Source organism: Epinephelus lanceolatus, chromosome 18 (assembly GCF_041903045.1).
Source record: "Epinephelus lanceolatus isolate andai-2023 chromosome 18, ASM4190304v1, whole genome shotgun sequence".
Taxonomy (NCBI): Eukaryota; Metazoa; Chordata; class Actinopteri; order Perciformes; family Serranidae; genus Epinephelus; species Epinephelus lanceolatus.
The window spans coordinates 26044390-26182090 of NC_135751.1; the positions used below are offsets into that span (position 1 = coordinate 26044390).

Genomic DNA, 137701 nt, shown 5'->3' on the forward strand with positions numbered 1-137701 from the left:
TAAGGGGGATATATCATCAGAAATGGAATATAATAAGTATGTTTTCTTTAGTGTATCATCATCTGAAAATATGAATCATGTTTCCGTGCCTTAGAATGAGCTGTTTATATCTACATAGGGAGCGGGTTCTTGTCCACAGAGTCTGCCATGTTGCACTGCCATGCATCTACAGTAGCCCGTAATGGACAAACCAAACACTGGCTCTAGATAAGGCCATTCACATTTTCGATTTTTGTGTCAGCCGCTGTAGTTAACAGCCCCTCCACTATGAGTTGTATCAGAAAAACACTGATTTTTTTTTCTATAGCAGGAAACTGCTTTATTTATATTTAAACCAGTTTAAATCACCAAATCCATTTGTTTTGGAGAAGAAATGATCTCTGTGTATAATTTTGCTCCTGATAAAAACCTCCTGAACGTTTGGATCTTAGGTTATAAGAGGAAAAAGTAGAGGACACCTTAGCTATGACCAGCCTAACAGTGTGGGAGAAACACTCGTCCTTTTTACAAGGGAAATGTTGCTATTAGTCCCTTCTTTATGCCTCCTTTACACAGAACCAAACGAAAGCGGGGTCATTCCACTCCAGTGTGTGATTTGAGACAGCATGCCAGCATAATGGAATCAAAAGAGACATGACTGGCATGACATAAAATGCAACCACGCCGGCCTCTGTGATATAAAACATGTGCATCTGCAGCCCTTTCTAAACAACAGCAATGGCATTAACATGGCCATTACTATCATTTACCATCTCTGTAACATGGCGGCTGATCTTGTCCTTTGCTCGGATGGTAAGGAGCTCCTGAATCTCATTGTTTTCCCAATTTGTGGACACTTTCGGTTACTGTTCTTCATCTTTGAGTTAGCTGCTAACTGCCAACAGCTACTTTTACAATCTTCAGTGGTGGTTCATATACAGACATCATTAAAGCGCTTTTACTATTTCCTGTGGAGGCATGAAGGCAGGACCACTCCTTCCCCCCATTTTGCGATCATACCTTATTGTGAGGTAGCATAGTGGCGCAATAGTCCCACCTTAAATAGACAGTTATTCAGTGCTGCTGATTTGTAATGTGAAACTGATGTACTTAGTGTTTTTACCAGTTTAAATCACCTGCTTTGTTTGCTTTAGAGAGGAAGAGACCTCTACAGATAATTCAACTCACAGTAAAAACCTCCAGAATGATGAACATGAAGGGAATCCTAACTTGGAGAAGTTTCAGCTGGTTGCAATCTGCAGTCCTCACCACTAGATGCCACTAAATCCTTTACACTGTGCGTATAAAACTACAACTCTGTGCACAACTCATTATTGTGCCAACTTTGTTAACCACCCATTACCACTAGTTTCTTATGTGACGCTCTGATAAGTTTGTAATTTGAGGATGGTACTGATATGAAAGTGTAATGAGAAAGACGACTCTCTCGCCCATGAAATCCCACGCTGGCGCTGGAATAATGAGGCTTTTCGGTGGCGTGACTTCTGTCAGATTGAGCTTAGTATCCATGTCAGGTTCAGTGACTTAACATTCAAATCGCTGTAATTATACCACATGAAATCAAGTGTGTGTTTGGGGGAGGGTTGCTGAGATGGAGCCAAACGAGAGGAGGTCAGCTGACATTTTTTTTTATGGCGTCTTTGACCTCCGACCTCTGGCCGTATCTCCCATCAGGTCTGCAGTAGTCGGTCAGATCAGAGAGCCAGTCTGGCACCACCACCTCCAGGTTGACTCCCAGCCTTTGTCCCCAAGCTTCCCCAGCCAGGGTGACAGGTTCTGGGGGACACGGCTGGGGCAGAGTGGGGGGCTGGATGGGTCTAGTGTGTAAACACTGAGCGTCTGTGATCTGATGACACATGAAAGGGGTCTGCCTGTGGGGTTGCCGGCCCATCGTCTATATGTCGACATCCCCCACCACACACACACACGCACACACACACACAAATGCATACACTGACACCAGATTTATGTATTTATGCATTGCGGCGGCACAGCTCAAAGGGATATGGCTGGAGGGGGTTGGGGGAGAGTAGAAGGGGAGCGTGGCTGTTTGGTCTGCAGACAGAGACTGATGGGGTACTTGGGGGTTGGAGGGTGGTCTATAGGTGACAGGAGAGATTGAAGGGCAGGAGGAAGAGGAGGGTAAGGGGTGGGGGACATCTGGAGAGCGATGATGCTGATTCATAAATATCTGCTTTAATTCATCCAGAAGTTTGAGTGGTGGAGGGTACACACACACACACACACACTCATACTCTGAACTAGAAAAGAGAAAATAAGAGTATGAGTAAGATTAAGTTGAATGTCCTCATCAGAAGTTCATAAGAGTTTCTTTTAAACTCTGTGTTAAAGCTGTTTTGCTCTCTTAAGCTGTGGTTGTAATTACACGGAAGAGGCTGTATGCTAAATATGCGGAGTGCAGTAGATCATGAGCAAAATCAGGGTATCAGTGCGTTCGATCATCATCTAGTACGCTTTAATCTTTCAGCTCTGTGATTAGCAAACTGTAGCCTGTGGCCTCAGATTTAACCCATTAGTTATTCTAGTTCTCTGTGCTTTCAGCTGCACATTTTAAAATGTTTTATGTACAAAATGTTTCCTGTATGTGTGAACATTGAGCTGCTGATTTAAAAGAAACTGATTCATGCTCAGTTAAAGCAGCAATGTGCAGTACCAGTAACTCAACACTAGAGGGCAGAGTCATGTATCTCCACATGAGACATACTTTTCCCCTTCTGCTAAAAGAGGCTGTTATTATTAGCTTGTGAAGTCCCTTAAATTGTACTAACCTGTATGTAAGGTGCTACAGTTTGATTGAGTAAGGTCTAACGTCAAACATCTGTGTATGGATAATGTGAGACATGTTTAACCTCCTGAGACCTGCACTTTTGTTTGGTATGCATTTTCTTTTTTTATATAATTCAAGATTTTTATTGGTTTGAAAGGCTCTGTACTTGGCATACATGTATTATTTTCCGGACATTCAAGAATACAAGGCACGTATTTTCTATAAGATGGAGGTGGACTCCAATACATAGAGAAAAATTAACAAATAAGTCTAAAAGGAAGAGAAGAAAACAAACTAAAAAACAAAAGCATGTCACACATACATCACTCTACAGGGTCACATCACCACAGAGTAAGGTCATAATTACATAGGCTTATCTTCCATTTTGATACGAGTCCATAACTGGCCCCAAGGAGATACTCCTTTCTCCTGATCGTCTTTTATTCTACTGAGGGTACATTCATAAGATGCCATTTCCACCATTGCATTAACCCATTCTTTCAGTTCATGGGCCTTTGTTGTCTTCCACTGTCTTGGAATAACTTGACAGACTGTTAGACCCACAATAATAACGGAGTTCATTTTGTGACTGTATGAATTTCCTTGCTCCATACTCCAAGCTATGAATGTCCTTTTTGTCTATGACAGTCCGTCACACCTGTGGCCTGTGTCAAATGCAGCAATAATAGAATCAGTGTGTTGTATGATATCCTACAAAAATGGAGACACAATAGTAAGTATGATGTCCTACAAATTAGCGCCCCACAAATGACGTTACTGTCATGACCCGTCAAGTTACCTAGATTCATGTTCATTTGTCATCCCTGTGTTTCCTGTTTGATTTTGGTAACCATTGTCTCATCTCATTTCAGATCCCATGTCCTGTCAAGTTTTCCTTCTTCGTGATTCCTTGCCCCGCCCTAATGTGTTTCACCTGTGTCTCATTGTCTCTCTTGTCGTACTTTATTTAGGTCCCCGTCTTCCCCTTGTTTGTTGCCAGATCATCTTTACCCTTAAGTAAGAGTTCTTGCAATTCCCTAGTGTTCCCTCTGTTTTTGTGTGTTTTTGCTTATGAACCCCCTTTTTGCCTGTCGTTTTTGGATACTTTACCTGTGTGACTGACTACCCGTGTACCGACCTTTGCCTGATCAAAAACCCTGAACTTTCATCTGAGTCTGAGAGTCTGCTTAGTGAGTCCATCTCCAGTTTGTGCTTGATATTTACATCCTGAACATAAAGATACGTAATTGGCTTAAAGTTACAATGGTTAAGAAAAGAGACATGGTGAGGACATTCCTTGAAATGACTCCAAGTTCACACAGTGTAAATCATGCGTATCCAGGGGATGCTTCGATGTTTATTCCTGTCAGCGCACTGATCACATGTAGCAGCCTTTCAAAATACGGGGATATGTACAAAATTGGGTGCATTACGTCTGAACAGTTAATGAGAACAGAATTATAAAGTCCCAGTGTCCTCACAAGAGTACTTCCTAATTAACAGTGTTTTGGCTTGTTCCTATTGCTATAATTGGTCAAATTAGTTTGCCATATCAAACTACAAATGTTATTAAGCAGAAATAATCAAGTTTCAACCATAATATTTGTTCAGGTTTTATGAGCCCATCTCATTCTGAAATCGTCAAGACCTGCGGCGTCAGACACCAACTGAAAAATTGTGTCCTTTAATGTCAGCATGATACAGCTGGTTGCAGTTATAGTTTAATGGCACCTGGTGGCATCGGGGGAAACGTGGTGGGACAAGGACAAAAGTTATGGCGAATGTCCATGTAGAGTGCACAGGAGGGGTTGTGGATAGGTCCAACAAACACAACTTTCACCCGTGCGAGTGGTGTTCGCATCCCAAAACCAAACCCTGTTCTTTTTTCTTGAACCTAACCCCTTGCTTTAGTTGCCTAAACTTAACCATATGTGTTGTTGTTGAAGGAAGAAAACGTAAATGTGCGGTGTTGTACCTATGCAGTGTGTCTATTTTTTAAAGGAGACTGTCTGTAAATGTTAAATTTCCTGTGAAAACAGAAAGAAGACAATGCATGTAGTATGTGGACATGAAAAGTCCATGACCAAGCACGTCAATATGTGACAAGGTCAGAGAAAGAATGTCTTGATTTTGTACCTTGTCCACTTTTGTATCTACATCAGCTGTGGTATGACTTGGCAGAGATAGCAGCCATTTTGTTTTTACATAGATTAGTCTGTTGTGCTTTTGTTACAGCTAGATGGCACAAAAGTGTCAAAAACAAAGACACCAGGGCTAAGATAAACGGAATAAAGTATAAGGTGCCGTAAACCCAATGTTATGTCTTCATAGGAGGACGCAGGAATGTAGGCTGTATATCCTGATGAGTTCACATGCCACTCTGACTCAAAACACACCCTCAGACTGAACTGCATGGTGGTGGCATTTGTCCTTTCACATGAACTTTGTCATAGCGGGAAACAAATGAACAACCAAATCAGAATGTGGGTCCAAATGTGCTCATGCATTTTTCATCGGATGTGTCCTTTAACACACAGATGATAATTTCAGTCCATTGTCTTACTTCTAAACACAAAGCTTTTACACTCAAGTTGAGGAATCACTTTTTCCCCAACAAAAATGGTCATGTTACAGCTCTCTGTTGGGGTTCTGCTGTTTCCTGGCCAATTCTAAACGATGCTCTCCAGCATCTGATCTCACATTAGAAAAAATAGCATTATGATGCTGCTTCAAAGGCCTCACCAGAGTCCCCCAGGTCCTTCTTATCCTCTTCTCTCTTCACACGATCATCTGTTGTTCTTGTTTCCTTTCCTTTCAGGGTCCTTTCAGCTGATTACTTCTGCCGAAATGTTGTGATCCAGAATTGACTTTTTTAAAAGTACTTAATTAATAATAAAAAAAAAGCACAACATGATTAATCGTAAGAGAAATATGAAAACATATGAAAAGAGGATTTCTGAAATAACTCAAGGTGATCTCCTTGTGATCCAGCCATGACTTCAATGTCAGACACAAACTTAACTGAAGCAGTCATATCATATCATGTTTGCTTAAAATCACAGATGGTATTTTCATCATAAAAATGAACACTAGAATCATTTCAGCCCCCAGAACAGTCTTTTACTCTTTTCTTGACTGGCAAACAGCTAAGCCTTCAAGAGCAGAGAGAGAGGGAGAGAAAAGGAAAGAAATAAAGGGGGGATGTCTGGGTAACTTCAATAGCCTCTCTGTGTCCATCTAATATGGAGGGCTAGCATGCTGGGAGTTGGCCCTTTCCATTCAGACAGACCCCAAACTCATAAAGACCTCTTCTATGGCCCCCAACCTGAAACCCACCCACCAAAGCCCTCGCTGGTATAGGCCCCTTCCATGGGAACTTGCAATCTGCAACGTAATCCCACTTTGGCCCCTGGAGAAGCCTTTCCAAACAAACCATGTGAGTCCTAATACCCAGGGCTTCACAAGTGGCTCCTAGCTAGGCCTGAGCTCCACCACCAACAACAACTTGGCCCTCCTTCTTCTTTTTTTTCTCATTCTCTCGCTTTTCTTCTTTCCACAGATAGATGACAAAAGAAAAGGGATCTCCTTCTAATTGCTTCGAAGATTGAAAAGCTGAGAGGGGTGGTGGGCGGCTACAGGGGGAAATGAGACGGAGGCTCTGGAGGCAGCGGGGGACTGTCAGTCTGGCTTTGCCCGCCCTGGGTGTGCGGTAGCTGGGATAAAGGAGCTGGCAGGACAGCCTCTGCTGCAGAGCCGGGCTGAGTGGATCAGAGTGGAGGCGGGCGACTCCCAGGGCCCAGCTTTACAACTCTGGCCAAACGGAGGACTATGAGAATGTGGAGGAGCTGAAGCAGCTCTGCTGGAGGCCCTCTTCACTCATGGGAAAGGACGTCTGGTCTTCACAACTGGGATTCAAAAACCATAGGCCTTTGAGAACAGTGTGTCCAAGCCAAGAGGGAGTATCTGACAGAGAGAAGGCAGAAAAATGGTGTATTGGGAGCCATCCAAACCTTCTGCCCCGGATGAACGCTCCAGCCACTATTGATCAGCGTGGTGGTGGATGATGAAGTGTGTGAGCACACAGTTGGGGTGGTCCGTGACCTTTGGATCTGTTGCTATGACATGCAGAGTTGCTAATAACACTCTTACACACACACAGACACACACCTTGACCTCTGCTGCAAGCATCAGCCACAAATCCACGCCTCTTTCTCGCGCTCTGCCACCAGCAGCTCCTTTTGAAGCCTGGCAGAGGAGTTTTGCTCAGCTGTTTGTTAGTGCGAAGCCTGAATGAGACAAAAGGGAAAGAAGTTGCTTAATGATGATGAAAATCAAAATAACGTTTCATTCCCCAATTCCTTTTCTATTCACTAATAGTCATAAAAAGGTTTTTAAAACAACATGAAAGTTCAATTTGAGGAGAAAATAATATAATATTTTCAGTGTCAGACCGCTTAGCACATCATGTCGAAGTTCAAAGATTGAATACAAAAGGGCCCAACTCATCTGTATGTGTAGTGACATGAGATCCAAAGGATTTTGGCCTTACCAGCTCCAGAAAGTTCCCTCAGTCTCCCCTCCGTGACCTCCTTTCATCCCGCCATCCCTCCGCCTTTCTTCTTTTTAATACAAATCAGCCACTCAATGCCATGCACATGTTTTAGTGTTATTTGAACTCTGGCAGAGAACTTCAAACAGCTTTCAAAGTGAACTGAGTTTTTTCCTCTCTTGCTCTCTATCTTTTTCTCTTTTTGAAAGAACACAGCCGCGCTTCCAAGTACACCTGATCAGAAGGTCGAGAGATGGGGATTATGATATGCAAATGAGGCTTTGTTATCAGCGTTGACATTTGTTAGAAAGCCGAACAGAGGAGAGGTAACATGAAAAGGTGGCAACTCACCCCCCTCTGCCCCTTTTAGCATAACCTCCCCTCTCAAACACATTGGCCTACCTAAGCCCCCCCCTTTTTTTTCATTTAGATCAAAAGGTTACACACAACAAAGAGAGGCCTGTGTGGAAAAGAAACACATACACACTTTTGTGCACTTTAACACAGTCAAGACTATTGATTGGTCATCTGCCCCAAAGGTGCGCGCACATCTGTACAGTATAAGTGTGTTAATGTCTGGGTTTGACCGCGCCATGATGAGCTTGTCGTCTCTTTTGCTGTTTAGGCAGAACGGAGGTCTTTGCAATTACCAAACACGGTGGAAAGGCTTTCATGTCTCTCCCCTGCTGTGACAGGATGAGGACGAGGACACGCACACACACACACACACATATACACCAAGAGATTGCGTCTTCCTCCTTTCAAATACACACAGAAACATGCATATGGCTGAGCCCCCTGTTCAATCTGCATACGGTTCAGTTCAAAGGAGTCCAAGCGAGGTGGCGGTCTGTGCTACTTTTCCAGCTATTAGCCAGGCCCACCATCTGCAGTGATCTACTGAGGAGTGGGTTTTATGAACTTCATAAAGGGATGGTTATTAGAGCGTCAGAGTGGAGATGGGCCGTCTGGCCTTTGAGTTTAGCAGCAGGGGTCCTGAGTGCTTTGATGTGAATCATAACTTTTGAGAGGTAAAGAGAGCTACTGAAACCTTACAAAAGGCCAAGCCCCGGTTATATAACGTGATAACTGACCCAATTTTTTTCTTGTTTTTTTTTACACCGAGTACACGTCAGTGACAAAGATGTTGAGACAGTTTAGATGATTAAATATGCACAAATTATGACGACATCCTCATCACTCTCTTATCCTAGGCAGTTATTATAATATGTATCGTGGAGAGTCCCACCCAAAAGCTTGATTAAAAATATAAACAAAACAATGCAATGACAGGCAGCCACGCACCGCCATACGAAATCATCTAAGACTAGTGTGCTATAGTTTGTGTGTGGTATGTCAAAGTGGTGTTGCCAGACCCCAGCAACAGCCATTGCTTTACTGCTGGGGGTAGGTACTCCTTGGCAACCTCCAGGGCTGAAAAATGAAGCCAACATGGTAGTGCCAAAAACTGCAGTTCTTTAAATGGCCACTTGACGCTGGCTCCAGAAGCGAGTCAGTCCCCACAGACCCCCATGTTAAAATGCATGACTTTACAGCAGAAATAAACATGTTTACAGCCTGGTACAAAAAACAGTTTTGGTCTCTATAGCTAATTTCGTAACAACTGGATGGGGGTGAATATTTTTATAACTCACACGCTTAAATTTCATCAAGGCTTAAAGTTACGCATAATTAAGAGCAGGGCCTGTGACCTCAATTTCTCAGTCAAACCACCCTTCATTCCATCATAGTGCCGGTCTCTCGCCCAAATATGGTCACCTTTGGCTCCAAAAAACCAAGATAGTAACAGCTGAAATGTCCATTCGAAGCTTCAAAATATGAGTCAAATAACTGAATGGTAGCTACATCCATTAATTTTACAGTCTAGGATAGGTACAATGAGTTTCAAACACTTTACTGTCTCTCTATAGAGTGCTGCAGGGATAACATTTTATTGTGGCCACTGCAGAACTTAGAGACTCCCTGGTTCCCTCCTCAAAAAGCCAGTGGGATTTTTCCATTGGATTTTGGATTATTGTAGAAAATAAGCTCTGTGGCAAACAAAATTTATGATATTCACATGTTTTGTTCGGCAAGATAACATCAGGCTGCACCACTTTGAAGACAAGGCTCTAAAGATGTGCTCAGCGTGGTGACGCTCTGTAGTCTCATTTAGCAGATTGTTAGCAACAGTCATTTTTAAGTCATGTAAAGGCTTCAAAATTCATGAGTTGGATATTTACTGACATATTTTATGTCACAGAACAAAACGTGAAGCCTGTGTTGACCACAGACCTGAGTTCAATCAGGAGAGACTAATTTTTTTTATACTGAAAAGAATATTTATTAACATGTGCACATGAGAATGAAAGAAATGTGGAAAGTCTTCGGTGATTGGACCCCATCAATGGTATGAGGAGGGTGATGAATCCATAGTTGAATAGGGAACCTCTTGGGTCTAGACGCTGGTGGTGGTAGTTTAAGTTTTTATGAAGTGATGACTTCATAAAAAAATGAAGTCTTAAAAAAAGTCAGTGTGCTCTAAAATGGTCAGTTTAGCTGTTTCTAAAAATATCTCCTGGGACACTTCACCCCTGACCCCCCTTATGGGTTAGGTAGAAGGTGTACATTGAAAATGGTCCACCCCAGTGTTAAATGGGTGATTACGGCCCTGCTCTAATCTTTATTTAAATATGACTTCTAAAACTGTTATTAGCATATCTCTCTTTCTCTCACAAATAAAAGTTCAAAAACTGTCATGAGATCAATTTAACCGGCGCTCTGGGGCTGTCAGTTGTTATGGAATTATAAATGGTCAATTGTCTTTGTTTTTTTCCAAGCGCACTGAAGACTCATCTGTGTTGGTTTGTGAGCTGATGTTCAAAGTGCATTCTTGATCTCGGAGACAGCTGTTGCAAAAACAGTCCAGCCACAAGACCTTTTTAGTGGCTGCTCTGGAGTGTTTGATCATATGACTTGATCTTCATCAACGGACGGAGCTTGTCCAGTTGTCATTACACTGAAAAATAAGTGGTTTCCAAGGTCAAGAAATGATGCATTGTTCAACCTTATTTAATTGTTGGTTATTTAAATTTCTCCATCTATGGTGTTACTGATGGAGGAGGAAACTTCACCTCAAACAGACAAGGCATTTTAAGTAATGTCACACTCCTGGTAGAGGATGAAAGAAGAAAAGTTGGTTTACATCTGACCAGGGACGTTTGTTGCATCTCTCTCTCCCTCATTTCCCGTCATCTTTCTTCTAATGTTTGTAATAAAGGATAAAAGTGCCCTGAAAATACTTACGCAAGCACACTGTCCAACGCATGTTTATAGCGTCATTAGTGTGTATATATATATATATGGAGAGGATTTTTGTGACTAGTTTAATTTTGATGTGATCATGGCCTTTTAAAAAAGGTGGAGCAAGTGTCCACTGTGAGGAGAGGAGAGGACGTCTTTGTTAACAGATGCTGGAAATCAAGACAGTATCCTGCTGACATCCCAAAGCACAAATGAATGATGGACACACAGCTCAGACACAGACAACAAATTGTGGAAACTTCCTTTCAACAGAGATTTAAGAGTTCCTCAAAGAAAGCCCCTTGGTATTCACTCTCTCTATGGTTTATAAATCACCTCTAAAACAGCTGGTTTAGTTTAAGTATGTGCTCACTGTAGCCCGAAGGTGGTGCTGCTAATCCACGTACAAGTTATCCACATCCTCCACAATGTGAGCCGGGTCCTGCAACGCATCATACTGCATGTTAATATATGCATTTAGATGTTTGCATGCACGTTTTGCAGTTGGATAACTGCTGTAAATTGGGTTAAATAGTTTTGAGGAGGGGTGCCGGTGGCTTAGTGGTAGAGCAGGCGCCCCATGTACAAGGCTGCTGCCGCAGCGATCTGGGCTTGAGTCACGCCTGTGGCCCTTTGCTGCGTGTCACTCCCTCTCTCTCCCCTTTTCACACTTGTCTGTCCTATCCATTAAAAGCTAAAAAGCCACAAAAAATATCTTTAAAAAAAAAAATATAGTTTTGAGGAAACCAACAGCAGGCTGTCTAACAGAACCCATGATTCAGGTGTAGGTGCATATGTTTGGTTTTTTTTACCTTTAATCAATAGGACAGACAAGCGTGAAAGGGGGAGAGAGAGAGAGAGAGGGAGTGACATGCAGCTAAGGGCCACAGGCTGGAGTCAAACCCGGGCCACTGCGGTAACGGCCTTGTACATGGGGCACCTGCTCTATCCACTAAGCCACCAACGCCCCGTAGGTGTATATCTGACTTGTATTATTGACATGTAAGGTATTTTCTTTTTAAACAGATGTAATGCTGCTCAAATGAAGGACTCTCAGAGGTTTATCACATTCCATAGACAATAAACAGCTAACGATTGAATCAAAAATGTACTTTTTGTTATGGTGTGGTGAACTACATGTAATTAAACTGGTACTTTAACTATATTTTGCAGTAACTTGCTGGAAGTTAAACTACATTCTTATTTGCATCGTGATTCAAAAAGTTAAAGAACTACTGAAACAAATTTGGGCCATACAGCAGAGACCTTAATCTGTCATTTGCTGCTGGTGAGAATAGTCTAACCCAAGTGATGCCAAAGAATTATGGCAGAGAGTAGAAAGTGTGCCAACCAACCTTGGTCTCCCCTACAAGGTCTGTTTTTACACCATCTGTACACAGCATATTGGCCTCTGCAGAGAGTTTACAACACTGGTGTGGCACATCAGCATCATTACATCACCCCTGATGATGTGATCCAAATATCTTACTTTGTTAATCACATTTAGCACTTGATCTGCCAAAGGAATGAGGATAAATGTTGCTTCTTGGTTTTGGTTCAAACTGCACACCATAACTTGAGCAGACTCCAGTGGTGCAGTGGTAGTTGATGAGGTGGGTTTACTACTAGGCAGATGGGTAGGTTACTGAGGAGGAAGTTAGCATATTCTCCGATATATATAACAATAACTTTTTGGCTGAAAAGTGGGTGTATTGTAAATGGCCAGAAAAAGAGGTGGGTATACCCTTTAAACCTGCATCCCCTTCACTACACCACTGGCAGATTGTAAGCCAGGGATAGGCAACCTGTGGCTCCGGAGCCACATGGCAATCTTTTGCCCCTCTCCAGTGGCTCCCTGAGGCTTTGGCAAAAAATAACATAGAAATTAATGATGTTCATTTTTTGAATTTTAATTTAAAGTTTTTATTGTCGCAGGCCTTGAGCAATTCTTACATTCTCAGCTGTAAAAATGTGTAGCCTATACACAGAATAAAAAACTAAATGTGCGTACAGCCTATCGCCTTTTCCTTTAAATTTTGCTGGACCTTAATAACGATGGCTTATCTTGGATCTCCCTAACTAAACTAACTATGGATGCCAGAAGTCTTGGAGGAGAGAATTTAACAATGGGTGGACATGCTCGTTTGCTTTTACCGCCAACCCTGCAAAATTAAAGTACCCAGCAATCATAAATATTGGTAAAACATGTTAATAAATGATCATTTAGACCTATTAGTGATGTTTATGGACAAATTTAGACTCACTGTTACTGTTATTATAAGGCTCAAATATGTTTTGCAGCTCCAGGCAGATTATTTGAGAGCGTTTTTGGCCAAAAAGGCCTCTTTAGATAGTAAAGGTTGCTGACCCCTGCTCGAAGCAGTTACCATAAGCCAGCACTATAATGGTTAAGTCTGGTCTGCAGATATGAATATCTCAGGTCAGGGATACTCAGATTAATTTGCCTGGGGGCCAGTTCTGGAAAATAACAGAAAACCAGGGGCCAATTAATCAACAAACATTATAATATATATCAGTATGCATGATAAATGAATTGCCTGTTTTCAGCCTTTCAACATTTGCAGTCCCAGCAGCCCCACACAGGTCAGGTGTATGCAAGGGCATTTCCCGGACCTCGTTATTCAAGAAGTTAAAGAACTTTTTCTCCCCATTTTTTGTGTAGTCAACCACTGAAACAACTTTGAGCTATACAACAGACGTCTTAATCTTTCATTTGCTGCTGGCGAGAATATTCTAATGTAAATGATGCCAGAGAAACACGGCAGAAGTAAAAAGTGTGCCAACCAACCCTGGTATCTAAAAACGGTCTGTTTTAACATCATCTGTGCACATATGAAACTTACATGCAGGCATACTGCTTTATGCATAGAGTTTACAACACTGGCACAGTATGCAGGGGCATTTCCTGGACCAAAATCAGTTTTGAATCCATTTATTTTCATAGTGATTTAGAAAGTATTCAGAGGGCCACCCAGCACCCTATCATGGGCCCTAAATTTAGTGTCTTCGGTTTAGTGTAGGCCAAACTGTGGCTGGAGCATCGGTGTCCACTAGATGGATCCCTTCCCCTCCTGGAGGGCTCTGCTCTCATGTTGCTGCTGTAAATAATCTCAGATGCATTCATCAGCATTTGTAGATCAATCTGGATATGCCATGTTAATATTTTACAGGTGATGTCAGGTGAAAGTGAGTGAGCAGGGAAGCACTTTTGGGCTTTGAATGTGGATACAAGTTACTCATGTGGCCAGCTTCCCCCTGAAGTCAACACGTCAGTCCGGTAGGTGGCAGCCTGTTCAAGCAAATATAATCAGATTAAACCAAACGAGCCGGAATTCGGATGGATCCACTGGCCACCGGTGATACTGTGCACCTGGTGGGTCTGATCCAGGGGTAAGTTTAGTCTCCAGTTTCTTTCACTTCATAGGTTTTATCAAAAACCTGGCGTCAGCTTAAAAAAGCTAGATGTTATTTTTAAGCCTGTGTGTTTCCACCAGCTGCTCATTAAAAGCAGACAGGCTCGTTAGTGCTGTGTGTGGAGGGGAACCCGCGTCTTATGGGCATGCTGCAACGCCGTGACGCAACTCACACTCTCCTGCTGCAACACAATAAAATATGAATCACCAGAGTGCAGACGATGGGATGCTTCTTTGGGTGTAAATATCATTTGAATCCTAAAGGAGAAGAGGGGGGGAGGCGGGAGGGGGGGTGTGGCGCTGACCATCACCCATTCACCAAAACAATACACGCCCAGAGCTCGTGCATTTGTGGCGTAAAAAGCCGCGCCAGGGATCGGGTTTGATCAGACTGTCTGTGCGCTCCGGACGCTCGCTGGGTGCGCAGGCCAGCCAGCCAGCCAGCCAGCCCCCCTCGGCAACCCGCCGCGCTCCGCTCCTCCGCAGGCTGCGAATAAAAAGCAGGGATCCTCATCGCGTTACGCAGATTCAAAGCCTGGATGCAGAGTGAACCCAGTGGCCTGCACATGAAGATGCGATAACTACGGTAAGATTAAAGGTGCGTTTGCTTCCTGCGCGTCTCTTTTTTCTAAATGTCGGTTTGATTTCAGGATCAGCTGTTTGGTCCATGGGTGTATTACAGTCAGCCATGAACCATCGCAGAGCTACAGCCAGGATGGGAGGAGGACAAAGGGGCGGATGGAGCTGAGGAAGCTTTAAATATTTTTGTATTATTATTATTAGCCGCAGCCACATGAAATGAAGCTGTCAGGATGCTACAGTATGGCCCAGTGTATTGTGCTGTACTTCCCTATTCAAGCACCATCTCTGCTGTTGTTGTGTGAGCCTCACAGTGTTTGGATCATGTCTGTCACAGCTGTGTGGACTCATATAGGTGATGCACTGTCTAGGTAGGCATCCGTGTAGCCTGCCTTGAACTGCACAGGTCTGCATGAGCCACACAGTCCTGTCCTCTTCCTGTAGCAGGCCACAGCATCAGAGCCACACTAAGGGATCGATCACACAGACTTTCATCTCTGTGTCACCTAATTACACCAAATCCCCTCTTCATTCCAGGAACAGAGCACCATAGGCCTGTGTCACATTGCTTATCAGATAATTTCGAGGGAGTTTCTGCTCAGTGTCCTCATGTGAACTGGTTTATTATAAGGAGTTGTAATGTGGCTTCTAATACAGGTGTGTATCCTTTTACCACTGCAGACCCTACACTTGTCCCACCCTTGTGTCCCGCTCAAATCTGAAGTCGTGGCTGTTCAAGGCATCATTTTTAATGCAAGACACAAGTTAACCACAGAGGCATATATAACAAATAGTTAAGTTACAGTGAAAACACTGAGGCTGGTCTGAAAGTTGATGAATATAGTTTTATGTTATTTGACGAATGTATCTCTGTGTCTGTTTTTCTAGGCATGTTCGCACCATGACTGCAGGTTGTGTTGCAAGAGGAGATTGAATGTCTCTAAAATCTCAAGGTAAGACTTCTCTCCTGCTTTGACCTTGTTTGTGTGTGTGTTTGTGTGTGTGTGTGTGTGTGTGTGTGTGTGTGTGTGTGTGTGCGCGCGCGTTGGGGGGAGTGTGGGAGGTGGTAGTGCTGGAATTGATCCATGGCCTTGAACGGCTCCTCCCTGCCTCGCTTTCCTCTCCTTAATTATGTCTCCTTCATCTTGACTTCTCTTACTCAACGTCATTCACATCCAATAGATTTCAAGGGGGACGCAGGGGACACGTTCCCCTAAATATTGTGTACGTAATATGTACATTTGCCACCTCCACCCAATAAAAACACGCATGAAAGTAGCAGAGGACTTTTACATTGACATTAAGGCACAGATTGAGTTATAAAAATTCAACAGAATGCAGGAAACTCTCAAAATTTTCTGTCCGAGGACCCCAAACACACCATTTCCTATTTGTCCCCCACAATATTGAAACGAGACCTACACTCTCGTCCACATCTTTAACATTATTACACATGCATGTGGCTGTGTCTGAATTCAAAAGCTTATGTTGCTATACATTTCCACATGCTGCATTCATGACCCTTTTTTGTTTCCATACCAACCTCTGTGTTTGCATATGAAGGGGGTTTGTCTAATGGGTGTATGCCTTTTTAAGCTTAATTAGACAAATTGCAGTGAGGGTAAAAGCAAACAGTGGCAGCTGAACCATCTGAATAAGCTATTGTGTGTCGATAAAAGGGGGGCTTGGTGGCACACTCTGTCACAAGGCCTTCGTTCTGAAACACTGGAGACTCACAGAAAAGCCAACAATACAATATGGACCAAGACAACATGGATGTGTGTGTAAGTGTTAAGCTAAAAAAAAAGGTGGATGTGATTGGATGCTTCTGTGTTTACACAGCTTGTATCACTGTGTGTGTGCTGCAGGCTGTGTACTTTCAAATGGAACAACAGTTTGTGCAAAGTTAAAATAATTTAGCTTGAGGGCGTTTCGCGAGCTGACTTGGAGTCAGCTGCCGACCCTGACGTTCTCCCCTGGTGGTTTGAGTCAGTTGCTGGGATGTTCTGACATGGATCCACATCATGCTGGTCAAGTTTGGGACAGTGTACATGTTTGTATGTGTGTTCTTGTACTTATTTCATCCTGGGAACCACTTTTAGTCTTAAAGCTTTTAGGTAAAGACAATTTTGAGAGGTGTATAATCGCACTGCATAATGATGACTCTATGATGCTGTATATATGAGATATGAGAAAGTTTGAACCTGGATTTGTAATTAGTCTGAGAGTTCTGCGTGTTAAAGGCACAGTTCACCCCAAAAGTACATAGTTTCCCTCTTATCTGTAGTGCTGTTTATCAATTTAGATTGATTTAGTGTGAGTAGTGCTGTACCTGAATCAGATTTGGCTGTTCAATATGAAGATTTAACCATGTTATCTTGAGTCCAACGGTGCAGAGTCTCTCCTCTCATGGGCCGCTGCATTATGTCCAGCGCTGTCTGTACCAAACAGTAGTGTGAAAGTCAAGAGCACTCACTCCACAGCAAAATCTGTGGACCTTTTACCCAGATTGGTTGGAGATATTAGCTGTAAAGATGTCTGCCTTCTCTGGAATATAATAGAACAAGATGGCACCTGGCCTGTGGCGTTCAAAGCGTCAACTCTACAGCAATGTCTCTTTCCAGAAATCATGACCTGGTTAGGCCCATTTCCACTGCAGGAACTTCGGGGTAATTTTACGGGCCAGGGCCGTTGGTGTGTGTCTTCATTGCAGGAACCACCCACGAAGGACAGAGTTCTGGAACTTTTACAGGGGCTAAACAAGTCCCTGCCTCGGGGTAGGTATTCAGAACGGCCCCAAGAAACTCCTGGCTGGGGCTTGGGGATTACTTGGTGCTGATTGCATATACTCAAGGCGGGATGTGATGTCAACAGAAAGCGACAAAATAGCCGGCATTAGCCCCGGTCAAAATGGTCGCGCAACGATTGCGTCACATCCAGAGCCCGGTAACTTTACAGGAACCTTCCTCCTACTCCGCCCTCTCACTGAAGACATGGCGGTTGAGAGGGCCGAACGAGAGGACGTTCTGTAAAGTTCCTGCCCCCCAAATACTACCAGGGGGGTCATCCCTATGTTTCCAGGGTTCTATGTTTCCCAGGTTCTATGTTCCCCACTTAACCCTGCAAAAAATCTTCTATGTTCCCCGCTTACACAAAAAGGGTTCTATATTTCCCGCTTGGTTGAGCGGGCAACATAGAACTCGGGAAACATGGAACCTTTTTTGTGTAAGTGGGGAACATAGAACCTTTTTTGCAGGGTTAAGTGGGAAACATAGAACCTGGGAAACTTAGATACGCTCCCGTACCAGGAACTTCTTCAGTGGAAACAGGCCTAAGATAATCCACAGACCTTGTTGTGAGCAGTTTCATGTAGGAACTATTTCTGTCTACTGAACTACACCTGCCAACAATAACCATGCACAGAAGGAAGTGTGCATCTACTCATGAACAAAAGGCTGTTGCTCATGACAGCACAAGCTTTAAACATCAATGGTGTCCTCCTCGGCTGAGCTGCAACATTAGTTAGCTCAGTGGTGCTAGGTATGCTAGCAGTAGATGCATGTGTGGTGATACGGTTGGCAGGTGGAGTTCAGTAGACAGAAATAGTTCCTACATGAAACTGCTCACAGCAAAGTCTGTGGATTATCTTGACTCATCAGGTTATGGTTTCTGAAAAGACACATTGCTGTTGAGTTTTTCATGCATAGTTTTTTGGCGCTATGAGCACCACAAGCAGTTCCATCTAGTTCCATTATATTCATGAGAAGGCAGACATCTCTATGGCCGATATCTCCAACACTTGGCAGCTAACACCAAAACAATCTATACTGATAAACAGCACTACAGAGTAGTACAATGTGTGTGTTTAATTTTGAGGGTGAACAGTCCCTTTACTTGCTCTTCAGCAAAAAAGGACATAAGTGCAGTCAAGCAAAGTGACAGAAAGGGCACCATCAGCAGAGGAAAGGGAAAGTGTTTGTAGTAGTAAGAGACAGGTGGTGGAAGCAGCCCCTGTTGCTCGCTACATATTAGATTTCTATAACAGTAATCACCAGGGGTATTCCTCCTACTCAGGTAGGATGTCAACTAACACAAACCAGAGCCAGATAAAACTATTTATGTGTGAACTTTATGAGAGGAACCCTGGAGGATTGAATAGACAATGACATAGACAGGAGAATAGGCAACCCTGTCTCCTAGAGATATGTTGGGTATTATTGAATTGCATTCATAATTATGTTGTGGCGACAACGTAATCGCTGTCTGGATTATGTTTAGAGACAATGTGCCTTTGAGAAATGTTGTGCAGGACTGTGACACAAGAACCTCGGGTTCATGACAGACTTTTGTCTTCAGTTTAGGCGACAAATGCACTTTGGGAAAGGTTAGGAAAGGATCTAAATCTTCGTTAAAAAAATTTGATGGAAACCAAATGAAATGTGTTGTCAGTGAACATTTCGCTGATACATTCAGTTATGTATCATAATGTAATGTAACATAATTCCTAGAAGACAGTGCTGAGAGTAGGATGTAGGAGTTTTGAGAAGTAGAGACGATCTTCTTCTAATTCTTGTTAGATCTCAACTTCTTCTAAGTATCTGTAAATACTGTTATTGCAGTCTGCCTTACAACATTTTCACTTTCACTTTATCATATTGCTCAGGAGTTTGTTCTCAAAGGTGCAGTTGAATCTAGTGTTTTCTTTTGTTCTAAGCATGGAAGCAGATCCTTACACGATAAGACGAAGGGCAGCGCCTGCCTAACAATGTTGTCAACAAAAGTAGCACCCGAAAGGCATTGGCTTGTTGTTTTTTAACTGCCCTGACATGGCTGGAGATATGCTATGGCCAAAAGTGTGTAGATACACCTTTTTATATGTCACTGGTTTGGGCCTATTTTTCATGGTTTGAATCTTCTCAGTTCCAATTACATAACATAGCATATAGTGATATTTTAAACAACACTGTGCTTTTAGCTTTATGGAAACAGCTCTGGGATGGCCCTGTGCTGTTTCAAGATGACTCAGCAGCTTTTTATTGCATGTAAACAGCTTAGTCCGACTGAAGTTGGACTATCCGTAGCTCGACTAACCCACCTAGATAATTCAATTGAAATCGAACTTGAAAGAAACTATTACTGCATGTATCCACTAGTTCACATTACACGATTTTAACCATGATTTTGACGTCGCAGAGGATCTTGAGAGCCACCTTGGGTTGGAGGTGAGTCGGCAGATGCCACGACGAGTCCTCATGTGTGAACAAGCCTACGAGCAAGTCGCCCCCTTGTCTGTGACTGGGACTGGATATCTGGCATGCTAGTAAACTGGAGAAGTCTGACACGACTGACAAAGAGCATCAGCCAATGAGAGGCAGGATACGTCCCACGTCAGCACGCAGGAGGACAGAAGAAATGTGAGGAGGACAAGCCGCAGGGTTGCCAGGTCCGCTTATGAGCCGCGACTTTGGGCTTGTTTCTAAAGTGGAGTTGCTTATTTGGGCTTGCTCTCTAAACATCACCTTCCTCTATTAGTGGGGCAGCATAGCTATAAGATCGTTCATTTTTGTGATAAAAGCACCAAATCTGGAAGATGTGTTGACAAATATATTTAGAACAAATCTGGATATTGGAGCATCAGAAACTCGCCCCCTGGTGGCCAGAGCAGGCAATTGAATCCTACCTGCCCATGGACCTGTCCCGTTAATTGGATCCACTCCAAAATGTAATGGCTTCCAAGTTGGACCATGCTACATGCCTCCACCAAGTTTTATGAAAATCAGTTGGACAGATTTCACGTAATCCTCATCCAAAAAATGAATGGAAGTGAATGGGCGGCCACGTGTGTCCCTGGACACGCCCCCCGAAAAATTGAATGTATTCTAAGTTGGCATGTGTTACATCCCTCCATCAAATTTTGTGAAAATCGGTCAGGCAGTTTTTGTATAATTCTGCTAACAAACTAATAACTGGAATTTCTCAATTGTGGTATCAATAAAGGTGTATCTCTTAAATTGGGCGGCATAGCTAAAAGATTCATTTTTGCGATAAAAGCGCCAAATTTGGTAAAAATGATTTATTGTGGGACAAAATGACTGAACTGCGCAGAACCCTGACCTCAACACCATCCCTATGGGCTGAGCTCAGTGACCTACACCCAGCCCATATTGCTCAACATCATTCACTTTGAGTTGTCCACATACTTTTGGCCATGTTGTGTATCTGTGGTGAGAGTTTCTGGTGAAGAAAATGTGATCTGAAAATAGCCACACAGAAGATGGATGTGATACAGATGCAGAAAGCGTGACTTTGCTTATAGATTGGTTGACAAGATAACTGACACGCAGCGTCACAGGACACACACACACACACATGCACAAATGCATTCACACGTGTACTGTACATGCACCGTATACACACACTGGCTGTTTAAATGAAAAAGCCGGCGGAGCAGCCATCAGCGCTTGTCTCTGTGACGAGCAGCCGCAAGTGTCACAGCTAATGGCGTCTAGCGCTGCCATGGCTGTGTGTGTGTGTGTGTGTGTGTGTGTGTGTGTGTGTGTGTGTGTGTGCCCTCACTGACCGGGATATGAATTTATTTGATAAAAGCTCACTGACAGAGGACAGGCTTGTCTCATTTTGCTGAAGATCTGTTCGTGCTTACACTGAAGAGAGAAAGAGCAGTGGGTGGTGCTTTCCTCTTATTGCGGCTATCTCGCCAAACAGGAAGTTAACGTTAGAGAGAAAGGAGGAAGTCTTTGTTGACTAGATCACACACACAGATTTGACCTAGTACACACCAAATACACACTTGATATGTGCACACTGTGCCCAGCATACCAGCCAGTTAAACAGTTATATGAGGTGCACTTCACTCTTAAACAAAACCAACAATTAGTTCCACGAACAAGTCGGTCTGTGCAGCCAACGCCTGATCTCATTCCTCTGTGCCTTAGAGCTCCATTGTTGTTCAAAAAACAATTAAAAACACATTAGAGAGCCACACTGTTGCACGGGGCGACAGGTTCCTTTATTGCAGTGAATGCCATATTTGTTGTGTGAGTTTGTTTGTTGTGTAAGTGAAGTTCAGAATGCGTTTTACTTGCACATCTAGGAGGGCATAACAGATGTACTTTGTGTTTAAGTGACTTCTATTTATGTTGATTTCTTTTGGTTGGATGACCATGAAAAATTTGTTTCAGTAGGGAACCTTTTATTGTGGCAGACATGCAGGCAGGCAGAGGAGATTGAGCAAGAGGATAACATGTATTTCGGACTGACCACTGTGACTGTAATCTTTGTAAACCCATATGGCAAATGTTTATGTGCATGTACCATATTCCAACAGACCATTTTTCTCCATCCATGTGAAACATTTTGCTCCTAATCTAACTTATTAGCCCAGTAATGACCATGCGAAATGTCCCAATTAAATATCTTTTAGGTGAGTCTTTGTTTAGACATCTTCACAACTCTCTCGCACAGTGTTACAACTTGTATGTTCACGGAAACTCCAAACACCAGAAGCCTAGTCAGACCCAGGACAATCCAAGTTCGCTACATCATTGCTCAGTACAGATCCCAGTGCTCTTTGCGTTGAAGATGCCACACAGCTGGTTCAGTATCAGCAAAGTTTCCCTTTATATTCATTGTCTTGTGTGGCGATCAGCAGTGATGTGGTGGTTCACTTTTACACTGTGATCTGTAGCCTATAGTTCGGCTTTAGCGTCTAACTATCTTTGTCTTTTTAACCTGTTGTTGCTGCTGAGTCAGTTTGACATCCTGGATATATCCTTCAAACACAGACTGTAGACCCCTCTGTCTGCTAATCTGCAGCAGTCTGTTAATACCACAGAGGACTCAGATATGATGTGTACACCTTGAGATTATGCATTTATCTTATCTTATGGACATATATAGAGTCATGTAAGAGTCACTGACCCCCTAGTTATTCCGTTATTGACAGCTAAAGTGTATTTAGTGTCAGTTTTATGTTGGACTTTCACCTATAGAGGTGGGTTTCTGCAGCCTTATCTTAAATCCCCATGCTACTAGCTGTCAACTGTTTCATACATGTTGTGCTTAACATGGAGAAAAGGCGCAACTCTACTGCTGACACTTCAGAGAAGTGTCGACCGGCTCTCATTTACCGACAGCACCGCAGACTTTGTGGTATCAGTGACACAGAACGTTCGATGCAGCAAAGATTACTGGTTTCCCCCGTGCGGAGCCACAGTTGGAGATCCATCCTTTTGTTATTTCATGTAACTTATATGCTAATTCTGCTCAGTGTCTGTGCCGATGCCTCTATTGTGTGGTACATCAATGTCAAAAATTGGAAGAAATAAATGAATTAGATATTTTGAGCTGCTTTCAGAATCTTATTATGATGTCAGTCTGGATGGCAGTGCTGCTTGTTGAAGCCTAACAGGAGGTACGTGGGGTAAATCCGGTGTACAAACATGAATATAAAGAGTTTCCATGAGAGCTTGCAACAACTTTACACACTGATGCATGAATACTAATTTCAAATATTACATTTACTTCTACTTTCTTCTCTTATTAGCCACAGGCTATTATCTCTCCGTCCTCATTTTCACAGTCCGCCTTCCTTTTACAGCTTTCGATTACTAATCAGACACACTGTTTTCACTGCACTCTCACAATCCTGCAAAGCACCACCACTACAAGTAACATGGCCCACTTATTTCTAATATTTTCTAATATTAATCTTTGTCTGTAAACACACTGGCAGTTGATGTTTTTCTGTCATTCTCTGTCTCCGCCTCTCTCACCCCCCTCCCTCCATCACTCCATTCATCACGTAATTGGGTGGATTATGACTAATACCAGGCCCTCCGGCTGTTTGCGGGCTGTCGAGCAGCTTTTACGCAGATTATAAATTGCTTAATATATTTGGATGCCTGTGTGTTTGTGTGTGTTCAGTCAGGACTGATCCACCTTTTGATCTCTAAACTGTCAAATCGGGTTAGGTGGCGCCAGACATCGATATTCCATGCAAATCTGTTGTTGGAAGCGAGGCTTTAAATCCACTACGTGAGCAAATCAGCTTTTAATGATGAAAACAAGCACATTAATGTCTCGGAGAGGATAGGAATCAAAAGTTGTCAGGAGAAAGTGGATGGATGTCGACAGCCATAATTAGCTGTCATTAATTGATCAGACACTCTTTTGTCTTTGGGAAGGTGTTCAGCAAAATGATGTACAAACACACTCGTTCTCTCTGTCTTTCACCCATCTCTAAGAGGTACATCTAAGCTTTTTCCATCCTTTTTTGGTGCTTTGGTTTAGCGCCTACGCATCCTACACACATACACACACACACACACACTGAGAACCCTTCACTGAAGATGTTAACAAACACTCCACACACTCCGAGGACACCAGGGTTATACAGTGAGGAGGAGCTGCCCTGCCAAACAAAAGGATGCAGGGATAAGTGCGGAACAAGATGAAAGCTTCACTGTTGGCATGGCAACCAGCAGATGATCTGCATGGCGAGGTTTGATGTTTGACGTGTTGACGGTGGATTCTGGGCTGGAGAGAAGGAGAGGTGAAGAGAACCGGTTTGATCCAGCTCAGCTGTGTGAGTGCTCTTTATCTCCCTCACTGTTGTTTTATTGTTTCGCTTTATTCTCTCTCCTCCTTTCGTTAAGAGATTGAGAGGAAGCTCAGCGTTTCCTCTGATGCTGCTGGAGCTCATGGTGCTGCCAGTCGATGTGCTCAGACCCTGGAGCAGCACTCCAGTGCACTGTTGGTGTGTTTTTGTGTGTGTGTGTGCGTGTGTGTTGCTGTTGAGCAAATATATTGGTCCAACAGGCATATTGACACATCAAACACTAATAGTGTCACTGTTGTTCACTGTCAATATGATGGAGGTCCTCTACTGGAGTAGCTCCATCAGAACAGTCTGTAGAGCCTGCTGTGAAATCATAATCTCTTTCATTTATTATTTTTTGATTTGACTGTTTTATTGCATCATATATGAATCATTCTTCATCAGGAGTCAATGGTTTTCAATAATAGAGATTCCTATCCAATTAATACAACACTGACTCAGTGTTTTTTGGGTAAAATTTGCTGTTTCACAGAAATTTTTACAAACACTGAAGGAAACATTGCACTTAAATACAGATGATACAATTAGTCATGTCAGTCAACAGAAAATTAATGGGCAACAGTTGTCTTGCTTTTCCTTTTTTCTCGTTACCACTGTTTATGCTTGCTTGTGTTTTGTCTATACAGATATTTTTTTGTGCTTGTGCTCATTTTTTGTTTTTTGTTTTGTTAGAATAGTGGGTGGACTCTGGATAAGCCTTTTAGCCTTGCTTCCTCTCCTGCACTGTAATTACTGTCTATCCTATTGTAAGTATTTTGTGTTTTAAATATTGTGCGAATAAACTAAACTAAAATTTAAAAAAAATTAAACAGAAAATCGATTTCAATCAAAAGAAATTTGAACTGCACCATTTTAGATAATTAATCAAATGTTTTAGACTTTTTTTTTTTACAGCAAATAATCTATCATTTGCTGTAAATATTGCAAGATGTTCTTAGTTTTCTGTTATTAAAATGAATATTTCGGGGTTTGTGGACACTTGGTGACATAAAACAAGACATTTGAAAACATTTCCTAGCATTTTATACAAAAATCAATCAATTGATCGATGGAAAAACAGACTGATAGTGAAAGTAATCACTAGTTACAGCCCTAATATTACATTTTTAAAACGTGGTAAGACTTTGTTGAGAGACCAAGCGTGTGCACATCCAGGCAAAATACTCTGGTGCGAGACAAAAAAATTCACTGATATGTCACTATGGAGCACAAAGGAGAGCTCAACACTGTAGGCTACAAAAAATAGTTTATTTCTAAAGCAGTCTTTCGATCTTCCTGAGAGAGATCTCGTAGATTGAGATGTTGCCTAAGAGTGATACTTTGCTGATTTCAACCAGCTTTGCATCATAACGATGTGGGCAGATTGTGTAAATGAACTGTGGTAAACTTCCCTCCATCTTACCAGCACCTTGTCATCTGGTGGATTTTCACCAGCTCTAGGGCCGTTGCTCAAACCACAGGTTGTAGTTCCTCATTTGTGTATACATCACAGACAGAAGCAGTGCAGAAGCTGATTGAGAGAGAGAACCACCTCTCTTTGTCTCTCTCAAAGTCAGACTATGTCTTCAGAAACATTTTTAGTGCACTGTTTAGCTGTAAAAAAGAGGACAATAGCCCCTTTTCCACCAACACTTCCAGGAACTTTTATTACCAGGAATTTATTTACCTAGGTAAAAGAATTCCTGGTAATCTGTGTGGTTTGCGTTTCCACCGCACCTCAAAGTTCTGGAAAATGTGATCAAATCAGGCTGATGACATAGATGATTTGGTGTGTGCCCTGTATTTGGCTCCGCCAGCGTATTGGCTGTTAACATGCTGGTGTAGAGAGTTGTGGCTGTTTGTCTCAGCCAGCAGCTAAGTTTTAAAGTATTTTAAGATAAGTGTCAAACTAAGCTAGTCTACATACAGACAGCTGTCATTTCAGCTTATTAGTAACAATTAGCTATCAGCTGAACTAGTGTGCTGTCCTTGTGTAAGACATAACGCTAGTGTCAGTGGATGAGAGACTGTGGGCGGAGCATATTGAATACCGCTGTCTATGTTTACATGTTCATGCTTGCTGACCTCATGTATTGATGAATTATTGGCTTCTTACTCGCTAAGGGTTAATTTCACTTACAGTAACAAGTGTAGCTGCTGTCAGTTGTAATTTTCGAGTCATTTTCGAGTTACCGTCACGTATCTTCACAGAACCGATACCGTTAGCGCTTATCAATACTACAGTACAGTCTTTGATAATTTAGCTCCGGGGCTAATTAAGTACCGGGTGTCGGCACCCATCCTTAATCAAAACACAAACGAAGTGAAGCTTGTAGAAATGAAATTAAGTTTGCAGTGGCTGCCCGTACCAGGAAGTGCGGAACGCTGCAAGACAGTGTTCCACCAATCAGTGTTCTCCAGCACACAGCCCTGTCCCTCAAGAATTCCGGGTAATCTGAAAAGTCCTTCCCCCCTACTAGGTACTTTTTTTAGGGAAAGTTTGGGGTTGAGGGAAAGTTTTTTTCCCTGGATAATTTCGGTGGAAACGCGCCGAGGCTTTTCAAAATCCCGGGGTGGAAAAGGGGCTCTCATGAACAGGAAGTGAGCACCTTACTGTTTCCTTTTATGTGTGAATGGAGGCCGAGAACACTGAGATCAAACAGTAAAGCTAGTCCCCGATGCCAGGGATCAGCACACCCAGGGCCACGCCCCTGCCTGCCACCCGGCACACTATGCACCACACCCTGATTCCTGCCCCTGCAGGTGGTGGGCCCACAGGGCGACGGCTCCATGTCATAAATTCGAGCTAAGCCTGACCTGGCCACCAGGCGCTCGCTAGTGAGCTCCCTTCCACAGGTCTGGCTCCAGGGCTCCAGGCATACTGGGGGAGGTGCTTAAAGTCTAAATATTCCGTTTCATCAGTGTCTTGAATCACTCTTAGTCTGGCCCCTCCCCTGGGACCACTTTATCTTGAGAGACTCTACCAGGGGTTGACAAGGACACGCAAACCCCTCCACCAAGGTTAAGGTGGGGATTTTCAGAGGTCTCACTGGTAGGAGGCCCCGGGTCAGACCCACGACATGCTGGAGGGATTGCAAATCTCATCTGGCCTGGGAATGCCTTGGGGTCCCCCAGGAGGAGCTGGAAAGTGTTGCTGGGGAGAGGGACATCTGGGGTGCTTTGCTTGGCCTGCTGCCCCCGCGACCCGGCCCCTGATAAGCGGATGAAAATAGATGGATGGATGGATGAATGGATGGATGGAAACGGTTAAACTATCCCAATATACCAATTTCAAAGGTATGTGCAAGAGAAATGAACTATTTATTTGGAGCCTACAGTGTGCAGACCTCCCCCTGTGCGCCGCAGTTTTGATCACCTTCGGTGCAGACACTGTTGAGGAAAGAGCAGTCATGCTCAGAACTTTGTGCTCACGTCACTTTTTCATCTTTTCCTGGAAAGTCTGTCATCTCCCTTGAGGGTCTGTCCTTTCCTTCTCTTCTCTATTTTATCCATGCACATCCCAGAGCTTTAAGTGGCCAGTCAGGTGCTGTGGGACTAACACCCCGACAGCCCCTCCAGAGCTATTTTAAGAACTGCTGCTTGTGTTCGCCGCCTCGAAGTCAGTCAGGTCAGAGTTTCATTGACTTCTGTGGTAACTTAAAGAGGGTGTAGCTCAGTCAGTCAGTTATTTCCATTCAGTCATCTCATCCCAAGCTGCATTCCCTGTGTAGGAAGTGTACAGTACATCTACATCTACATATATGTACAGTGCTGCATATGCATGTGGTGTAAGCACTGGTGAAAGGGACCAGTGTTCCCTGGAGGGAGCAGTGGAACATGAAAACAAGGCTTGTGGTGTGTTAACCTGCTCTCTGCTGTTATGTACTGTGTGTCTGTGCAGCCTTTGTGTCTTTTTCTGTTTCTCCCTCTCTACCTGCTTCAGGTGCTCTCTGCTCATTACCTGCCTCCCTCAGTTTGTCCTCCCTTTGTGGCATGTTTGTTTGCATTCATACACATCCAGGCAACTGCAGACGCCATGTGACCAAGGAGCTCATTTCTCTGTTTGTGCTTGTTAGCGAGAAAACTCAAGCGTCTGTGCATGTGTGTGTGTGTGTGTGTCTGGGCTGTTAGTGACAATCGACTGCTCCGTCAGCCTCTCTCTCTCTGCATCCTTCAATCTCTCTGTCTCACCCGATCTATCTCGCTGTCACCCTCCCCCTTTTACTGCCTCGCCGACTTGCTTCTTACTCGACTCGCTCTCCATTTTCCTCCTGCCCCATTTTTCACCCAGTCGTCTGCTCGGTGTGCTCCTGACCCCAGCCCTCATTTCTATTTCCTCGCTTTTACTTTTGTATTTGATCTTCCTCCTGTAGAAACTTGGCATGCTAACTTAACATCCTTCAGCAGAGGTCACGCCGCTCTGTCCTCGACACCTGCTGACGCATCCAATCACATCAGCACACTGTTACTTAAAGAGAAGTAGCCTGTTCAGTATTTTGGATCTGGCACAGATTAGGGTGGCCTGAAGTAGATAGGATGGCAAAGTTCTCAGTTGAACAAATACAGCAAGCAGAAACACCCACAAAATATATTATAATGCAAGAAAATCTTACGACCGTGGTCTGCTCAGCCCACATTGTCCTCGTCATTGCAAAGCTGTGGATGTGTTACTTACAAATCAGAGGCTTGAAAGTTGGTTTTTAAAAGGCAAAATATCTCAGCACCCGCTGAAGTAACTGTTGAGTCACTGGCATCGATCCATGACTTAAAATAACCCCCACAAATACAGATATATTGTGGCCATTTTGTGCTAAGGGACTGTAAAAGTCTTAAAAGGGAACTCTGCTTCCAAAATCTCAGGCCAACCTATTGTTGGTCGAATGGCATTGTGGGTAACATAGGCGTCAGGTTTCAACAAGGAAGAAGAATTGGTGGAATAAAGTAGACATTATCTCTGGTTCTGCCTCTACTTTTTGTTCTCTCCATCATGTGTCAGTTATTGTTGTATGAATGCAATGCTAAATTGCTGCAGTTATTGTTGCCTTAAACTTATTTTGAAACTTTTATTTTGCTACTGCTGATTTCTCTTCTGTCTCACACTCCTTTCATCTTCCTCTCTCATCTCTATAAACAAATATCTGCATATGTACGCAGAATCTGTAGGCAACGGTACAACAGTTGACAACAGAAGCTTTCTGGTGTCCATTTGTAGTCCAAGTAGTATTGACCAGCCACATCTGAGTGGGCTTTAGTTGCCTGCAGGTGAACAGTTGGTGTGGAGAGCAAAATAAGCTGAACTTATTGGCTAGAAAGCAACTCCAGAGGCCATCAGCTATCATCTGTTAATTTAGGTTTTTCATTAGCTTTTTTCTAATTCATCTGCATTCATATGCAGATATCTGTTCACAGAGATTAGCCAAAATGTTGTCTGGAACTGTCTCAAGTTGCTAATCGAAATTATAAACACTGAGCAACACAGGGAAGAGGAAGTCTGTGCCCGGATATCCGCTGGCTAAACTAGATCTCCCGAAATATTGGCTATTGGGTTCCAAGATTTCTCTCATGGTGTCTGTGCTGTAACTCAGTCCACCACTGGCAGCATATTGGTAATCTTTGGTTCCCATTATGTAAGGAAGAGCTTCCATCTGTATTGATTCAGTGAGGTCAACCTGTGGTTACAATTTATGGAAAAGGCAGCGATGTCTCACATACCAATGTTTTAATTTATTCAATATCAATAGACATGACTTCCAAAGCAGGTATTTAGCATGGCCCATTAGTCATTGGTGTGTGTAGTGAAACTTAAGTTGCATAGACCTGTTTTCACAGCAGACAATTTGACTTGGTAGCAAAGATTCACGTTAAGGCAAATTTTTTACTCCCTTTACCTACGAAAATAGATGCGTTCATTTCAAATGTTTTGACTCTTACTGCTCTTGGTATAGATATTCCCAATAGATAGCACTAGAGGGCAGAGTCAAAAGTTTCTGACAACAACAATCGTGGTGACGGTGAAGGCGGTCGTAATAATGTAGCTTTAACTGGAGGAAGCATTGTAGACAGCAGTGGTCTGTGAGGCCATTCAATACAACTTGACATTATTTTCACCATATTACCAGTTTGTTCCATTCCGCCAGTCCTTACATGTCTTTGTGTGTCCTACAGTCCTATCTTGCTTGAACTACACTACACTGCCCCCACGGTCTCTGGTGGTACCGCTAGAGTATGGACAGAATGCTCCATTTGTATATTCACCTATTAATGTGCCATTACAAGCATTGGCGGATTAAGAGAGACAATGGGCCCCTGGGCACTGATATGCAAGGGGCCCAACGTCTTCTAAGGTCCCGTTTATACAACAACGATTTCAACTGAAAACGGTAAACTTTAGTTGCGTTTTGGCTGATCGTTTACACGACAGCGGCATTTTGGGTGCCTGAAACGCAATGTTTTGAAAACGGGTTCCAGAGTGCAATTTTTTGGAAAAGGCACCATCTCCGTTGTCATGTGAACTTGCAATATGCAGTTCCTCTGAAAACAGAGACTTGTGGCACATGCGCATTACGCCTCCAGTCACTAGGCATGCGCAAGAAAATCGACCATCACAACAACAATGGTGGACTCCCGAGCTCTGCTTGTGCTGCTCACCCTATTGAATTTATCAACGCTTCCCCATCATAGTGTAGATTTACTGCAGCATCTCCACCTCGTTGTCCGTCCAGACGAACATTCGTGCAGTTGCCATTTTGTTTGTTTATACATCGCCGCTCTGTATAAGGAAGCGTAAGTGTCACACCACCAACTACTGGCCTGGCATGTATACTGCAGCGTTTTTGGTCATTTTTGCGAATCCATGTTCACGGCGATTGTTAGCAAAATGTTGTCGTCTGAACACGGAAACTTTTTTCAAAACAAAAATGAGAAACCATTCTGTTTTCAGTGGATCGTTTTCGTGTAGACATGGCCTAAATAGGAGCGAGGCTTTGTGGGTTTGCCTCTTTTTTGTTGTTACTGTTTTGCATCCCTTTGTAGTCATTTTGCATCTTTCTGTGGTGTCTCTTTGAGGTCATTTTGCATCTTTTCTTGGTTGTTTTGTGTCTTTGTAGTTATTTGTAGTTCCTTTGCCTCTCTTGGGATCATTATGAGTATCTTCCTGGTAAATGCGTGTTAATTTGAGTGACATTTTGCAAGGGGCTTGGGCACTTTGGGCCCCTGGGTCTCTGCCCAGTAGGCCCAATCATTAATCCATCCATGATTAGAAGATTGTGTGCTTGTAGGGTGCATCTGTTACCTTTAGAAATAGCCAGGCTAGCTGTTTCACCCTGTTTTCAGTGTCTGTGCAAAGCAAATTGGGTGGTAGCTGTAGCCTCTTACTTAACATACAGATCTAGCTTCTCATCCAACTCTCTGACAGACAATAAAGAAGCATATTTCCCCCAAATTTTTAACTTAAACTTTAAATTCACAACACTTGTTCAGACGTCCTTACCGTCATTTCTAACTCTAACCTTCACAACAATCTCCAATTGTGAAAATGTCTCCCAGCCCATGCCTCCCTCGTGTTGTGTGACTCTTGTATAAAGACAGTAGTTCCTCCCCTCCCACTCTGCATGCCCTCTCTGGGCCTGATATTTGTCAGGGTGTGTGACAGTCCAGAAGTGCTTACCCATCCATCAAGCGCAGAGAGAGGACAGGGAGACCAGGTGAGCCTCTGTCAAAAAAAAGGAAGAAAGGGAGACTGAAAAGTGGGCACATACGGAATCTGCTGCAGCATCTGTCAGACTCCGAACATCAGCTGTGGTTTTAGCCAGAATGAAACGAGCAGAAAATAAAGAAAACCGTTGCGAATGCTGCTTTTTAATGACACAGCTGGAGGTTTTAAATCAGTTAAGAGCGCTTCGTGGCTCTTCAAAACTTGAGTAAATTGGTGGTTTTCAGTGGTTCATTCAGCTGAGAGAAGAGAGACTCAATATGCTGAAGGAGGCACAAACTGTTGACCATAAATACATCTTCTCTCTCAGCACCCACTCTGCACCTCCCTCCTCTTCACCACTCATTCAAATGTTTTCCCCCTTCTTTGCCCAGTTATGAATATACATGTAAATCTGAATGAATGTTTTTGGATCTGAAGCAGGAAGAAATTACAGATTGCGGATAAAGAAATGTATTTTTGAATATCAAATATTACAAAAACATTTTTTTATGTACAGGTAATTCACCGCCCAGCTTTTTCTGTGCCATTTCCTGCTTTTCTCTCCACTCTCCTGTGTTTACTTTGCACCTCTTTTCCTTTCTACTGTCTCTTCACCCTCTTATATCACTTTTATACCCTTCTGCTTTTAACCTCCTGCCCCTCCTCTCTCATCTCCCGGGGTGCTGGCTTTAGCTGATTAGAGTGGCTGTGCATGCTTTGATTAATTGGATGAGTCTTGTCTCAGTGCCAGGCTCCTCTCCTCATCCTCATCCAGAAGTGGCTAAAACAAACATGATGCTTTTAATGGCAGTGGTGCATTGACGAGAGGAAAAAACCTAAACCATGAGTGTGTCAGCACACATTGTTCAGGTTGCACTTAATTCAACCTGAAAAGCACTAGACATGTTTCCAATGTGTCATGTTTGTTTAAGCTCTCATATATCAGAGGATTTTGGGCTGTGTGTGAGCCAGACTCATAGTGGCAGATATGTTATTTTATGCATGTTTAAAGCAGTGGTTCCCAACCGGTGGATCACAGTCCATTCTGAATAGACCACAAGTGACTCATGAACATGTCAAGTTTGTAAAAAACACACTTTATTTTTGAAGTACAGTGAATTTTTTAGCAAGGAGTTTTTATTTAGAAGTGCTGTTTCCTGCTGTAGACCGAGTGATGAACGGACAGCTACTTGACAGAGACAGCAAACTAGTTTGATGACATGGCCAAACACAAGTATGACACTGACTATATTAATGTTCAAAATTTACACACACTAAAATAAAATAAGTTTTATATTGAAAACCACAATGTAAGAACCCACCAGCTGTCGTGTGACAATAAATCCTCTGTGGGTGGGAGCCAATATTTCGGGCTGATCCGGTGTACCCAGTGGATATCCAGGCCAATACTTCCCCTTCCATGCACCGGGCATTTCGGCTAATCAGATATCGGCATATGACTGCAGATGAATAAATTAAAAAATTTATATAAAGCTACATTTTCATCAGGGTATAGCCGATGGGTCCCCAGATGGCTTGTCGACCAATGTGTTCCACCTCTCCACACAGACTATTTTCCTGTAGTTCAAATGTGGTTCATCAACAATACTTGGACTACGAACGGACTACAAACGGTAACCAGAGCGTTGCTGATGCCAATATCTTATCCCTTTACCTACATCATCATCCATTCTGCATACATATCCACGTATCCCTTTATAGAGATTACAAAAATCGCAAAAAAATTGAGCAGTGCTTTGAAGGTTTTTGTTTTAATAAACATTAAAAAACAATACCTAATGTGAACATATGAAAACCATATCAAATGTGAGACATTGTTCCCCACTTTGGTTAATGCTGGACAGTATTTGCCATTAGATTTTGAAGGTGTTGTAATCAAACATGGTTTTAATAACTGAAATTTTAAAGGCGCTGTATGTAAGAATGTGGCCAAAACGGTTACTGCACTCAAATTCAAAATACTGCCACGAGTTGTGTCCGCCCCCCCTCCCCTACAGATTCGAGGTTGCTGCTCTGTGCTGTGTTGCTGCGTTGGGCTCCGGCGTCCGGCAAAAATAGAAGTCCTAGAAGAAGAAGACTAGAACTGAATCCTGTCGGCTCCACTGCTGTGCCGGAGCGCAGACGCAACCAACACGCATCTGGTGGAAATTGGGGGTGATTTGTTTGCCCATGGGCAGCTGCCGTGGCAGGGCCGCGTCACCGCGTCCTTGATCTTTGGTTTTCCAGCGGACCGTTCGAGCAAGTCCTGCTTCTCTGCTGCTAACGCTGCTGCCGGGATACAGCGGAGGAGGAGCCGGCTGCTAATGCTATGTACCGGGACACTTCTAATGCTGCTTTCCGTGCTGCTGTAGCTCAGTCGTAACTGTAACTGATGCTGAGACTCGACTGACTGCAAGTTTGTCATTTTGGCTGTTGCCATCTTGGTTTTGTGGAGCCAGAAGTGACCATGTTTGGGCGAGAGGCTGGTGCTGTGGAGGAGTGAGGCGTAGATCTGACCGAGAAGCTGAGGACACTATTGGCAGACAGCCTGTCACTCAAAGCAGCACGCCCTTAATTATATGTAATTTTACGCCTTAATTAAGGCCATTCAGTGAACTGCAGTTTTTAGTACTTCTCTGTTGGTTTTTTGCCACTTGTCTGTAACTATATTGAAACATACAGAGAAATGCCATAAAAGATTGGCAGTTGTGCTCAGAAGTAAGTCCTTGATAATCAAAATAGTTGCTGATTAATTTTCTTTTGATCATAATTTCTGTCTAGTATACAGTCCAGTACACATGCATAATAACATTTGTAGAGTATGTCTTTTGGCTGAGCCCTCCTGTAACCCTACTCCAGCAAAACTTGGAACCATCCTTCTCTGCTCACCCCGTCAACCTCCACAGTGTTTTAATCCGTCCTTCAGGCTTTGGTGACGACAACAACCACTTCCATCTCCATGGCTCTGTCTCCCTACTCATTTGTCTCCTCCCTCCTCTCCATCACTCTCTCTTGTTTGTGTCATCCTCCCCATTTTCTCTCTCCATCTCAGCCTTCCTTAAGTGAATCCCACTTCAAAAAGCTTGTCTCTGAAAGGTCGTCTGCATCCTCTACAGACCCCCCCCGCCCCCCGTGGCTCTTCGTGTTCCTGCTTTTTGTTGCTCTCTTTTCTGTCTCTCCCTCTCCTTGTTTTTGTTTCGATCTGCTGTGCCCCCAGCACAGCCATGGCCGAAGCAACACACACACACACATACTCAAAATGACACACATAAAACCCACTTTAGCACAGCCAAGTTAAAGGCTGGCTGGGAAAGTCAAATGCTCTGTTATTCCATCCCAGCAAATACAATCTCTGGAGATGCAGTGCCAACCGGAGAGCCCCGAGGGGCGCCAGGACTTTCTCAGAAATGCAGACAATCACACAAGCTAACTGCTCTGTTGTTTCCCTCTGTCCCTCCTCCTTTCATTACAGGACATTTCTATCAACCAGCAGAAAGCCAGAGTCACTCTGTGTGTGTGCAAACAGCATGTTTGTGTGTCCTTCTGTGTGTGTTCGCCCTGCCTGTTTGATAATGCTAACCAGGGATGATGGACTCTATGCGATGTGGAAGAATAAACAGGCACAATAACTCAATAACAACTTGAGGCCTCATTCGGTGAAATCACTGCATGATGAATGACTTTGGTTCCACTGTGTTAAGACCGTACAATAGACGCCTTGTTCCTGTGATCACTGGAGCCTAACAGCTGCCTTGTTGTGTGATTATGTCCTGCATATTGTTATGCGTGGGTGGGGGAAGGAGGGTTTGTTATATTTATGTATATGTTTATGTGTTTTACGATCCCATAAAGCACAGAAATAATGCAATACATGGCAGTTATAGCCTAGTAAATGATTCAATTTAAGGACTAAATGATGACTGCAACAAATGAAATGAGGAGTATCAGAACAATATTTGAGCAATGAATATAAATTAGTGAAAAGACTAACAAGAATATCTTCATCTCGAGCAATTTTGTCAATTGAAAGTGGTGAATTTTGAGCTTTATAATTTTAATTTCTCTATCTTTCTTTTGCCACATCAGTTTAAAGCTGCACTTACTGATATTTTATGGGGAAAATGGATGAAATGTAAAGGATGTTGCTCTTAGTGGTGAACCCACAGAGAATTACCACCCGATTTTGCAGTTCCCCATATTTATAGAGAGCATTTTAGCTCTCATTATCACCACTTCCAGCAGCAGCACTAAATTAAAAAGCTCTGATAAACTGACAAGCTAATAGCTACATGCACAGCACCAAATGGCAGACAGACATAGTTAGTGACTCGCTGGTGAATATAACATTTAGCTGCTAGAGATCCAGATATTTCCCTCAAGAGTTGGTAGAGACCAAATCAAAGCTAAATAGACCAAATCACAGTGTTTGTTTACAGTAACTTATGGGTGGAAACCACCTGCGTTACGTATATTGAATCAAATGGCACTAAGCAAACGCTGCCTCAGTCGGTTAGTTTTTAGCCACCTGAAAAACCTGAAACGTTTAAAATAGAAATCAAAATCATGTGTATTATGCTACAATGTTTAATTCTACAGTTTTAAACATTGTAGCATAATGCACATTTTTATTTTATATGATCACTTTATATTTACATACTTCTATTTCATACTCTTATTCCCACTTCTTAAAATTCTCTACTCTTTACATCGGAGCAACTAATGAATCATAATTTTCATTCAGGGGTCAATGAAGTATTTCTGATTCTGTTTCTGAAACGAAACACGGGACTTTCACCCTTGAGACGTTTTTTGTGTCCTGGGTGAAACCAAACATCATTTTAACCCAAACTATGATCTTTTTTCTAAACCTGACCAAGTAGTTTTGCTGCCTGAGACTAAGGAACTGTATGCACGCAACGAGCAGAAACTAACACACCCAAAACTGACACTAGAGGGGTCACTAGAGCGATGTGTTAACTGCTATCATGTTAGCCATGTCAACTTTATAAGGTGACAATATGTCAGTGTTATGTTTTCAGCATAGACATGTGTATGAAGATGTAAGTTATGACAGCCATCCAAAAAGTGAAGCCAGTACATCTTGATCGCCCCCTGGTGGCTGGCTGCATAAACCCCACCCCCTCCATGTTTCCATGTTAGCTGATGGGACATGGGCCAAGCTAAAAATGAAGTCCACATCAAATAAATTTTTCCCAAAGATAATGTCTTACATTTTTGATAGTTCTTGTGCTTTTCCTTTTGATAAATTTGGTTTTAATTAGTTATTTGATGCTTTAAAAATGGGGTTTAAATCATGCTTTACAGCTTTGTGTGCCAGTCGCTGTGCTCACAATCAGTGGCACTACTCCAGATAACATCGCCAGCACAAGATGGCAGCGGCCCTATCTGGGATGTTTTGGCTTCATTTCTGTACAGTGGGAGGAAGTGGAGACATGTTGTCCATCTTTATAAACAGTTTATGGCTTTCAGCTTGTGCACTGCCTCCAAGTGGACAAAATGATCCATTAACTCAGTTTTAAGTTAAAGTTATTGAATACAGATGATTTCCATCCACTACTCAGAGAAGCATCCTTGTTTACTCCCTTGTTATCCTCATGACCTCACAGCATTTAGCCAGCTGCAGCCTGCCCCCTGTGGAGGGTAGGGTGTAACACAGCTGAGCTGCTGATGGCCCCCCTCCTCAAGGCTCATGTGTTCTGAAGTAACCCATTAATCATGTTGCCATAGTCGGGGTGACTGAGGAGGATGCTGGTAAGACAGAGAGAGGCCAGGCCTGAGAGCGACTCAGTCTGTCAGCTGAAGCCTTGCATAATGAGGGCTAATGGATTGGGGAGCATGGACATACCTGTCCAGTCTACTCACATTAGGATGAATAGAGAGCTGCGTGTGTGTGTATGTGCATAAAGAGTGTGTAGCATGTGGGAACTCTGAAGTTATTTAATCACATTGCTGATTTATACTGCAATCTCTCAACCTCCTTCCTTGCACGAGTGTTTCATTTCAGTGTTTCTGTGGTTATTAACAGTGTACCTTGTCTGTCTCTGTGTGTCTCCCAGGCTGTGAGCCCTGTGCAGGGTGGTGATGAGCAGTCAGGGCAGCAGCAGCAGCCGGGGAAGTGGCCAGCATGCTGACACTCCTCCCCCTCGTCATGCCCCTGGACCCAAGCTGCAGGTGCAGCGTTCCCTTTCTCGTGACACCATCACCATCCATTTCTCTGCTCTGGGGAAGGAGGAAGATGACGAGGAAGAGGAGCTCTACGGGGTACCTGTTGAATCTACTGAGGCTAAATCTGAGATTGACGGTGTACGGGGATTCCAAGGTCTAGAAGCTGCAGGGGATGATGACGAGTCTGTCACTACAGGCTTGGAGGCAAAAGAGGAGCTGCTGTTTGAATGTGCTGGTGTGGAGACCTCCTCAGGAGCTGCTGTGCTCCCTGTTTCATCCACCACCCTGTTTGTGCAGCCCTTAGACCCTCAGCCACACATACCCTCTCCAGCCATGACTATTATCCCCACCTCCACGCAACCCCACCTGAGCTCCACCCCTCCCACCAGCTCCTCCTGGCCCTCTGACCGACCCTCAGTAAATCCTCCATCCACAAGCTCCAGCTCCTCCTCCCCATGTAAGTCTGCAGCACTGTCCTCCTCCAAACCTTTCCTCAGCCTGGTCAGGTCTTTGTCCAATGACGTTGAGTCTCGAGAACCCGCTCCTGCACCTGCAACTGTTGCGCCGCCGCATGCACGTCACCGCCATTTAATGAAATCTTTTGTTAAGTCTCTTTCCACGGACACTTCAAAGGCTGAACATCCGGAAGGGCCTCTTCATCACTATCTTCATCACCCTCCTCATCAGCAACAGCATGTACAGCCATCCCAGCGGCCTCCACCCCGCAACATGCAGCTCTTCAAACAGTTCTCCCAGCCTCGCTTATGCTCCAGCCCTGTCACTGTCACTCAAGCAGGTGGAGACTCCAAAACAGCCCCCTCCTCCCCCATCATGTCCCCAGATGGCAGGTCTTTCTTCAAGGTCCAAGAGGTAGAGGCCAGGATAGAGGATACCAAGCGGCGGCTGTCAGAGGTGATGTCAGACCCCCTGCAGCTTTTTAGTAAGATCATGGGGGATGAGTCTGGCGTGGGAGGTGTTGGAAGTGCCACCCATCGTGCCAAATCGTTGTCCTCCAGTGCGTCAGAGCTCAGCGGAGCAGCAGCGATAAATGGACACACGGAAGGTAACAACAACTATAGCATCAAGGAGGAGGAAGGAGCAGAAGAGGAAGAAACCCCCACGGCCAAGGGCCCGGACTCTGTTTTTTTCTCCTTCCCATCACTGGCACCAGCCCCGACCCTTACCCAGACCTCCTCATCCACTTTCCCTAGATCTCCTTCTCTCACTCTGGGCCGCTGCTCTATGTCGGCCCTGGTGGCTCGACAGGAAGACGAGGACTTCTGTGAACTGTACAGTGAAGACTTTGAGTTATGCACCGATACAGAAACACCAGATGGGGATCGTCCCGGGTCCAGGCAGCCCCATACTGGTAGCACTGGGTTGTGTAGTGAACTTGACACAGAGGAGGAGGAGAAAGAGGAGGAGGAGGAAGAGGAGTTGGAGACTGTGCCCGTGACTGGCCTCATCTTCCTGACGCAGTTGGTATACTGGTATATAATCCTTCCGGTGCCGCCATATGTATGTGCAGTGGTGCATGGGATAGTAGCTGGGTTCATGTTGGCCTTGCTGGTCCTCTGGCTGTCCTCTACTCGGTGCTCCTCATCAGGGACAAGAGGAGGGAGGCGAAGGATAGAGTTCTGGAATGTGGCCCAGCTGGATATCAAAGAACCGGGAACCTTCAAGGTGAGACAAATCAAGGCATGGATGGCCAAATTTGAACCTGTTGCTATATGAATTTAAAATGTAAACTTGTTTAGAGCCTTGGCTGTTCTAGCAGGTGTTCTCGCTTCACTGGCTGTAGGACAACCATCAAGGTCTCTGTGCAGCATTATATTTGTCACGGATTTTAATGCAAGCTCACAACAAACACTTTGGTCTATGTAGCCAAGAGTCAAGATGACCTAATTTAGATTTAGCCTTGCAGGTTTTACACATGCAGTTGATAGCATCTGTGTGATATATAGCTGAGGTGCTGCATTTTATGGAGGAACCATCCACAGAGAACAGAATGCAAAATGTCTGTGTTTGTTTACTATCAAGTACAAGCGAAATCGTAGTAGGTAGGAGTGTTGTCCCACAGAGCGTTTGTTTTTTATCTTGGGACTACATGTTCTTCGCTTTTGCATTAGCCAAGCACTGATATTTCCCCTGTTGTTCCAATTGAATTGGCTTTGCTCACACAGCCTCCTCTGGGACTGATAAGGTGGGAGGTTGGATGAGAATTAAACTCTGTACATTCTCATGAGGACCAGTAGCAATATATTGGGGTGTTATTAAACTTTTTCCTCAGTGACGTCTCCAGTTTTTTCATTCCACACATTCCAGTGACAGCGCCACCACATTTGCCCCCTGTTCTCAGTTAACCTCGCTCAGTGCGGCAGGAACTCTGCTAGAAGAGAAATGTTTAGTAGAGAGTAGAGAGTTATGTAAGCATGTGTGCTCGTATGTGTGTGTGTGTGTGTGTGTGTGTGTGTGCGCGCGCCTCAGTGGGTACCAAGCTGTTGCACAGGAGAGCCTTATGGCTGGGGGGTACAGCTGTTCCAAAGAGGAGCTCTGCGGTTGTGCAGAACATGATACACACATTTGAACGTTAGACCCCAGAGCACCCAAGTGCAGGGCAACAGTGGGGACACACTTCCTCTTTCTCTTTCTGTTCCTTCAAGGATCAACAAAGAGTCAGTGTTTCAGATGCCCCACTTTATCTTTAGTTGTGTTGTATGAACTTTGTGGCACCACCACCACCATTTTGAACTATACTGGCATGTGATTTGATTGTGATTCTAAGAAAATACTGTGAGGAGTAATGTTGATTGACAACAATGGATAAAATTGTTCCTAACACATTCTTCATGTTTTAAGAGTAGCACCCAACAACACATGATGATATTAGGTAATCACAGATATATGGGTTAAATAAGAAATTGCTTTGCAGAGAATGCAAAGATACTGTATGTATGTGGTCATCATTACACAGTTTGTAAAAAAAAAAAAAAAAGAAAAAATGAATCCATCGATTAATCGAGTAATCAGATAAGAAATACTTTGGCTTTATTAAAGAGCAACGGTGTATACAAAAGATAAGATAAGCTAGGTCGAATGTTAATGTTACCTTGTGTTGGGTCCGCTTCATGGACCAGATGCTTTTTGTTGAGATGCTAAAGCATTGACGTAATGCTATTGTAGTAAGCTAGTTTGGTTTAGCAGAAGAGACACTATAAAGAGTTTTTACTTGAAATGATCCTGAACTGTTTTTTTTTCTCTCCTCACTATTTTCTCCATCTGCCATCATTTTGCAATCTGCGCTGTCAAATATACTTTTCTGTATAAATCCCTGAGAGGAAATCCATTTTCTCACTTTGTTTCATATAAACACAGGCCCGAAATACACACACGTGCACAAACAGGACCTACACATGCGTTAAATGGAGAGACATCAGAGCCAAGGGGCTGTCCATGGACAGGCGTTCCAAGCAGCTGGGGGTTTGGCGCCTTTCTCAAGGGCACCCCGGCAATCCCCAGCTGCCAGTCCACACTCTATGTTTGGTCTGGACGGGGACTTTAACCGGCAACCCTCTGGTTCTCAACCCAAGTCTCTATGGACTGAGCTACTGCCACCCCCTATATATAGAGAGAATGAAGTCACGCTGTGTGCTGCAATTGAGCTTCTCTGCTCTTTGTTGTGGTAGACAGTCAGGCTGCATATTAGTGCATGTGAGTCCCTCTGTGCGAATCTGACTGGCTAGCTAATCACCGCAGCTTTGCACTGTGCTCATATGGCAACTACTGCTGATAATGCAGTCCCGACCCACAGTGGCAGGATGGCATCGTCACAGAAGTGTAATTTCCCACCCTTCATTTCCCCCAAAGGTTCACACTGTTAGCTCTTTTTAACATTGTTGCCACTGTTAGTGGCTTTAGCTGGTAGCATCGTTAGCAGGTAGCTGCTGGCTTTCCTGAACTCTCAGGTGATCAATATAAATCTCAAACATCCAGTATCATTCTGGCTATATTCACCATTGGGGAGTTAAAGACATCTATATGAGTATACCCCAAAATCCTTTGTGTTAGACTGTGAGTCTGATGTGTGTATATGTGCTATGAGAATAGATTTTGAATTACTGTCAATTAAAACTCGTCTCCTCTCCACCCCATCAATCTCTCAGGGCTGGATGAATGAGATCCACAGCTACGACCCGGAGATGTACCATGCCACCCTGACCCACTCCGTTTATGTCCGTCTGGAGGGCTCCGTCCTGCGTCTGTCCAAGCCCAACCGCAACATCTCCCGCCGTGCCACACACAACGAGCCCAAACCTGACGTCACCTACATCAGCCAAAAGATCTACGACCTGACTGACAGCAAGGTGTGGTGGTTGTGGGTGCATGTGGGTGATGAGACATGCAAGAGAGATGCTGAAATTTCCGACTGTGTGTGTGTGAGAGGGAAAGATATTAATGCCTTAAGTGTGTGTGTGTGTGTGTGTGTGTGTGTTAGCTTCTGAGTGTGTTTGTGTCTTTGATGATAAGCTTAACAGATAATGACATCAAGCACACGCCCCCTCATATTTCCCTTTGCCTGAGTGCATGCTTGCTAATAGGTCAAGTTCAGTGACAAAGCTACTCATTTTCAGTGTCACATAGTGTGTGTGTAAACATGGAGTGAATATCACAGGTCACTGACCCTGTACACACAACTTTGTGTCTTGTGCAGTAGTGTGTGCTGACTCAATGTTTTTGTATATCTGAGGGCAGTAAGAAGACATTTCGCATATCATGGAGGAAAGGGGTCATTATGGCTGTCCTCATCATGCAGCTACCCTCTTCTCCTCCTTCTGGAGCTCAACGACTCCCTAAAGCTTCATTCCACCATCATTATTGTGAATGTTTAGTCTGTCTCAAATGTTACCTGCATTTATAGACGCTGGATTTTTATGCCTCTGTGCCAGCGATAGCTGTGGCTGGTGGCATTATTTTTTCAGGTTGTCCTTCCATCCGTATTGTTATTGTGAATGCAATATCTCAAAAATGCCTTGTGGGAATTTCTTCAAATTTGGCACAAATGTCCACTTTAACTCAACAATGAACTGGTTAGAGTTTGTTGAACAAAGGTCAAAGGTCACGGTCACTGTGGCCTTGTCTGCCTCATTCTTTCAAATACAATATCTCAACAACACCTTGAGAGGATTTTTTTCAAATTTGGCACAAACATCCACTTGAACTCATCAATGGCCACTGCAACCTCACAAAACATGTTTTTGGCCATAACTCAAGAATTCATTCACTAATTATGACAAAATTACCCACAAATGTCTAATAGGATATAATGATAAAGTGATGACATTTTATTTCCAAAAAGGTCAATGGTTAACTTCACTGTGACATCATAATGTTCTGCATTAAACAATTTTCCGGTCATTACTTAATGTCATGTCTCAGGAAAAGAAGGGGAGACATTTGGTCAGATACTGAATTGGTGGCACTAATCTTGGGTGTCCACCTTGCAACTGTCCTGATTGTATAGATCTTCTATGCTACCGGGGAGAAGAGGTGTGTGAGGCATCCACATTTTTACAGACATGGCTGTAAACTGTAACTGCAACTTGACAGGTTCACACATTACATTTGCAAGCTCATCACCCTGCTCTCTCTCTGTTTATCAGACCAAAAGTGAGACAAGAATTAACTAGCTAGCCACCCCATGGTGCCTCCACCTCGCTCCCAGCTGCTATGGACTGCGTTGCTAGGAGGAGAGCGGGCAGCAGCTTGGAAGCTGAACCTTTGTTTGGCCCCCAGTGCCGGGTCTAACCTATGTAACGGCAGCAACAGAAAGTTTACTGATCTGGCATGGAGTTAGAGCTGTCTGCTCTGTTTTCACTGGTCGATCACATGTTGCTGCGGCTGCTGACTGGAGGCTTAGTCTCCGGAACTGCTGCTTGCTCTCTTCCTGGCAAGTTGACCTGTAGCGGTTGGGAGTGAGGTTGAGGACCCACCGTCATCCAAGGCTCTAGCTAATGTTAGCCATGTGAATGTGAACTTAATGCCGATCCTTGATGCCTGTTGGTCAGGTTAGCAGAAGGCTAAACTATTAGCGTTATTTTCGCTCTATCTCTGAAAAGGCTTGGCCGACACTGACATGTATTTTATTCTGTTTAAAGTCAGACTCTCTTTTAGACCCCTGTTCCTTTTTGGATTGCTTTGCAGAGTAGGCAGCTTCTGACACTGCTGGATTAGCAACTTTTTCTGCAGGAATATCTGCCATCGAATCAGGCTTTCACCGAAGGGTTGTGTATGTGCTTCTGCATTTGTAGAACAGCCAGTAAGACCAACCTCTCCCTGAAATGACCTGTGAATGGAAAAGTCTCATGTCTCCTACCTTGAAAACAGAGCCAAGCAGAAGTCTAGTTTTCTCTCAGTCCAAATTAAGTACAGTGTGCTCAGAGTTTATTATCAAGTTAAGTACATATTCTTAAATAGCTGGTCAAAGTCAAATTGTGCTTTGGATTAAAGAAATATAACTAAATAATGGAGTGATTTGCGCTTGTATTCCTACCTGCATTGTTTCCTTTGGTTTTCAAGCCCAGAGTTGCTGTCACTTACACCCTAGGGCAAGTCTGTCACATAATATTTATAGTTTCATTGTGCTCTATTAAGTATGAGGTTTTTTTTTGTCTGTATTTTAATGCGGGTATTGTACTACCCCAGAAACAACACACTCTAACATAGTCATCTTCATGCGTTTAATAGTATGAACTCGGTCTATATGCCCCCCATAGATCTACCTGGTGCCCCAAAGCTTGGCTAGGAAGAGAGTTTGGAACAAGAAGTACCCCATTTGCATTGAGCTGGCCAAGCAGGAGGACTTCATGTCCAAAGCCCAGGGTGAGAAGCCTGAAGCTGGCGAGGAGAAATTAACAGGGCTGGACGAGAAGCTGGAACGAATGGACAAATGTGAGAAAGTCGAGGTATCAGGATCAGCAGAGGAACCCAAAAGACCAACCTCTGGAGGCGGGGATCTGACAATCTACTTGTTTGGGAGGACGGGTCGGGAAAAGGAGGAGTGGTTCCGGAGATTTCTTCTCGCGTCACGAATGAAGTCAGAAGGGAGGGTTGGCAGTTTGCCTGGCATCTGCAAGAGTGGTGAGTCTGAAATGAGTAAGGTATCGCATACCAAGATGCAGCCATGTACAGTATATGGGTTTAACTATCTCTCACACCCTTTCCACACACATACAGTATTTGCACTGGCACACATCACTTCCTACAGTGACAATAGCCATTCTCTTGAGTATGTAACTGCACAGCCATCAGATCTGTGCATAAGCCCCAGCTTAGGGACTGCCAATCCCCTCAACTGAGCGAACAGATGAGTGTGAATGGGTCAGCAGGATTACATGCACAGAGAAGCAGCATATTATAGTATTGGTCTCCGCTGTGGGATATAAGCCTGCATGGATAAGGCCCAATTCAAAGGGAAACACTAGCACTGTGTGGGTCCAGTGATAAAGGCAGCGCAGGGTGAACAGGATTACTGGAAAGATGACTTTCAATATCAAGCCTGTTTTGTGGTTATACATAGCAATTATGATGAAAATGACTATTTCAGTGCTAATATGAGTCAGAGAGAGGATGCAGTGTGTCATCTGGTGTGAAGCATGCTGATTCAGGGTGTCGCAGTATGTGATAAAAAAACAGAAGCTCACTATCCAAGGCCTTGAACATGCATTATGTATGTGAAATATGACGCATTGATTTGAATCACTGAAAATGTTGCAGAGGCATAATTGTATCACATTAACCTCCCCTTACTCATCACATCCTGCATTCCCCTCCCCTCCCCTCCACTTTCAGCCTGCTTGCCCTCCCACAGCCGCAGTAGCAGCACCCAGTCTGGTGGAGGCCTGGAGGCCGACAGCAGGAGCAGCAGCCGGGGAAGCCTGGAGGAGCTGTCTCAGACTCGCCACAGAGAGACCCCCTCTGCTCTGTCCTGTGGCTCTGCTGGAGGGATGAAACAGAAGATGCTGTTGGACTATAATGTCTACATGGCCAAATATGTCAACCCCCAGGTACCACAGAGAAGCCCAACTGCCACTGACAGCCCTGGGCCCAGCCCTGAGAGCAGCCCCAAAACTACCAAAAAGGTAGGATACATGAAAGGCTGAAAAGAAATAGACAACCTGCCTTTTTTTTTTAGGTGGCTAAAATACATTTGCTGCTGCTCGTGTCCACAGCAGTACATTGCTTAGCCTCTGTGGCAGTACTCCTGTCTGCTTCTCCGAACTGGGGATGTGCCAACCGTCATCTAGTGTAGGTAACACACTGACTATGGATAAGTATCTCATACAACCCCACTTTAAAAAATTCCCATGTCCCTTTAAAAGGTACCCCGTGAAGTTTTTGACCTCTAGTAACGCTATGGAGCAATGTTTTTCTAGGTGGGCCCCGTTTTGTTTGTGTGGATTTGATGGTGCAAGAGAAACTTGGCAGTGTATCAAGGAAGGAGAAGAATTTTACATCTTGTTTTAACATGTAATCTGTATCTCGATACATTATCTGGATAATGTCATCCGCTCTTTGTTATCTCCATTCTGCCTGCATTGTGACAGGATTGGATTGTCAGCAAACATGGCAGGTATCAGGTCAAGTAAAGCAATGCAATGCAAAGGCGTCATTCATCCATTGCACAGGAAGACATTTGTATACCCAGGGTTGGAAATTAACTTTTTGGGGGGCCTGCCACTGAGGTTGGTGCATTCCTAAATCTACCAGTCACTCAGTAGACTACCTTTTGTTCATTTACAAAAAAAAACTCAACAGAGTACCTTAAATGTTGTGGCCCGAGGCTCAAGCTCAAGGCGTCATCTGGCCTCCAAATTCCCCAAATCCCATTGAGCATCCTTTGGACATACCAGTACCCCAAAGGTCCTGTGTCCATGTCTTGACAGGTCAGCACCAAATCTAATCCTTGATGGGGCCTCTGTGGTGTGTGGCACCAGGACGTTGGTGGTGGATCCTTTAAGTCACAGGTCGCAAGATAGGGTATCACAAATGCTTGATTGGATTGGGATCTGGGGATATGGGAGGCCAGGTTGATGCCTTGAGCTCTTCGTCACATTCCTCCTGAGCGTATTTTGAGGTGTGGCAGGGCACATTGTCCTACTGGAAGGGCCCCTGCCATTGGGGGGGTATACATTGTGTGTAGCTGTGTTTAGGTGGCTAGTGCTTTCAAGAGGCATCCATATGAATTCCAGGATCAGATGTTTCCCAGCAGGCACAAGGAACAAGCTTGTGCCACATGACCCACCAAAAGACTAATCGGGCCAAGGAAGTAGATGGAGCCTGGATCGAAGCCAGGCTTGATATAGACTGTATTTGATTAGCTTGATTTTATGTTGAGGGGATGAAGCTACAATACGCACTTGTACTTGTGTCCTTCAGATACGCAGGAGTTCAGAGGAGACAGTGGAGCCTGAGGCCTGGGTCAACGCTTTTGTGGGAAGGATATTCTGGGACTTCCTGGGAGAGAAGTACTGGGCCAATGTTGTCTCCAAAAAGATCCAGATGAAGCTCAGTAAGATCAGGGTGGGTGCTAGCTTGCACAAAGATATATCAACAGTAAAACAAATCAGAAAGTGTATTCCAGTGGTCCAATGTGATCAGTTCAAGAGATGATTTTGTGCTTTTTGTCTTTGTGTTGAAACCCAAATGTTTTTTCTTCTGTGTTTCAGCTGCCGTATGTCATGAACGAGCTGACTTTAACAGAGCTAGACATGGGCTTTTCCATTCCTAAGATCCTCCATGCCTCCAAACCCTCTGTGGACCATCAAGGTAGGAGGGGAAGCTACACTAGGTGTGTCATGTTTTCCACACAGTGTTGGTCTGCTCCAAAGTAGATTTTTATATTCTTTTGCCATCAATCGTCTTCCCCTTCCTCTGCCATCCTCCATCCTTCATCATAACCCAGGCTGTTTATCAGTTCTCCCTCTTGCCTTTCTGACAACATACTGAGATATGCTCTCACTTTTCTTTCCCCTCAATCTATCCATCGCCTTTATCTCCCTCTCCTACCGTTCCTCCATATTCCCTAAGTTTTGCTCTTCTTCTCTCTGGATTAAGACATTTCCTCCTCTCTCCAACTCTCTCTGCTTCTCTTTTTTGGAGTCAAGCCCCTCTGCTTGTCTCGCTCTATTAAGCCACAGCAATTAAACTTCACGTCTCGGGTCCCCCTTATCCATTACTGAGGCACTGACTCACCTTGCCTCCCACCTGCCTTGAGCCTCAGCGAAGGGATTGGTTGGACACACAGAGACACTACAGAGATGTGAGGCGTATTAATTCCTACAGAGGTGGCCGGTTTGGGGAGAAAGAAAAGCTTAAGAAGAGAAAAAATGGGAACAGGTTGTGAAAGCAATCATAGGTGGTGCTTTTAAGCAGACAGCAGAGCAAAAGAGGAGGTTTTTAAAATGAAGCTTGGTATTTCTTCCTTAAATTCATATGGATTTAATGCCATATTTGTATTTTTCTGTCCTAATTTTTTAAATATTAAGGGTTTGTCCACGGACGATTTAGTCTAATTTAATCTTGCCTCTAAAAATATAAAAACAATAACATGGTAATATCTGTTGCTGTTTGGTTGAAGCAGCCAGTCATGAGTCATTCTGCTGTCAGCCACATTTCCACGGCTGAGTCTGCAGTGCTCATTAATGTGTTCTGTCTGAACCTATACACCCACAGAAATATACTCACAAAGCATAATCAGTTGATCCCAGCACATAATTAGTCCCCAGGGGACCCTGCATCTCTGGAAGTGCTGCGCTGTAAACCCGCATGATCAACAGGATGCAGTAACATTCCTAATTTCGCATCTTGTTGATATTTCTTTTCTCCTGTGATGATGATAAAAGGGAGAGAGAGTGGGTGAGTGCTTCCTGACTCTGTAATGTTGGGATGATATGATTTGATTTACAATGTTTTTACTGCGCTCCAACACCTACTGGATGCACACAAGCAGGCATTGAGCTCAGCATTACTGTTTAAATAAATAATATATTTATTCAATACATAGACATTAAGACTTGTTGATAAGATTGGATATAAAACAGGGCTGGATGACATGGTTTTGTGAGAATGTAATCCTCATTGTAAAGAAAACCAAACCAAAAAAAACAGAACCAAAAAGCTGAGGAGCAGCAATATATAGCCAGAGGGTGGCGTCAGAATAAAGGCGTTTATAACTTACATTAGAGGGGTTTATCATATTGTGAGCATGAAAATGTTAAGAAGTGTGTATGTGACAGTATTAGCCTACATATTTCAGTGGTCCTCAAACCGTGTACCACCTCAGAAAATATTAGGCTCTCCAAGTTCAGCCATTATGGCTGATGTTAAAATACAGTAGGCCTACCCTAAACTCGTCCACAAATGCCACATATTTCCAAGTTCTGTTTTATCCTCGTCTCCACCATGAGACAAAAAAGTCATGTTTTATACTTGGGCAAATTTGTACCTAACCCTAAGTAATTGATTTCCCTTTTTGTGTGTTATTTTTTCTCCAATTTTGCTGAAACTTGGTCTTAAATTTCATTCTGAATGACATTTAAAAAAAAATATTTAAAAGTCTTAAATCAGACTTGGCTTAAAGGATAACCAGGATGCACCATGCCTCACCACAAACAATGCACAGAAGTTGTCCGAGGAACATGACAAAGAGTGCAAGGCATCAACCTGGCATCCAAATTCCCCAGACCCCAATCTCATCGAGCATCCGTGGGGCGTGCCAGTACCCCGCCTCACAAGTGTCAGGTCTCAAAGGATCCACCGCCAACGCCCCGGTGCCAGACTCCAAAGCACACCCCCAGAGGTCCCGTGTCCATGCCTTGACATGTCAGAGCCAAGTCCGATCCACAAAGGCCCCACTGTGGATCGGGGATACCTCTGGGGTACGAGCACGTCCCACGAATATTCCTCAATACTCTCAGATTGGGATCTGGGGAATTTGGAGGCCAGGTCGGTGCGTTGAGCTCTCTGTCACGTTCTTCACGCCACTCCTGACCAATTTTTGCAGTGAGGCATAGCGCATTGCTCTGCTTGGGGAGCCACTGCCATCAAAGTGCATTGTTGCCATTGGGGGAGTGTACTAGGTCCACAGTGGTGTTTGGGTGGGTGCTGCGTGTCAAGTGGTATCCACATGAATGCCAGGAGCTAAAAGTTTCCCAGTAGAACACTGCACTGTAACAACATGATCAACGTTATTCACTTCACCTGTCAGTGGTTTTAATGTTTTGGCTGATCGGTGTAATACAGAAGCATGAATCTATTTTCCACCATGCACACACACTTATTTTATAATATGAATGTCAGCTGGTGACAATGGTTAATCAATTGATATAGATTTGTTACAATCAGTGCTGAATCAGTTGATATTTTGCACCTCCTAATCCTTTATTGATTGTTTTTGCCGTTATCCTGCTGCCATGCTTTCATGTGTAACGCTATACAATATAAACATAATCACGTTAGCTAATAGCATCCACTTAGCAAACACTTTTAATGGACCCACAGTGACGCTGTTTAATTGCCCCATGTGCTTCCATTACAGCTCACTCCGTGGCTGTCGGCCGCTGCTGGCTATCAAAAATTGTTGTTCACATCAATCTCTTTGATCAATTTACACGGGGAAATAGGGTCCAGGTTGACGATTGCAGAAGTTATCCTTTAAGCTCTAGGACGCCTGCATGTGATAGACCCGGAAGTTGTAATTCCACAGTTTGGCCACTGTGTCACAATGGCTTCAAAGCCCGGCACTGTTCTTGTGGGCTTCTGTTGACCAAAGTCAGGAGGTTTCATCCTCTCGGGATCATGAATGTTTTACGGCAATTCATCTAGTAGTTGTTGAGATATTTCAGTGTGGTTGTAATAATATAAAGCTCATATATATTATTACAATAACTTGGATTCAAGGCATTATCTCGCACATTATCTCGCACACGGTTACATTAGTGGTGCAGATACAGTATGTTGACTCCTCCAGAATTCATTAGGAACTCCAGGCTGTCTCACTCCATACAGAGACACCGTCCAACGTGTTCTGACTTAATACTGTCATTTAGCTTCTCTTTGACACTGCTGCCACACACAAACAAATCAATGAGCATCTGAGTGGAAAATGAAGAGGAGGAAGGAGCGAGGCAGAGGATTACTAAACAACACTTATCAGTTATAGACGTTAGGATTCGTTGAGCAAACAGCGGGGGGATCGAAATCTGAATCGCTCTCCCGTTGCCCCCTGAGAAGTGTAATGTGTAAACGGGAAGTAACCCTGATAAGCCAATAAGGAGGCTGACCTTTCTTAGTGTTTGCTAGAGGATGGGACTTCCTCCTGGCAGCTCTGCAGGGGATCTCACAGCAATTACACACCAGGCAGGAGGTTCATGTTTACCCACAGAAATAGCATTCAGAGCTGGTCATTTTTGATGCTGCTGGTAGAGCTCTGATCAGGCCCAAAACATCAAGTTCTATCCAAGCCTGACCCACGGCAGTTTTGGACCCAACCAAGATTTCTGATGTAAAAATAAACATTACATTAAGCAGAGCAGGCTGCACCCCTCTGTACGTCTTGCGCATACGGTGATCACCGCTCTTCGCTGCATGTTACGCACATCTCTCCCACTGCTGGAGAGGCAGAGGCAAACACTGCCAACTGCTCTGTCACATTCCCACTCTCAGTCGTAGTCCCCATCTCTTTCTCTCTCTTTCCGTATTGATTCAGTCCATTTAAACTCCTCACACTAAAGAAAAAACACTGCTAAACTGGTGTGAACCCAACCAGATTCAAGCGCAGGGGAATAATGAGAAACTACAGCTTGACTCGGCCCCAACTCAGTGGGCTGGGTTGGATCCATTTGGGCTCGGGCAGAGAATCACAGCTCTTAATGCTGGGGATGTAAAGTAGCATGATTTGATAGTATTCAAACAAAATATGTCTGTGTGGTTTCCCTTTCTATCTCTACAGGTCTGTGGTTTGACCTGGAGGTCTCCTACACGGGCTCCTTCCTCATGACCCTAGAGACCAAGATGAACCTGGCCCGTCTGGGGAAGGAGGGCGAGGGGCTCGGGGAGCACGGAAAAGAATGGTGAGGCTTTCAATTCCATTTAGCAATTTCCTCTTTTAAAGTTCGTAACAAAAGCGAGTCTGGTTTTAAAATGTATTACAGATTTCTGAGAGTGATTTTATGTGTTTGTTTTTGTCATTGTCTCATAATTCTCAGTGGCTAGGCCCAAAATAGGGTGTTTATAGGATTAGCTTCCTTGCTAAACCAACAGCTCAGAGCTGGATGATAATTGCATTTAGAACCATATTAGATGTCACGTCTGTCTTTTCACTATTTCCTGCCATTTTTCTGTCGGCTTTTCCTCCCTTCTCTTGATATATGAATCCTCTGGACGCTTACCACTGTGGATTTGTCGAATGGCTGGTGAGTTTGAAGATAGATACGCATAGATGCCTGTCACTGAAACAGCACATTATGTTGTGGATTATACTTTCTTTTCTTGGATGAATTATCAGAGACTAGTGCAGTGCCCATTCAAAAGGTGCCCTTTAGTGACGGGCCAATTGCTTGACCTCAAGTATTGCCGCTTTTCGAGAACTGCTCATCCGAACAACTTCACACCAGACACTTCGCTTCCTTGGAACCTCAGGGTTCCCAGGATCATGGACAAGTTAAGAAATTTCCAGAAAAAAAACATTTCCAGGCCTGGAAATGGTTTGGAATTAACAGAATATTTTGGAAATTTTTGAATATACATTGTTTTTGGCTGTTGTTTAAAATATGTTCATGAATATCCCAACACATGTCAAATGTCACGTGAAATACATTCCTTTAATTACTAATTTGGAATCTAGTTCTGCACTGCATTACCACTGAAATGTTACAAGTATCACATGATACACATAGACCAGACAAGCATCCTGTCATTTCGGAGGCCACGCCCCATTTTAAGGAAAAAAATCACAATGTGAAAACGCTGTTGTGCAATTCAGTGGTTCCCAACTGGTGGGTTGTGGTCCAAAAGTGGGTCACAGATCCAATCTGAATGGACCACAAGTAGCTCATGAGCGTGTCAACTTCATAAAAAACACACTTTATATTCATGTACAGTGAATTTCCAGCACAGAGCTTTTATTTGAAGTGCTGTTTCCTGCTGTAGAGTGAGTGACTAATGGACAGCTACTTAACAGAGACAGCAAACTAGCTCGACAACATGGCCAAACGCAAGTATGACGCTATATATATGAAACTGTGTGGACCTTGGAACTAATGACTAAGGAGAAATCTGGACCCCGTGGCTGGAGCAGTTGGGAACCACTGGTGTAGTGGGTAAACCGAGGCTTTTACACTGAGATCGGAGGCATTTAAAATCCTGACTGTTTACTGTCAGTGCAGTGAATCGCTAAATAATGCAGGTGACAGTTGGTGACTGATGGATAGCTAACCTGTGGGGGAGCCTGCTGCAGTAAAGTCATACTGTATAGCAACATCAGACTGTTGCCTCTAAAGAAATCTCAGCCTATTGATCAAACAGTAGAGACAGCACTTAGCCCAATGATACCTGGTGATCCAGTCAAATATACATATCTGATTGAATCACCAGCAAAGACTGTATAAAATAATGAATGTAGCGACTGTGATGTCACCCATTGGTTTGTGGACTCCTGTTTTATTCCTTTTGAACGATTTGTTCGCGAACGACACAACACTACTGTCTTTGTACCAGGCTTTAAACATGTTTAATGGTGCTGTAACGTTGGGCATTTTAACATGGGGGTCTATGTTAATTGACTCGCTTCTGTTAAAGAACAGCAGGTTTTGGCACTTACACGTTGGCTCCATTTTTCAGCCCCGGAGGTTGCCGCTTGACCACCAGCTATCATGATCCACACATCCTTACATGTACAGATGTGTGTCGAGTCATTGATCCACTTGTATGGTGGAAGACTGAAAGGACATGACAGCGATCAATCCTCATTTATTGAGGTATCGTGGATGCTCAGATTCAGGCAAGGTCACATGTGGTTATTTTGCCAGATAACCATATGTCTGGTCCATTGGCTTACGCATAGGCGTCGGAAATGTGTCGGAACCTTGGATTCTGAGCAATTCACCTACCGTGATGTAGTTGCCTGCACCCTCGAGCAATGCCTGTGTGTAAGCGTCACTTCAGTGTGAAAGCTCACATGAACATTTTATGACCTCAGTGAAGTCAGCGCTCAGCTATTTCTCAAAACAAAAGCGCTCATTCAGAAAGTTGTTATCACTGATGCTTGTATTGTTTGAGTTTGCCACGAGGTAACATCGGTCTCTCTTTATCCATTTGTTCTTGAATGTGCTGTAACAAGCAAAGCAGAGTGAGCTGTACCTAACATTGCGGGCAGTGGTGTAACAGGCATTATGTGTCCCTTCTCAATACACTACACAGTGTGTACATAACGCACTACTTATAAATATCTCCCATGGATTTAAAAAGCTTGCACTCAACACTGCACTTCTGTGGGTTCACAGCAATACACCCACCAAGTGTGAAGTCGATCAGATGATCAGTTGTCGAAAAGATCATACAGACAGACAGACTGGATTAAATCAGTGGGGATGCATTTAATGAGAATAACTTTTAATTGTTTATGGTTCTGTGGAAAGCCATTACAGCCTGACTTTGCAACAGTGAGTGTTTATGTGTGTGTGTGACAGGCACAGGCCACGGACATACTGTCTGGCAGACAGTGATGAAGAGTCGTCTAGTGCCGGCTCGTCGGATGAGGAGGACCCCCCAGAACTGCTTAGTGACAAAGCCATTCTTCCTGGAGCTGAGGGGTGAGCGAATGTCTCATTACAACAACATCGTGACGCATCTGAATTGAAAATGGGCAGACACAGATCCACACTGATGTGTTGAAGCAGACTGTTCTGCCCTTTCAGTCCACCCACCCACCTACCCACCCACTCTGTCCCACACGTTTGAAAGCTTGCTGTTGATTTAATGTAGCGCCCGGTCACTCCCTTCCATCGTGGGTGCTGAGTAGCAAGAGATGCTGGTATGAATAAATAATGAACCTGACTCACTCCTTGCCTCCCCTCCTCCTCTGTTTCTATCCTCTGCTCACGTAGCTACGTGGGAGGCCACAGGCCCAGCAAGATCATGCGCTTTGTGGACAAGATAGCCAAGTCGAAGTACTTCCAGAAAGCCACAGAGACGGAGTTCATTAAGAAAAAGATGGAGGAGGTGTCCAACACACCCCTGCTACTCACCGTGGAGGTGCAAGAGTGCCGTGGGACGCTGGCTGTGAACATTCCACCTCCCCCCACGGACAGGATATGGTACGTTCACTTCCAGGGAGGAGTGTGTTGAAGGCTGTAGGATACAGTCAGTGAGTGTGTGAGAATCCTGGTTAAAGAATATAGCTGAGCACCCTCTGCTGGGCAAATACAGACATGCATACAGTGACAGAAAATGTTTAATCACCAGTGAACTAAATATAAGAACATTTAAGAATTAAGGGCACCGCGGTGTGTGTTGTCATTAAAGATGTGGAATCCTTAAGTATTCACTGCATACTTTTTAAGCTTAATTATAATGACTATCTTAGAAATGATTATGATAATGATCAGCATCTACAGCAGTGGTTCCCAAGCTGAGTTGGAACCCTGGTAGTGGTACCAAGAAAAATCGCCAATGATTAGCATAATAGGGACAATTTAATGTTTTTTTTTTTTTTTTTAGATTTTTCCCCTTTTTGTCTTGTGAATACTGAATACTTTTACAACTTTAGGACTCTAAAAATGCTGGAATAAAACAATCCAAGATTCATGTACACACTGAGGCCGTGATCTATGATGAGGAGTTAGAAGTAGGGGTGACAAGATAAAAACGTCAGGAACCACATTTCCTCAGAAAAAGTGTGTTGTAAAGTTAGAAAATGTATTGGATTTAGCGGACTTAACTTGAAATGCAGCTTTCATGAAGCTTGTGTGAGTATATCCAATTCTTAAACATGAATGTTTCCTCTTGGCTGCCAGGTACGGTTTCCGGAGTCCGCCTCACCTGGAGCTGAAAGCGCGGCCCAAACTGGGCGAGAGAGAGGTCACTTTGGTTCATGTGACAGACTGGATTGAGAAGAAACTGGACCAGGAGTTTCAGGTATACACTGAGGAAAACCTGCCACAAATACAATTTACTTACATTGTCAATATAGTTTAATGGGTAATGTCATAACCCAGGGTGTCAATCAACTTTGTGGTTTAAAAAACCTCAGTTGCCTGACTGAGAGGCTGCAAGTTGACTCAAGATAAGACAATGTCCCCAACATGTTTAGGGTAAGATTTCAGGTCATAAAGAGGACTATGGGATGAATTTATGGCTGCCCACCTACAAGCACTTAAAAGCAGTGTCCCTTTGGCTTTCCCACCCCCTCATTTATATCCAAAGTAATGATACGCCTGCCTCTAGATAACTGCCCCTAGGCACACCTGCAAACTACTGTCCCTGTCAGGTCTACCACACATCTACATTTATCCCTGCCTGACTCCTCTGGGGGTTATTATTATGTACCACCCCCCTAAACCAACCCTCCGGTAAAATACAGTGCTGCAGCACTCACTGTTGTCATCTGTGAGTGAGTGTATACATCTGGCTTTCAACAAATGCTGAACTCAGGCCTCATTGGTTTCTAGACACAACAGTGTGGGGTTAGATTCAAAGGAGATGATGTATTCAGGTCTTTTTTTTCTTGTTAGCAGTTATAATCTCATGCCAGTCTTTTTTTTAGTCTAGATTTTTAGTTACAAAAGTGTATTAATTTGTAGTGTCTGCTCCATTCCCTTTACTAGACACACTTTGAATAATCGTATTTTAGTTCTGTTGTAGAAATTAAAGGTCCAGTGTGTAGGCTTTAGGGGGATATATTGGCAGAAATGGAATATAATATACTAAGTATGTTGTCTTTGGTGTATAAACATCTGAAAATAAGAAACTTTGTGTTGTCGTTACCTGAGCAAGAGCCCTTTATATCTACATAGGGAGCAGGTCCTCATCGACGGGGATCGCCATGTTGCATCAGCATGTTTATACAGTAGCTCAAAATGCACAAACCAAACACTGGCTCTTGATATCAGCCACTGCAGTGAAAAGCCCAGCTGCAACAAGAGCGTTGAAAAAACTACTTTATCCAGTGTTTTTACCAGTTTAAATCACCGTGTTTGCTTGGAGTGGAAGACACCTCTGCAGATAATATGGCTCCTGGTAAAAATCTCCTCAAAGTCTTGGTCTTGAGTTATCAGAGAAAAAAGGTGAGCACAGATTAGCAGGAGCTGGGCTAGTGGCTCGACATGCCAAACTGCATTTGAGACACACAGATTTCTAACGTGAAACTGCTTTATTCAGTGTTTTTACCGGTTTAAATCACCGGGTCTGTTTGTTTTGGAGAAGAGGAGACCTCTGTGGATGATTCGGCTCCTGGTAAAAACCTCCTGAACGTCTTGATCAGAAATAAGGTGAACACACATTCAGTTATCAGAGATGAAAGGTGAGCACAGATTAGCAGGTGCTGGGCTAGGAGCCCGTCTGTGACATGCCAAACAGCACCAGAGAAACACTAATTTGTTATGTGAAACTGCTTAATTCAAAGTTTTTACCAGTTTAAACCACAGAGTCTTTTTGTTTTAAAGAGGAAGAGACCTCTGTGGATAATTCAGCTCCTGGTAAAAACCTCCTGAACAATAAACACTGAAGCAATTCTAACCAGGAGAAGTTTCAGCTGGTTGCAATCTACAGTAATCCCCACTAGATCCCATAAATTTTACACCCTGTTCCTTTAAAATGACCTTATTTGTTTCTGTGCTTGCCCTTCCACAGAAAATATTCGTGATGCCAAACATGGATGATGTGTGGCTACCCATAATGCACTCTGCCATGGACACACGTTCAAATGCCAACTTGGTTACTGTGACAAATGAGGCCTTGAAGGACCCAGAACCTGAGGAGTCTGAGGTCTCTGACATGTGAAGACTGCTGTTCAAAGTGCATAGCAACGTACATTTTATCACCATGGCAATATGACAAGTCCCCGCCCCTCTCAGAGACCCCACAGGTGCAGCGACGGGCCGGGACCAACTCGCCCAATATTTTTACCCGTGTTCCAGTCCCAACCAGTCTGAGGCCACCCATGAAGTGCAATCACAAAACTGCAAGTGTTGGCGAGCTCGTGATCATCTGTGGCGATTTAATGACTCATAGATTGTCATCCAGTCTCACAGTTTTATTTGTGTGACAGTGACATTAAATATTATGATTCAATCTCTGATGAAATACAACACATGGGGCATGTCGAGACTGTTTTGACAAATGTGCGTGGATCGACAAACAGCCATCGGATTCAACCTGAAGAACCATAATACCTGTGATGTACAGCTGCACCAAACCTGATCGTTGTACAGTGTACATTTTTGTGCGACCTTTCTAATGGAGTGGTTTAATGTTGCTGTGACTCTACGAGAAGTCTGAGGCCACTGATGAAGCATGTGTGTGTCTGAGTGAGCAAACGTTTGAGGGAACTAAAATTTGGAGACGATTTTGCTGAAAGAGCCCCTGCGTCTATTGATACACATTTCACAGGGACATCAAACTCATTGATCACCCATCCACACCGCTGCCTGTGCCAGTCGCCTGGCACTTTTATGCAAACAGATCAACGGCACTGTGTCCAGCGAAGACACTAGGTCAGTTCAAATCCACTATGGACACACTATCATACCATACAACTTGTGTGCTTTTAACCGCGTGGTAGGGATTAGAGCTAAAACTGACTTTAGAGGGGTGATTTAAAACATATCTGCAAACACAGCAGCTGAACATTGCCTAGGTCTGATGAATGTATAAATAGAAATGCAGCTCCCTAGCTGTGCAAGGAATAGCTCATTCACTGACGACGTGCTTCTACGCAACATGCTTCAAGACTTCTTTTCGTGTTATATTCAGTTTTAAAAAAGTAATAACTTTTCATTTTTTATTGCCAAAGCAATCAGTCCTGTCTGAAGACTACTGTATGAGGTAAACAGTGACATATAAAGCAATCGGTTCATTATCTTGGGTTCCTCGTGAGGCCGAAGTTTGAACAGCAGGAGACTGAATCCCTTTTGTGAGTTGTTTTAATGTGGAGAGGGAAACATGCCCACTCTGTTTCCATACTGCATATTAGCCATATTATTTAATGTTGTCAGCTGACGTCCATCTAATGAATGCTCTTTTTTTTCAGTTGAATTATTTGTTGATTTGCTGTTTCTTTCTGTACTGTACACATTCAACAGGAACGACACCGTTAAAACTAGAACAGCAGCAACTTTGTAATCTGCCAAGACGCCCGGCTGCATTATTTTACACGTCTTAACATTTAAATATGTTTGTTGGCAAAAGTGTATGAGGCAGAAAGTGCCTTTAAAATAAACATTCCTCCATAGTGAGCCACCACATTTGTTGCATCAGTTTGAGGATAGCGAGAAAGTGTCTTTGTGCCATTAACTGTGTGTGTGTCTCTCTCTCTCTCTCGACACGCCCTTTGTTTTTCACGAGTTTCGGTGTTGTTCATTTGCACAGTGATGAAAATGTCAAACATTGCTGTTGTGTTCAGTGATGTCACAGAATGTTATGGTTCTGATCGTTGTGGATCAATAAAACCTTTTGCTTTGAGAGAGTTTGTGCGCCTTTGTGGTTGTAACATATGAGAATGAGAGGATTCATCTGTGTGCATCAGATCACATCACTTTTCTATATTGTTTATGTTTGGGACTGCGATCTGTCAATTATTTTCCCGACTAATCAATCATTTCAGCAATAACAGGTGCAAAAAAAAAATTCAAATTTCCCCTTTTATTTATTAAATTTGTATCCTTTATTACTATTGTACTTCATCCTCCTTTCATTTCTTCATTTATACACAAAGTAAAAATGTCAAAATATGGTAGTATAAGTGACAAGCATGAGTCAAGTAAACAAAATCAGTAAATTCTAACATTAACAAAGCTCATACCTGTCTGTTTTATTTTATCCTGGTAAAAATCCCAAACTGATTATCCATATAGTTGCAGAGTAATATTCTGGCAACAGACTTGTGGATAAATTGACAAATTTTCTGCTTCCCTTATGTTAAATATTGGCCAATAAATCAATATAGAATAGATTTTCATGCTGTTAAATACATGTACTTATAAAAGAAACCCATTCTCTGACAGACTATATTGATTCTTTTAATATTCACATGTAGTTATACAGTGTCAGTCAACAGGGACTTACTCTCAACAGCACTGCACGCTTATTCAAAATGCTCCTCTTGTCTGTGCAGTTATTGCTCTGACATGCATTCAGATTCTGTGTCTTGCTTTAAAAGAGAGACTTGGGAAAATGGCCAAGAAACCCCAGTTATAACAAGACATGATATGATCTCGCACCTCTCTTGACCTGTGTGAGTGGCCAAGGAAAAGGCCGCTCAGGTTGCAAGTACAGTGCCTAAAAATCAAACCTACACAGCAAAATGAAATGAACAAAACAACACTGTGCTTGTTGACAAAGGCTTTATTCACACAGGACATTATACTCACTGTTTAACAATACATTTTCAAGTCTTCTGGGTCACGTATGTATGGAAAAACAAACATGTTAATTCACAAATCCCAGCGTCACCTTATAATTTACCGTAGCTTGTCCATTTCGTGAGCACCGCAGGCTGATTTCTGTAGAAGAAAACAACTTAGAATGAGCTCAGGTATTAAAACCATCCATTACAGACTGTATGTGGGTTATGTCAGTTTTAGATTGTCTTCAATATGAAATCAGAAGTCTAACGCATCACAATCATCATTCATAACCCTGACATGCCACTTTCTGCTCAGTCGAGATACTTACTGTGTTACTCCTGCAGGGATCCATCAACACCAAGACCAATGTCCTGCAAATACAAAATATCATGGTGAGCAGGATCATTAAACACAAATACACACACCAGAATGGTGCTTTAGGGTCAAGTCAGATTAAATATGTTGACTTCATTTGCACATCAGAAGTCTAACGCACTTAAATCATCATTCATGAACTAAAAAATATAAAATATCTTATTCTTTATAGAAAGAAATACTCACTTTGCCACCACCCTTCTGTCCACGTGTGTGTGCAATCACCTCAAACACACTGCACGGATCCATTTATTATCTGCCCTGTGTATGTGACAGCATATTGTTGGTAAAGGGAAAGTAATGAAATGCATTTGCCATTTTGAGGTTATAAAAAAATATATAAAAACTTACCTCCCATGTTTCCACGCAGATGCGGCCTAGTCCCACGGCTCCAGCACGCGCCATTATACTTTATCATATTAGGAGAAATATTGTTTCAATCTTACATCATGTATCATAATAATGACTAGAAAATATGCATGAAAATACATTTTTAAACATGTTAAATACAAATATTTCCAGTCTGACTGGTCGGACTGCTGCAAGCGTGCTCTGAAGAAGTGTGCTCCTGCATAAAATGTGCCCCGGATGTGTTTTATAGCACATCCGTGTCTGTAGGTCTTCTCTGATTGGCTCACACTGACTCTACATTCCCCCTCCTCCACTCCTGTGAATATCTATCCCAAAGTCCAACCCCCACGCTTTTCATTTCAGGAAGAAGCGGATCCAACGTTGTATCCACCGCTGCTGGCCCCAGCGCCTTTACCGTCCCAGCGTTGGTCTAAAACACTTTCGTAACATCTGGTTGTGAGCCAAAACACGTTTTCTATGTAGTCAACGGCCCTCCGGACCAGCTGTCTATCCCGGTTTGAGACCAGAAATTATGGACTGGACAGTGAGCAGTCGGGCCCTGCTGTGGTGCATTTTGGCGTTGCTTTGCTGCGCTGGTCTTCCACAAAAGGTAAGAGGGGCTAACTGGATAAGCTAGCTAAGTTGGGTGACATTAGCTCGGAGTTGCTCGCTAAACTTAACTTTTCTATCAACGTCAGGGTGATTTTTCTGTTTCTTTTACCCCACATATTAAAGCCCAAACTAAAATAGCTGTGAGTCAGTGGATATTTAATTCAGTCAGGGTGCTGCGTGGTGTCTTAACATGAGAGAGGTAAGCTAGCATTAACGTTAGCTCGCTGGCTAAAAGCACTATTGTTCAAGTAATGTGTGCACCAGATAGCTCGTAATTAACTTAATCAACACTGTATGATTAACACTGAACATGTACAATCCGTCAGCCCAGTGTCACAAAGCAAAGGAACAGTATGCATGGACATTATATCTCCATCTTCTCACTGGGAAAAGGTGAGCAGGTATAAAGATCTCTCTGTTAGGGGACTATGAGGATTTGCTGTTTGGGGTATGTGTTAGTATTTTGCTTTAAGTTAGGTTAATATTTTCATGTCATCAACCCCCCTAGTATCCATAACCTCATTGGCAAACTTAAGAATTCAAGAAAAAACATTATAGTATTATTATTGATGAAATTTAGGTCTTACACTAAGGTGAGAGTCTTTATGGAGTAAGTCAAATATGATATTGCAATGATGTTGTTGTGTTGACTATTGATCTGACCAACAAATATTTACACAATGAGATTTGTGATGAATAATGTAATGTGTACATAGTGATTAAAGGCACATAACAGCAGTTGAAAGTTCAGAAATTTACACCTCTATACTGTAACGCAGCCTTTAAAACCAGGAAACGCTTACGACATTCCAATTAAAAAAATCTAAGATAATATCTAGTCTCATATCATGATATAATTTCAATACATTGCCCAGATCTATGTTGATGTTGTTAATGCTTGTTGGGATGCTAATATTACTACTGCATGCACGTTATCTTTCCACAAGACTGAACACAAGTCCCTCGCTTGCAAATCAGCAACAGCCTTAAAACTCTTCTTCTTTTGAGTCCTGGACAGGCAGCAACGCAAGGTGATGGGCTGATGTCTTGGGGAAATTTTGGTCTTTGACTTTGGGCTTGCCAGTAGATGAATTCAGACTTGTGTTGTCCCGATACTGGAATTTCCAACTTTGATGCACCACATTGAAAATGATCAATATTCCATTTCATTTTCGATACAAGAGGGAAATTTTGACAATGAGGGCATATTTTTTTTTAATAAAAATATAAACATAACAAGGCTATAACATGAAAACAAAGACTTTTCGTATCTTAGTTAGTAGCAGAGAACAGCAGAATGAATATAGCAGACATTAACAATAAGAGAGAGCGAGAAAGTGCAGCAGAAAAGGAGTGTTGAAAGCCAATCAAATATTGAAAGTTGATATGTATTGATACATCCATATATTAACAGAAGAAACATTTCTATCAAACAGTAAAAGCAGAAGCATAAAGCAAGAAAACCCCTGTCTTTGCACTGAGGCAAAGTTGAAAGGATTCTTTATGATTGTATGAAAGCCTCCCTCTTTTAGTTTTAGTTGAATCTCTACAGCTGTCTGAATTTAGCAGGACAGAAACGGTGTGTGTGTGCTACATCTGCAGTTCCTCCCTAAAACACAGCATTGTTGTGCATGATGATTCTTTGTGGTTAGGTTGATTAAATCATGCACAACATGCAACAGGGCCGTACCTAGAAAAAAAACCCAGCACAAAGATCAATGCCTCTGCACACAGCAGAATGCAGTATGACGTGCTACACAAATGTTATGAATGAAAGGCACCAAAAACGTAACAAGGGAAGGCTGGAGCAAAATATAAATCTAGTTGTGAGGAGTTGTTATCCAGTGTGAATTTTACCAAAGGGACAGATAATGAGTTCTATAGTATTAGAGGCTCGCACAAATGGGGGTTGGATAACTTGCTGAAACTGAGCCAGATACCTAGAAAGTCTCCAGGCAGTGACATTAGCTACAAAGCTAGTAAACCACTTCAGCTAAGAAGGAGATTAAAGTAGCCTTATAATCCCCCTATCATGTCTCAGGTTCCTTGCAGCCTGGTAGGCAGTCTGCTCATAGTAAGGGTGACAAATGATCAAGGCTATAGATAGTGATGCTTGTGTGTGTGTTTGTGTGTGTGTGAGTGAGTGAGTGTGTGTGTGAGACAGAGAGAGAAATCACACAGATCTTCCGCATCACGGAGCCAATAGAGTTGTTATATCAGTGACGTCCGGCGGCCAAGCAGCTAATGTCCGGTTTAGCCTTCTGCCATGCTGAATGGGGATAAAATGATTTAATCGTGTGGCTCTTCCAGACTTTTAGAGTGTTGTTTGGCTGAATGGAAAGAGTCATTTTTGCTGGGGTTTTGACACTTAAAAATTGTATCCAGTGATTTACAGACGTCTCTGTCACAATTAAATTCTACTGGAAAAAGTCTTTGGTCCACACGGCATCACGTGATTGACCTGAAAGTCTTAACTCCATGTTTGGCCACTATGTAAAATCGACCTCAGATCCCAGTGCTGTTCAGTGGGCTAGAGATAGAGACACACACATATGAAAGAGCTACAGAGAAAACACTCATCTCTTTTGTTACTGTCTCTCCCTCACAATTCAGCTATTTTAAGGCCAGCTGATGTTTCTTTAGAAGGAGGATGTGTCAGTGAGTGAAATGTTTTTAGATGCTTTTTCACACATTACGCTCATGCCTCACTTCACACATGTGCCAGCCCTTTATAACAACAATATTCGTTGTAAGACTTAAAACTAACTTCAGACAACAATATACCCCTCAGCTGCAGTTTGTTTCATTGCTTTGTCACTATGACCATACTTAATTTGTTTAGTTTGTCTATTTGTAGACTTGATTCAAATTGCACGAAGTCAGGCATTCGCTAGAAAAATCTAGCAATCTTACACTATCTTATCACAACAGTAGATTGGCTGTGCTCTGACTGAGTGTGCCGGAACGGGGGCCAACACGTGACATCCTCCCCACTGAAGCAACACCACGCAGAGAGCAGCTGATAGACTGTGTTGACAAGAAAGGTGCCACAAAGTGATCTCCGCTTTACTCTAAAATGTGAAACACATCCAATTTTGAACAATCGTCTCGTCACCCTGTCTTACTCACTGGTGTCTGAAACTGAGGGAAATCAAACATCCCCAAGCCTGTGTACTTTTTGTACAGCCCTGAAGGGAAACCCCTAATGATTACTTTAGTGTGGGACTGAAAGGCTGGCGGATCATCAGGCTGTTCTTAAAGCTGCGTTTCTCATATTCAGCCATGTACACCAAGGTATTTCATAATTGATTTTCAGGATGTATTTTTGATGACTTGAAGCTGTTGCTGCACCACACCTCCCGTACCAAGTAACCAGACGTGTGATAAGAGATTCTTGGTTCCTGTGTTGGTTTTTGTCTGCAAGCTGCAAACACTGCTAACTGTTGCAGACATGTTATTGGTAGGAGAGTGTTCCACTTTTCAACAGAAAAACAGTGACATTTCATTTAGCCCCAGTTAATTCACTAGAGAGCTCGAACTAGTAGATATCTTTTTGTAATAGTCTCACTTTTAGAAACTCTGTAGTGAGTCCTTTTAGGGCCCATATGATGACTGTTTTACTGTCATTAAAACGTCTGGTACTAATTACTAAGTGTCTCCTTTTGAAACATTTTCACATAAACCTCCTACTTAAGTGATCCTGCAAAAGCCACCGCTTAACAGCATGTCTCGCACTTGTGTTATTTTTAGTCAGACACATCATCATTTTTTCTTGCTACTGCTAATTTCAAAAGTGATTATTTGGCAACCATATCCATATCTTAAATACTGGTATTCTATATTTGCTTCTCTCCCCTGCTTGCATCTCGAAATGATCACAAAACAGCCTGAAAGGTCAGACGATAAATGAAAATTTTTGTGTCCGCTTCACACAACGAGTAAGACAGTTGAACAGTGCATGCGTGTCTCTGATGACACTACCAGTTCATCTAGCTGTATGCCATTCAGCCACACACTTGCAGCAGAAAGCAGCTGCCCATAGTCTGCTTCTGAGTTGTTAGTACACTGTCATATGATGTTGATACAACCAACTGTAACACTCCAAATGCCTGTTTCTGTCAGGATGCAGGGCAGCCATGGTAGAGTGACAGTGGGTGGTATGCATTTGTTTGCCTTTCGAATTATCTGACTAGTTTTCAGAGGATGTGACAGCCACGAATCAACTCATTTTTAATGAATGCTATAAGTTGGAGCATATCTGGGTCTTTACCTTCCTCTGTTGTCTTGGTCAACCCCTACCTCTATGTCTCCTACATGTTTCCAGACCTTCACCCATTAAGCGGCCCTCTGACACACTAAGCTGTCAAGTGGCTTTTGGTCAACGTCAGGCCATCAGTGAACGTGTCGCCCAAGGTCTTGTGGTGTGTCTCGCACTATTGGCACTAGTCCACCGTCATTGGTTTGTTTTTACCAATTCAGCACATTAAATAGGCATCTGGGCCAGTGGAGACCATCACTGAATGAAATCACTCCGATTGGCAGTAAAGCTTAGCGCACAAAAGAGAAATGGAAATGAGAAAAGCAAACAAACAACTGTCAAGAGTCAAGAGTCAAGTCAAGAGAGCGTGAGATCAAAACCAATGTGTTGTATTAGGTAAGATTATCATTTTAGCCAGTAAGCACTTTAGCAGAAGTGGTTCAGTTATAATGTGTTAAATATCCTTTATTCTTTCTGCATCCGGTGGTGTTGTTAAGGCGCAGTTTCTGCAGTTTCCCTTTTTAATGACAAATGGAGACTACTGCTCCCTGCTGGTATGTCATTTCTGCTCACGCCGGCACAGAACGTACATACACATTGTCCTTGGGTGTAGTCTATGGTGCGTTCACGTACAACTTTTTGGGTGACACAGGTGACATGGTGCAACACAACAGTCATCTTTCATAGCTGCTTGTTCTTTAAAGGCAGTCTGATGTGTCTGCGCCCTCAGGACCTGAGCAATGCTTCTTCTTCTTTTCTTTTTTTTTAATACCTTTTGCCCAGGTGTTTAACTATTGGTTGGGGATATAATACTCTACTATCTTGAAGAGATGAGAGTATCTGACAAAGGGGTAATAAAGCAGGTGTAGTACTAAAGGGCTTGTGTGCACTGAGTGGGAAAGCTGCCAATTACAGCCTGTCCTGTGTTCGGGTTGGTCTGCCATGCAAAAGGCTGTGAAGCACAGTGACACTCCTGCCTGCTACCAGTGATATCATGAGCATTGTAGTCGATGTCCCCTTTAGCTATGCCTGGCCTCATTGTAGAGGAGAAAGTGAAGACCTCAGAACTTCCCAAGACGTTGGTTTCTCTCAGTTCAGGAGTATTATGTAACTCGCTTACGCAACAACTAAACATTTCTGTGTTAAACACAGAATGAGGAAATGACAGGGAATGCCCCGATGTCTGAGTCTTATACAAAATCTTTTACAAAGCTGAGCAGCCAGATATTGTAAACCAGATGTCCCAGAGGCCTAACACTGTAGAATATTCAACAGTTGTTGAATGTTAGTGTCCATCCAAAACTTGGAGGCCAACAGATGTTAAGAGAGTTATTTGCTTGCGAAACCAAGAACCCTGATAGAGGTTACAGGGGGCCCAAGAACAAGTTAGTTATGAATCTCTAAGTACAGTTGTGTGATACTCGTGAGTTGGCAGCCCAGTGGGAACAGTCACAGGTGCACAATATTGACACAAATGCTTGTATAGGATGTGAGACTACAGCAGGGGACCAGTAGGCAAATGGGGAAGGACCCAGTTTCCTTCTGTAGAGTGTGAAACTCTGTTTATGTGGTTGTCTTGGCCTTGGTTTTTGTTTGGACATTTAGAACAGGCTATTTTTTTCCGATTATGTTTAAACTGAAAAACACCCAGGCTGGAAGAAATTGTTGAGCACTGGTCATTTTTTTATGACATAGGTTTTGTGAGGAAACGCAAGCTGTGTGACCAAGGGGAACACCCTGAGTGACTCGTTGCTGGTGGTTGCATTTGCTCTCCGAACCACATGCTCAGGCCTGACTTACTAGCTTCTGGTGGTTTGTTTGTGTCTGACTTAAGAGCACTTCAACCCCCACCTTCGTTATCTCCTCAGAAGGGGCTAAATGCTCAGAAGAGTGTTTTAGTAATTATAATACAGTATGTGGGGGCTATTTGCACTGCCCCCAGGGAGCTGTTCAGGGGGATTAGTCAGGGATGTTGATCAATACTGTTGTGGTTCAGCAGGAGAGAGAAGTCTGTCTGCTCAGCTCTTCCAAGAGCCTGTTTAGACCTGGTATGAACATGCGTCTAAGGTAATCGGATCACAGTCCGAATGTTCACACCTGGCATTCGAATGCATCTCCACATGCGTCTCAAGTGACGACTTAAGATCGATATCACTTACCCACTCTATATGCAAATAAACACTTACATCATTTCCATTTGAAAAGACCAAATGCTTTGTTGTTTTAACCAGCAGGAGGTTTGTCTTGCTACATGCACACTAAAGCCTATTGAAAATGGGCAAAATCTTATTTTATTGTTGAGCTTTTTATTGTTAATTTGCTCTCTGTTTATCATGAGACAAGCACACCCCAGACTGCGGTCTCTCTGCCTCCACACCACTACAGGATCACTGTTGGGAGAGTTGAGCCGTTTTGGTGCTGGTGTGAGTTTGTTGGGACCATTTAACAGCTGCTGCTGCTGCTGCTGCTGTATTAGCGCATGCTTACCAGGCAGACATTGAACTGACTGTTTGGCGGGTGGAGAGGCTGTGTGGACCATCCTTTGAGGCTGCATCTAACCTATGTAAAGGCAGCAACAGAAAGTTGGCTTTTTGGTTGGGAGTCGGATGAGCAAGGAAGCCCGCTGAGTAGGTGGTCCTTCAGTATGGCCCAGGACACATTAGGTTACACACTGCTGAAAGAATGTGGCCATATGCAGCCAAGAGCTCCCTCCAGATGTGGTCTGAGTGATTGGATCTCAAGACGCATTGGGGACATGTTGGGTGCATTCACACCTGTGTTTAGAGCTGTCTACTTGTGCTCTGATCACCCGCTACGCATGTTAATACCAGATGTAAACAGGGCCTAAGAGTCCTGCAGAAAAGATGGCAGGTTTAGTGATATTCCCAGATCTTTCATCCACAGTCTGACCTGTCAGTGGGCCAGTAATAAGTGATAAGCCATGTCAGATATGTGAAAATTTGTAATGTAAATATATAAAATGTGAAAGAACACTCTCTGGTCATCCTGAACTCTCTTAGATGAGAAAGCACATGTGTGTCGGTTGCAGGCTGAGTTCATACAGTCTTCTCGGGTTTGGCGGACAGTCAGAGCTCTCAGACACCCCCATTGGACCTCTTCCTGCACATTGGTGCCAAAAACCATAAGAAGCCCACAGCTTGGTTATCAAGAGCGGCGTTTTTAGAATTCCATAGTGGGTGAGTGGAGTACACATCACCCACAGTGCTGTTAATTCTGGCATAAGCCAAGTCATGAGGCCGGGTCATTCAGTTGCTGTTGTGGTAATGGGTTCAGTTGTTTTCACCGGATTTACTGCATTTTTTTTCTCCGATGACTGTCATTTTGTTGCCCTCTTTTCACCGGCACTGTCTACTTCTGTCATTTAACGAACCAATCCAAGTGTTCCCATGTCTTTTCTCGTGCCGCATATTTCTGAGTGGGAGTAAAAAGTTCCGGAGAGAAGGGTTCCCATATGGCCTGTCAGCCCACTATTCATCTGTGCAGAGAGAAGTTGAAGCACTCTCTTCACTGTCTTCATTGTGGAATCGGTCAAAAAAGCCGAACCAACCTTATAAGGTATGCTGGTGGGCAGCACGAGTGTAACACAGGAGTTCAGAACATGCACACGTGCTCATGTCCCAGTTTGTTTACCTTCCTCCACGTTGCAGCCCTCAGCTCTGGCTGTTACTTTGAACCCTCTGAGAGCTCAACCAGCAACTTGCCCTCTGTTTTCTAGCCAATCAGCCTCCTCTTATTTTGCTCTTAAGCTGTCAATGTAAGATATTGACATGAAGTTTATTCATTTGTAAAGTGGAGCAAGGTGGCACACTCCCTAAGGCGACCCACCCACCTCACCCCCTTACAACAAAATGCTAAATATCTCAGGGTGATGATGAAACAGGCCCCATGCAGTGACATGTGTCAGACAATCTTCTGCCACATTTCTTCATATTAGTGTGTGAATAATTTCATTAGTATGCTGTGATTTCAACACATCACTGATGTTTGGTGCAGGAGTGTGTGAGGATAAGTAATGTCTGAGTGATTAGTGGCTTAAGTCATTATTCACAACCACATGCAGGAGCACACATTTTGACCTAACCTGTGGACTTAAGTCGGAGCATGCATGCTCACACATGCCTGCTTGCTAATGTCTGAGTTTAATATGTTATCACTTTGATTCCCTGGCATTATAAGTGGAGATGTGTTTGCTCATAGTACATCCCCTTGTTTTTTGTGTTTCTTTAGGGGTTTTGCAGCGCCAGCACAGTTTCCCTTCCTGAGAGCCTGCTCTTTGTGTCCACCCTGGATGGAAACCTGCACGCTGTTAGCAAGAAATCAGGCTCTATCAAATGGACTCTGAAAGAAGGTAAGAGGAGAGGACAAGAGTCAAGTATAACTTTTTTTGGTAAGTGTTTTTCTCAGGCCCAGTTCCTTATTCAGGTCACATCCGCAAAAGCAAAGTGCTTTTGTTGTGTGGCTACAGGGAAAACAATGAGATCCCACAGCTGTTTTTGGAACCACAATGAAGTGATTGTTGTCTTTGTCATTTTCAGTGTTGGGTTATAGCAGAACACAACAATAGGACTTAAATTAACCAAGGAATTTAACTAAGTGAGGGCCACTTTGAGGCAGAGTCCTTCATGGGTCTGATTTTTTTTTAAGTGCCGCTCCCGAACCAGAACAGCTTTGTACAATGCTACACTCACCTGCCACCCGCACAGACAACCACTTAGTTCTGCGACATGACCAGCCAACACAAGACCTGCAGCCCGACCCAAAACAAATCCTAAAATAACCATGCACTGTTCTAATAATTTGGCAAGGTGGCACGTTTGAAGGGATCATTTTGGGACATTTCATACATGTGTAACTACGATATTATATTTTAGAATGAAGGCAATTCAGAAATTACAATTTAAATTCAAATTTTTTTGTGTATTCTAATAATATTGAGCAGCACATGTCCACATCTGTTTGTAACGCACCCGATTCAAGTGGTTCTCAAAATTCAGCTGGTGGAGAAGGCAGAGCTGACACACAAAGTCAGCACTCAGTGGATTAAAATATTAAAACATTAAATTATCGTTATTCTCATTTGATTTCAATATATTTACCATCAAACATTCAACCTGCACATTATTTTATTTTTTTTACCCAGAACTGAACCTGGAAGTAAAAATAAGACAAAATACCACCAGCGAATCAAGTTTTTTTCAGGTCACCTGCTGGGTACCTGACCCGATGCAGGACTATGAGGCCATGTCAAGGCTGTGCCGTTTGGTGTTACTGTGATCCAAACTGGTCTGTTGATTTCACGTGAACATACTCTCTGTGATGTTAATGTGAACAAAAGGCTGTCTGCACCACTGGAAAAGATTTCATTCCGTTATTACTCCAATAGTAGAAAATAAACAAACTTCAGTTATTGATACTTTCTTATGCTGTTTATTTTTTTGTGAACATGAGAGTAAAACAGGCCTATTTTTTAAGTTTTAGAATAAGAAAATAACTCAAAAGAAAATCTAGAATTTAAAACTGGTGACTTAAAAGCCTAAACATGTAATTGATTTGGTTAAAAAAAAATAGTGACAGTGCCGCTTATTGGACTTACACGAATGGTTTTCTGGGATTAAGCTGAGGAAAATGCTGTGGGATGTTCTGTTAGGCATGGAAACTGGGTAATTATTAACTGAGAGAGGGGCAAAAATAGCCTGTAATCAAGGTTAGAGTGGGCAAGGGTAAGCAACTTTGCTGTAGTGTTGCCTGCACACATAGCATGTACTATGGTTACCATGTTAATGTAGGCACAGTACACTCGGGGATTACATTAGATAAGATACACTGAAGGGTTATTGTAAAACTTGTGCTGAAAAAATCTCTCTAAGACATTCGCTGTTCTAAATGCACACTTGTGTCACATTTTTAAGGGTCACAGTATTTTAAGAGATATTAAAACAACTATGTTTTGAACCCACAAGTCTTGGTTAGGGCCACCTGATGCTCAAGTCATTAATAATCAGAGGCAGAGGCAGCTTCCCCCACATCATCTGTTTTTCTGGAAGAGCTATTGAATATAAATGTGACCAGCTCTGTTCCAGGCTCCGCACACACCTGTTGTTGTGCTCCATTCAGGCAACCATACACCCACGTAATGAGGAGGAAGAAGGAATATTTTCCCTGGACCATGACAGTTCATCTTAGCCCACATGTATGCCCTCTCACTGTTTGCTTGTCCCTCCCTGCTGGCCGTGCGAACATGTATTTGTGTCCATAAACCAGGGTTAGTGTCTTTCCAGCAGCATAGAGAACTATTGTTTTCTCACCACGTTCTGCAGTTACACATAACGAATGCTGATGCCTCTTGAGCACAAGAGTCAATGACCACCTTCAGGTAATCCTATGCCTCCCCCCTGCTATTGTTGACCCCTTCAGGCACCTCCACAGAGATCAGCACCATCTGGTCCACACCCTGTATGTTCACACTGTAGGGAGGTGTGTGTTTGCCTACTAGCAATGGAGGTTAGGGCTTAAAGAGCTATTGTAGTAGTAGTAGTAGTTTTTCACAGTTGTAGTTTTAACTGTCGACATTATTGCTGACCATGATCTAGTCTATTATAGTCATGTAATAGACATACATCTGCTTGCAGTGACTTTAAACATGCACATCTATAACATCTATAACACAACAGTAATATAACTAGGACAGAAAAATAGAAGTGACTTCCAATGTGATGGCTCTGCTCCACTCACTCTTTTTGGTTTTCCATTAGCAAAAGTTTTTGATAGTGCCCGATACTTTGTTTGATACCACCTTGTTGAGGTTCCAAGCAGCCTGAGCTGATAGTAGAAGGTGGAGAATCGACAGTAGCGCAACACGAGACATCCTGCACAAGCCTGCCATTTTAAAGTAGAAACTACCGTCAATTGCGACTTCGGTTATTTTTTAATTCACTTGAACCTAGGGCTGGACACTGTTCACATTTTGAACCAATGCTGCTACTGGTGACGGTAGCTAATGGTACCTTTTTTCTGCACTTAATTTTCTCTCACACATCGAGCTAAGTGTCTGTCTGTCTGCTTGTAAGTGTGTGTGTGTCTACTTGTGTCTAATATGTGGAATATGTTGTTATTTTAAAAAACAAAATCACAAACAGCAGTGATATTAGGTTATTTCTAAAATAAAATGGAAAAGAATATAGACCAAATACAGAAACTATCAGGGCTGCAGCAACAGTTGCGGCTCGCTAGGAAGTCAGTGGAGCTCAGTGGCCAGCTTTGGGGCACTTTGCGGCGCTTCTCCCTGCTTTCTGAACCTGGTGCGTCCGCTGAGCTTCTATATCTCAGCCGCGAAGCACTGGAAGCCAGTCACGGCGCTTTGAGGGCTTTCGGGCAGTTTGTGCTGCTTCTGCCTACTGTGTGAACCTGGCATTTTCACCCAGGTGTGCTCTTTGGTATGGAAATTTGGTCCTGATTTTTTAAACATGAATCTGTACTCTGTTGTACCTACATATTTCTGTTGCTACACTCAAAAGTTCCAAGTGTGGTACCCAACCCTGCTCGACCCAGATGTCTGAAAACGGCCGCTATGCACTACAGTTGAAAAAGTTCCGATGTTCCTCTGTTTGGTTGGAGATGAAAGGATGCAGAGTTGCGTTGAAGACAGTGTCCCTGCAGTTTAAGGCAGTGTCACTGGGGATGAGCTGAGAATCCCACCTTCCCTAAGGGGATACTGTTGGCAGTTGAAAAATAAAACGGAGAGAAGGGCCTAGTAGCAAAACTGTGTCGAGTCAAGCTGAACCCTGCAATGAATGTAGGGCATGATAGCTGCCCAGAGGGTAGGGCACATTTTTTGCACACATGGGAAAATTTTAGGCCTCAAATGTATGAAACTTCTAGTAAATGGGTGAAAGCATGCGAAAACATGACATGGTCTTTTTAAGCACCCATACCAGGGAGGAAAATTCACAGAATGTTTTTACACATCTATTCCAATGTTTTTAAGTACAGAGAAAAACCTTCATAACTGTGGCAGGATAAGAGTAAAACCTGCTTCCTGGAGTAACCCCGCTTTACTCAGTCTGTTAGGTGGATATTTGGTATCGTAGGTTCATCAACAGGTTAATACCATCCAGTACTTTTTGGAGGGAATGGTCTAATATAAGCTCAGTAAATGAGTAAATGGTGTTACATGCTTGGCGTCTTTACAGTAAGCTGTTTGCAGGCATGACTGTTTGCCTTTCACATGTGCCCCAGGGGAATTCGTTTTCATTTGGACTTTGTGTTCTGTACGGTTGAATGTCACAGATGTCATTCTCTTACTCAACAGCTCCTGGCCACGGTTTCCATTGTTGGTTGACATTCTTGTCAATCCTGACTTGCATCTTGTCTCCTTCTCTCTCTCTCCACAGATCCAGTTCTTCAGGTCCCCACACATGTGGCAGAGTATGTATCTTTGGAGTTATTTTCCGCATGCGCAAATATCCCAGTATGTACTGCACCTGTGTGTAACAAAAGATGGTGAAAGCAGATGGATTTAGTAACCTGTTGAGCTTGTCTTATCTGTCACTCCCTTTACTGGTCTCAAGATGCATCTTCTTGAATCTTTACTCTAGACCAGCCTTTTTGCCTGATCCCAACGATGGCAGCCTGTACTCTCTGGGAGGGAAGAACAACGAAGGCCTCACAGTAAGAGGAAATACATTTTTATCAATCAGTATAATCTCCCCTATGTTGTGAGAAACACGCTGTTCAGTTCCCTTTTCTGTAGAAATACGTGTAGATGGCTCATGCTGAGAGTCATGCACCCTCATTCGGGAGTTGCAACTGTGGTGGTGTATGCATATTGTTCCTATTTTCTAATGTGCATTCATTCATTTTGCTCAAACAGAAATTACCGTTCACCATCCCTGAGTTGGTCCAAGCTTCTCCCTGTCGCAGCTCTGATGGAGTCCTTTACATGGGTAAGGCTCTTTCTCAAACAGGAATTATATTATGCCTTTTGATCAGACATATTGCCCTGTAGTTCCCTCATCCATAAACATGAGCAGCCCATGTCCCAGTGTGTCCCCTCACCTAAATGGGCAGGTGTTATCTGGGTATCTCCAGCACCTTTCAGTTCCACTCAACCCGCCGCCGTAGCCTGCGCTCTTTTGAATTTACATCAGTTAACAGAGGAAAGGTAATCTACCACGGTGACTGTGTCATTGTGTAGGGAAAGCGGGTGACATTTGCCTCCCCACAGTCATTATCAGTGACGCTTTTGTTTTCATTCAACTGAAGCTGCTGCTGGAACAAAGCGTACAGGAGATGCAAAGGTCTAAAAGTGGTTCAGCCTGGAATTCTCTTTCTTTAAATGTTTATTTATGAAATGTTTGCCATATAGATTGTAGGAGTTATCGCACCAAACCAACCTCCATCGTCTGGATTCTCTGAAACAGCCATTTCCTAATCAACTATCTGTGATTAGCCTATAACTACCACCTCCTGCACTGAGACAATAGGTGAGATGCCGGTACAAAGAGGCTGTGATGGGTTGGTCTTTTAATGATAGAATGGTAACACCCCTCATTGTGAAGGATAAATGTATGCTGTTTTGCTTGACTGGGCTTGCACCGGTGCACCTTTTGGTTCATTAGACAATTTCCTGTACATAATAACACAGCTTTCTTTAGAGCAGGGTGTCTGTAGGCTTAACATGTCTTAAATTCGGTTCAGTTTAATTAATATGGCCTATTATTAAGGCCTTGAAAGTCATTAAATAGTCTTACATTTGAATTTGTGAGGTTTTAATTGCCCAAACAGTTTTATCTCATTTTATTTATTCATCTTTTAATTTCTTTGTGTCAAATTGAGTAAAAGCCGTCTGCAAAAACCCCCACATTTCTAACATCACAAATCTTTAATCCTACCACTGAACCTTATACTGTATTTTAATTTAATACTCACTCCAGTAACCATATTCCTACTTAAAACCTGTCTCTGCACTGGACCACATATATACTTACCTGCAAAGCTTGCCAAAAAAACTGATTTTTCCAAAAATCAGTCTTAAATTTGGTTAAAAACTATCTTAGAAAGATCCTAAAAAGCATTAAATTTAAGTGTCTGATACTTGTAGACACCCTGGATAGGCCCAAATCACTAATTTACCTCAGAGTGCGACCCTCCAATCTGTAAAAGAAAAACACCACAAAAGGCCATTCAGTAAATATAAACATAATAATCAACTAAAGTAGTCAAGTAGTTAGTAGTTAAATAAGTAGTTTCATTATTAGGTAAGGTTATAATACTGAAATACGTGTTGTGCTTTTGCTAAGAGCAACAGACCGAATCACAATGTTTGTTAACAGTAACTTCTTGGTAGAAAATCCCCACTTCAGGTATGTAAAATTAAATGACGCCGAGCAAATGCTGCCTCCATTGATTGGTTTTTAGCCACCTAAAAAGTTGCCCACCTAAAAAGAGCAATATCAGTGTAAGAGCACACTATATTTAGAATATTTTCACTGCTTTACCTTGCCATCATACAGCCCGTATTATCTTTAAACGTTATGGTTATGGCTGAAAATGACAACAGAAATAAAGGAGTTAGCCATATTTATATATCTCTTTAATTAAAATCAATTGCAAGTTATTTTCCAGGAAGTGATTGTTGTTAGCGCGACGTCACAGGGATTCGATCTATATAAATGCTAATCATGGCAGAGGTAATTAATTTTGTCTGTGTGTGTTTGTGCTCATTTACAGGTAAGAAGCAGGACTTGTGGTACGTGGTGGACCTGTTGACTGGTGAGAAGCAGCAGACCCTGACGTCGTCCTTTGCTGAGATGCTGTGTCCGTCCTCATCTCTTCTCTATCTGGGACGCACAGGTAAAACAAAACCAATCCAGCAACACAAGTTCAGCTTTTTTTTCTCATCCTTGCCAGCTTCATTTTGGTCAGATTATCATTACAGCCCATCCCGTTCAATTGTTGACTCAATCAGGCTAATCAGCAGGCTTATTTGTCTTGCATGCTCTAACCCCAAAGTGTTAGCAAACCCTTATTTACTTCCTGCTCATCTCTGCTGCTAACTCCGCCCTCACCTCAACCAGCCCCCAATCTATCCCTGCAGTGGTTAAGACTGGGGGATTGTAATTGTAGACCTAGAGCGTGAGAGCCCTGCAAATTGAATACCTTTCTTTAACTTGGTGTCAAGTCAAAGCTCACTTTGTCATATATGCTGGATTTTGTTTCACCGTGTTTCACCACTTTGCATTTACTCCCAGAAACAGATACTCAGCGCCCAGCTTTTGTGTATGTTACATAAGGAATGCAAAGCAATACAAATGTTTTCCCCTGAATGAATATACCCTTATTCATCCTCCTGCTAGAGTACACCATCACCATGTATGACACCAAGAGCAGAGAGCTGCGCTGGAATGCAACCTATTCTGACTACGCCTCCACCCTTCCTGACGATGACACCAAATACAGTAAGACTCTTGGACACGCTGGCTTTTTTGTTTTGTTTGGCTTCTGACGGAATGTGCTAATCAGTTGTCTGCTGTTTGGTTCCCTGCAGAGATGGCTCACTTTGTGTCTAACGGCGACGGCCTGGTGGTGACTGTGGACAGCGAATCAGGAGACGTTCAGTGGGTGCAGAACTATAACTCTCCAGTGGTGGCCATGTATATCTGGCAACGCGAAGGCCTCCGCAAAGTTCCCCACACTAATGTGGCCGTGGAAACCCTGCGTTACCTCACTTTCATGTCTGGAGAAGTCGGCCGCATCACACAGTGGAAATACCCATTTCCCAAAGAGAACAAGCCCAAGAACAAGTTCATGTAAGCAGACCAAGTGTAACTAACCTTGCTGTTTGCCAGCTTTTGTTTTCATGATTGTTACCACTTTGACATTTCTCATTTGGATACTTAACTTCTAAAATACCGCTCAGGGAGCAAGTATTGGCCAAACACTGTTTCAAACATGTTAAAACCTCCTGCCCGCTAATCAAAGGGGCCTGAGTCAATCAAAGGGTGAAATCAAGATGTACTTTTGTAAGTTGTGAGATTGCCTAATGTTGGGATGGAGTCTCGACATGTCACATCTAACAAGTGGGTGCTGGCAGGCCTGGTTTCAGCTCTGGTTTCACACTGCAGTACTTTTTTATTTTTATATATTGTGCTCACACCTGCTTCTGCCGAAAAGGACAAACAGGACTTTCAGTGGTTGAGCTACTGTGAAAGTTCAACCAATTTTGAGGGATGATGTAGAACTCAGAAAGTTCCTCTCCATTTTGAATCAGTAATACACTCCAGGGGCCAGCTGCATCAAACTCAGCGTAGATTCACAACTAAAAGGCAGAAATGTGCATACACAATTTTTTTCCCGTCAGATTTATAAAGCTGTGAGTATGCCTGATTCTGTTAAGTAAATCTCCATCAGTGTGTGGTGCTGGGTACGCGTGCACGAGCCTTATTTTAACACCCGTAGTTCACAATAAATGGATGTAGAAATGCCCTTAAACATCTGATTGCATAATGATAATCGAGCTTGCTGCCATTAGGCCAGTCAATGAGAAATACGAGGAAGAAAGTGCAATTTCACCGACTGTGTCTCATCAGCGAGGTTCTCCAGTCGCCCTATAGCAGCTGTCATTCGGCACAACTGCAGTGATTATTAATTAATCACATTTCTGCACACCATCATTGTGGTAAAATCTCTGTCACCATCATTATTAAACATCAGAAAGTGATCAGTGACTCATTCAAAGTGCTTATCTTGAAACTGACTTCACGAAGTGTTTCACAATTCAGAATAATATGAAACGATCATTAAAGGGAAATTTCGGTTTATTTCAACCCATCTCCTATCGTCCTAAATTTGTTTCAAGTGACTAGTGACATAAAAATAATAGTTAGCATGTTAGCCGTTAGCCTAGATACAGCCGTAGCGTCAGACCTGTTAAAACATAAGTGAACGGGCATACCTTCAAGCGCAAAGTTAGTTCACTAAACAAGCTTTTTTCCACAAAGACGGCCTCATATCGTTAGGATAAATGTCAGAGAACATATAGAAAACGACATGTAAACGTGTTGTCTTACCTTACCGGTGTGCTGCCATGTTTGTTTATCCCTCTAGCTCTGCTTTCCAAAGCGTGGCCGAAATATATCTCGCCAGCTCTAGATAAAGCCCAGCTGGATACTAACATTACTCCAGGTGGAGGTGTCTCGTCCTCGGTCACATCCAGACCTTGAAAATAAGGCTGCAACCGGTCCCATTCCTTGCAACAGAGGCATTCCTCTTCTGTGGGCACTGGGGCACAGCATCCACAGGTACACCACCAATCTCCAGAGCTACGCAGCCTTGCAGCAACCATTCCTCCTCTCTTGTCCTCTACCTGTTGTGCCTCTCTCTCTCTCCTCCTCCGTTCTTCAATTTCACAAAGCTCTTCGTCAGTGTATCCTTCCAGCTGTTGCTGCTTGTTCAGGCACGCTATGAGATCGCTGCTTGTTCTCGCGATATTTCAGCCGCGCTTTGGAAAGCAGAGCTGTGGTGCGTTCCAGGCAACCCGTAACTCGTGTTTTCACAACCTGTAACCCGTGAAAGTGCACTGGAACGGCAGTCAAACCCGTAACTTCCCACCCGTGAACTCGTACCAAAGCGATGTACTCCTAGTTCCGACCTCTGATGTCACATAACCCACAAACAAATATGGCAGCCCCTGTGGATGCGGTGATGCTGCGTCTGATACACGGTAGACTCTAGGACAATGTAAAACTGTCTGTTAAACTGTTTGTGCACCACAGAAACATCAGTTTGTCACGGTCACACGGATTCTGTGTTCACGTTTGTGGCTGTGCACCTGGAACGCTTTGAGGTGGGAACTCGGAGATTTCAACTAGGAAATTTCCCAGTTCCCAGTTGTCTGGAACGGCAGCACTAGATGATAAACAAACATGGCAGCACAGCGGTAAGGTAAGACAACACGTTTACATGTCGTTTTCTATATGTTCTCTGACATTTATCCTAACGATATGAGGCGGTCTTTGTGGAAAAAAAGCTTGTTTAGTGGACTAACTTTGCACTTGAAGGGATGCCCGTTCACTTATGTTTTAACAGGTCTGACGCTACTATGCGCCCCGGTTGTATCTAGGCTAACGGCTAACATGCTAACTATTATTTTTATGTCACTAGTCACTTGAAACAAATTTAGGACGATAGGAGACAGGTTGAAATAAACCGAAATTTCCTTTAACAGGGAGATGAAGGCTCAAACGTAAAGAATGATGAAAGTCATCACTCTCACATCACAAAGTTACAAATGTGCCTTTGAAATTTTACAGAACAATGTACACCCTGAAAAAATAATAACAAAATGAGTGAAATTGGCAAACAACTTAAAAACGGTGTCACCTGTCTCTAAACTCATATTTAATCTCCTTTTTATCATGTCACCGGTGGCTATCACAGTTATAATTGTTTGTACGCTGGTCTGAAGTCTGTGCGAGGTGCGCACATTCTCAACTGAACATTTATGTGTGGGAAAAGGTGTATAGTTTGTGTGAGTGTCTCATTGTTAATACATCTGGCCCAAAATGTCTTCACCAATATTGTATTCTGTCACACATCTGTTTATTAGCATGAAATATGAACTGTATGTTTGAAATAAAAGTTTGTTTTTTCCTTTTTCAGGGCCACTCTGTATGTGGGTAAATACTCCACCAGTCTATATGCCTCTCCCTCCCTGGTGCATGATGGAGTCACTGTGGTGGTGAGTGACGGTTGCATTTCATTCAGGCAAAACACAATCCTTACCAGTAAGATATAACCATAAAATATGTGCAAGTTTTGTATTGAGTCAAACCTTCCCGGCAGTTTATCTGCTTGTTTTCTCCTTCTTTTTTGGTTAGTCATTTTCCAGGTATGCCAGCGAGGTTGTGCGAATACATCCTGTTCCAGTTGTGTCTTAGCTTGTCTCAGCTCAAGTCACTTTGCCTCACTGGCCTGGCTCCAGGGAATAGTAGTTTACTGTTACAAGATATACTCGTCGTTTTCCTTGTTTAATCCAATAAGGCATCTGCTAGGAAATTAATTAGAGTTCCTCAAATGTTTGTGTGTGTACCCCACAGCCTCGTGGCAGCACCTTCCCCATGTTGGAGGGTCCTGACAGCCAGGAGACTGAAGAGGACAAGGAGTGTGTCATCACACCCAGCACCAGTGTCAAGTTCAACGCTGCACTGCGGGAGCGAAACCGAATCAACTTCATGAGGAACTACCTGCTCCTCATAGGTAATACATTGGTACTAAAAAATGTGACTTTTCCTGGTACAGTGAGTGGCAAGGTTTCAGGGCCACCACTGAAAAAAGGAAAGAAGTCTAAGTTTCACTAACAACTCATGCGCTACATCAGGAAAGGAAAAAAATGTTATTACTGTATGTTGAGAGGTTTTACTGTCAGCATTGTTCACGGCATTTTGAAGCCCAGGGCCTTAATTGTAGGCCTGTAATCATCATCATCATCATTATTACATAATCGGCTTATGTCCATGTATTTTCCGATAATGCCACATTGCCTTTTTATGAGATGCCAGAATAAACAACAGCACTTACCCTACTGTTGTAAGACTTGGATGCAGGGCCTAAGCATCTTACAATGTACAGAAAAGTCTACGCTGAGATGTTTTGCTCTCACCTCTGGTCAGATTAAAGGTTCATTGCTCCTTGAAAGGGTGTACCTGTAGCTGACGATATAATAGTCGTTTTCTGCCATTGGAGGCAGCACCAAACAACTGTCTTCGTGAGCTTCTTCTGCTCTCTCTGCCTGGCTCGCACGAGCTAACACAGCAGCAGCAGCTGACATCCAGCAGTGAGCTGTTAAAACAGTCCCAACAATCTCACACCGACACCAAAACAGCTTGACTGTAGTTAGTCGCATTGATAATGGCTGGGTAACGTTAGGTGTGTGATGCTAACAGTTAGCCCTTACACTGTCCTGCAGCAGCAGTCTCACACACAATAAACAGAGAGGGAGAGTAAGACAAAGAGGAGTGAGGAGGAGCAAGGTCACACAGAATTCACAGGGATTAGCTGAATTTGTGTTAATTGTTGCAATTGCAGCATCCTGGAGGGACTGGTAATATTTTTTATTGCAGTTATTTCTGAGACCATATAATTATTGTCCAACAAAAGTAGTTATTGTGACTGGTTTTCTTGATTGGTCTGCTTTCATTGCATGGTATCATGACTAAAAACAGTATTTGGTGATAATTCTTGTGCTCTGGATGATAACATTGATTAAAAAGTTCACTCCTTCATTCCAGGTCATCATGAGACGCCCCCCGAAGCTCACACCAAGATCCTGGAGAAATTCCCCGACAGCTTCCCTCGCAATCAAGGCAACGTCATCCCACCTACCACTGACAAGAAAGTTGAGGAGGTGTGTGTGGCCCATGACATGTTTTGTTTAGAAGATTTTTCAGTTATCAAAACATCTGTGCAGATTTGCTCACCCTCTCTTCCTCCCTGTCCTCACCTCCCACCATGTTGCAGAAGGTGAATGATAGCGGCATGGACGATGGGCCCCCTTCTCCCCTGCCGGAAACATCCATCCAAGAACCTGGAGCCAGCGGTCGCCCTGTGCGTCCAGAAGCCCCAGTGGACTCTATGCTCAAAGACATGGCCACCATTATCTTCTCCACGTTCCTCCTGGCTGGCTGGGTGGCCTTTGTCATCACCTACCCCAAAGTAAGTCAAACAGCACCATCTAGTGGACTGCTGAGTGCCTGCAACTACTTTGTGATGACAGAAAATATTTTAAATGTAGAAACAGGACTTAAGTTGCAAATCCGTTCGTGGACATAAGTGTTGAATACACTTTCTTTATTCTTCGAGCCTCTGACAGTCTCCTCTCTCACCACAGAGTGTTCATAAGCAGCAGCAGCTGCAGCACCAGGAGTTCCAGAGACAGATGGAGGAGAGGTTGGAGCTGCTCCAGAGACAGCAGCCGTTCCCACCTGCAGACGTGGGCCTGGGCTTGGCCCCAGACAGCGACTATCTGGAGGTGGCCCACATTCGGTCCGAATGCTCAGACCACAGCAGCCCCAATGTCACCCCCCGCGCCTCCAACCACTCCAACCTGTCTGTTTCTGAGCTGGGAAGCTCTGCCAATGAGCACGAAGAGGGAGGTAAGGACTGAGGTTTTGAGATTGCTGGCACACTGTCTGTACTTCTTCAACACTTAAATTACAATTTTAACCCAGTTTTCATTGTCTGAAACTATTTATTTGTCTCATCAGAGGAGGACTCCAATATAGTCAGAGTGGGAAACATAACTTTCCGTCCCAAAGAGGTCTTGGGTCATGGTGCTGAGGGCACCATTGTGTACAAGTAAGTCTGAACAGCCAGTCCACAATGATTCATGATAACATTGTTTAATCTGTAAAATCCTAAAACTGTATTTCCACTGTTTCTCCACAAGGGGTCAGTTTGACAACCGTGCAGTGGCAGTGAAGAGAATTCTCCCAGAGTGCTTCAGCTTCGCAGACCGGGAAGTCCAGCTGCTGAGGGAGTCAGACGAGCACCCAAATGTCATCCGCTACTTCTGCACCGAAAGGGACCGTCAGTTCCAGTACATTGCCATTGAGCTGTGTGCCGCCTCACTTCAGGAGGTAATGAAGTCCTTCACAGATCTTTTTAGCACCTTGTTGGAGTCGGGGAGAAGTAGAGTTAATTGCGTGTTGTCCTTCAGCAAAACTCTTTTTTTTTTATATATATATATGATGTTTTTCTTAATAATGCATTACTCTTTGTGTCAATAGCCTGCAGTTGTATGAGTGTGAGTGTACCCTGTGATTTTAAAATTTCAGCAATAAGTGGAGGATTCTTTGTCACTGTGTCATTATTAATAGAGCACAAAAAATGCAAGCATGCTAAAATTAATGTGGTGCTTTAGGCTTGCTGTGTTAGTCGGTGGTACTGGTGTTGGACGGTGTTACATGGCCCACTGCTCCCACCGCTGTTTTGCCTTTTTTTTTATCAATACTTAGAGGAACGGCCCTACAATTATAAACTGAAAGTGTCTGCTCTGTACAGGGGCAGGAGTCAGATTTTATTTATTGGGTGATGAAAGTTGACTGACAAGATGATAGCAGAGGATTGGTGTTTGGATGATGGCAATACTTTGGATTTAAACACAATGCTAATGGGGAACCTGCTAACGTTAATGATGTAAAAGGGGATGTTAAGTTCCTAAGAAGTTGGAGGTGTGCACCCTGTTGTCTGCAGCTGGTTATCTAACGGTTTACTGTGGCTGCTCCTTCTTGTTCCATTATTCCCTGCAATACTTCAAACTGATCCAAACTAATGTAGATGCTCTTTTAATGAACAACAGCGATAGTGCTAATCTCACTGACAAACACATTTCCTGTGACTTTAATAATCATAATAAAAGTCAACTCGAATATATGTAATGAATATATTTTCTTGTAAAATGTCTGGTGTTTTCGGTAATGCTGGTATCGTCACAACTTTATGTCCCAGTGGGAAAATGTCCTCACTGTGGCATCCCTTGTGCATTACACAGCTTCAAACTACGTTATAATTATTGGACTACACTGACCACAGTCTTTCATTTCTCTAGTATGTGGAGAGGAAGGATTTCGACCGTCATGGCCTCGAGCCAGTTATGCTTCTTCAGCAGACCATGTCAGGACTGGCCCATCTTCACTCCCTCAACATAGGTATCATCACTGAACACGTCATTATTGTCGTCTGTTGTGGATTATCAAAGTAAGTGACCTCACCTACATATATTTCCTTCCAGTCCACAGAGACCTGAAACCCCACAACATCCTGGTGTCCATGCCCAATGCCCACGGTCGGGTGCGGGCCATGATCTCCGACTTTGGCTTGTGTAAGAAGCTGGCAGTGGGCCGCCACAGTTTCAGTAGAAGGTCTGGGGTGCCGGGCACCGAGGGCTGGATCGCCCCCGAGGTTCTCAGTGAGGACTGCAAAGACAACCCGGTGAGTCAGTGGTAGAGAAGCAGCTCTCTGGTGGCGGTTAGAAGTTTTGTTGGTTGTAAGAATTCACAAAAGAAACAAAAAATGAAGAAGCATTATCATATTTTTGGAAAATTAAACGGTGATTCCAGAGAGAAGCAGACAGAGGGGTCTACAGTCTGTGTTTGAAGGATATATCCAGGATGTCAAACTGACTCAGCAGCAACAACAGGTTAAAAAGACAAAGATAGTTAGAAGCTAAAGCCGAACTATAGGCTACAGATCACAGTGTAAAAGTGAACCACCACATCACTGCTGATCGCCACACAAGACAATGAATATAAAGGGAAACTTTGCTGATACTGAACCAGCTGTGTGGCATCACAGTGTGTGCAGATGAATGGAGTTTGGCTTCGCCCCCGTGCTGCTGCCAGCACATGGACCTCTGCCACCGGATAGGCAGGGATCTCCAGGAGAAGTCAAACAATGTTCATCTGCACACACTGTGATGACACACAGCTGGTTGAATATCAGCAAAGTTTCCCTGCTTCCCTTCACTGGTTCCTGTACAGCAGGGTCGCTCTTTGTTTCACTGTTACAATAATTTAAAAGCAAAAGCAGCATGTGTATACATTCAGTAGGCTATATCTTCAGTAGCTAGCTAGCTAACCCTACACTTTTCAGGGTTTGATTTTGGTTTTGGAACAGGGAAGAAACGTATATCTTTTTCCAACCTCTCCAGGTAACAAGTATCATTAATACACGACGTGCCCCAGACACAACATTTAGCTCCAAATCCACAAAACCAGCCTGAAAATGAAGGAAATCTGAAATGACAGCATTAGAGTCAATGGAGCACAGCTGTGTTGTTGTCAGACCCTGGTCTGAGCCAGCCCGATGCTACGCCATGATTGGTCAGAATGCGTCCAGGGGCGGGACTTAGCTAAGGGTCAATTATTGTATCTTGATATGTTTCATTAAATTTCCTGCATCCTGTCCCGCTCTTGTCCCTTGTAGACCTGCGCTGTTGATATCTTCTCTGCTGGGTGTGTGTTCTACTACGTGGTGTCTCAGGGAAGCCACCCTTTTGGCAAGTCTCTGCAGAGGCAAGCAAACATCCTGCTGGGCACATACAGCCTCGACCATCTGCAAACTGACAAACATGGTGAGGACTAAAACTTTAGCTTTTCTGTCTTAACTCACTTCCAGAGGTAAACAACAGTAGTAATGTAGCTGGTGGTTGATGTATATTAGAAAGGGCAGGTGTGGATGATTGTGTGGTTGTTTGGTTGTTATAAGTGTTTGTACAGCAGTGGGGGTTGTGATTTCTTGACAAAATGTAGGATTTTAAAAATTTGTGAAGTAAAAAAAAGTTATTTGTTTAAACAACGTATGCCGTGTGATCATACCCTGTGAGCACATCGTCAAAACCAGCTTGTTTGTGTCATTTATCAGAGGACATTGTAGCCAGAGACCTGATAGAGCAGATGCTGAGCATGGAGCCACATCGGAGGCCTTCAGCTGAGAGTGTTCTTAAACACCCTTTCTTCTGGAGCCTGGAGAAGGAGCTGCAGTTCTTTCAGGTCAGCATTTTTTACTTATCTGTTTCTCTTCTTGTTGTATAAATCACATGTATTAGGCTATTGACTGTGTTTACTGTGCTCTTAAAGACTAGTCTGTGCACCAACACTCAAGCATTTGTATTTATCATGAATAAGCTTCTTGTAAATGCAGGCAAATATTTTTGCACATGCAGGATTTGAGTCCTTAAGTCCTAACAAGCACATACCATCCAGCAGAACTTCATTAATGTGCTTTATAATAGATTTGTAAGTCGTATCCAAACACCCTCATTCATGCAAAAAGACTCATTCACCTCTACTTCTTGATTTCTTGCATGTATGAATGTCCTGAGTGAAAATGAGTCTACCTGACATATTAAAATTCACTGAGGTTTTTTTGTGGTTGCTTGCAGGATGTGAGCGACAGAATAGAAAAGGAGCCGCTGGACGGACCAATCGTGAGACAGCTGGAGAGAGGAGGGAGGGCTGTTGTCAAGGGTGACTGGAGAGAGCATATCACAGTGCCACTGCAGACAGGTATCAAACTGGCTGAAGTTCATAAAGCATGTCGAATAGAAGCTTCTGGCGCGCCGTTGTTAAATACTGTTCTTGTTTCTTGTGTTGCTTCAAACCTGTGGTTGTAGTACAGATCTCCACAAAATGACTGAGGCAATATTTCACTAGGAGAAATGCTTTGACGGCATGACGTATGTTTACAGCTGCACTGAGTGCTGCATCCTGTCACTACAAAATATTACAGTGGGTGAAGTAAGCTTGCTGTTTCCTGTTGTTGCCACCCACTCATCACCACAACCTCAGCTGGTTCTCATTGGACTTTGCACTTGGTTTTATTGATCAGTGAAGCAAATGGCACTGATATAGTCATGAACTGACAAGGTGAGATCATGTGGGTATACTACATGCCATATTATGGCAGCAGTGCACATGCCTCATTTCCACTCCCTCAGTTCACCATAAATCGATGTAGAAGCGCTCTTAAAGATCCTGAGTGTAGGATCTAAGAGGATATATCAGCAGAAATGGAATACAGTATTTATAACTATGTTTTCATCAGTGTATAATCACCTGAAATTAAGAATCATTGTGTTTTCATTACCTTAGAATGAGACATATATGTCTATATACAGAGTGGGTCCTCTACCATGGAGAAGCATGTTGTTTTTACTGTAACCCAGAACAGACAAATCAAACACTGAAGTTCTGCTACATGCTTAGCACAGAAAGTTTCAGTTGGCTGCTATCTGCAACCTCACCACTAGATGCCACTATATCCTACGCACTAGACTTTCAAACATCCACCAGAGGTCATACAGACTTTACAAAGTGCTTCATAATTCATGATTGAATATAAATATTAAAAGATCATTAACACAGAAACGCTGGCTCAGGTGTAGATAAAAAGAATGATGAAATATACCTGACCCCCCATTATGCTTTGATGAAACATGGAGAAATCACGTATCTGAAGTCTCAGTTTTTATATTTTCAATACTGCACTGATCAGTCCAAGTTTGGGTATGTCAGTAACATTAAACGTCAAATGTGTTATCTCACAATTTCCTGTTTGCTGGTTTCTTGTTGGATAATGATCAGGGATTAACTGTCTTTTCTTTGGCAGATCTGCGAAAGTTTCGCTCCTATAAGGGAGGGTCAGTCAGAGACCTGCTGCGTGCGATGAGAAACAAGGTAGGAATGTATTCCTTTGTTATGTGTTAAGAAGAAACTGATCTCTACGCTCTGGATGGGAGTCGGCCACGAAACATATTTTTGCCTGTGGTCAAAGCCAACAGATTGCACTGACAACAACTAAATATTAGCTTGTGGAACACGGGAGCTGCATATCTGCAGCTGCCTGGTCAGTTACTTAGTTTGTGTTATTGTGTGACACATGTTAATCCAAACTAACCTGTTCAAACGCCAAAGTCACACAATAACACTAACTAACTAACTGATTGAGGCAGCGGTAGATTAGCAGTTCCTGTGTTCAGCAGTGATAAAGAGAGCGATATAATGGCATCATTATCCAGTTGGAAATCACTGTCTGACATGAAGGTAACGCAGTGAAAATACTCTAAATATAGCGTCCACTTTAACTGATAGAGGTTTTTTTAGGTGGCTAAATTACATTTTGTTGCTGACCCATCCACAGCAGTAGATTGCTTAGCTTTCATGTATTTGGTGTCATCTTTACCTATCTGGTGTAATGAACAGAGATTTTGCTGTCAGTATTCTTCTCGTTTGTTGTTACAATTTAGTCATGAGCTAAAAGTATGTCAATGAATACTTTTGCTGACAAAATTAACACCGTGCTTGACCTTCATTCAACAGAAACATCATTACCGAGAGTTGCCTGCTGAGGTACAGGAGACTCTGGGCTCCATCCCCGATGACTTTGTGTCCTACTTCACCTCCCGTTTCCCCCACCTGCTCATGCACACATACCTGGCCATGCGGACCTGTGCATCTGAGAGGCCTTTCCTGCCTTACTACTCCGCTGCAGAGCAACATGCAAAAACACAGGTCCACTACACACACCTCGGGCCACAGAGACCAAATGAGCCATGTACTCAACACCTGCCAACACACACACCATCAGCCTCCTCACAACCCACGGAACCTGCACAGTCTACACAGCCGCTGCAGGTCTCTGACACAACACCTGCTGAATCAGTGCCCTCTTCATCACCAGATGAGCCTGAATCTCCACATTTGCCAGTTCAGATAGTGCAGCCAGCAGCACCTGCACCATCCACACAGACTGACTTGCACAGTCAAGCAGTGAACCCCACATTTGCCTCAGAGTCGCCCACAGATACGCTCAGGCAAAGCGAATCCAATCAGTCTGAGATGCACACACCGCCAGATCTTTCTACACTGGACAATGAACCAGTGTGAACTGAACCAGAGTCAGGTGGACCCAGCACAGATGGGAGCATTGCCTTAAAGAGTGGACACCAAGTGGGGTTAAGTTGCTGCGCCGTGAGCTGGTGAGGACCAGGCCTGCAGTGCCTGGGATCCACTGCTGGGTGCAGCAGCTACACCTCAAATCAAGTGCCTTCTGCTCACCTGGGCTTCAAATGTCCCCCAACAGAACCGTCCACAAGTCTCTGCCTTGAGGAAGTCAGATAACCAACAGGGTGTTATTGGACGTGATCTTGTAGCTGGACTGAGCAAAGAGAATTTTTTATTTTATAACGGCATGTCCAAAAAAAGTGTTTGTCCCAAAAATATCTGGCCTCTATTGTGGGAAACATGTCTGGATGTTGTTGTTGGATCGTTTTAATGTGCAATGTTGTATCTGAGTGAGCCTGTTCACTGCACAGATACTGTATGTATATTTTTGTATAGACTGATTCAGAATTTGGATCATTGATGATAAATCATTTAATGTGGCCGATGTGCCTTTTTTTTTTCTTTCTTTTTTTAAATATCACTGTGCTGTGTGGGTACAGATCTATGAAATTGACTATGCTAAATGTGCTTGATTCCAGTTAATGCTGCTAGACCGCTTCTCTTTTATCAATCAAGACTCTTGTGCTGACTCTGTAAGAGTGGACTGTTCCAAAGGGTGTTCAGGGTGGCATCTGAACACAGTAGGTAATTTTACTCTCATTTGACTGTGTAGTCAAGTGTGAGGGTTAGAGGTCCGGCTGCAGAACTCCTAACTTTTCAAAGTTGTCAAAGTGAAGCTGATGACTTGCACATTAAATTCTATTTTTTTTATACTAAGATGTTGCTCGCTTGATTTTGTTGCACGTCAAAGTCGAGGTTGGAAAATTGTGCCATAACCTGCTGGGGCTGTTTTGTTCATACTGGTACTGTTTCTGGTAAACATTAACACACCCTTACTGCACCCGTGGCTGATGCTGGGTGGAGCTCAACAAATTTATATAACGTAGTGATAAATTGTACCGCTCAGGTCAAACAGGTGATCCCAACCTTTTCTGTTCTTTCGACTTTTAACTCTGTCTTCCAGATCAAACGCTAATACCCTGGCTTACCTACATACTGTTCAATATTCAGCTCTCAGTCCCAAAAGGCCTGAGTCCTCTGAAACTTCATTAATGCTAAATTTAAATGTCATCTTTCTACATTTTGTTGTGTTTCAGATCTCTGCTATTATTCCAAACATAATTGTGATTTTTTTTTCATGCCATCTGCATAACTCTACATTTAACTTTTAGAACCAATGCTGCTCTATTATCAAATACAGTATAATGTCCTTAAAAACAGAACTAGCTTGTAGTAATTTTAGAACAAATTCCTCTTTTCTTCCTCTGCCCACTTCCTCCTCTACTTCACTTTTAAAGCTCTGTTATTGCCCCACTGTTACATAACTGCTTTCGTGCTCACTTAATGTGCTTGTCTTAAATAACAACCCTTAACAGCCTTAGATTAAATACAGATCATAGATTTACCTTTACTCAATGATGAGAGAATGGGCCCCTGGGCAAAGGGTCCCATCACCTGTCCTGCATAAATGCAAGACACACAGACTTTGTGGTGGTTTTGCTTCTTTTTGTTGTTGTGTTGCGCATCTTTGTAGTCATTCTGCATCTTTTTATGGTTTTGTGTTTCCTTGTGGCAGTTTTGCATCTCTTTGTAGTCATTAGTCTCTGATTCCATTTGTGTCTTTTTTGGTTGTTTTGTGTGTCTGTATGATTTTGCCCCTTTTTGCAGTTACCTTGTGTCTCTTTACAGCATCTTTTTGTGGTATATCTGTGGTCATTTTGAGTCTCTTCCTGGTCGGTAAGTGTTAATTTGTTACATTTTGCAGTAGCAGGCCAGGGGGGCACTCGTTGATAAATCAGATGGGAGGCTAAAATACAGTATTGAAACAAAAACACCATATTACAGAACTTTAGATGAACCAAACTCTACAATAGTTATCTGGCATTTGTTGCTTGTGTGGTTGTAAGGCCATCTTCTACGTAGGTATAGGTTTATTAGTGATTCCATTTCTTTAACTGACGACAAGTGCTACCAACTCAATTCACAATCACTCTTAGGCTGTTTTGTGATATTTGCCAACAAAAGAGTAACTAACATCCCCAAACCAAGCACTATGCAACCCAGGTGAACATTTTTCATGCAAATATACACATTAAATTTCTATAGAGTACACTAAGCTAAGCTATCATTCAGTAAACAAAATTGCAGCTATTAAAAACAAAGGAGCAGGCTCCAGTTGCTGCCTCTATATAAAACCTCTAAGTCCCTTAGGGTGTAACCACACTCACCTATTGTGTCCACCACACCTGCTGGTTTCCATGGATCCGGTGGATGCTCACCCTACCTCTGTGAAAACCTGACAACAAAAAACTAAAACTAAACACAGTCCATGCACAACAGAGCATTAACCACAAAGTGTATCATACTGGCATATAGATAACATAGATTACATTAGCTACCATGCTGCTGCAAAGAACAACCTCTATAGCAATGTGTAATTATTTCTTTAACAGTGTATGGTGGTATTCAGTGTGATGTATTTGGTTGATACATTGCTTTGTGCAATTTTTGGGTGGTTTGATTTGTGTTTAGCTGTTGATTAAAAAAAATAGTATAATTTAAGGTGCTTAAAAATACAAACAAGCGCGTTGTGCCCCTCTGCACCATTCTGCAGCATTAAACGTTTACTGACGCTATTTCAATCTATATTCGTTTATCTGCTCAGCTCAGTTTACATCCTCACTTCCTCTGTGGTATCCGGTGGGAGACATTCAGCGCATCTCAGCTCAGTACCTACTGTAGAGGGTATTTCCTCAAAAGCGAAACTTAGTGAGCTGCGCAGGCGCAGTAGGTGCAGCCCAGCAGAAAAAACAGATTTATTTTTTTTCTTTTCATATGGGGAAGTAACAGCAGTCCTGCGTTTCTCTGTCACGGCAAGAGAAATCCAGACCAGAAAAGGGACAAAGGCTGATTTCCTTACAGAGTTTATCTGAGGTAAGAGCAATAAGCGTCCTGTTTGTTCGTTTGTTTGTTTGGCTTGTGTAATAGTTGTCTATATCTCGGCTATGCGTTTGGTGTTATGGAGGTTCGTTTCAGTACAGATATCCTGGGAGGAGCCCATAAGGAAAAAGCGAGGGAAAATGTGGCTTTTGGTGCAATTGTTCTAAACTAATAGTAACAGCAATTTGGGCAAGCATGTTTTCTCAAATTTATGATTTGTATACCTTTACGTATGTATAAGATTATTGTGCTATGAAAGAAGAGAAACAAGTCTTATCTGTCACAATTGCATTGAAACAATAATCAATACTATTAAATTACGAATTAGTTACATTATTCCAGATGCCAATTACAGTGTATCTGGGGAAATTCACACACGTAAGAGTGGACAATATATCAATATTATATCAATAAAACTAGATTTTGGCTCAGATTTGAGATACTGTAATAACTTTTCTTGGGTTTAAAGACTGCGTCATAGTAAAGTGATGTAATTTTCTGTTATACTATTTGCCTTACCAAGTTAGTCATTATGTACATATCACTCAGCTGTACACACACACCCCTTCACTTTTTTTCTTGTGAGGACTTGTCCTCAATGGGTCACATGCTGTATTTAAAAGGCTTCGCCTGAAGTCATGAACTCACAAAGAACTATCAGTCAGCTCTGCAGTTCCTCTCAGTTCAATTTGTTTTTGTTAATGCTTATCGCTCATTTTTGGCCACAGCAGACAGCTGATTGCTACAATGGCCATTAGAGCACACTGCAGTGCAGATTGAGAAAACACATGCACAGCATTTTGAAAACATTCATCAACTTTACAACATCCAAAAACATCAATTTGACAACACACTAAAACATCAATGTGTTGTGAATGTATATCACTGTGATTAAATGTTTTTTAAATAGCATAAGATCAGGCCCAAACATATTGGAAGGAGAAGTTAGATAGAGTAAGACCAGGCCTGAACATATTGGAAGGCTAAGTTAGATGCACCTGTTTCACTGTTATGTAAGGGTCATGGTCGGGCCAGCCTGTACACCAGTAGGTACAGAGTGATAAGAAGGGATGTTGGAACATGGCTGGCCAATACACCATTAGGTTCCAGTCTAAGAAAAAGAGGGTGGAGGTTCACTATCTCCACAGCATAAAAGGCGCAGAGAGTGAGTCTTCAGTCTGGTTCTGGAGCCTGACTCATGAGTTGTATGTGTTGTTGCTTGTGAGCACATTAAACTCGGTTGCACCTGATTCTAAGTGTCTCCAGTGACTTTCTGAGTACTATCTTTTTGATTCCAAGATACATTTTTTGAGAAAAAGACAAGTTCAAAGGTGTTGAGGATGAGGTCCGGAGTCACCTGGCCCAGCTTCAGACATCGATTTTTACAAATGATCAAATGTCACAACACATTAAAACTTCAGATCGGCAACATCAAATTGAAAACACTAAAACATGAATAAGATTTCTATAAAGAATTTCTATATTGAAAGAAGTAGTGAATATTTAAATGGATTTTGCACTTTTACGACGGTCCCTAACTGCACCCATGACAAACCCACTGGACAGACATTCAGTTCATTGTACTATCAACTGCACTGTCATCTTCCGCATCATGATTTTTTGTTGAGCAAACCTGTTAAACAACATCCTAAAATAGCTCTCGCGTTGACACAGAGCTATTACAGGTAACAGCTATGGAAAACAACAACTTTTTAATAGTTAACACCACTGACGGATGTATAAATAGGTTGTTCGCAAACAAAATGTCACTGTTAAATGCTGTTCTTATTAAACTACAATCTCAAAGTTTTCTTCTTTCCCTTCCCATTTTTTAATCTATCTTTTACCTACCTAATAAATAATCTTTTCAACAAAGTCAACTCAACTTAAGTTGATATGTCATCTGATAATAGCATATCATCATCAGCATTAAGTGTTTGCAAATAAGTATTGGCTTCAGAAGTCCAGTATCTGTGAGCTGCTATTTTGATGAGACAAAGAAGAAATTATTGAGAGAGAGAGCGGGGATGACATGCAGCAAATGGTCGCAAGCCGGACTCGAGCCTGCGTCCACTGCAGTGAGGCATCGCCTCTGTACATGGGGTGCTGGCACTATCCACTATGCTACTGACGCCCCCTGTTTGAAAGTTTTAGTACAAAGTTTGAGGAGATAAATCTGCCTCTGAGCCAGCTTCATTTACCTCATATTCATTTATATACATGCAGGATGATAATGGAATGAATATGTAACATTTTTGTTTTTTGCTTGTTTTCTTACAGATGGAAGGTGATAACAAACACCAAGGCTGATAATGTGATGAAAAGAGAAAGAAAATCATGGGTAAGTGTTCTATATGAGATTTTGACATACATAATATGGAGTAACAGCAGGGTGTCGCCATTGTGTTGGATTTGTCATCCTACTTCTAGTTGAGAGGGACCTAAGCCAGCTAGCCAAACATGATCAATGAAGGCTATGATTTTGAGTGTAATATGTTTAGTCAGAGGGTGCCATAACAATCAGATAGAGGTTAAAGGGGCAAAAAGCGAAATCGTTTCACCGCTAGGTTCGCTGTTGTGCACTGCCTGTAGATCAAAACAAAGTGTGTCATGAGCCACACCTCCCTCTACCTCTGCTCTCCACCCCCACTCACCTCGTCTAAACTTAGTTTAGCAGTTAGCGATGTCTTTCACTCACTCTCGGTCTCTGCTGTGTTTAGCTATTCCCCTGCCTACTTCAATGATGATGGTATCTGTAATAAATGTAATATATTTGCTGAGATGCAGGTGAGGCTCAGTGACTAGAAGAGCTGGTAGAAGCGCTCCATAGCTGTAAGTTACTTCAATGGCCAGTGGCAGCCGACTCGGCTCGAGCCATCGCCGGATCCCGGCTAGTGCTAACACCGGGAGCTAACGCTAACGTTCCTACTCTTCTCTTTGAGTGAGAGTGATGTTTTAGCCTGGCTACATTTTACAATGCTAACTGCAAATGTTAGCTGGGCTACCGGGCTACTCACCTAACACAACTGTAACGCCTGACCCATTGCTGGGACCAAGCCGCTAATAACTCAAGCTCCGGACATTAACCCATGCTACAATTGTAACATTAAATTTAATTGAATCGACACAGCGACATGTGCCTAACGTTACTGTAACACTAATTAAAACAGATATTTGACGTAATGTTGTTACTTAACATTACCTGTCCACGAGAAGAAGAGCTAGCTCCGAGTCAGATTGTAGCCCCTTTAGCTCTCGCAGTGCTCTCCACCTTGGAAATGCAAGGCCAATGTTAATCCGGGTTCTGTCCCTTTCTCTATCCGACAACTTATTTGCCAACGACCGTTGTTTCTTTAGAGGTAATGTCGGATCCTGGTCGTCTTCAGGTGAACGTTTCATTCCGCTCTCCGCCATTTCGCTTCGAAAATACGCACTGCCGTTGCTCACTGGCTGTAGCCTTTTTTTTTTTAGATATTTTTTGGGGCATTTTTAGCCTTTATTTGATAGGACAGACAAGTGTGAAGGAGGGAGAGACAGATGCAGCAAGGTGGCCACAGGCTGGAGTTGAACCGGGGCCGCTGCGGCGACAGCCTTGTACATGGGGCGCCTGCTCTACCACTAAGCCACCAACGCCCCGGCTGTAGCCTTTTATAGGGAGGGAGGGCCAAGGGCTCTGAGAGGAGGGAGGAGGCGGCAATTCACATGAACGTACATGAATGCGCAGCCGGACCGGCTTGTAAACAAGGGGCTGGAGATCAACACAGAGAGAGAGAGAATTCCTTCAACCTAGAAATGATGAATTTCCACTTATTGCCCCTTTAAATAAATTACAACGTTACAACCGTAATAGGTGTGGAAGTTGGAGTACTGTGGGGCATTTTACAACCTGTACCCACTCTCTAAGAGGAGCACATTACATTAATGATCAGCTCGTTTCTACAGTTAATGGCGCTGTACCATCAATAGTATGCAAAATTCATTGTATTCAGTGATCGGGAACCACAGTGTCAAAGGTTTAGGGACATGTGGGGTCCACTCACTCTCATTCTCATTTTTACGTCCTGATTCTTGGCAAAATGCAGGTCATCAAAGTTTTCTGCAGTGATTGCAGATTGGAGAGCGTGTACAGCTGTAGACACGTATTGATTGTTCAATGTATTCAGAGCACAGATTTTGCTAGTGATAGTTAACAATTTAACTCTTAGTCAACCTCCTCATCACCTGATGTGACTTCCTTAATGGACCTTGGCAGCCAAGCCATTTCTCAAGATATGTGTGTGTTCATCTGTTATATCTAGCTAACCATAACTTAATTTTCTGACTAGCTTACTAGCTAGTTACTAATAGCAGAAGTTGGATTACAAAGTTGGAAGAGGAGAACTATTGGGCAATTGGCCTATAAGATGAACAACAAACAACAATATTGCACTTACCATCTCTTGTTGTTAATGCACTTGTTATATTTGGACCCCTTTTTAGAGTTACGCCAGTCAACATTTTTATATTTACATTGAGTTAGATGATAATGTGACAAATCTACATTTTGCACCCAATGCTGCAGTTCCACTCAACTACATGGAACACTTTGAGCACATTGTTTTGGCTTTACAGACCACAACTTTACTGTTCTGGTTAAATTTCACCACTCATTGTCATAAACTAAATTTCCACTTGCAGCTATTTTTAGACATCACTGTATCTGTTTTATACGTTCATATGTCAGTGTCACGTTTACAGCTTGTTTCTCTGCCCCCAAGAACTGAAAAAATGTGAATTACTTTTTAAAAAAATTAAGTGTGCAATAGGAATAAGTGGGCTAGGAGCCAAGAGCCACATAGCTTAGGGAAGTTGGACAGTATTTGGACACAGACTAACACATTGTTGGTTTTGGACTTTTCATGGGATTTGTTGACTAAATGGAACATTAGAATATTGCCAGGGTTTACAGTATGTGCTACTACTAAATATCTGCAAATTGTAAATACAGCTAAAGTGTGGAAGAGAACTATGGTGCATCCTTGATTCTGTTATTAATATTCCAACATATTGCTTTTTTTCTGTCTTTTTTCACTATGCAGCTGATGAACTTGGGCAGTCACCCAAGGGTTGGACTGAATCTCAAGTAAGCACCTGGTTAAGGTCTATTGGAGTGAAGGAGCAATACATAGAAAGGATCTATGAGGAAGAGGTAGATGGACTGATCCTACTTACACTGGATGAGGACTTTTTGAAGTCAAAGATTCGCATGAAATTAGGCCCTGCTCATTTGATTATTCAAAAGAGAGATGAGCTCATCAATGCTAAACAAAAATCTCAAGAAAAGAAAAAGTCCACCAGTGGCAAAACAACCGAGTTGGAACAGAAATCAGTGGAATGTCTTTCTACAACAACTAAAGGTCCACCAGCAGATGTCTTGAAGAACAGACAGACTGCTCATGAACAATGTGTGTTGACTTCAAAGGAAGACTGCAGACCATGCCCATTTGATCAAGAAGGGATTGATTTCATATACGTAAAGCATAGAGTCCTGCAACCTGAATCAGGTGCTTCTAACCTGATATCTCCATGCCATGAATTTAAGTCATTTGCTGTAGCTGCTGCATTGGATCGCACCAGACTCCAGGCTAAGTTTGCCAAAGAGGTCCTTAAATTTGCAACAGGCTGTATGAATATTAGATCAAATGGCACAATACACTTTGGTGTGATGGACAGCAAGGAGGATGCAGGATATGTGCATGGTGAGATCATTGGTATCCCTGTAAAAGAGAAAGACATTTATGTAGATGCTTTGGACTACATTGAAAGGAGCTTCTCCTCGAATGAGGAACATGTACGACAGTGTGTGCGGCCACCAAGGTTCATTGAGGTTATGGATCGAGAAAGTACAGAAAAGAGGTATGTGGTAGAGGTTGACATTGTGCCTTCAATAGGTATTGTTAAGAGCAAGGTGTATTCTGTTCGTCTGCCAAACTTCAAAGAGTCAACCAACAAAGTAGAATATGAGAAAGAAATGACTCTGCGGAGGGTGGGTTCAAAAACAGAGCCAGTGAGCGACAAAGACTTAAGTGATTTTTATCAGCGTGTCAAAGATCGGGATGCCCAAAGAGAAGAAGCAGAGAAAGGTCAGTTCTTCAGTGCCCCAGACTTCTGCCAAGACCTTGGAAGGAAACTCAAAATGCTAATGACTAGTGGGAAGAAATTCATTGAAAAGGAGAAATGGTTCATACTCGTCACAAACAAATTCAACCCTGATGACCTCTGCAACATTGACTGGCTGCTTAACATGACCATGTTCTGTGTGTTTGACTTTGACCCAGACTCAAAGATTTCAGGTCTTTGCAGTAAATACCTTCAGCATCACGCTGCAAACATGCATTCTCTGCAGAGCTACAGGATATCCGGTGACATGACCGTCAAAGAATTCACAAGTCACTTGCATCTGTTCGAGCAAACTAGCTGGATCTTTTGTAATGGCCGTACTGACTTCAAAGGAAATGAAACTCCATGTGATGAAATGACTTGGATCAAGACAAAAATGACTTTCCTGCGGGAATCTGTGTCTTTGATCTGTAAACAAATCTTGCCAAAAGGGACGTTCCAGGTAATTTTTCTTCTCACATCACCAGTGGAGAAACCACTCTTGCACACTTTTAATGAGTTTTTCACAGACATGGAAGGCCATGAAGACATCATCTGCATCTGTGAATCACAGAAAAACTTCCAGAAGTGGCAAAGCTTTGCAGAGGGGTCATGTGGAACAGAAACTGTGAACAATTGCAGTGTTGTTGGGATGAAAATGAGTCACATTAATTCAACTCTGCAGCAAATACAACCTGTAAAAGCACATGCCAGCAAACACCTGCCGGTCTTTGTGAAAGGGACATGTCTTCTTGAAACACAGACAGAGGAACAGATGTATTCTCTGGAAATTCTGACGGTTGATCATTGTCATGAAACAAGTGAAGAATTCATCAATGAGGAGAAAGCAAACATTGAAGAGCAGTTCTATCGTGGTGGGAGAGTGAACTGGTTGAATTTCTGGCTTGCTGAGAACAAGTATGTAGGAGAGGTAATTGAAAGAGATGCATATCATGATGTTTCCAAACTTCTCAACAGTGCTTTGAAATGGAATGCAGATCAAACTCCCGTGAACAGTATAAACATCTACCATCATCCAGGAAGTGGAGGAAGCACTGTCGCAAGACAAGTGCTGTGGAACAACAGGAAAGATCTAAGGTGTGCAGTTGTAAAGCCTTCATACCCAGTTCCTGTTGTTGCACAACATGCAGTTGAACTAAGAGAATATGAAGAAAAAGATCCACAGACATGTCTTCCTGTGCTGCTCCTCATTGAAGACTCGGACAAAGAATATCTAGCTGATCTCAGGAATGAACTGGAGGTTGCCATTAACACCAAAAGGATCCAGTATGGAACTCTGTGTTTCATTTTGTTGAGCTGCAGACGATCCCATGATCCAGAGAAAAGATGCAAGGAGTCTCCACTACAGAATGTGTCTGTCACTCACAAACTATCTGTTCAAGAGAAAAGAAAATTTGCTGGAAAACGAGAGGCACTTGAAGAACGATATGAGCCTGAATTCATCCTGACCTTTGTGTTGATGAGTGAAGGCTTCAATGAGAAATACGTTCAACAGTTTGTGGAACATTTGCTCCAAGACATTGACCATCATTCCGTTGTCACTCGCCTCATTCACTATGTAGCACTGCTGAACACTTATGTTCAAAATTCTTTCATCTCTCAGTCACATTGTGAAGCTTTGCTTGCCTTAACCATTCACTTGGAAAGGTTTCGCCAGTATGAGTTTGAGAAATCACTCAGTGATCAGGCTAAACTAGTATTCTTGCACCTGAGAGATGACAAGACACACATTGAATCAGTCAGAATCATCCACCCACTCGTTGCAAAAGAAATTCTCAAACAGCTTTTGGGGAACCAACAGACCCAAAGCAGTTTGGCAATGAGTTTGCTCTGCGAGAACGTGCTTTTTGAGCACAGATTTGGAAGGGACGAATATCTGTCATTTCTGAGAGCCCTTTTCATTAGGCGAGCCAGAATAAGCAAAGGGGACAAATATGATAGTTTTTTCTCACCTCTGATTGAGCATGTGTGTGAAAAGGAGAAAAGCCCAGGCAAAGCAATTGAGTTACTCAAGGAAGCCTTCCAGTGTTTTCATAAAGATCCATTCTTTGCACAACAACTTGCTCGTCTCCATTATACTTATGAGAAGTTTGAGGAGGCAAAACACTGGGCAGAGACAGCAGCTAAACAGCAGCCCAATAACTCATACATCCTTGACACAAAAGGGCAGGTGTACAGGAAATGGTTTCAAGCTAAATGCAAAGCTATTGACAGTGACAACGTACCAAAGACAGCCCAAAATATAGCAGATGCTATGGAGACTGCACTGAAAGCCCTGGAGTGTTTTCAAGAATGTGAGAAAGCAGCTGATGCAGATATGGAAAACCTTAACAGCTCAGGTTTTTTTTCTGAAGTTGAGGTTGGCTGCAGCCTGCTCAAACTGATCTCATCAACCCAAGTGTTTGCAAACAGAGCCAACGGCCACTCGGAGTGTATGAAGTACCTGTTAACTGATTACATTCCAGAGGAAGTTAAAGATGCCTGGGAACCGTTTCATGGCCGTGTGAAAAAACTTCACAAGTCAATGCAAGATGCCTTGGAATGGATTTCAGAAGACCTTAGCTACTTCCAGACAGACATCGGTGAAGATGAAGAGGAGACCCCTGAAAGACCTGAAGAGAAGATAAGCCATCCGCTGACATGGTTGGCAAAAAAATCTGCAGAGTATGGGAAGTACTTCAGTGAAGCTTACTCTACTGCACTTCTACAACATGGGCAATCCATCCCAGCTAATCTGACTCCTTTCCAAAAACGCATGATCATCTATCATCTTGGTGGAGGTAACATTACATCCATACTCTCCAAGTTAACTGACCAGAGGGATGCAGTGTGTCTTCTAGAGAACATCCTTTCTCTCTACCCCAGCAATCCAATCAAGGCCAAATTTGGTCAAAGGGATATTGTGAATTACATCGTGGCCCACATTTCTCTGAACTGCCTGTCACCACAGAATCAAAAGGTAGCTCGTCTGAAAGACCTTCAGGCACTCTGTCGTCAGTTCCCATCTGATAAAAGGAAATGTTTACCAGGTGCCCTGTTCTTGCTTACCCTGCTGTTCTGGCCTGATGATCATGACACAGCCCTTGAGAAAGAAACCAAGTATGAAATTGTGCGATCAGCTGTTGAACACCTGGATAAAGGCTACTGGACCAAGAAGAAGGACATTCCTCAGAGAAAGAGAAGGATTTACACCCATTTTTTCCTGGGCAATGGGAATGGATTGGACAAATTTGTCCACAAGAGAAAGTTTGAAACAGTCACAAAGGGGTTCTCTGTCTCTGAGAAACGCATGAAGTGGTTTAGAGGTGAGGCATGGAAAAAGCCTGAGATTGCCACGATGCTGAAGTGTGTCTCTGGATGGACTGAAGATGGAGTGGTGTACCTTGAAGGCCCTCAGAAAAAGAAGTTTAGTATGGTGCCTCTTCATGTACCGTCAGTACCTCACAGTAATGAAAACATCACATTCTACCTGGGGTTCACATTCAGAGGCCCTGTTGCCTGCAACATCATTGTGAAGCAATAGTTTGACTTTAAACAATGAGTCTGTCACCTATGGCTGTACGTCATCTTGCTGAATTATGGGCATAGCACCACCTCATTGCCAAGAGTAAGAACAGATTACAAAAAGATCCAATCAAAACACACAGGCCTTCAAACAATAGTTTATCTTTGAATAATGATCCCATCACGTATGGCTGTACATCGTCTTGCTGAAACATGGGCATAGTACCACTTTATTACCAAGAGCAAGAACAGAATACAATGAGATTAAATTCAAAATCACACAAGCCTTCTTATGACAGTTTGTATTTTACAGTTTGCATTTTCCCCTCTTGTATATATATATGTAAGTGTACTAAAAAATACAGCATTAGTGTCATAGAAATCACTAACCTTTTTTTTTTGTATAGAAACATGGACTATGACATGACTGACTCTGGTTTCTCAGAGTAATAACAATGTAAACGGAGTGTTTTTATTACATTACAACTCAATGCTTCTCAATACAACCTTCAATTTCCTGTTTAGATTGATCTATTTTTATGTATCCAGATTTATCAAGTATCCTGTTTTTTGTTGTAGTTTTTTTTTACTCAGAATGTTTGTAGATCTGTGATCTGATTGAACTGGAACTGGCTCACATTTTGTGTGATCCTGAAGAAACAGAACTAGACTTCTACTGGATAGAAAAAAAAGCTCACAAGATGAACTTTTGAAGTGTGTACATCTGGGCTTCTAGTAGATCATTGACAGCTTACTCACTCTTGTACATTTTCCTGGATTCAGTGTAAATAGAAATGGAATTAAATGCAACTGTTTTCATGGGAATTGTATCATTGTTATAACAACAAATGTATTAAGAGCTAAACAGTAACATAATGTACAGTCAGAGAAGAATGTGTATACATAATGATGTGCAACAGAAAAATGTGTGTAGCAAAGTATGGAATTTAATGGGTGTGTGTTTGAATATGCTTTACACAAATAGTGAAAACATGCTTGTCCTTAATATGAAACTACAAGTGAAGCCAGACAGGCTACAGTGCCCACCTGTACTTTTTTGATTGTATTTACTTATGTTAAATGCTTTTGAAAACAATAATGTTCTTAAATATATGCAAAACATGTCACTGAATATAATAAACTCTTTTCTTTTTCAATGTCAGTGTTATGTTGTAACTTCTTGAACAATCTACATCGACCTTTTAAGTTCAATTGATAGTAATGGTCGTTAGGATGAAGATATGAATTTACAGCAACTGGCAAACTTTATAAGGCAGACATGTTAGGTCTGTACTCTAAAAATAAACAAATTAACACTTCACATCAAGCTTTTTAATTAGTAATGCTAACGCAGTCCAAACAGTAAAGGCTGTGCACATTATGTGCTGAATTCAAGTTATTTTTTTATATGGTACATTACAACTTTGCAGTGTTTACAGTTGAAGTAAAATTATGAGATGTTTTATATTTTTTTCTGTTAAGTTGTCATAATTGTCAGTGCTTTATCTTTTTATTGTACACACGGGGAGAGTCAAAATGGCTTTGTCTGTTCATCTCTAAAAAAATAAATAAACACATTAAAACTTCACATCATGCTTTTTAATTAATAATATTTAAACTGTCTAAATAACCTGGATATTTTACCTACTAGATATGTTGGAGCTAAACCATGTAGCTTTAAAAATGTTTAAATATATTCTAAAAACACATAAAACCACAAAGTTGTGCAAAACGGGGACTGTTTGATTTTAGTTCAAGTTTAGAGCATTCTGAACCAGACCAGATTTTGTTTAGTTCATCTAGTTAGGTTAGTCGATTTGGGATTAATACATCGACAGTGCAGATAAGAATGAAAACAACCAAATTTTGAGATATTTCATGCCTAACAGTGAGTGAATGTATTTTCCATTTCCTTTTTTGGCTTTGTTTAGGATAGGACTATTAGGACTTGATCATCAGTAGAGATCATTCAGACTAAAGAATGACATCATTTTAAAGTCTGATATGACAACAAGTAAAGTATTTGATAAATACTGATGTTAGTATGGTCATTAATCAGGAAACCAAATATCACAGTATGGATCTTGTTTTTAATAGCTCTCTTTTTAGCCTGTAGATTTTATTTCATTGATTAAAAGTACGAAATTAATACATCTTCAGTGCAGATAAGAATAAAAACAACCAAATTTTTAGATATTTCACAAATTAAAATGAGTAAGCAATTAGTGTTTTCAGACATGTAGGACAAGAATCAAAAATGTCCCCCAAGTTAATGGTTGTGTTTTTGATATCATGTTCACATTAAGTGTGTTTGACTCATCAAATAGTCTAATTAATGGCACATACTATTTCTGCAACATATGTGAATGTTAGGACTTACTCATCAGTAGATACAATTCAGATCAAAGCAGTTGATGCAAATCTATCTACATTAGTGAAGGAAACATATTTTAGGGCTGATATAACGTTATTATCACTAACTCATAACAAGCTCAAAAGGAATAGGGAGGAAAAGAAACGGCAGAAGTTTTAGCCCTTTTGTCCTAGTACGCTTGCCCTAGTTTGATGTCAGCCTGCACTCTCTGCTGCGTTTTCTGCAGACATGTTATTTCTATGGGGTCAGATCAGTCTCATAATGAATGAACGCACGCAGGGTTTTTCGCGAATGCACATGCTCTGGTTCACAGTTGTATTTCGGACTCACTAATGCACACGACCTGTTTCAAAAATGCACACACTGGTTCACAAATACAATGTTTATGCAAAGTTGTAATATAAATTCGGAAATGCACACGCTCTGCTTCACAAATATTATTTTGAGGCCCACTTGTAATATAAATTCACAGATCATGCGAATCGCTGAATGTGCATTTACAAACTGCTTCTCATTTGTGAACCTCTCTGATTAATCAGGTGTGTTCGCTTTCAGCCAATCGCATGGCTCCTTACATTTTGCTGCCATGAACATCTAAATTCACAATTGACCATGACACAAAACAAATTAGTTTTTTGGATATTCTTGTTAAACGGGATGGCACAGCATTGGTTACAGACCTGTATAGAAAAGAAACAGATAAATGTTCTTTTTTACATGGTCAATCATTCCACCCAACCCATCTGAAAAAAAGCCTCCCCATCAGCCAGTTTAGTCGTATCCGGAGAATTTGTACAAAACAAACAGGCTATGAAAAACTATGAAAAACAAGCTGATGAACTAGAGCATAGATTTAAGAAAAGAGGCTACCAGGTCAATTGGATAAAAACTGCCCGAGATAGATTCAGCGGAGAAACTCAGGATGAATGCCTAGTCAAAAAGGTTAAAAGTTCAATAACCACCCTAGCTGCTATTTAACATACTCAGGTCTAGGAAAAGATTTTGAAAAAATCATTAATAAACATTGGCACATCTTAAGTTCAGATCAACTACTCCAATTTTAAAAATCCTCCTAAAGTTGTGTATAAACGCCCTCCTAATCTGAGACAAATGTTGGTAAAATCTGATATGATACCAGCCAAAAACCCAACTTTCCTTGATCTGCCTCCTTGCAATTATCGGTGTGGTTCATGCACTCAGTGCAATTTCACATACAAATGTACCATGTTTAACCACCCGATAACGGGTAAAACGATAAAAATCAGAGGTACCATATCCTGCTCAACAAAAAATGTTATTTACCTCATAAAATGCCTGTGTGGTTTAGCATATGTAGGCAAAACTAAGAGACCTTTAAAAACTAGGATAGCTGAACACAGGAGCTGTATTCGAACTCAGGGCCAGCGTAGCCCGGTGGCGGTGCATTTCAGGGAGGCAAGTCATTCAATTGCCTCTTTGAGATACATTGGCATCGAGCACGTCAAACCCCCAAGAAGAGGTGGTGATCTGAACTCCCTCCTATTGAAAAGAGAGAGTTTTTATATCTTCACCCTCCAGACTCTTTCTCCTAGTGGTTTGAATCAAGAGTATGAGATCAAACATTTTCTTTAAAACCATTAGGCTTACTCGAGTGACGAACTAACATGTTTCCATATTTTTATACATTCCTATATTGTTCTATATTGTTTTGTCGGTTTACATGTCCCAGTAGACAATTTGGACATGACTGTGAACACTTTTTTTGGTGTTCAGGATCTGCGAGCTTAACCATTTGATTTCTTTCATTGATGAGGCTTATTTAAATACATGAGATGTGGTTTTGCTGCTAAGATGTATTTTTGATGATTTGTTAATGATTTGTTAACTGTAATGTTATCCTGTCGGAGAGACTAATAGCCTGCGCTGATTAATTGAATATAATGCATTTAATATGATTGCTGCTGATGAGATGTTTTTGATGTTTTTGAACTGTAGGTCCATTTTTCTGATGAAATTTTCCAATATATATATATATTTTTTCATAGTGTTTTTGATGTACTTGTATTGAATTGTTACTCTGGATTGAATTTGGTGTTTGTTTTTTCTGGTCGATGTTTTTTAAAAACCCCAGATGGTTTTGGATGATTAACCACACCTGTTGCACACGACGTTATAAATAGAGGTGTGTGTTTCCACTTTCTAACATTCAGACCTGACGAAGATCCCTCTGGGATCGAAACGTTGTTTTACTTATTAAAGTTTGTGGCATGGAGTAAGTATGCAGGCTCTACCTCTTTTTCGTCCTTACATTTTCTCCACACTTTTAAACCAATTGCAGAGCTACTGAGCTACTGTTTGCAGCAGTGCCTTAGGCTCTGGTTTGCAGTGTTCAAACAAGACGCGCTAGACTGAAACGGTGGAAGAGACATGGATCAATCTCAACCTGTAAATAACACATTTATTTTATTATCTTTTTATAGCCCTTGAATAGAGAGTCGCGTCATCTCCGTTCACTCTAATGGGCCATTTTTTTCACAGCAATAGCGGATCGCGGAGCCTCTCAGTAGTTCCAAGGCTATTCAAGAGAAGGCTGGGACACGGGGTCAGACATGGGGGGATTGCACATGCGCAGTGTAACTTGAGCTGCGATGTTGGAGGGTGACAGCAGGGGCGCTAGATAAAAAGCGCAGGATCCGCTCAGGCGATCAAGGAGTGGCTTGGTGCGATCTGCTTGGACTTTTGGACGGCAGCTGCCTGAAGTTGTCGGAATTGCATCTCTGTCATTCTCACCCACAATGCAGGCCACCAGTGACAGTCCAATAATAAGCTGTGAAAATGACATGCATGCACATATCCCAGAACCAACAAAATGGAAACCCAGGACTGACTGCAGGCACCTCAGTGACATTAAACAAACATCCCCCTTATTCTGCGGTCTCACGCCATCTACTGAGCCTTTGAGGAAGTGCAGACTAGATTTTACTGCACATGTGCAATCCTCCCATGTTTGACCCCGTGTCTCAGCCTTCTCTTGAATAGTCTTGATTAGAGTGAACGGAGATGATGCGACTCTCTATTCAAGGGCTATAATAATAAGATAATAATAAGATAATAAGATAAATGTGTTACTTACAGGTTGAGATTGATCCATGTCTCTTCCACCGTTTCAGTCTTGTTTGAACACTGCAAACCAGAGCCTAAGGTACTGCTGCAAACAGTGGCTCAGTAGCTCTGGGATTGGTTTAAAAGTGTGGAGAAAATGTAAGGAGCCATACGATTGGCTGAAAGCAAACACACCTGATTAACTGATGAATCTGTCAATTAGAATCATAAATTTGATTGACAGATTTATAAGCCAATGGTGATATTTGTTGACCTGCAACGTCAGGGGAGTCTCAAAATTCACCACAGATTTCTCTCACAAATGTAGAGAGGTTCACAAATGAGAAGCAGTTTGTAAATGCACATTCAGCGATTCGCATGATCTGTGAATTTATATTACAAGTGTGCCTCAAAATAATATTTGTGAAGCAGAGCGTGTGCATTAGTGAGTCCGAAATACAACTGTAAACCAGAGCATGTGCAATCTTGAAAAACCCTGTGTGAGTTCATTCATTATGAGACTGATCTAACCCCATAAATAAATATGTGACATAACCTGCTGGGGCTGTTTTGTTCGTACTGGTACTGTGTCTGGTAAACCGCACCCATGGCCTGGTGATGTCAACTGACTGAACTGATGAATGAAGAAATCACTTCCGGAAGTGATTCAGTTTAGTAGCCTACAGTCACTCAACAGACTCGTTCATGAATGACACAGCACTAAGGGACAAAGACTGATTTTCTCCAAGGTAAGAGCAATATAGTAGGGTCCAGAACCTCAGTTCCGTGACCATTTTCTGGCTAACATGTTTTGATGATTGATTTGACATCTATAGACCTTTTATACAAAATTTAGCTCCCAGGTCCCTCTCAAAAATTCCGAGCTTTTTTGCTAGAGCGCCAAATCCAAGATGGCCGCCAGCAACCATCTTGAAAAATTAACTTTTGAACTCGAGCACCTAGAATCATGTATGAAGACACTTTTTCATATAAGTTGACCATGAGGATTTCAATTCTGACATCAGCTTGACGTTATGACATCATTTTGACCAAGAAATGCAAGATGGCTGCCATCCAGTAGTGTGAAAACTTAACTTTCGAATGTAAAGGTTTTTGTCAATGAAAATTATTTATAAAAGACACCCTCTGAAGTGCATTTTACCTTTAAAACTATATTTGATCATTTATTTTGGTAGATCATGTCAATACCTTTCAAATGATGTATAATACACCAAGGTTTAAACAAAAATGACTTTGTTGACACACAGTAAAAAATATCTTAAGACATGTATTAACCATGTTAGTGTGTGTGTGTGTGTGTGTGTGTGTGTGTGATGCATGAGTTTGACTCCTTCCCGTTTGACCCACTCTAGTCACTCTGTAACTTACTCTGATGGGTAGCTGCGTGTGTCTTATTTTTATTGGCTGAAGCGTGGCAAGCTCTTGTTGAGCTCTATGGTACCGACACTGTCTTGCAACACGTTCCACTGAATATGCAGTGATGTAATTTCGTGGGCATTATCAAAATATTTTTTTATGCATGAGAAATACCAGGTGTGGCGGGTGAGAGTGTGAAAAGGTTAAAATGCGTGTGTGTCATCATCTGTCATTTGCTCACAATAGTTTAAAAACGACCACAAAACTCAGTAAACACCTTGAAATGTTGACATGATTGTGCCTTGAAGTTATTTTTTATTTTATTTTTTTAATTGTGTTTATTGGATTTTCCATTAAATTAGTGACAATAACAACACAGAAAAAAGAAAAGAACAAATAACAAGAGCATCAAAGATTGCAGACCAGAATGTATTTAGTTTAGAGCAGGACCAGAACATGTGAAACAATGTTCCTGGTGCCTGATGACACTTGAGGCATGTTGGGTCAGTACTAGGGTATATCTTGGCAAGTCTGGTCCTTGGTAGATGAAGTCTATGAACAATCTTAAACTGCATTACACCCTGTCTGATACATATATAAGAGTGTATATTTTCTATTGCATATTGCCAATCCACATCCAAGATCCCTCTCCCTAGTTCTTCCTGCCACTGCATAGTGAAAGTCACATCAACCTCGTTTTCCTCAATGATATCTTTAACATTCCTGTATACACACAAAAACACGTAAGTGTCCTTGATAACTCAACAATATGACAGGTCAATGTCAAGGCCATAAAATAAAATAAATGTATTTTGCCAGCTTTTGATAGCGTAAGGCTTTATGAGCATTGTGCTGTGGGTGGATGGGGCGCATTCGACTGTTTTGTAGCTACTGTCTTCCGTCTATGGGCTTTATTCCATTTCAAATCATTTTAGTAACTATCTATAGAAAAAAAGAAAAAACAAGCAAAGAAACAAACAAAAATCATTTTATACACTGGGCCTTCAAAGTGCTCTCTGAAACTAGACCTGGCATGACTTGTGTCCAAAAAATGAAAAAAATCAAAACTTTGTCGTAGAGCTAAACCAAATACATCATTGGAAAGGTCTCAACCTGGAGAGTAACATACAGTATGTCAGTATGATGATTCTACATGGCTCCAGCTTTGAGTCATTCACTGTGACCTCAGTGCATGTTTGAAGGTGTATAACTCAGCAACAAAAGGGGGTACAGACATGGGACCAACTGTTATAGAGAGCTCTTGACCTCAGCTATCATGTGAGTGTAGTCAACAACTGGGGGTGCTGTCAGATATGGGTAAAATATGGATAAAAATAATTTTCATTCTTTTTGAAATTAGATATTTAAAATCTGATTACACAAGTTTTTACCATCCCCTTAAAGTCCACAGTGTACTCTCAATTCAGTATTTACAACTTCCAAAACTAGGAAAAACACTTATATTTTTCAAAAACTACAGTTCCCTGGGACCGCGCCATGCATGTAGTTCTTCTGATTTGCAAAGTAGGGTTCTAAATAGGGTCGTAAAAACATATATCTACTGAATATATCTAATATCTAGTAAAGCCGAACTAGGAATGACACTGCACCTAGATGAACTATGTTAAGAAAAAGCAAGGATGTTGGCTAATTTCAGATATTTTAGATAGTACTAAAAAAACGACCTGTTTTTGGGACGGTAGTTTTTTGCGACTTGTTGTAAAATAGAGTCGTAAAAAGATACATCTACTGAATATATCAAATGTCCAGTAAAGCCGAACTAGGAATGACACTGCACCTAGATGAAATATGTTAAGAAAAAGTAAGGATGATGGTTAATTTCAGATATTTTAGCAAGTTCTCTAGAAACGGCGTTTTTGGGACTCCGGTTGTAGAGTTGTCAAATAATGTCATAAAAAAGTAAATCTACTGAATATGTCAAATATCTAGTACAGCCGAACTATCATTTTTATTATTATTGGTGGGAAATTATAATAATATATAATATAATAATATATTTGCTGTTTTAATATCAAGAACACTTTTGTGTTTTTGTGTGTATACAGGATGTTGTTGAAACATGGAATCCATGTGACCACCACAACAATGGATCCTAACTGACTTTATATTGGCAAAACTATGGGATATGTAGCTGACCGGCCCCTTGACACTCTCTTCCTTCTTTTACACTAGTTATCTGCAGGTTACAATGGCGTGATCTATTTTCCAAGTCTTCATTGCGTGCTTTCAGACTGGCGATATCTTTTTTGATTGCTGCCACCTCTCGCTCAAGAGTGCTGACTATGGTAGATTGTTGGCTAGCAGCCTCTTCCACTTGTTGAAACTGCACATCCAACGCTCCAATTCTGCTGTGAACACTGTCCATACCATTGTCTGCCATCCGGCCCTCCATTTTCTCATTGATTTTAGCGAGGAGTTCATCTTTTAAAGAGACAGTCGCTTGGAGTATTGGCTCTTGTTCCAATGCATTTTTGGCCCCAGCAGAGCTAGTGCTAGCTGAAGGGGTTAGCTTGCTTAGCATGTCTACCACTGCGACCAGACAAAATAGTTCAACAAGAGGCTGAACGAGAGAAAATATATAGCGACCGTGTGTATTAAACACTGCGCCAATTGAAGACTGACAGTTATCTGACTTAAATCCGTGAAGATTCAATTAAAGCGAGGAGCTCCACAAAACACGTCTACATGGTTCGGCTACTGGAAGTTCCTCTCTTGCAGCTACTTTTAGTAGAAACTCTTTGATAGTACAGTTCTGATTCATCCCCTGTATGCCACTTGTACAGTACCAAACAATAGATATACAAAGTTGGCGACTAGCTGGTGAACAAGGTGGAACATTTAGCAGCTAAGGATACGAATATAGTCGGCAAACACCAGACCTAAGTTAACAGGGCCACCAGAAACATAACTCCAAATGAATCCTTAAGTTGCCTCATGTCTGCTGGATATGCAAATAGGCAACTGTTTGCCAAAAGACGTCACCGTATCTGTTTTACAGCTTGTTTCTCTGCCCCCAAGAACCCAAAAAACATGAACTACTTTTTTAAAGAATTAAGTGTGCAATAGGAATAAGTGGGCTAGGAGCCAGGGGCGACATAGCATAGGGAAGTTGGACAGTATTTGGACACAGATTACAGCATGTGCTACTACTAAATACCTGCAAATTGTAAATACAGCTAAATTATGGAGGAGAACTATGGTGCATCCTTGAGTCTGTCCCCAATAATTAACATATTCCTTTTTTCTGTCTTTTTTTTTCACAATGCAGCTGACGAACTTGAACACTCACCCAAGGGTTGGACTGAATCTCAAGTAAGCACCTGGTTAAGTGTGAAGTGTGAGTGAAGGAGCAGTACATAAAAAAACTTCTGAGGATGGATGAAGACTTCAACAGCAAAAAAAAATCTCAAGAAAAGAAAAAGTCCACCAGTGGCAAAACAACTGAGTTGGAGCAGAAATCAGTTGAATGTCTTTCTACAACAACTGAAGGTCCACCAGCAGATGTCTTGAAGGACAGACAAACAGGCCAAAAACAAAGTGTGATGACTTCAAAAGAAGACTGCAGACCACGCCCATTTGATCGAGAAGTGAATAAATTAAAATATGTAAAGCACAGTGTCCTGCCACCCGAATCAGGTGCTTCTAACCTGATATCTCCATGTCATGAGTTTAAGTCTCTTGCTTCAGCTGTTCAACGGGATCCTAAAATACTCAAGGCTAAGGTTGCCAAAGAGGTCCTTAAATTTGCAATAGGCTGTATGAATAACCGAACTAATGGCACAATACACTTTGGTGTGATGGACAGCAAGGAGGATGCAGGATACATGCATGGTGAGATCATTGGTATCCCTGTAAAAGAGAGAGACATTTATGTAGATGCTTTGGACTACATTGAAAGGTGTGTCCCCTTGAATAAGGAACATGTACGCCAGTGTGTGCGGCCACCAAGGTTCATTGAGGTTACAGATCGAGAAAGTACAGAAAAGAAGCATGTGATAGAGTTTGACATTGTGCCTTCAATAGGTATTGTTAAGGGCAAGGTGTATTCGGTTCATCTGCCAAAAATTGGAGAGTCAACCAACAAAGTAGAATTTGAGAAAAAAAAGATTCTGCAGAGACTGGGTTCAAAAACAGAGCCAGTGAACGACAAAGACAAAAAGTTTTTCAAGCAAGTCAACGGTTGGGATGCCCAAAGAGAAGAAGCAGAGAAAGGTCAGCTCTTAAGCGCTCCAGACCTTGGAAGGACACTCAAAATGCTAATGACTGGTGGGAAGAAAGTCATTGAAAAGGACAAATGGTTCATACTCGTCACAAACAAATTCAAACCTGATGACCTCTGCAACATTGACTGGCTGCTTAATATGAATTTATTCTGTGTGTTTGACTTTGACCCAGACTCAAAGATTTCAGGTCTTTGCAGTAAATACCTTCAGCATCACGCTGCAAACATGCATTCTCTGCAGAGCTACAGGATATCTGGTGACAAGAGCATCAAAGAATTCACAAGCAGCTTGCATTTGTTTGACCAAACTAGCTGGATCTTTTGTAATGGCTGTGCTGACTTCAAAGGAAATGAAACTCCATGTGATGAAATGACTTGGATTGAGACAAAAATGACGTGCCTGCAGGAATCTGTGTCTTTGATCTGTAAACAAATCTTACCAAAGGGGACGTTCCAGGTAATTTTTCTTCTCACATCACCAGTTGAGAAACCACTCTTGCACACTTTCAAGAAGTTTTTCACAGACATGGAAGGCCATGAAGACATCATCTGCATCTGTGAATCACAGAAAAACTTCCAAAAGTGGCAAAGCTTTGCAGAGGGGTCATGTGGAACAGAAACTGAAATGAACAATTGCAGTGTTGTTGGGATGAAAATGAGTCACGTTAATGCAACTCTGCAGCAAATACAACCTGTAAAAGCACATGCCAGCAAACACCTGTCAGTCTTTGTGAAAGGGACATGTCTACTAGAAACACAGGCAGAGGAACAGATGTATTCTCTGGAGATTCTTACAGTCTATCATTGCGATGAAACAAGTGAAGAATTCATCAGAGAGAAAAAAGCAAACATTGAAGAGCAGTTCTATCGTGGTGGGAGAGTGACCTGGTTGAATTTCTGGCTTGCTGAACAGAAGCATTTGGGAGAGGTAATTGAAAGAGATGCTTATCATGAGGTTTCCAGTCTTCTCAATGGTGCTTTGAAATGCAATGCAGATCAAACTCCAGTAAAGAGTATAAACATCTACCATCACCCAGGAAGTGGAGGAAGCACTGTTGCAAGACAAGTGCTGTGGAACAACAGGAAAGATCTAAGGTGTGCAGTTGTCAAGCCTTCATACTCAGCTTCTCTTGTTGCGCAACATGTAATTAAACTAAGAGAATATGAAGAAAAAGATCCACAGAAATGTCTTCCTGTGCTGCTCCTCATTGAAGACTCAGACAAAGAATATCTAGATGATCTCAGGAATAAACTGGAGGTTGCCATTAACACTAGAATAATTCAGTTTGTAACTCCGTGTTTTATTTTGTTGAGCTGCAGAAGATCCCTTGATCCAGAGAAGAAATGCAAGGAGTCTCCACTACAGAATGTGTCTGTCACTCATGAGCTGTCTGTTCAAGAGAAAAGAAAATTTGCTGGAAAAGGAGAGGCACTTGAAGAACAATATAAGCCTGAATTCATCCTTACCCTTGTGTTGATGAGTGAAGGATTCAATGAGAGATATGTTCAACAGTTTGTGGAACATTTGCTCCAAGACATTGACCATCACTCTGATGTCACTCGCCTCATTCTCTATGTAGCACTGTTGAACACTTATGTTCAAGACTCTTTCATCCCTCTGTCCCATTGTGAAGCTTTGCTTGCCCTAACTGTTCACTCTGAAAGGTTTCGCCAGCATGAGTTTGAGAAATCTCTCAGTGAACAGGCTAAATTACTGTTCTTGCACCTGAGAGATGACAAGACACACATTAAATCAATCAGAATCATCCACCCACTTGTTGCAGAAGAAATTCTCAAACAGCTTTTGGGGAACAAACAGACCCAAAGCAGTTTGGCAAAGAGTGTCTCTCCCCTGATTGAGCATGTGTGTGAAAAGGAGAAAATCCCAGACAAAGCAATTGAGTTATTAGAGGAAGCATACCAGTGTTTCCTTAAAGATCCATTCTTTGCACAACAACTGGATCGTCTTCAGGCAAAAGACCGGGCAGAGACAGCAGCTAAACAGCTGTCCAACAACCCATACATGCTCAATACAAAAGGGCAGGTTTACAAAAAATGGTGCCAAGCTAAACGCCAAGCTATTGAGGAAGTGAAACATGTCTGGGAACCATTTCATGACCGTGTGAAAAAACTTCACAAGTCAATGAAAGATACCTTGGAACGGATTTCAGAAGACCTCAGCTACTCCCAGACAGACATCGGTGCAGATGAAGAAAATACCCTGAAAATCCTGAAGAGAAGATAAGCCAGCTGCTGACATGGTTGGCAAAAAAATCTGCAGAGTATGGGAAGTACTTCAGTGAAGCTTATTCTACTGCACTGCAGCATGGGCAATCAATCCCAGACAATCTGACTCCTTTCCAAAAACGCATGATCATCTATCATCTTGGTGGAGGTAACATTACAGAGGTGAAACCAAAAAATCTTATAGCACATGGTATGGATGACAATGTACTAAACATTGACAGCAGTTCTTTCATGGTGGGAGTGATCTGGTTGAATTTCTGGCTTGCTAAGCAGAAGTATGTAGAAGAGGTAATTGGAAGAGATGGTTATCATGAGGTTTCCAGTTTTCTCAATACAATGCAGCTCAAACTCAAACTCAAACTCAAACTATAAACATCTACCATCATCCAGGAAGTGGAGGAAGCAAGTGCTGTGGAACAAAAGGAAGGATCTAAGGTGTGCAGTTGTAAAGCCATGCAAAATCATGGATGCAAACAAACTATCTCCAACTGAACAGTGACAAATTAGACATAATCATCATTGACCCCACATCGCACCAAAGCCACCCACAACTTCTGCCTCACCTTCGATAACTGCACTCTGTCTCCCTCACCACATACCTGCAACCTAGGAATCGTCTTCAACAGCCAGTTAAGGTTTGACCACCACATCAATCACATCACCAGGGCTGCCTTCTTCCATCTCAAGAACATCGCCCATCTCCGCCCCTCACTCACCTTCTCTGCCGCAGAAAACCTCATCCATGCATTTATCACATCCAGACTGGAATATTGCAATAGCATCCTCTATGGCTCATCATTCAAACTCCTCAATAGACTTCAATACATCCAGAACTCCGCTGCCTGCCTGCTCACCCACACCCACATCACCCCCATCCTCCAAAACCTACACTGGCTCCCCATCACACATCGCATACAGTTCAAAATGACCTCACATCACTCCTGGACTGTCTCGGCATCACACAACATGTCAACCTCCCAACCCATAACAAAGGTCACATACTGGACTTAATCTGCTGCACTGACATCACTCCCACAAACCTTGCTGTTACCGATCTTTGATTTCACAAGTTGAAGCCTTCCCCACATCAAAACAGGACAGTGCTGCTGTAGCCAAAGCCTTGATGACAGACACTGTTCCCAGATGGGGAATCCCGACCACAATCAGCAGTGACAATGGTATACCATTTGTCAGTGAGGCCATCAGACAGCTTGGTCATTTTCTAGGTATCGACCTGAGACAACATTGTTCCTACCACCCCGCCAGTGGAGGTGCTGTGGAACGAGAAAATGGTACCTTGAAAACTAAGCTGGCAAAATGTTGTGAAGATACAGGTCTCTCATGGACAAAAGCGCTGCCCATTGTTTTGATGTACATGAGAATGAGAAAGCAGGCGAGTACTAACTTCAGTCCCTTTGAGATTCTTTTTGCTGCCCAATCTGGAAATGGGAGGTGCTCCTAACGACACACACCGCGTTGAAGGTTGTTGAAAGGGCTACTTGGATCCACGCCAGCCACTGTTGTAAGGTCCCACCTCCGCCTGAGGGTTCCCCTGAGCAGACGGCGAAGTAAAGCACTCTGCTCCACCCATCACCAGGTCGATGCGGTAATTCTCACCCCTGTTCTGGTGCCTCAACTGTGAGGGAGGAGTGCTGATTGAGCTCTCTGCTCGCACTCCAAGCTCCAGCAGTTGCACATCTTTAGGGCTCCAGACTGTAAGGTGTGAACACCAACTCGCCTGTGTGCACCATGGAAGGGCGACAACGTCCTTGGCATCCATTCAGACACCCAGGCTTGTGTGGCCTGTGTGGCACAACATGCATTCTTGCTTCATTGGCAGTCATCATCGTAATCGAGTCAACATACCAAGCAAACAGTTCCTGGTAGTTTTGATGACAGAGTTTATAGATGCAATTGGCATTCCTAGAAGTGTGCCTAATGAACATAAAGCACGTGATCAAATTGCTGGGGGACGGACTTCTGTCATCCCTTTAATTGGCACTATAATTGAAACTAGCAAGAACACTGACTGGATCAATTACATCTACTACAACCAACAGTGTTTCATCAACTTCACCTATGCGGCAGTTGAAGGCCTAGCTGAACAGTTATCTGCCACCTCCCTCATGGCATGGCAGAACAGAATGGCTCTTGACATGCTCCTGGCTGAAAAGAGAGGTGTCTGTGTCATGTTTGGTGATTCCTGGTGCACTTTCATTCCCAACAACACTGCTCCAGACTACATAGTCACCCGTGCCCTGGAGGGACTGGGATCTCTCCGTAATGAACTGTCTGAAAACTCTGGTATTGACACAAGTTTGTTTGGATGGTTTGACTCTGTTTTTGGCACATGGAAAACTTTGATTAGGCTATATCTCTTTTCACAGGTGTGATTGTTGCTCTGACCATGCTGAGTATTTGTGGTTGTTATTGTCATTCCTTGCATTAGGGGACTGGTAATTAGAGCAATTGACAGATCAGTTTGTAAACAAATGACGAACCTTGCAGATCTTGAATCTTATGCTTTGTTAAAATTTGACAACTTCGACACACCCGACCTCCCTACTCCTGAATGGCTTCCACAACCACCTCACTATGATCTCGACTCTGACACTGATAACATTGATGATGGTTCTGTGTAAATACATGTCTCTATCCTCCCAGCTTGCTCCTCAAATAGGAATGTCTGTGTTCCGCAAAAACAGCATTTTGCTTTTCACATTTCACGTTCATGATGACCTAGTTTGAATCCTTCAGGAATTTAGGTTTGATGTTGGTGTTATGTTGTACATACTTGAGTGATCAATAAATGATCAAAAGGGAGGAGTGTAATGGAAAATTACTATATAACTGTATAACCCATCACTTGTATTAACTTTGCTCAAACAAATGCCTTCTGTAAGTTGCTCACTGATCGAACTCTGCCATGACTGTTTCCCATGTAAAGCATTAAAAGATTGAAAGACATCTCTGGTGTTTCAGAAATCGTTATTTCAGATTCACACGCTCATAAAGCGCATATATTTTTGGAAACCACAATGCTTAAAAAACAATACTGATATCATCGAGGGCGCAAGAAGACACAGAGGGGAGACGTGGCATTGGTATGTCACCTACGTGGAGTCAAGACATCCCAGAAGAAGACAATATCAGAGCCGTTATGGAACAGCAATTGATCAGAAACAAACGACAGTTGAGTGGGCAGAATGATTGGAAACCCGGGGGGGGGTTGATGCTGGTAACCTAACTGATAATTTCAGGCAACAAAATAGTTGTTATTCCTTCATCCAGTGGATAAAAACTAGAATGTATGGCCCCAAATTACCACTGTTTTGGCCATTCAGAGTCCTCCAGCAAATTGGCATTCCTTATTCCAACTTGAGGTAAAAGATTGTCTGTGCTTAGATCCAGTTGTTTGTTTAGTTCAGTATTTTGCAAATAATCCATACATATATGATGCTACACGGAAATATTGCAAGGTTTCCCATCATATGTGGTATAATGCTAGTAGAAATATATAATCATACAGCAGAGCAATCAAAAGTATATTTGTCATGTTTAGACTGGTTCTTTGATCACATGCTTCCACAAACCATCCCTTTCAACTCAGATACTGTAGAGCCAACTGAGGTCCCTATACACAGAAGCATTTCACACCACGTTTGTTTATGTTCAAATGGCGCAGGTCAGTTTATGGGGATGTCATATCGCCCAAACCCTATTGCCAGTTTATTCAAATTCAAACCAACTTCTGACCCCACTAAGATCACTTTTAGAAATGGAGAGATGATCACAGTTAATACATTTCTTAATGCACCTGCATATAAAGGCATACCACCTGTTAGTAATTTTTATTGGTTTTGTAGCAATAACGCATTCCTTTTCTTGCCTCCAAGATGGTCTGGTTGCTGTTATTTTGTTAATCTTACCCTTACTTATCTGGCACTACACTCTATAACTCTGACCCAAAATACCAAGCATGATCACATTCATAAAAGGGAAATAGCACAGTTTACTAATCTTGAATCTTACCACTGGCGCATTTCCTTAGGTGAAAAATGGGGTATTGGCCTGCTTCCGAGGTATGGTGTCACATTCCTGGCTTATCACGTAGATAACATTACGTATTCAATGTCTGCTTTTGCAAATGAAACAATTAAAGGTTTTCAGTACTGCAAATGATAAGTCGCACAGATTAACTCTTTTAAACATGAGATGGCTCTTGATTATGTTTTGGCAAAAACTGGAGGTTTATGCATGACAAACTTAACAGGAGAGGCATGTGTGACAATCATTCTGGATAATTCAGATAACATTACCAATGTGATCACTACACTTGACAAAATTCGCACTGCATTTGGTCCCTCTGAATCAGCAGGTTTTAGTTTCAACAAATGGTTAAATAACCACTTTAGCACCTGGGGTGCTCTGATCATTCATGTCCTGATCCCTGTTCTGATTGTTTTTGGTGTATGTTTTTGTACCTGTGCACTTACTTGTATGCAAGCCCTCATGTACAGATGGATAGGTAGAATAGTTGGAGGAGAAAAAACATTGTATGTTAAATACCTCTTGAGCAAACCACTGATAATGAACAGAATGTCTACTTAATGTCAAAATGGGCCCCTGGAATTCCTTTCATTGATTCAGAGAATGAAATGGTATAATTATATTTTTTAGTTTGTGTTCTGTGTTTTAGTGTTTAATGTTTATGTTGTATAGTTTTGACAAATCTTAAACGAACAATTGTGAATTCAATTTGCATATTTTGTGTATGGCAATTCTTCACACCGTGAGGTCATGACCTTACAGTTCCTGGCGGGAAGTTTCCTGTTTTGATAAACCTTTTATTAGGGGGGCAATCTCCTTTTCGAGTGCAGCTGGTAGGTGCAATCAGGATTCAATGCTTTGGTTTGGTATAAAGGTCTGTAGATCCTGAAGGTTGTCAGAGAACACTTGCATCTTCTCTCCATGCTGTATGCATTAAAGAAACTTGATTCCTTACACCGAGTCCGTCACTTCTTCAGAGAGGAGAATTTCCGTCACATTTGTCACGATGCTGAAGTGTGTTTTGGGATGGACTGAAAACGGAGTGGTGTACCTTAAAGGCCCTCGGAAAAAGAAGTTCAATATCTTGCCTCTTCATGTTCCTTCAGTGCCTCATAGTAATGAAAACATCACAGTCTACCTGGGGTTCACATTCAGAGGCCCTGTTGCCTACAACATCACTGTGAGGAGGTAGTTTGTCTTTCAACAATGAGCCTGTCACGTGTGGCTGTACGTCATCTTGCTGAAACATGGGCCTAGTACCACCTCATAACAACGAGCAAGAACAAATGACAAAGAGATCAATGCAAAAACACACAGGCCTTCTTATGACAGTTTGTCAAGTAGGCGATATTTGTAAGAGATGAAACCAAAAAATCTTATAGCACATAGTATGGTATGATTGTTACTTTGTTAATAAGATAGTTAGGTATGTATATTTTGCATTTTCTATTCTTGCATGTATATGTGAGTGTACTAAAAAATATAGCATTAGTGTCATAGAAATTACTAACCAGTTTTTTGTATATGATCATGGACTATGACATGACTGACTCTGGATCCCCAGAATAATCTTAAATAGGACCTTCAATTTCCTGTTTAGATTTATCTATCTGTCTTTGTGTATCCAGATTTATCAAGTATCCTGTGTTTTTTTTTTTTTGTTGGTTTGTTTGATTTATTTATTTTTTAATCAGAATGTTTGTAGATCTGTGATCTGATTGAACTGGAACTGGCTCACATTTTGTGTGATCCTGAAGAAACAGAACTAGACTTCTACTGGATAGAAAAAAAAGCTCACAAGATGAACTTTGTTTCCAAGTGTGTACATCTGGGCTTCTAGTAGATCATTGACAGCTTACTCACTCTTGTACATTTTCCTGGATTCAGTGTAAATAGAAATGGAATTAAATGCAACTGTTTTCATGGGAATTGTATCATTGTTATAACAATAAATATATTAAGAGCTAAACAGTAACATAATGTACAGTCAGAGAAGAATGTGTATACATAATGATGTGCAACAGAAAAATGTGTAATTTAATGGTTGTATGTTCAAATATACTTTACACAATGGACAGGACAGTGTGTGAAATAAAGACAGAGAGAGAGTGGGGGAAGACACGCAGCAAAGGGCTGCAGGCCGGAATCGAGCCTGCAGCCGCCGCATCGAGGCAGTGCCTCTGTACATGGGGCGCCGGCACTATCCACTATGCTACCGACGCCCCATGCTTTTGTTTTGATACTAACATGAAAAAATATTTGAATCTGTAAACAGTGGTGTTTGTAAATATATGCAAAACTTTTCACTGAATATAATTAACTCTTTTCTATTTCAATGTCAGTGTTATGTTGTAACTTCTTGAACAATCTACATCGACCTTTTAAGTTCAATTGATAGTAATGGTCGTTAGGATGAAGATATGAATTTATAGCAATTGGCAGACTTTATAAGGCAGACATGTTAGGCCTGTACTCTAAAAATAAACACAAATTAAAACTTCACATCAAGCTTTTTAATAAATAATATTAACACTGTCTAAATAACCTGGATATTTTACCTACTAGATATGTTGGAGCTAAACCATGTAGCTTTAAAAATGTTCGAATATATTATAAAAACACATAAAACCACTGAAAGTTGTGCAAAACGGGGGCTTTTTGATTTTAGCTCAAGTTTAGAGCATTCTGAACCAGACCAGGTTTTGTTTAGTTTATCAAGTTAGGTTAGTCGATGTGGGATTAATACATCTTCAGTGATAAGATAAGATAAGAATGAAAACAACCAAATTTTGAGATATTTCATGCCTAACAGTGAGTGAATGTATTTTCCATTTCCTTTTTTTTGTTTTGTTTAGGATAGGACTATTAGGACTTGATCATCAGTAGAGATCATTCAGACTAAAGAATGACATAATTTTAAAGTGTGATATGACAACAAGTAAAGTATTTGATAAATATTGATGTTAGTGTGGTCATTAATCAGGAAACCAAATATCACAGTATGGATCTTGTTTTTAATAGCTCTCTTTTTAGCCTGTAGATTTTATTTCATTGATTAAAAGTTTAATTCAGTACGAAATTAATACATCTTCAGTGCAGATAAGAATAAAAACAACCAAATTTTTAGATATTTCACAAATTAAAATGAGTAAGCAATTAGTGTTTTCAGACATGTAGGACAAGAATCAAAAATGTCCCCAAGTTAATGGTTGTGTTTTTGATATTGGTTAAATATATCGGGGATATATTTTTATTTATTTATCTAGTTTTTGATGTATACCTCAGTTTAATTAGTGTGTGTTCATCAGATTTACAGGTGTTCACATTAAGTGTGTTTGACTCATCAAATAGTCTAATTAATGGCACATACTATTTCTGCAACATATGTGAATACAAATGTTTCTGAATTAGGACTTACTCATCAGTAGATATAATTCAGATCAATGCAGCTGATGCAAATCTATCTACATTAGTGAAGGAAACATGTTTTAGGACTGATATAACGTTATTATCACTAACTCATAACAAGCTCAAAAGGAATAGGGAGGAGAAGTAACGGCAGAAGTTTTAGCCCTTTTGTCCTAGTATGCTTGCCCTAGTTTGATGTTAGCCTGCATTCTCTGCTGCGTCTTCTACAGACATGTTATTAGACGTATAATGTAGATTACATTACCATGCTGCTGCAAAGTACATGTATATATTGTTTAACAACCTCTATAGCAATGTGTAATTATTTCTTTTAACAGTGTATGGTGGCATTCAGTGGTGTGTATTTGATAGATAATTTGGTTTGTGTTTTTAGCTTTTGATATATATATTTTTTTAACCCAATCCACGACTTTTTCCTAACCTTAACCCAGAGACTCATTTCTGGTAGAAAGCCCTTTTTCCATAAGTGCGGTTCGGCTGAACTCTGTGACTACTGTAGGGGCTATTTCCTCAGAAACGAAACTTAGCGAGCTGCGCAGGCGCAGTAGGTGCAGCCCAGCTGTGTTACAGAGGGAAACGGAACCTCTTCATACAGAAACCATGGTGAGGGTACAGCAGTCCTGCATTTGACGTGTCTCGGTAGCGGCAGCTGAATGTTTGACTGCAAGAAAAGTCCAGAGCAGAAAGGGCTGACTTCCTCTCAGGGTTTATCCGAGGTAAGAACACTGCTCGTCCTTTTAGTTGTTTTTTTTGGGGCTATTTTGATAATTTAACTCCGTCATAGTGCTGACATAATAGCTATAGCAAAAAGAAATGACCTCTCCCTGATGTCCTGTATGTCTTCATACTAATCTGATATACACTAATATGCTACTCATTGCTATCTGTCAGATGTGCTTGGTGTAATGGAGGTTATGGAAGTTTCAGGTCAGATATCAGATATCAGATATCAGATATCCTGGGAGGGGCCCATAAGGAAAAAGCGGGGAAATGTGGTTTTTGTGCCAGTTGTTGTCAGGAGACTAAACAGTGAGTGGCAAACATTAAAAGGTTTGCATTAATGCTTGTTTTTTTTATACGTTTATATATAAGTATGTTTTGCTTTTAGTCTGTATATTGCAACTGCTAAGGAAGTCTTATCAGTTGCATTAACTATTTAATTATTGTTTTACTTAATGACAAATACATTAGTTGCATCAATCGAGAGGTCAGTTACAGTGCATCTAGGGAAATACTCACACATAGGGTTATTATATCAGTACTGTGATATGAGACTAGATATTGTCGTAGATTTTGGATGTTGTAATTCCCTGATGTTAAAGGCCGCATTACAGTAAAGTGATGTAATATTCTGAACTTAGCAGGCTGTTCTGTCATGTGCCTTTACCCATTTAGTCATTATATCCACATAACTGATGATTATGTATCGTAAATCTCATTGTGAAAATATTTTGTGAAAGCGCCATCACCGGGTATTTGGTCAAACATATTGTGATATTTGATTTCTCCGTAAAACCATCATCTTTTAAGTCATTGTTTTGGTTTTCTGGCCCAAAACCTAACTTATTTTTGGCCACAGCAGGCGGCTGATTTCTACGGTGGCCCTGCGAGAGCACAAGGCAGGCATTACAAATAAAGAAATCGCATGCAAATGAAGAAACAGCTTCACCAACTTGACAACACATGCACAGCATTTAGAAGACATTCACGAACTTAACAACACAGAAAAACATCAACACACTAAAACATTAAATTTATTTACAAAAATAGTGCAAGAAGCTCACAGCACAACAGAAACTCTTTTTAGGGAACACTATGAAGTGATGCCCAGGCTGGGACACGCTGCCCACATTGTTGGGAGAAGTTTGCCACCAGGAAGGTTAGGTTAAGGTCAGGGGAAAAAAAGCCACCTAAGCAAACTTTTCCCATGTGCACCGCCCACACACCATGCTTGTTGTTCCTTTGTGGATTATAAAGTTATCGAAGTCGGTTATCTATCAGTGGTGTTTTATATTTGATCTTTGCCATTTTTCGCAGCTGTTATATCCTCAATAGCTCCATGTCAAAGCCTTGATTTCTCCCAGTTTTTAAAGACATATTAAAGAGCTAATTTAGGCAAACGTTTTGCAATTTTGATTAACTCAAAATCACCAAAGATGACGATGTCGCCTAGTTGAGGTGCAATGGACCAGATGTCTGTCCAACACTCCTGCGATAGGCGTAGTTAGGGACCGTCATAAAAGTGCAATGTGACCCATTTCAATATGAAATTTTTTGTTTTTGTTTTTCAACATAGAATTCTCAAACCACTGCCGCTCTAGTAGATGTGAACGTTGTTAGAGGATGTTCAACCCATGTCAGTGGTAGTTTGATGTCAGTATATTCATAAATGAACAAGCTATAGAAATTAACACCTTGAAATGTGTGTAGTTGGGTAACAGGTCACTGATAATGATGTCATGGGATTTGCTAAGGGCTTTATCACAATTTAACAGCTGTGGAAGTTGTGAGATAGGGTCCAAGACATGGCAGGCAATTTGATGTCAGTATTTGTAGAAAAGACGAAACTCGACAGATCCAGCTTGGCGCAGTGACAGTTTCGTGCCAAAAGGCTTCGCCAAAGGTGCACTAAAAGCTCGCCAGCTGAAACCAGGTCTACTGTCAGCGCAGGTGGAGCGCAGCCGGTGACTAATGAGTTCACATCCCTCTAAGCCAACCACAAACAGCCATAGCATCAGATAGGGAGTATATATTCAGCATCTGTCATCTTAGAAAAGTCAAAAGAACAGAAACAGGGTGAGTCTGCGAGAGAGAAAGAGAGAGCGCGCGCGCACGAGAGAAACACAACATTGATTTACAATTGTGGTGACCTCCTCCCAGGCTACCTTTGCATCATCAGCCCGTGGAGGTCTGCTCGCAGATCCGTATATTCGGACACTGCGAGCTTGGACCTCCCGGACCAAAACATCAGTTTCCTCCTGGGAGAAGTTTGGCCGTCTGACACTGCTGCTCTCTTCTGCCACGGCGAATTGAGTAAACTCTCATTACGCCATTGCGCGGCGCATTTAAGGACGAGGAGAGGGGCTCATTTGATTGGTGTGATGTGTGTAAAACCCACTCCACGCCTTCTCTCCTCCCTCTTTCCAACTTGCGCACGTAGGAGGGACGGAGGTGGGAAAGAGGAGTAGCTGCGCCAGGTGTACAGTGTGCCAAACTTGCAAAATCTGCCTGGCCACACCCGGTTGGCGAAGCCCAGGTGCGCTGCGCCCCCGCCTTGCCCGGTCTGCGAAACTAGAGCCCACTAGGTTAACATATACTGGCTTAAACACAAAAGGGAAAACTTGCATGGACAATGATTAAAACTAACACAAACAAACCCCTAATCTCACCCATGATGTCACAGCTCTTGGTTTGATCCATGGCATGACATTCTGGATAAAACCAGACTCCGCCCTCAACAACATATTTTGCCCAACTCCAACCAGGAAGTGAATACAACTTCAGGTAACTCAAAGACAAAGAGAAAGGAATTAATAAATTACCAAAGCAAATAGCAACATGACAAAACAATGTAAACTAAATGCTTCAACTATAAAACAGTTTGTTTTATACATATATCGAAATACGGACACAATACAAAAAGGCCTCGGGTCTCGGTGCTTGGCCGTGCTTGTGGGTGTGTGTGTGTGTGTGTGTGTGTGTGTGTGTGTGTGTGTGCGTATGTGTATATTTATGTATCTCTATGTGGGGTGGGAGGGTTGGGTTTTCTCTTTTCTTTTTTTGTTTTCTGTTTTGGTTCTTTGGCACTTTGTGTTACTGTTTTATGAAAAGTGCCATATAAATAAAGTTGATTTGATTTGATTGATTTGAAAAGGAAAAGGAGACGTTAGCATCAATCGGGAGGCCAGACACTTAACCCTATATAAATAATAACGTGGCTCTGTATTAGGGATAGACCGATATGGATTTTTTAGGGCCGATGCCGATACCGATTTTTTTCCATCACCCTTAGCCGATGACCGATTATGGACTGCTGATTTTCTTGAGTCGATATTTGGGGCTGATACTGCTTTTGCTCCCTCAATTTACATAAAAAAAAATTACACAATGATAACAAATATTACAGGTCTCAAGTTTAAAATAAGAAACATTTATTGAACAGTAAAAAATACCAAAACAAGATGGAAAGTTGAGGTAGAACAGGTAGAATATTATTATTATTATTATACATTCAAATAAAAAAAAGAGTTCAGTGCTCTTAAATCTTCCAGTAATGTCTTTATAAAATAAACAAATATTTGAGCTGAAGCATAAATAAAACAACAACTACCGTACACAGTAAGATTCAACAGCTTTGTTCAACTTAACCACATACTTTCAAATGAAAAAAAGTGCCAGGGAAAAATAAATCCGCGAACCCACGCGCGTATCGGCCGATGCCGATACAAGTAAAAAACTCAAATATCGGCCCGATATATCGGCCGGCCGATGTATCGGCCTATCCTTACTCTGTATCTGCTTGGTGTATAAATAAGCTGTTTGGTAACAAGCACTGTTAGCTGAAAAATGTTTGTATTAAACTACAAGCTTTATTGATTCAACAAAGTCAGCTCAACTAAAGTTGATTAGTCGTCTAATATTTGGCATATCATTATCAGCTAAATGTTGGCAAGCAAATATTGGCCTCAGAAATCCAGTATCTGTGGAGCTGCAATTTCAATGACACGTGTAAAATTTGCACACACAAAAAAGACACTTATTAACAGTTTTTTGCATGAATTTTGGCACCATGTTCTCCCAGTACAATGACTGGACCAGGAAATCATGTGAACTAAAGCTTTCTGTGATTCCAGTTCTAAAGTTTTATCACAAAGTTTGATGAGATAAATCTACCTCTGAGCCAGCTTCATTTACCTCATATCCATCTATATACATGCAGGATGATAATGGAATGAATGTATAACTTTTTTATGTTTGTTTTTGCAGATGGAAGGTGATAATAAACACCAAGGCTGATAATGTGGTGAAAGGAGAAAGAAAATCATGGGTAAGTGTTCTATATGAGATTTTGATATACGTAATATGGAGTAACAGCAGGGTGTTGCCATTGTGTTGGATTTGTCATCCTATTTCTGGTTGAGAGGGACCTAAGCTTGCCAGCCATACATGATCAATGAAGGCTATGATTTTGAGTATAATAAGTTTAGTCAGAGGGTGCCATAACAACTAGATAGAGGACAAGCAATTACCACAATGCTACAATCATAATAGGTGTGGAGATCAGAGTACTGTGGGGCATTTTATAACATGCACCCACCTCCTAAAGAGGAGCAGTTGTGCACACCTGAGCACCTGTATGTGTGTTTTTACCATTTTGTTGACGGGAAGTTGAAGGATGAACATTCTCTCTCTGAGAAATGCCTCAGTTATGAATCGATGCTCTGTTTAAGAAGTCACGACGGTTGATGAGGAGTTTGTCAGATTCAGGTAAGCTGCTTAGCTATGTGTGAAATTGGCTCACACTAGTGAAATTTCTACAGTTAAAGGTGCTTTACAATCAGCAATTGTTATTATGCAGAATTCATTGTATTTAGTTAACTGGAGCAACAGCGTCAGAGGTTTAGGGACATGTCAGGTCCACTCACTCTCACACATATCTTATTATTTATGAGTTAAATGACAATGTGCAATGTTAAAGTAATGGTGACAAACCCACATTTTCCACCCAATGCTGCAATTCTACTTAAAGCTACTCTTGCCTTTCTTGCATTTCACACAGCACTTAAAAAAAATTTGAACATCCACAACTCCCGTCTGTAACTCCACCTCCCTTCAAAGGCCTACTCCCCCCTCCTCCATTACGTCCTCATGACGTCTATGATAGACGTAGGTGTTGGTAAGGTAACGTTAGATACACGGAAGATGAGAGCGAGTGTAACGTTACAACCAAAACAGTCAAATGCAACCCCGGAGTTTTAAAACTCAATCGGAGTCCGTGATGACTGAGTTTTAGAATAAGGTTACAGTGCTAACGTTAGATAGTAGCGTTAACGTTACTAGTAAGTGGAAACGCACAAGGAAGATAACGTTAATGTTTCAGAGGCTATGCTACAGTAGGCTAATGTTAGCCATTAGCAACTGGATGCTGTGTTGTCATAGAACATTATTTGCTATATTAAAAGCAAACTAAAGATAACGTTACCTGTCCTGCAAAGTCAAACGCAACCCCGGAGTTTTGAAACTTATCTGGGGTCAGTGATGACTGATGAGTTTTATAATATAACGTAAACGCTAACGTTAGATAGTACTGGTGACTGGCAACAAACAAGGAAGATAATACAGAGGATCAGGCAACATTAGGCTACAGTAGGCTAACTGTTAGCAACTGGATGCTGTGTTGACATGTATAATGTTATAGCCTATATTACATTAGAGGCAAACTAAAAATACCAGTCCAGCAGAAACTCTGGGACCATCTCGTCCCTTTTTAGCTCAGGATGAAGCTGCATCAGTCTTTGCCATCGCGAGCGGTTATGTCAGTCCAGTCGGAGGCCTGTGCGTGGGGAAGACAGACAGGACGCTCGGCCAATGATGGCATTCGGTCCGAATGCAATGATTGGTTGGAGTTTTCTTAGAACCATACAAGAATGGTATAATTATCAGTTTTTATCTCTGGTGGAATTCACTTACATTTTAGTGTGCCATCAGCTTATTAATAACATTTTAAGCTAACCAAAGTAAAACGTGAACACCTGAAGCTGTTTTTAGCAGTAACTCTTTGATAGTATGGTTTTGATTAACCCTTGTGTGCCACCTGCACAGCACCAAACAACAGACATAGAAAGTTGGCGACTAGCTGGTGAACATAATGGAACATATAGCAGCTGAGGAGCCAGATATAGTTGGAAGACACCAACTAGGTGTTGGGGTGGCCAGAAGTATGACTCCAAAAGAATGCTGAAGTTTGCTTGTGTCTGCTGGATATGCAAACACGCAACCGTTTGCCAAAACTGTCACTGTGTTAGATTTCAGTTCGTGTTTACAACTTATTTCTCTGACCCAAGAAGCCAAAAAACAATTACAGAGTAAAAATTTAGGTGTGCAATAGGAATTAGTGGGCTTGGGGCCGAGATAGCCCAGTGAAGTGAGATAGCACTTCATAGCACACATTGTTGAGTTTGGACATTTCATGGGATTGGGTGACAAAATGGAAAATTTAGAATATTGTCAGGGATTACAGCATGTGCTACTACCAAATATCTCTAAATTTGTGAACTGTTAATATGCCTTAAGTATGGAAGAGAACTATGGTGAATCTTCAATATGTTGTAATAATCAGACATATTGTTTTTTCTGTTTATTTTTTTACTATACAGCTGACGAACTTGGGCAGTCACCCAAGGGTTGGACTGAATCTCAAGTAAGCACCTGGCTAAGGTCTTTTGGAGTGAAGGAGCAGTACATAGAAAAAATCTATGAGGAAGAAGTAGATGGACAGATCCTACTTGCACTGGATGAGGACTTTTTGAAGTCAAAGATTTGCATGAAATCAGGGCCTGCTCTTTTGATTATTCAAAAGAGAAATGAGCTCATCAGCTCCAAACAGAAGTCTCAAGAGAAGAAAAAGACCATCAGTGGCAAAACAACTGAGTTGGAACAGAAATCAGTTCAGTGTCTTCCTACAACAACTGAAAGTCCTTCAGCACAGACTCCTCAGAGAGATCCAAATGTCTTGAAGGACAGACAAACAGGCCAAGAACAAAGTGTGTTGACGTCAAAGGAAGACTGCAGACCACGCCCATTTGATCAAGAAGGGATTGATTTCATATATGTAAAGCACAGTGTCCTGCAACCTGAATCAGGTGCTTTTGACCTAATATCTCCATGCCATGAATTTAAGTCTCTTGCTTCAGCTGCTCAATTGGATCGCACAAGACTCCAGGCTAAGTTTGCCAAAGAGGTCCTTAAATTTGCAGCTGGTTGTATGAATATCCGAACAAATGGCACAATACACTTTGGTGTGATGGACAGCAAGGAGGATGCAGAATTCGTGCATGGTGAGATCATTGGTATCCCTGTAAAAGAGAAAGACATTTATGTAGATGCTTTGGACTACATTGAAAGGAGCTTCTCCTCGAACGAGGAACATGTACGCCAGTGTGTGCGGCCACCAAGGTTCATTGAGGTTATGGATCGAGAAAGTACAGAAAAGAGGTATGTGGTAGAGGTTGACATTGTGCCTTCAATAGGTATTGTTAAGAGCAAGGTGTATTCTGTTCGTCTGCCAAACTTCAAAGAGTCAACCAACAAAGTAGAATTTGAGAAAGAAATGATTCTGCGGAGAGTGGGTTCAAAAACAGAGCCAGTGAGCGACAAAGACCGAAGTGATTTTTACGAGCGAGTCAAAGATCGGGATGCCCAAAGAGAAGAAGCAGAGAAAGGTCAGTTCTTCAGCGCTCCAGAATTCTGCCAAGACCTTGGAAGGAAACTCAAAATGCTAATGACTAGTGGGAAGAAATTCATTGAAAAGGAGAAATGGTTCATACTCGTCACAAACAAATTCAACCCTGATGACCTCTGCAACATTGACTGGCTGCTTAACATGAACTTATTCTGTGTGTTTGACTTTGACCCAGACTCAAAGATTTCAGGTCTTTGCAGTAAATACCTTCAGCATCACGCTGCAAACATGCATTCTCTGCAGAGCTACAGGATATCTGGTGACAAGAGCATCAAAGAATTCACAAGCAGCTTGCATTTGTTTGACCAAACTAGCTGGATCTTTTGTAATGGCTGTACTGACTTCAAAGGAAATGAAACTCCATGTGATGAAATTACTTGGATTGAGACAAAAGTCACTATCCTGCGGGAATCTGTGTCTTTGATCTGTAAGCAAATCTTGCCAAAAGGGACGTTCCAGGTAATTTTTCTTCTCACATCACCAGTTGAGAAACCACTTTTGCTCACCTTTTATGAGTTTTTCACAGACATGGAAGGCCACGAAGACATTGTCTGTATCTGTGAATCACAGAAAAACTTCCAGAAGTGGCAAAGCTTTGCGGAGGTCTCATGTGGACAGAGTGAAACTGTCAACAATTGCAGTGTTGTTGGGATGAAAATGAGTCATGTTAATGCAACTCTGCAGCAAATACAACCTGTAAAAGCACATGCCAGCAAACACCTGCCGGTCTTTGTGAAAGGGACATGTCTGCTAGAAACACAGGCAGAGGAACAGATGTATTCTCTGGAAATTCTGACGGTTGATCATTGCGATGAAACAAGTGAAGAATTCATCAATGAGGAGAAAGCAAACATTGAAGAGCAGTTCTATCGTGGTGGGAAAGTGAACTGGTTGAATTTCTGGCTTGCTGAGCACAAGCATTTGGGAGAGGTAATTGAAAGAGATGCTTATCATGAGGTTTCCAGACTTCTCAATGATGCTTTGAAATGGAATGCAGATCAAACTCCAGTAAAGAGTATAAACATCTACCATCATCCAGGAAGTGGAGGAAGCACTGTGGCACGACAAGTGCTGTGGAACAAAAGGAAAGATCTAAGGTGTGCAGTTGTGAAGCCTTCATACTCAGCTTCTCTTGTTGCGCAACATGTAGTTGAACTAAGAGAATATGAAGAAAAAGATCCACAGACATGTCTTCCTGTGCTGCTCCTCATTGAAGACTCAGACAAAGAATATCTAGATGATCTCAGGAATGAACTGGAGGTTGCCATTAACACGAAAAGAATCCAGTATCAAACTCTGTGTTTCATTTTGTTGAGCTGCAGACGATCCCATGATCCAGAGAAAAGATGCAAGGAGTCGGTGTTGCACAATGTGTCTGTCACTCATGAGCTGTCTGATCAAGAGAAGAGGAAGTTTGCAGGAAAACGGCAGGTGCTTGAGAAACAATATGAGCCACGATTCATCCTGACCTTTGTGTTGATGAGTGAAGGGTTCAATGAGAAATACGTTCAACAGTTTGTGGAACATTTGCTCCAAGGCATTGACCGTCAATCTGTTGTCACTCGCCTCATTCTCTATGTAGCACTGCTAAACACTTATGTTCAAGACTCTTTCATCTCTCTGTCCCATTGTGAATCTTTGCTTGCCCTAACCTTTCACTTGGAAAGGTTTCGCCAGCATGAGTTTGAGAAATCTCTCAGTGAACAGGCTAAACTAGTGTTCTTGCACCTGAGAGATGACAAGACGCAAATTAAATCAATCAGAATCATCCACCCACTCGTTGCAGAAGAAATTCTCAAACAGCTTTTGGGGAACCAACAGACCCAAAGCAGTTTGGCAAAGAGTTTGCTCTGTGAGAACGTGCTTTTTGAGCACAGATTTGGAAGGGAAGAATATCTGTCGTTTTTGAGAGCCCTTTTCATAAGGCGAGCCAGAATAAGCAAAGGGGACAAATATGATAGCCTTTTCTCTCCCCTGATTGAGCATGTGTGTAGAAAGGAGAGCCGCCCAGACAAAGCAATTGAGTTACTCAAGGAAGCATTCCAGCGTTTCCATAAAGATGCATTCTTTGCGCAACAACTGGCTCGTCTTCATTATTCTTATGAGAAGTTTGAAGAGGCAAAACACTGGGCAGAGACAGCAGCTAAACAGCTGCCCAACAACCCATACATACTCAACACAAAAGGGCAGGTTTACAAGAAATGGTTCCAAGCTAAATGCAAAGCTATTGACCATGACAATGTACCAAAGACAGCCCAAAATATAGCAGATGCTATGGAGACTGCGCTGAAAGCCCTGGAGTGTTTTCAAGAATGTGAGAAAGCAGCTGAGGCAAACATGGAAAATGTAAGCAATTCTGGTTTTTTTGCTGAAGTTGAGGTTGGCTGCAGCCTGCTGAAACTGATCTCATCATCGCAAGTGTTTGCTAACAGAGCCAATGGCCATGCAGAGTGTATGAAGTACCTGTTAACTGATTACATTCCAGAGGACGTGAAACATGTCTGGGAACCATTTCATGACCGTTTGAAAAAAATTCACAAGTCAATGCAAGATACCTTGGAATGGATTTCAGAAGACCTCAGCTACTTCCAGACAGACATTGGCGCAGATGAAGAGGAGACCCCTGAAAGTCCTGAAGAGCAGATAAGCCAGCCACTGACATGGTTGGCAAAAAAATCTGCAGAGTATGGGAAGTACTTCAGTGAAGCTTACTCTACTGCACTTCTACAACATGGACAAGCAATCCCAGACAATCTGACTCCTTTCCAAAAACGCATGATCATCTATCATCTTGGCGGAGGTAACATTACATCCATACTCTCCAAGCTAACTGACCAGAGGGATGCAATACCTCTTCTAGAGACCATCCTTTCTCTCTACCCCAGCAATCCAATCAAGGCCAGATTTGGTCAAAGGGATATTGTGAATTACATCGTGGCCCACATTACTCTGAACTGCCTGTCACCACAGAATCAAAAGGTAGCTCCTCTCAAAAATCTGCACGCACTGTGTCATCAGTTCCCATCTGATAAAAGGAAATGTTTACCAAGTGCCCTGTTCTTGCTTACCCTGCTGTTCTGGCCTGATGATCATGACACAGCCCTTGAGAAAGAAACCAAGTATGAAATAGTGCAATCGGCTGTTGAACACCTGGAAAAAGACTACTGGATCAAGATGAAGGACATTCCTCAGAGGAAAAGACGGATTTACACCCATTTTTTCCTGGGCAATGGAAATGGATTGGACAAATTTGTCCACAAGAAAAAGTTTGAAACAGTCACAAAGGTGTTCTCAGCCTCTGAGAAACGCATGAAGTGGTTTAGAGGTGAGGCATGGAAATTGCCTGAGATTGCCACGATGCTGAAGTGTGTCTCTGGATGGACTGAAAATGGAGTGGTGTACCTCGAAGGCCCTCGGAAAAAGAAGTTCAATATCTTGCCTCTTCATGTTCCTTCAGTGCCTCATAGTAATGAAAACATCACATTCTACCTGGGGTTCACATTCAGAGGCCCTGTTGCCTACAACATCACTGTGAGGAGGTAGTTTGTCTCCCAACAATGAGCCTATCACATGTAGCTGTACGTCATCTTGCTGAAACATGGGCCTAGTACCACCTCATAACAACGAGCAAGAACAGATTACAAAAAGATCCAATCAAAACACACAGGCCTTCAAACAATAGTTTGTCTTTGAACAATGATCCCGTCACATATGGCTGTACATCGTCTTGCTGAAACATAGGCATAGTACCTTCTTATGACAGTTTGTATTTTGCAGTTTGCATTGTCCCCTCTTGTATATATATATGTAAGTGAACTAAAAAATACAGCATTAGTGTCATAGAAATCACGAACCAGATTTTTTTTGTATAGAAACGTGGACTATGACATAACTGACTCTGGTTTCTCAGAGTAATAACAATGTAAACTGAATATTTTTTACTCTACAAGTCAATGCTTCTCAGTACAACCTTCAATTTCCTGTTTAGATTGATCTATTTTTATGTATCCAGATTTATCAAGTATCCTGCTTTTTGTTGTAGTTTTTTTTTAATCAGAATGTTTGTAGATCTGTGATCTGATTGAACTGGAACTGGCTCACATTTTGTGTGATCCTGAAGAAACAGAACTAGACTTCTACTGGATAGAAAAAAAAGCTCACAAGATTAACTTTGTTTCCAAGTGTGTACATCTGGGCTTCTAGTAGATCATTGACAGCTTACTCACTCTTGTACATTTTCCTGGATTCAGTGTAAATAGAAATGGAATTAAATGCAACTGTTTTCATGGGAATTGTATCATTGTTATAACAACAAATGTATTAAGAGCTAAACAGTAACATAATGTATAGTCAGAGAAGAATGTGTATACATAATGATGTGCAACAGAAAAATGTGTGTAGCAAAGTATGGAATTTAATGGATGTGTGTTTGAATATGCTTTACACAAATAGTGAAAACATGCTTGTCCTTAATATGAAAACTACAAGTGAAGCCAGACAGGCTACAGTGCCCACCTGTACTTTTTTGATTGTATTTACTTATGTTAAATGCTTTTGAAAACAATAATGTTCTTAAATATATGCAAAACATGTCACTGAATATAATAAACTCTTTTCTTTTTCAATGTCAGTGTTATGTTGTAACTTGAACAATCTACATCGACCTTTAAAGTTCAATTTATAGTAATGGTCGTTAGGATGAAGATATGAATTTACAGCCACTGGCAGTCTTTATAAGGCAGACATGTTAGGCCTGTACTCTAAAAATAAACACAAATTAACACTTCACATCAAGCTTTTTAATTAATAATATTAACACTGTCCAAATAACGTGAAAACTTACTAACAGTAAAGTCGGTGCACATGAATTCAAGTATTTTTTAAATGATACATTACAACTCTGCAGTGTTTACAGTTGAAGTAAAATTATGAAAACTGTTAAGTTGTTCCAAAGGTAAAGGGCCGTAAGTGTCAGCGCTTTAATATTATTAATTACTGAATGTATTATAAAATTACATAAAGCCACTGAAAGTTGTGCAAAAATGGAGCTGTTTGATGTTAGTTCAAGTTTAGAGCATTCTAGACCAGACCAGGTTTTGTTTTGATAGTACATCAAGTTAGGTTAGTCAATTTGGGATTACTACATCGACAGTGCAGATAAGAATGAAAACAACCTAATTTTGAGATAATTCATGCCTAACAGTGAGTGACCATTCGCAGTGAATTCAGACATGATAAGAATCAAAACTGTATCCCAGGTTAATGGCTGTGGCTTTCATATGGCTAAACACAAAAGGGAATTTTCTGTCAGTGTAGGTAAGTCAGTTAAATTATTGTTTGGTCATCAGATTTACAGGTGTTTTTTTATTAGCTGATGGCTGATACTATTTCTGCAACACGTGAATGTATTTTTTATTGGGCCTATTAGGACTTGATCATCAGTAGAGATCATTCAGACTAAAGTATTACATCATTTTAATGTTTGATGTATACAGTATTGATGTTAGTGTGGCCATTAATCAGGAAACCAAATATCACAGTATGGATCTTGTTTTTAGCATGTAGATTTTATTTCCTTGATTAAAAGTTTAAGTCAGTACGGAATTAATACATCTTCAGTGCAGATAAAAATAAAAACAACCAATTTTTTTTTATAAATTTCACAAATTAAAATGAGTAAGCAATTAGTGTTTTCAGACATGTAGGACAAGAATCAAAAATGTCCCCCAAGTTTAATTAATGGCATATACTATTTCTGCAACATGTGTGAAAGCAAATGTTTCTGAATTAGGACTTAATCATCAGTAGATATAATTAAAATCAAAATTTATGATGCAAATTCATCTACATTTGCGAAGGAAACATGTTTTAAGACTAAAATAACGTTATTTTCG

At 42.1% G+C, this 137701-nt stretch overlaps 5 protein-coding genes and 1 long non-coding RNA gene across 10 annotated transcripts; 5 read left to right on the top strand and 1 right to left on the bottom strand.

The window, feature by feature from the left end:
* The first annotated feature begins 13980 nt into the window (after window positions 1-13980).
* Window positions 13981-59880, top strand: tex2 (testis expressed 2). Of its 5 annotated transcripts, none has more exons than XM_033644755.2 (13): window positions 13981-14051; window positions 15542-15606; window positions 38040-39831; window positions 42312-42512; window positions 44922-45285; window positions 45997-46286; window positions 47584-47727; window positions 47874-47973; window positions 52157-52277; window positions 54894-55016; window positions 55311-55520; window positions 56220-56340; window positions 58054-59880. In XM_033644755.2, exons 3-13 carry the CDS (start codon window positions 38065-38067, stop codon window positions 58201-58203), a joined length of 3591 nt encoding a protein of 1196 aa, XP_033500646.2. In that variant the 5' UTR covers window positions 13981-14051; window positions 15542-15606; window positions 38040-38064; the 3' UTR covers window positions 58204-59880. The 5 variants fall into 5 exon arrangements, with proteins under 5 accessions (XP_033500646.2, XP_033500645.2, XP_033500644.2 ...); XM_033644754.2 differs by lacking the exon at window positions 13981-14051 and adding an exon at window positions 14486-14672; XM_033644753.2 differs by lacking the exon at window positions 13981-14051 and adding an exon at window positions 14516-14660.
* An 867-nt stretch (window positions 59881-60747) lies between these two features.
* LOC117268381 (uncharacterized) lies at window positions 60748-61716 on the bottom strand. The gene is made up of 4 exons (XR_004502642.2): window positions 61494-61716; window positions 61329-61403; window positions 61096-61138; window positions 60748-60923 (listed from the first exon to the last, which is right to left on the bottom strand). It is a non-coding gene; the product is annotated as an uncharacterized LOC117268381 (long non-coding RNA).
* Window positions 61717-61840: 124 nt separating this feature from the next.
* ern1 (endoplasmic reticulum to nucleus signaling 1) lies at window positions 61841-90017 on the top strand. The gene is made up of 22 exons (XM_033645649.2): window positions 61841-62103; window positions 70612-70732; window positions 74775-74808; window positions 74979-75051; window positions 75254-75326; window positions 77113-77235; window positions 77739-77840; window positions 77930-78191; window positions 81043-81121; window positions 81480-81639; window positions 82671-82786; window positions 82900-83094; window positions 83270-83534; window positions 83646-83736; window positions 83828-84017; window positions 84989-85088; window positions 85172-85371; window positions 86365-86512; window positions 86803-86930; window positions 87323-87446; window positions 88549-88616; window positions 89259-90017. The coding sequence occupies exons 1-22, from the start codon at window positions 62026-62028 to the stop codon at window positions 89823-89825; spliced, it is 3297 nt and encodes a 1098-aa protein (XP_033501540.1). The 5' UTR covers window positions 61841-62025; the 3' UTR covers window positions 89826-90017.
* A 2721-nt stretch (window positions 90018-92738) lies between these two features.
* Window positions 92739-102707, top strand: LOC117267725 (sterile alpha motif domain-containing protein 9-like). Its single transcript, XM_033643713.2, has 3 exons — window positions 92739-92876; window positions 95163-95223; window positions 97961-102707. The coding sequence occupies exons 2-3, from the start codon at window positions 95220-95222 to the stop codon at window positions 102562-102564; spliced, it is 4608 nt and encodes a 1535-aa protein (XP_033499604.1). The 5' UTR covers window positions 92739-92876; window positions 95163-95219; the 3' UTR covers window positions 102565-102707.
* A 5959-nt stretch (window positions 102708-108666) lies between these two features.
* LOC117250877 (sterile alpha motif domain-containing protein 9-like) lies at window positions 108667-118834 on the top strand. The gene is made up of 2 exons (XM_078161610.1): window positions 108667-108749; window positions 112667-118834. The coding sequence occupies exon 2, from the start codon at window positions 112773-112775 to the stop codon at window positions 115863-115865; it is 3093 nt and encodes a 1030-aa protein (XP_078017736.1). The 5' UTR covers window positions 108667-108749; window positions 112667-112772; the 3' UTR covers window positions 115866-118834.
* Window positions 118835-123921: 5087 nt separating this feature from the next.
* On the top strand, window positions 123922-135495 carry LOC117268155 (sterile alpha motif domain-containing protein 9-like). The gene is made up of 3 exons (XM_033644360.2): window positions 123922-124062; window positions 128333-128393; window positions 130723-135495. The coding sequence occupies exons 2-3, from the start codon at window positions 128390-128392 to the stop codon at window positions 135348-135350; spliced, it is 4632 nt and encodes a 1543-aa protein (XP_033500251.2). The 5' UTR covers window positions 123922-124062; window positions 128333-128389; the 3' UTR covers window positions 135351-135495.
* Window positions 135496-137701: the final 2206 nt, after the last annotated feature.

Bases quoted from the DNA above. Each gene is read 5' to 3' on its own strand.
- tex2 (XM_033644755.2), top strand. From the start codon at position 38,065: ATGAGCAGTCAGGGCAGCAGCAGCAGCCGGGGAAGTGGCCAGCATGCT. The intron at 39,832-42,311 runs GTGAGACAAATC...TCAATCTCTCAG, and splicing joins AAGAACCGGGAACCTTCAAG to GGCTGGATGAATGAGATCCA. The intron at 55,521-56,219 runs GTACGTTCACTT...CTTGGCTGCCAG, and splicing joins CCCCCCACGGACAGGATATG to GTACGGTTTCCGGAGTCCGC.
- ern1 (XM_033645649.2), top strand. From the start codon at position 62,026: ATGGACTGGACAGTGAGCAGTCGGGCCCTGCTGTGGTGCATTTTGGCG. The intron at 81,640-82,670 runs GTAATACATTGG...CCTTCATTCCAG, and splicing joins GAACTACCTGCTCCTCATAG to GTCATCATGAGACGCCCCCC. The intron at 84,018-84,988 runs GTAATGAAGTCC...TCATTTCTCTAG, and splicing joins GTGCCGCCTCACTTCAGGAG to TATGTGGAGAGGAAGGATTT.
- LOC117250877 (XM_078161610.1), top strand. From the start codon at position 112,773: ATGGATGAAGACTTCAACAGCAAAAAAAAATCTCAAGAAAAGAAAAAG.